General features: G+C 36.1%; 9 protein-coding genes, 1 non-coding gene and 2 pseudogenes across 21 annotated transcripts; 5 read left to right on the top strand and 7 right to left on the bottom strand.

Annotated features, from left to right (window-relative positions):
* Positions 1-2,896: 2,896 nt before the first annotated feature.
* LOC147395166 (ADP-ribosylation factor GTPase-activating protein AGD3-like) lies at positions 2,897-27,297 on the bottom strand. The gene is made up of 19 exons (XM_086453165.1): positions 26,436-27,297; positions 23,542-23,618; positions 22,739-22,839; positions 21,362-21,432; positions 19,469-19,528; positions 17,229-17,273; positions 16,635-16,700; positions 16,496-16,543; positions 16,299-16,394; positions 16,168-16,209; positions 15,004-15,219; positions 14,783-14,914; positions 14,445-14,675; positions 14,186-14,269; positions 13,521-13,862; positions 13,062-13,207; positions 12,722-12,815; positions 4,034-4,467; positions 2,897-3,521 (listed from the first exon to the last, which is right to left on the bottom strand). The coding sequence occupies exons 1-19, from the start codon at positions 26,478-26,480 to the stop codon at positions 3,467-3,469; spliced, it is 2,385 nt and encodes a 794-aa protein (XP_086309291.1). The 5' UTR covers positions 26,481-27,297; the 3' UTR covers positions 2,897-3,466.
* Positions 27,298-27,761: 464 nt separating this feature from the next.
* LOC147395167 (sialyltransferase-like protein 1) lies at positions 27,762-33,370 on the bottom strand. Of its 2 annotated transcripts, none has more exons than XM_086453167.1 (11): positions 33,172-33,370; positions 33,009-33,085; positions 31,909-31,995; positions 31,706-31,783; positions 31,540-31,631; positions 31,211-31,412; positions 30,631-30,721; positions 30,316-30,371; positions 29,836-29,984; positions 28,559-28,640; positions 27,762-28,457 (listed from the first exon to the last, which is right to left on the bottom strand). In XM_086453167.1, the coding sequence occupies exons 1-11, from the start codon at positions 33,284-33,286 to the stop codon at positions 28,062-28,064; spliced, it is 1,425 nt and encodes a 474-aa protein (XP_086309293.1). In that variant the 5' UTR covers positions 33,287-33,370; the 3' UTR covers positions 27,762-28,061. The 2 variants fall into 2 exon arrangements, with proteins under 2 accessions (XP_086309293.1, XP_086309292.1); XM_086453166.1 differs by having other exon boundaries at positions 30,316-30,374; positions 33,172-33,361.
* Positions 33,371-34,523: 1,153 nt separating this feature from the next.
* Positions 34,524-49,901, bottom strand: LOC147395168 (putative alpha-mannosidase At5g13980). Its single transcript, XM_086453164.1, has 29 exons — positions 49,476-49,901; positions 49,277-49,360; positions 48,989-49,077; positions 48,644-48,818; positions 48,336-48,455; positions 47,271-47,354; positions 47,113-47,184; positions 46,555-46,668; positions 44,698-44,798; positions 44,515-44,608; positions 44,241-44,408; positions 44,054-44,143; positions 43,122-43,187; positions 42,975-43,031; positions 41,687-41,906; positions 41,414-41,553; positions 41,104-41,172; positions 40,944-41,003; positions 39,566-39,637; positions 38,747-38,794; positions 38,500-38,619; positions 38,235-38,300; positions 37,496-37,608; positions 37,285-37,369; positions 35,761-35,871; positions 35,580-35,675; positions 35,272-35,319; positions 34,999-35,067; positions 34,524-34,900 (listed from the first exon to the last, which is right to left on the bottom strand). Exons 1-29 carry the CDS (start codon positions 49,668-49,670, stop codon positions 34,673-34,675), a joined length of 3,054 nt encoding a protein of 1,017 aa, XP_086309290.1. The 5' UTR covers positions 49,671-49,901; the 3' UTR covers positions 34,524-34,672.
* Positions 49,902-55,604: 5,703 nt separating this feature from the next.
* LOC147395169 (uncharacterized) lies at positions 55,605-59,289 on the top strand. The gene is made up of 2 exons (XM_086453568.1): positions 55,605-56,043; positions 58,063-59,289. Exons 1-2 carry the CDS (start codon positions 55,666-55,668, stop codon positions 58,975-58,977), a joined length of 1,293 nt encoding a protein of 430 aa, XP_086309694.1. The 5' UTR covers positions 55,605-55,665; the 3' UTR covers positions 58,978-59,289.
* A 1,251-nt stretch (positions 59,290-60,540) lies between these two features.
* On the bottom strand, positions 60,541-60,613 carry TRNAK-UUU (transfer RNA lysine (anticodon UUU)). Its single transcript has one exon. It is a non-coding gene; the product is annotated as a tRNA-Lys (tRNA).
* Positions 60,614-60,695: 82 nt separating this feature from the next.
* Positions 60,696-65,060, top strand: LOC147395171 (putative beta-1,4-xylosyltransferase IRX10L). Its single transcript, XM_086453569.1, has 4 exons — positions 60,696-61,125; positions 62,585-62,973; positions 63,511-63,752; positions 64,148-65,060. The coding sequence occupies exons 1-4, from the start codon at positions 61,023-61,025 to the stop codon at positions 64,659-64,661; spliced, it is 1,248 nt and encodes a 415-aa protein (XP_086309695.1). The 5' UTR covers positions 60,696-61,022; the 3' UTR covers positions 64,662-65,060.
* Positions 65,061-66,338: 1,278 nt separating this feature from the next.
* LOC147395172 (sterol 14-demethylase pseudogene) lies at positions 66,339-68,599 on the bottom strand (annotated as a pseudogene).
* Positions 68,600-69,117: 518 nt separating this feature from the next.
* On the top strand, positions 69,118-73,639 carry LOC147395173 (E3 ubiquitin-protein ligase At3g02290-like). 8 transcript variants are annotated; one of them, XM_086454367.1, is made up of 7 exons: positions 69,118-69,276; positions 70,314-70,373; positions 70,483-70,559; positions 70,666-70,824; positions 71,442-71,883; positions 72,113-72,222; positions 73,323-73,639. In XM_086454367.1, exons 4-7 carry the CDS (start codon positions 70,705-70,707, stop codon positions 73,347-73,349), a joined length of 699 nt encoding a protein of 232 aa, XP_086310493.1. In that variant the 5' UTR covers positions 69,118-69,276; positions 70,314-70,373; positions 70,483-70,559; positions 70,666-70,704; the 3' UTR covers positions 73,350-73,639. The 8 variants fall into 8 exon arrangements, with proteins under 8 accessions (XP_086310493.1, XP_086310490.1, XP_086310491.1 ...); XM_086454364.1 differs by having other exon boundaries at positions 70,314-70,365; positions 70,444-70,559; XM_086454365.1 differs by having other exon boundaries at positions 70,314-70,365.
* A 1,298-nt stretch (positions 73,640-74,937) lies between these two features.
* On the top strand, positions 74,938-84,244 carry LOC147395174 (uncharacterized). Of its 2 annotated transcripts, none has more exons than XM_086454359.1 (10): positions 74,938-75,561; positions 77,102-77,528; positions 77,668-77,804; positions 78,674-78,787; positions 78,875-78,958; positions 80,099-80,278; positions 81,459-81,555; positions 81,892-82,052; positions 82,133-82,277; positions 82,428-84,244. In XM_086454359.1, exons 2-10 carry the CDS (start codon positions 77,208-77,210, stop codon positions 83,283-83,285), a joined length of 2,097 nt encoding a protein of 698 aa, XP_086310485.1. In that variant the 5' UTR covers positions 74,938-75,561; positions 77,102-77,207; the 3' UTR covers positions 83,286-84,244. The 2 variants fall into 2 exon arrangements, with proteins under 2 accessions (XP_086310485.1, XP_086310486.1); XM_086454360.1 differs by having other exon boundaries at positions 74,944-75,561; positions 82,148-82,277.
* A 1,084-nt stretch (positions 84,245-85,328) lies between these two features.
* Positions 85,329-87,372, top strand: LOC147395175 (uncharacterized protein At4g14100-like; annotated as a pseudogene). Its single transcript, XR_015181589.1, has 2 exons — positions 85,329-85,854; positions 87,084-87,372. The product of XR_015181589.1 is annotated as an uncharacterized protein At4g14100-like (transcript).
* Positions 87,373-88,187: 815 nt separating this feature from the next.
* Positions 88,188-92,819, bottom strand: LOC147395176 (Protein kinase superfamily protein). Of its 2 annotated transcripts, XM_086454361.1 has the most exons (9): positions 92,339-92,819; positions 92,067-92,160; positions 91,238-91,455; positions 90,888-91,126; positions 90,408-90,534; positions 90,133-90,204; positions 89,738-89,945; positions 89,234-89,363; positions 88,188-88,660 (listed from the first exon to the last, which is right to left on the bottom strand). In XM_086454361.1, the coding sequence occupies exons 3-9, from the start codon at positions 91,386-91,388 to the stop codon at positions 88,397-88,399; spliced, it is 1,191 nt and encodes a 396-aa protein (XP_086310487.1). In that variant the 5' UTR covers positions 91,389-91,455; positions 92,067-92,160; positions 92,339-92,819; the 3' UTR covers positions 88,188-88,396. The 2 variants fall into 2 exon arrangements, with proteins under 2 accessions (XP_086310487.1, XP_086310489.1); XM_086454363.1 differs by having other exon boundaries at positions 89,738-89,924; positions 92,067-92,818.
* Positions 92,820-98,745: 5,926 nt separating this feature from the next.
* LOC147395177 (chalcone synthase) lies at positions 98,746-100,459 on the bottom strand. Its single transcript, XM_086453796.1, has 2 exons — positions 100,158-100,459; positions 98,746-100,021 (listed from the first exon to the last, which is right to left on the bottom strand). The coding sequence occupies exons 1-2, from the start codon at positions 100,333-100,335 to the stop codon at positions 99,012-99,014; spliced, it is 1,188 nt and encodes a 395-aa protein (XP_086309922.1). The 5' UTR covers positions 100,336-100,459; the 3' UTR covers positions 98,746-99,011.
* Positions 100,460-104,753: the final 4,294 nt, after the last annotated feature.

Raw genomic sequence — 104,753 nt, forward strand, 5'->3', positions numbered from 1 at the left:
ATTTGCATGTTTCCCCAAATTTTTATTAATTTTTTTAACGATATTTTCTTTAATTTATTCGAATTAATCAAATTGAACACTTCTAATAATTACCACATCCGTCCGTGATTCGTAATTCATCCCATTGAACTTAGGTTTATTGTTCTAATTTCCTTTCTCATAACAAAAGTCAGAAAAGATATTATAAATCATCTAGAATTATCTAAATAAACAAAATTGTAATGCTACTTTATTCAACTAACCCATGTGTAGATTACATCTCGTTGGGTTGTTTTAAAATTTCAAAACAAATAAAATAAGAGTTTGTGTTGTGTAATTATGTTGACTAATGATAAAACCACACGTTAAAACATACATGGTCTGCACACGGCTAACATGGCAAGGGCACAGTATCGTTGATCTTTTTCCTTATGTATCTTGAAGAAAAAGATTTATGATTCTATGTCCTTGCAACATCAGCCGTGTACTTTTTAGAGTGTCATTTATCATGATTCAATTATATTTTGTGAATGATATCATATACTTGGGTTCAAATCCTACCAGCCCCGACTCTTTAAAAATAGGGCTTACCAATAAATAAATAAATAAATAAAATTGTGTTTTGTGAATGAGTTGTGATTTTTTGACTCCCCCCTCCCCTGACAAACTCTCGTGATGAGGCATGTGCATGAATCATAGATTTTTCATCAGGACACACAATTGCATATACCCATAAATATGTGCAGTTATGTATGAAAACAAAATCTATGATTCATGCACATACCACATCACGAGAGTTTGGGGGGAGTCAAAAAAATCATTATTCTTTATGTATACATGAACCCATATTCCATATTTTTATGAATCGTAACAATCTGACTCCCCCATGTGGCATACTTAATCGACTCCCTTGACATGACAAGTTTAGGAACCGTAGATCTGTATGCCTCACGATGCACAGCTACACTTCCTCATGAAAAAAGTGTATCTTGAGGGAATCATATATGCTTGTCACATCAGGAGAGTCAATTGAGTATGCCACATGGGACTCTATTTTTATTTCATTTAGGTGCTGTTTGTTAAACTGAACAAATAAGTGCTGAATGCTTATAATTGCTGAAACTGTATAAGCGCTGAATTTAAGTGCTGAAATTGTTGTTTGTTTACCGATCTGAATTGTGCTGAACTGATTTAAATTAAGTGTTGTAATCACATAAATTTGTTTGTTACTTAATGCTGAAAACTAGTAAATTGACTATATTACCCTTTTCAACAATTGTATGTTTAAGGAGAAATTATTAATAAAATTCAAAAATAAAAATTATTTATTAAAAAAATATTAAATTTAATGAAATTCGTTTTGGGAATCTAGCCGAACAAATTCTCTCTCCTCCACATCATTTAAAAAGTAAATTTTAAAATTTTTTAATTCAAATTAAAAAATAATATTAATTCAAATTAAAGAGAGAGAATATTAAATATAAATATTTCGTTAAATATTAAATATTCCAAAAAAAAAAAAGGAAAGAGAAAATTTCTCTCTCCTCTTTTATTTTTTCGAAATATTTAATATTTAATATTATTTAAATGTGTGGAGGAGAGAGAAAATTTCGGCCCTTTAAGGGTCAAAATTTTCTCTCTTTAATTTGAATTAATATTATTATTTTTAATTTAAATTAATATTATTTAATTTGAATTAATATTATTTTTTAATTTGAATTAATATTATTTTTTAATTTAAATTAATATTATTTAATTTGAATTAATATTATTATTTTTATTTGAATTAATATTATTATTTTTATTTGAATTAATATTATTATTTTATTTGAATTAATATTATTATTTTTATTTGAATTAATATTATTATTTAATTTGAATTAATATTATTTTTTAATTTAAATTATTATTATTTAATTTGAATTAATATTATTTTAATTTGAATTAATATTATTATTTTTTTTGAATTAATATTATTTAATTTGAATTATATTATTATTTAATTTGAATTAATATTATTATTTTTATTTGTATTAATATTATTATTTAATTTAAATTAATATTATTATTTTTATTTGAATTAATATTATTTAAATACGTAGATGAGAGAGAAAATAAGAGAGATAATATTGGTGTGAGTTGCCTTATTAATTTGTGGGGTGCTTATAGCATTATCCATAGGACATAAGAGGTAATATCATTTCAAGTATAAGGGTATACTTGTCCGTGTTGAAAAAGACCGGTGCTTATTGCTTCAGCAAAAAAATTAAGTGATCCAATTTCACTTAATGCTTTTCACTTATTTTTCAGCAATAAGTGCTGAAAATGTGGAGTAAACAAACGTGCTGATTGCTGAAGCTGAATTGCATTCAGCATTAAGTGCTGAAATCAGCGGTAAACAAACACCCCCTTAGTCTTACAGTCGTTAGGAAGAATGAACGTGCATGCCGTATGTATGCATTATTGACCAGTGCATCTTAAATACACGGTTAAGATAAGACAATCCAAAAGTAAATGAGTCCAACTAAGTTAGCCCGGAGAGTGTTTGAAAATGAATTATGCAACTGTTCACGTGACAAGGAGCATTCTGAAAAGAATAATGCTAAATTGACTAAAAAAAACACTTAAAAGACACTCATTGACGTGGCAGTGTGCACCATTGATTTTTTAATTATGTATCTCAAGGGGGAAAAATCTAGAGTACGAATTTGATGTTAAGGAATTTCTGTGCAAAGCTGATGAACCAATGGCATGATGCCATTTGTATTAAAAAAACTAAAAATCTGAACTCCTAATTAACACAAGAAGATGAAGAAGGAACTCGAACCGATAACAGAGATTCTTCAATGGATCTCAACATGCAATGTCAACTTGATTTAAAAATGCTATTATCCCTATCTACTTTTCTCTATGAGGATATTCTATAAATTTAAAGGTTACATATAGCTTTCAAGTTAAATACAGCATTTTTTAAGAGCACTTTGGTATATCTGATGGTGCAGTTACACTGCAAGTATTAACCATCGACAACAAAACAAATAGAAGGGGAAAAGAAAAAAATAAAAAAAGAAACGTGGCGGGATATTACAAGTAGGTTTGCATTGGGGAGAATAAATTCATACATCAGCTGTACTGCTGTTCATCCATGGATATAAGAGTATCCAGGACATGTATACATACCGCAGTCACCTATGGAATTCAGGATAAATACATGATGGATGAGATAAGAAGGCACTTGTGCATGGAATCCTACTTTTTCGTACGTGTCTGTTTTTTTTAACCCTCTACTGTTCACCTTCCACCATACTAAACCACCACACAAATCCTGCAAGTGCTCCCAAATTTTGTCTATATAAAATTATCAGATATCACATCTTCATTATGTAGTGAGACTGCACGTCTTATGTGTTCCACCAACCTTTAAATGTTCCACTTTGTTTGTGTCCGCTAACTGATAGAGAGAGACTCATTGTCATTGAAGGTTGACTTACTGCATGCAGTAGAGGAGTTTTACCTTGTCTACAGTTTGTGGGTCAGCTCCCCTGCATTTAGATCGGAAACCATTAAGCGGTAATTCGATTGACAAAAAAGGAAGATAGTTCCAGGTAATTGGATTGCATTTGACAACTATTTATATTGCAAAATTCCAAATTAATCAGATGGATGAAACAGATTATCCAAAATCATAATTGTATGTGATGCACTTGCAAATGGTGGGGCCACCTTTTGCCGGATTCAATTGCGGACACCTATATGCTGCACGAAAGTTTGGTGAGCTTTACAGCAAACTCTAAATAGTAATGATGGAAACAAATTTAAAACCAAGTGTGAAGAATTTCATGATAAATAAAACTTTCTATGTGATGCGGTGCCTATGATACAAAATATATGTAGACAAATTAGAACTTGTGTATACAAACAAATACATTCAGAGCCAAGGTAAATAGCATCGACACAGGCAAACAGGCGAAAGAAAATTCTGCTGTCAGAATAAAAAAAATCATAAGATTGGATATGTAACGATGACGATAGAGGGCAATGAGCATCAAAATACCTTGTAAGAAGCAATTTGGCAATCATAGTTCTGTCTCTAAGAATACAATGTTGGAGTGGTGTCTGGCCTCTTGAATCAGGAGCATTTATGTTGGCACCATGCTGTAACAGGAGTTCTATCATGCCTATATCTGTAGTTTTACATGCAAGGTGCAACAGAGAACATCCCTCAAGACATTCTTCCACATTTGGGTCCTCATTAATACCTACTGACTTGTCCAGAAAATCCCCAGCTAAGTAACTAGAGTTACGGTCAAGGCTTGTTGGCTCAGGCAACGGCATCCCATTCATTGCATTGACATCAGCCTCATATTTAACTATGTGGTGGTATACTGCTTTCTTGTCATTGGAACGCACGCTCTCCCACATCTGTTGAGTCACGTGAACATAGTCCAGATTGTCCCTTGACTTGCGTACGAACAGCTTTTCTGCATACTGCATGAAGAGAACAATTTTCAATTCTAGATCCCTACATTTTATAGTTTCAGAGCTTGTTTTAGTCATCAGACAACTGATTTTTCTCAGATTCATACAATATGATCATTGATCACTGGTTGCGTTTTACATTTCTCATCGTTCATTGAAAACTTATAAATTTCTAAAATCTAGGTTTAAGTGAATATGTAAAGACCAGGAAGAAGTCTTTCTGATCACTCGCTTTTAATTGGTCTCAATCTGCACTGCTCAAATGATGAAGGTTATCACCTATCTATCTTTTGTTTCCAATCAATGAGGGTGTTAGTTTTCAGGTCAAACAAATATTAGGATTTAGGCGCATCTTAATAAAAAACACCATGCACAATAGCAAAATCTTTACAAAATAGGAGAAACGTGTTTCCTTAACCATTGAAGCAGTATAATCCTATTCTTCAATTGTTTTAAGAAGTAAAAAAGAAGCATATCAAAATCATCAATAAAAACTAGTAGGTTAGAAGTAGATGAACTTAAAATTTGTGAGGAGATAGGATGTTTGATAGAATAATATAAGGGAAGGAGAAGTAGAAGAGAAAAGATAGTCCAGGAGAATCTAGACCTTTGATCCCTTCACTCTTAGTTCATTCCAGCCAACTTAATAATTAAATTACATATTTACCCACTAAATCATGTCTGGACCCTACTGATTTTCAAAAAATTAAATCTGGTTCTAAAGATGGCGACAAACATTCCTTCACTGAGAAAGGTGGAGGTGGAGAGAAAGGTGTTCGAAATAAAAGGAGAGTGGATTAAACAGAGAAGATGGCTGGAGATCAAGGAAAAGGGAAGAAGATTTGAATCGAGTATTCAGCTTTTGGAGATCGAAGCAATATGGGTTGCTAACCAACTCGATGCAGCGAGAACAACATCGAAAACCTTCAGAGCTAAGTACTCTAAAGATGGTCGAATATTCCTAATCCAGGAAGAGCAGAACTGTTTTGGAAGGTTTCTAAAGCTACAACAATTTTCGGAAAAAATACGATCAAGAGGGATAGTGTTCCCAGAAGGCTTTAAGAGTAATGGGTGGGGGGAAATAAGCATCGCTATTAAAACATTGGTGTATCCAGACGAGAAGATGGTAGATCCTGTGGAGGAGGGGGAGAAGGTTATGTCATGGGCTGAGGTAGTAAACAAGTCTTCTAACTCAAACACCGAGATAGAGAAACCAAATGCAACTAGAGATGAAGGACGAAACATCCCGGCGACGAAGCAAGCCCACAATCCAGTGGTTTCGCAAGCCCACAATAATGGAACAGGGTTTGGAAAATGGCGCTGGTCTTTCATTTGTAGCACGAGTTCTTTGGAAGCGGATTGGGAAGGTTTTTTGCAGGAAATAAAGCTTGGTATTTCTCAAACAGCGAAGATCAAATTGTTAGATTGGGAAACATCTACTCGAGTGCTGATGCTGGGTAGCAGAATAGAATTTCTGAAAGTAAACGGGAGAAGATCAGTCTCGGTAGGGACTAGTTCATTCAGTCTACGGCCTTGGTTTGCAGATTGCAACTCGTTAAAACCCGAATGGAAGGAAAGTGGAACCTGGGTCTGTGTTATTGGGTTACCATTCCACCTATGGATGAACCAAGCATTCAGAAAGATTGGAGAGCAGTTGGGTGGACTTTTAGAAGTAGATCGATCTACCCTTCGATGTGCGAGACTGGACAGTGCTAGGCTAAGAGTGGGGTGCTCACCATGGAAGATGCCGCGAGGGTTGTATATGTGGATGGATGGTTTTAGGTACACGATAGGGATAGAGGTAGAAGGGGACGAAGTACAGAAGAAGGTCCATGCAGTGGAGTCAAGGCTAGGAGAAGTAGTAGAGATTAATTTTTCTGATGAGAAAGGCAAACAAGTGGAGGACATTAGATTGCAGGCGGAGGTAGGGGAGGGTCAACTAGAGAAGAAGATGCCTGAAGTTATCAAAGTAGTACGGGAGTTATCAAAACCGAATGATAGTTGCGTGAAGAACAAACCAGCAGGTCTGAGGAAAATTAAATGGCGAGCCAGCAGAAGAACACGTGTAAAGAGCAGTCATAAGCTGAGACAACAGTATAAATGCACTCGTACGGAGAAGCTACTATCTAAGGTAGCTAGAAACCTAGTTTATACTAGGTGGCTGCGTATGAATAGGATGGTGGAGTGGACTGGGAATCAAGCCAATGTAGTTGGATTGGAGACTGTGATCCATGAGGATGATCGTGGGCTTGTAAATGGAGAGGGTAGAGAAGCCCGTTCTTTGGGCATAGACAGCAATGGCCCATTGTTAGTAGATTCGGACCGGAGGCATGCAGAAACAGGCCCATACAAGAAGCCCAAATCAATATTTACCTCTGTTAAGGCCCGGGGTGGCCCATTAGAGATACAAAAGAGGGGTGGGCTGAGAGACAAGCAGGCCCATGGGGGAGTTATTAAACCCATGAAGTCTAAGTGGGATTCTTGTTTGCTCAATCAGATAAGAGTTCATAAAAGGGGCCTGGGCTTTAAGGTTCAAACGAAGAGAAGCAAAAACCCAGCCCGTAGGGTTGTATTGAGAGATTTCTATAGTTCATCTTCACAGCACAGGAGGGAAGAATCAGAGATATTACCTTCAAGTTATCCAGCACAGGAAATGACGGAAATCGATAAGAAGCTTGAGGAGAGACAGGGCAACTCTTGTTCGCCCCTAGGGAAAGGGAAATCAGCAGGTGGTAATTTAGAGGATACCGAAGCCGATTTGGTATTCTATCGAACTCAGAGGACTCAAAATTCAGCGGTCACGAATATTAGAGATCACTCTACACCAGCAGAGGCTCAAGTGGCAGAAGGGGATAGGGGTGATCAGACACCAGAATCTGAGTCAAGGCTCTCCATTTTGAGTTACAAGAAGAAGGTCTGGGCAGGAAATCTATTGAGAGAGGAAGAACAGATATTGGCGATACCAGAAACAGATAAACAGATGAAATGTAGAAATAAGCAGTCCAAGCATCATGTTATAGCGGTTACTAGAATTTGGGATAGACTTCGAAATGATCTTTGGCAATATCCAGGAAGTTCCAGAATCACTGACCCACTAAGCAATAGCAACAGAGAGAATCTTAGCCCGAGAGCTTTAAAGGTTAGAGAGTCTATTGGCCCATTCACTCTTCAACAGGTACTATCCAGGTACCCCGATGAGCATTCCTTATCTATTGTTCAAGTATCTTGTGCGTTAGAATCTTTGTTATCTTCTTTGGATGTCTCGGTTTTCGTTCCTTGTGGCTTTCTTTCCTTGAACAGGCTTCGATTGTCCGCAACCTTTGTCAATTCCCAGAAATCCAGTGAGCATGTCAGAGAAGAGGCAGGAAGAAGAGAGGACAGGGAAGATATCGGTCAGTTATCTCTTGAACCATTAACCTATACCCAGAAACCAGGGGAGGTGGAAGTTGTTAATTGGACAGAGGCGTATAATGATGGATATTGGGCTGTAAGAGATACGGGTGAGTCACTAACAGAAACGCGTGAGGAAGGGATAGTTAGGACAGAATTGGAAACGGTGGAGTGGTTAGCCAGTAAAGCTCTAAATCTGGCAGAGGAGTTTGGTTTAGTTTCAGAAACAGAGGATAGAGAGTTATCTTTGATCTTAAGAGTAGCTGTAGGGGATTCGCGAGATAGAACTAAGTTGGAGGAGGAATTCAGACACATCAACAAAGAGTACGGAGTGGAGGATAAGATTGAGCACGGAGAACTCGAGAATATACAGGAGATCCGAAGTTTTAGAGACGGAATGAATAATGAGTTGGTGGTGGTCGCCCCGTTGGAAATGACTAGGAGCTTACAAAGACCAAGAGTGGATAAGGATTCGGCTAGGGTGGACAAGAAATAGGTTTCCATAGGATGGCTTGGGTTATGTTTTGGTATCCGATGTCGCTAAAAATTTTATCTTGGAATGTGAGAGGGTTGGGAGACAAGAGGAAAAGGGCGGCTGTGAAAGCTTTTATTAGAAGTAAAAACCCCCTCATCGTTACACTGCAAGAATCGAAACTGGCCAATTGTGACGATAATATCATCAAGGAAATTTGGGGAAGAAATATAGACTGGCTAGCCCTCCCCGCGTTAGGTTCTTCTGGGGGAATTATAATGATGTGGAACAAAGAATGGATACAAGTGGTTGAACATTTGGTAGGGGCTTTTTCAATTTCAATTTTATGTAACAAGAGGGATGAAGATTTTCAGTGGGTACTTTCCGGGATCTATGGCCCAACCATTAACAGGGAGAGAAAACAATTTTGGGAGGAGTTGGAAGATATTGCGGGGTATTGGGATAAACCTTGGGTGATGGGTGGGGACTTCAATGTTACCAGGTTTACCCATGAGAAGAATAGGGGTTCGAATATTTCCAAAGGCATGAGAGATTTCAACGAGTTTATTAGCAATCATTGTTTGATGGACTTTCCTCTTTTGGGTAGAAGATTCACTTGGTCCAATAACCAAGGTAACATTAGGATGTCTAGATTAGATAGGTTCTTGGTCGATAATGTGTGGGAGGAGAAGTTCCATAATGTCATCCATTCGGCCAGTCCTAGCCCAGTATCTGACCACACCCCTATCTTCTTGGAAGCGGGTTATCCTAGGAAGCACCCAATGCCGTTCAGATTTGAAAACATGTGGCTAGTCCATCCAAACTTCTTAGATCTTGTCAGGGAATGGTGGAATGAGTGTTCCTTCAGAGGTAGTCCGGGATATGTATTTAAGAATAAGTTGAAGTTCATGAAAGAAAAACTGAAGGATTGGAACAAGGAGGTTCTGGGGAGAATAGAAGTAAAAAAGAAGGAGATCATGTCAGAAATTGATATATTGGACAAAAAGGAGGATAAAGGAAATTTGAATGCTGAAGAAAGAGGTAAAAGAATGGAAATGAAATTAGAATTTCAAAGAACGGCGTTCATGGAGGAGATAAGTTGGAAACAAAAGTCGAGGGTCAAATGGTTGAAAGAGGGGGATAATAATACAAAAAATTTTCACAAGATTGCCAACCTCCATAGAAGAAGTAACCAGATTAATAAGCTCTCCATTAAGGATATCGAGGTGGTGGGAGAAGATGAGATTCGGGAAGGTGTGGTGAATTTCTACAAAGATCTGTACAAAGAAAAAGAACCACGGAGACCCCGACCGGATAACCTAGAGTTTAATGCGATAAGTCAAGAGGATAGGGATTGGTTGGAAAGACAAATCGAAGAGGAAGAGGTTAAATCAGTTCTTTTCTCTATGAGTGGGGACAAGGCCCCGGGGCCAGACGGTTTCACTATGGAGTTTTTCAAACATTGCTGGGATGTCGTTGCTAAAGACTTCATGAAAGTGATCAAAGAATTACAAGACAAGAATTGCATGGATTACAGTCTCAATAGTACTTTCGTGGCCTTGATTCCAAGAAAGTCGGTTCGGATAAGTTGAGTGATTTCAGACCTATTAGTTTGGTGGGCTCGGTGTATAAGATTATATCTAAAGTGTTAGCCTCGAGGTTGAAAATAGTCCTCCCCAACATTATCGAGGATGAACAAGGGGCCTTCATAAGGGGAAGACAAATCTTGGATGGAGTTTTGATGGCTAACAAATGTCTTGACTCGAGGATCAAGGAAAAAAAAGAGGGGATGATTAGAAAAATAGATTTACAAAAGGCATACGATCATGTGAGTTGGGACTTTTTGGAATATATGATGGGGAGAATGGGGTTTGGGGCAAAATGGATTAGTTGGATTATGAAATGTGTTACTACGGTGTCCTATTCGATTCTTGTCAATGGGAGCCCAGCTGGTTTTTTTAGGGGATCGAGAGGTTTGAGGCAAGGAGACCCGCTGTCTCCGTTCTTGTTCCTTATTGTTGCAGAAGCTCTGGGTAGATTGTTTAGGAGAGCAGTGGAACTAGGAAGGCTTTCGGGGTTTAGGGTGAACGATGGACCGTTGATTTCTCACTTACAATTTGCGGACGATACCTTGATTTTCCTGGATCATTCGAGAGATCAGGTGAGGGTATTACGGGTCCTCTTGTGCTGCTTCGAGGCCATTTCTGGTTTACATATCAATTTGCATAAGAGCAAGCTCTTTGGAGTGGGAAACGTGAATGGTATGCATTTGATGGCTGCAACCTTAGGCTGTGGGCATGATGTTTTACCTACGTCTTATCTGGGATTACCGCTGGGAGCACCCTACAATAGCATCAAAATTTGGGAAGGGGTGTTGGAGAGAATGGAGAAAAGATTGAGTACATGGAAGGCCAAGTACCTATCCAAAGGAGGGAAAGTTACCTTGATTAAAAGCACATTGACGAGTATCCCGGTTTACTTCCTATCCCTGTTCACGCTCCCTAAGTCGGTTGAAATCAGATTGGAAAGGCTTATGAGGAACTTTTTATGGAATGACAAGAGTGGTAAGAGGAAGTATCACCTAGTTAGATGGAAGGTTATTTGTAAGCCCAAGAAGGATGGGGGGTTAGGGATTAGAGGTCTTAGACTTGCTAATAGAGCACTTCTAGGGAAATGGCTTTGGAGATTTGGGGAGGAAAGGGGTAGATTGTGGAGGAGGGTCATTGTAGCAAAGTACGGGGAAAAGAGGTTGGGTTGGTATAGCGGTGAGGCTAAAGGTTCGTACGGGGTGTAGTGTTTGGAAGGGTATTTTGAAAATGAGCGAGGAATTTGAAAAAGGGATTAGATTCAAAGCGGGTACGGGGAATAAGATCAGATTTTGGGAGGACAGTTGGTACGGCACATCGCCTCTAGCAGTTCAATTCCCGTCCTTGTATGCCTGTTCTACAAAAAAGAACTGCTCGATTCAGCAGTGTTTGATTCTCAACGATAGCAACTCCACTTGGGATTTGGGGTTTAGGAGAAGCTTTAATGATTGGAGCTAACAGATGTGATATCTTTCCTTGACCTTTGCACTCGTGTCCTCTCAATGATAGTGAACAAGATAGATGGGAATGGATGAAGGCTAAAGACTTGAGATTTTCTGTTAGCTCATTTTTTAAGTGCCTCAACCCTTTTGCCGAGCAATCCCCCTTGAGATCTATCATTTGGTCAAAATTCGTTCCAACTAAAATATCCTTTTTTGTTTGGTTGGCTTCCCTTGGGAAGATTCTTACATTGGACAATTTGATTGCTCGAGGGTGGATCACTCCAAATTGTTGTCCTCTTTGCATGAGAGATGGGGAGTCTGTCGACCATCTTTTAATTCATTGCACATTCTCTTACCAAATTTGGTCAATATTCCTTGGTCTTTTCTGTATTCATTGGGTCCTTCCTTGCAAGTATTCCCTGTTGTTAGAAGGGTGGGCCAGTAATGTCTTCTCTTCCAGGAAAAGATTTCTGTGGGCTATTCTTCCCTCGGCTATAGCTTGGGGGTTGTGGAACGAGAGAAATAACAGGGTGTTTAACAATAGAATGAGAAGCTCTCACGGCATATTCTTGGAGATCTTGGGCTTATTATATCTTTGGGCGAAACAGAACATCGATTTCAAGGGGATCACTTTTGATGATTTCGTTTTTAGATGGAATTCTTTATGTAGTCTTTGATGCTTTGTTCTCTTTTTAGCTTGTTGCTCTCTTAGAGGCTTCCTCGGCCTCTTTGTACTTTTTTCCTTCATTTAATATATTACACTTATCAAAAAAAAAAAAAAAAAACTAGTAGGTTAATGATCTCATGTCATAAATAATGTTCTAAAGCAAATAACTTCAGATCTTTACAAAATAGGAGAATCCTATTCTTCAGTATGTTTTAAGAAGTAAAGGAGCATATCAAAATCATCAATAAAAACAAGTAAGTTAATGATCCTAGGTCATAAATAATGTTCTGAACCAAATAACTTCAGGTATCCACACCCTTAACCACCAATAAAATGAAGGGAACTTAAAAAGGTACAAGACCATGATCAGATGTATTTGTGCACATACCCATATGCATAACAAATAATGCATCTACATATATATATATATATATATATATATATATATATATATATATATATAACAAACACTCAAATACATTCATAATATAATACATATAACACATCTACAGAAACACATGAAAAATGATGTGCATGTCATTGACAAACATATCAACCAGGCGTGAACCGGGAAAACTGTAGTTTACCTTTAAGCATGAAGCCATTTCAGCAATAACATATACTCTCTAGACTCTACAAAGCAATGTGACAAAAATAAAAAAACATAAACTGCCAAAAAGACGGATAGAATTGCTCAGCATAATACCTTTGCGTGAATGAATCTCTCTTTTATTGATATAGGATCAGAATGACTAGGTTTGCAGATAGTAAGCAGTCTGTGTTTATCAGAATTAGAGGAACTGCATCACAAGAATACCATGGGAATTTTAGCAACATTTAATTAAGTACCCTGTTTTTTTTTTTTTTGATAGGAAAATGCAAATTGTATTAAAGTGGTCGAGACCAACTAGAATATACAAACAGCACAGCAACTTATATGGGAGATAAAGAACAAACCCACTCTCATTTTCCAACAAAAACCTCCAAAGACTCCTCTAAATTCTTTCAAAATCTTACACCAGAAAAATACAAGGGATGCTATTTACCTCAAAGGGATGCCATCAACCTCAAAAGTACTTCTCCAATGCAATAATTCCTCCCAGATTGAATTACTATATGTATTACCTAGTGCCTGAAACAAAGTCATAACAGAAGGCTCCCAGACTTTCACATCAAGCGTCAATGACCTTACCTGCAGGTGCAAGTCACAAAGTAACATATCAGTTCTCAATAGAGGCCAATGACAAGAGCTAGTATGGCATGAAGTACAATGGCACAACCATAATTACACTGAACTTGGGGTTGGGGATCAATGCCATTTGATGTTTTTGTATCGGATAGTTAAAACTAAAGCATAGCCAAGCACAAGAGCTACACATAAATGAATGAACAAGAAAAACTATGTCATGAAGTGTAATGGCACAACCATAATTCAATGTCGTTTGATATTTTTATATTGGAGAGTCAAAATTAAAGTATAAACAAAATGGTCAAATGTAGTTTACCTTTGATATGTGTACACCAAGATTACGATGAACACCCGAACATTCAATGCATATAAGAACAGCAAGGTTTAAAGATGCCCAATCTGGGTCAGGGGCACCACAATCAGCACAGTTACTGTTTCCAGGTACTCTTCTCAAGACATCAATTGGTTTCTCAATGTTTATATTCAACTGTTGATGTCGTAAACTTCTAGATGGATGCTCATGATTTCCAGGAACGAGGTTCATCTTGGAGGTGCATTCTTCAATTGCTGAGTGATCAAAATCAGACGAACTCTTGAATGAGTTACTCTTACCAGCAGAGCGATGATGACTACTCCCGAAATGACTGGTACAGAGACGCTGGAATACAATAATTTTATCAGTACATAAATTAATAGATGAAAGGAATTAGAGGTCCTCTTCAATATACAGAGACCTAGATGCTGAAATATAATTGGCATAAAGCTGTGACAATGGCTTTTTATCAATAAGGAATTTTTGGGTCTCTCTTATGCCAATCGCCACTGTAGTAGGTATGAAAATCATTCAAGGAGATGGTGACTGGATGAATGATTGGATGGCATTTTTTTTATATTTTAAGTTTCTACCTTTTGAAACTCCTTTTTATGTAGTATAATTTGGGTTTTACAGGTTCTTTTACAAATGTTATCAATATTTACTACCTCAGGTGATTGAGAACTCAGCAGCGATGCAATCACTCCTGTTATGTTTTCAATCCAGTCCATTTGGTCCATTGCATTCTCTGCCTGTGTCAACAAGGAAATACCCAAGTATAATTGAGGATCAATTCCAATACAATAACACACCCCCTCAAATCACAACCCAAATAGTATTTGGTGGATTCTATCATAATGAATCGACGGTAGGTATCAGATAAAGAAGATGACTAATTTTACGAGTTGTTGACCTCTAAAATGGTACCTGCAAAGTATAGTTCTTGGATGGCGAAATAATCCTGAAGCAGAATCTCAAATCTGACTGCTCTGAGCCAACTTTTATTGTTGATGTGAGAAGGTTCACTGTGTGGTGTGCAACAGATTTGGCATCAGGCACACCACCGTGATAGTGTGAAGAAAGCCACCGGCTCAACAGCCCAGAACCAAGTTCAGAGGAATTATGACTCCTCTGACTGGAAAGTTGACCCCCAGATCCCTAAAAATATGCTCAATCTTAATTACAGAACACGTAGGTATATATCAAGAGAAGAAAAGAATTTTAAGTACTCTGCATACCAAATTATTTTTCAGGCAATTACTTACAAAAGGTCTACTTGGTTGTTTACGATAATAGTACAACATCCCTCGGCTATCAAGAACAAAAAACCTCCTTTTCCAGTCACCTCTCAAGTTTGATGAACGTTTTGAGAGATAGCCTTGTCGAATGGTTTGAACCTGAAATATCACATAATGTCTTAAATATAGAAGTAAATCCAAAAAATAACAAGATTTGCATGACAATTCTAGAGTTTCCTTGAACATACCTTCCCCTTTGCAGCAGATTGCATAACTGCCTCAATCACTTTATGTGAACTTTTACCAATGATTTGTATACCATCTCCACTAGAAAAGCGGTGTGAACCATTTGAAGCCCACCTACTTTCTTGATCAATCTGCCTTTTGTACTCATGTATCCTTTCAGTGAGAGCTGCCTGCTCATATATAGACCTTTCTCTTGACTGATGTACATACATCAAGACCTTCCAAGGAACAAGGGTCCGGGAAGTTTAATAGTTCTCATGTTTTAGGGGGGAAATATGTAAATGTAAGGTAACTTTTTATAGAAATACAGAGCGCTCACAGATTCAAAAAACAAAACATGCTACATAAATCAATCGTTTTAAACATGAAGATGCAGGGTGAGGCACTTTAATCACCTAACACACGAGTCATGAAGCAAAGATTCATGATCATGGCTTTTTAAATGAAGACTAAGGATAAAAAATCGCAGGATAACTTACATAAATAAGAGAAACTTTACAACAAACTATGAAGAAAAACTGATCCACTTCATTAGGGGGAAGCAAGAATTTTTTTGATGTTATTTAGTCTTAAATAGCTTATTAAAAGTGTTAGAAATTTAAAAAATAATAACAATACATAAATGCCACCACCAGCATGTGCATGCCTGTTACACCACTACAACATGAGACTTAAAAAGGGTGTAGAAGGTGTGACGATCCATCTTTTTCAGAGCTTTAGTGGATGAGTCTTGTGCCTTGTGACCTTTTACACTTTTTAAGGTATGGAGTATCTTGAGGAGGCCATGCCCCAAGGCTTCAAACCACTGACATAACTTTCACAATTAGGTGGACAACAGCAAGATTGATACATATGCACCCATTTATTTCAAAATTAGTTGATTACACTTCACAATATACACGTTAACCTACGAATGTGCATGTTGGTCCACCTCATACAAATTTGGCAAGCAAGATTAGCTCCAGGTAAAAAATCTGCTGAGGAAAAAAATAACGAACTATGCATTCTTAGCTACACTAGCCAACCCCAGATCACTATAAGGGTAGGGTGACAATGAGGGTGATAAAAACAATATTATAATGGCGATGATGATGCATTCAAATGCTAAATAAGCCAGAAAAAAAAAAGCATAATCATATAAAACTACAGCCAAATAAATAATAAACCTGATTGATATAAGGCTCCATCTGATGCAATAGCTCATAACCCTGCGTTGAAGTCCAAGTAAAAGGTTCAGCAGAAGCATATAAGTCACCAGGCACAGAGAAGAGGAGAGAAATGCAACCATATGAGCCACCTGTTTGAAGTAACGAAGATGAGCATCCATTGTCCCACTAACAGCCTCCAGAAATACAAACCTCTTTTTTGCCTCAACATTAGAAAGAGAAGTAACCTGGACAGCAAGCAAGGCAATGTAAGGGAATCTCATAGCTGTGGGTATCCATGGGACCTCAAAAACTGTTCAGAACAAAAGGATGCAAGAAGCTCACATACCAGATTGAAGCGAGCACGTTCAGATGCAGACCTTGCATTGTGAAGTTCCTGTAATGTCTCTACACTAGATTAGGATTTAGAGAAATTTTATGCATCAAAGCCAATAAAAACTTTCAGTAGTTATCAATTTATAGGATACCTCCTCTAAGACAGTAGCTACATCCAGTTTTGTGCTTTTACTCAGCGAGAGAAACTTCTCACGAGCCTGTTGCAAGAATGCACATTACATCATGAACCTGTCACTCAAAGTCTTAAAAACATTGGTTCACATATCATCACATTCTAGCTACAATCCATTCAAACCATGCCTCTAATTGTATTTAGTTCCTATATTCTTACTGGAAAACCCTTGTGGTTCCAATGAACTTCTAAAACTTTGATTTTAAAGTGAAGGTTGTCCACTTTCAACACTGCACCCCTTGCTTGTACCTTCTTCAAGGACTCCTTGTTCTCTATTTCAATAAATTCTTTAGTTTTTTCGAAGTCTAAAACAAAAGAATCTTCACTTATCAGCAAGAATGAGCAATTCATAAGAGACTAACTCCTCACTTCATTTACCAGCAAGATGAGACATAAGAAAGGACTTGTTCGTAAGTAAAAGAATAACCATTCAATTTTAAGAATACGAAAGGAAGTTGCACAATATGCTGAAATTAAATATGGAAAAAGTGATATAAAATGTAACCTTAAAACAACAAAATATTGAGAAGCAAAGATAATACATGAAACAGACCTGGTCATAAAGAAGGCTAGCCTTGTCAAAACGTTTTCGAGCTTCCTGCAACAAGCCAAGATTCCCATGCTCAAACTTCAAAACTGCTTATGTAGTTGAGAAACACAAAGAGTCGTAAAGAGTGGATAAGCCTAAATATAGGAGTACATCGCAAACCACGCAATCATCAAACTACAAAAAATGCAAAAGCATATCAATAACATGACAAATTCCAACCACACTGGCAATATCTTCAACAATATGTTTCTTAGACTCACTGAGGTACTTCAAGAAAGTCAGTGGAAGAGAGACCAAGGCAGAGAGGTAAACATTGCTTGATATTATATAACACATACGCTATTCAGAATTATAACAAACAAATAAAAAAAGAAATTGTAATTAATTTTTATGATATAAAAGACATGGGCCCCATTTAGATAACCCACATGTCCACGAAGGCTTTGAAATGTATGAACATTGTCTATCTACTCTTTTTTTTTTTAATGCATAACATGGTGGAACCCTCTTCCAACTTATAGACATGTTACATTGTGGGTAGGGGTGTTGATGTACTGAGCTTTACCCAGCTTAGCTCAAGCTCATGAATCACCTGTTAGGAGTTGCCTCATCTTGTCTTAGCTCAGCCTATTATATGTGTTGAAAGTGGAAATATCCTGAAGTAGCCTAAAATTTGAATCCCATGCAAGGATCAATAATCACTTGAAGCCACAACAAAAAGATGAAAGGAAAAGAGGTCTATATTCTCAAATCTCATCTAACATAGCGTTACTTCCAATGCATATAAAGTTTACTCAGATGTCTGATTGGGGAGCCATCATATGTGTTGTAAAGCTTGTCTAAATATCTATAATAATTTCGTGATTTTCAGGGAGATTACAAAGTTTTGGGCATCAAAAATATGTTGAAGGTTCTGATAAATTAGAAGTAATGTAAATTAGAGGTATCTTAGTATTATTAAGAAACTATATATTTACTTCCCATAAAGAGCAAATAATCTCTCAGGAGGGCCTGAAACAGAAAAGAAATGAGCCAACATGCTATCCTACTGAGGAGGGTATTTCCCCAATAAAAAAGATAGCAGTGTTCCTATAGCACGAGGTGCAAGCCTTCAAATCCTGTTGTAGGGTTGGCCTATCTCAAAAATCCAAAATCAAATCAAGATAAGAAATAACTCAAATATGATTTTGAACTATGAATTATTCTGATTCTTTCCCCCAATAAAGAAGTTACAATGGGCCAAATGATATGACCAAGTCATTGGAAGCAACAAAAAGTTGTAGCTGAACTCCATCGATCCATCGTAATGAAGAGATCCGAGAAGAACAATTAGGGTCATATTCTATCAGACGATTGGATAAGATTTCCTACTTTCCCTTAAGTTATGTGTAATAGTTCTGTTTTCTTATAACTTGATGTTATGAGAACGTGCAACGAAATTTAGATTGATTAAGAATATCTTTGATAGCTTTTGAAGCTTCACTAACAATGGTTAGTCTATGTCCGGAAGGGTCACTTTGATTCAACAACTTTCGAAGAATATTTCAGTTTTCATGCAGGTTTTCTGGTTTTGTACCAAAACCAACTTGTTTCCCTCAGTAAGCGTCATTTTCTCTTCATCAAATCCCAAACACAAAAGCACCAGCAAAAAATTCAATTTTGTCTCCAATAAATGGGGTGAATTAACAGATAACTTTTTTTCCTTCTTTTTTTGTTATGATTTGACTTTTTACAAGCCTTCATTTGTTTTCTTTAGCAGCTAAAAAACAACCTTTTTAAGGGTTTGTCAGCTTCCCTATATGTCTGTGCTCTGTGCAGTCATCCAAGTGCTTACAGAGTTTTGTAGGCTGCAATATCTATCTGTAGCAACACAGAGAACATTTGTGCCACTTTCTGCAAAACAATTAATTTCAAAATTTTCAAGCATGAATGTATAACAGTTTTGGTAGCTCCCTATGAGCTAATTGCATGGCTATTCATCCTTGTCAAAGGATGAGCACAGAATCAGTAATACATGTATAACTTTTTTTTCTTCTGAAATATAAGAAAAAGTTTTAGATGAAAACAGATTGGGGCCTTCAAGGAAGAGATGAAATGCAGGACAGAGATCCCAAGCGAATAGATAGTGGATTTGAGATCATTTCTGCTGTTCTCAAATATTTCAGGTCACATCCACGTAGTCATGTGGCCACATTCTTGTGCATAGCAGGTAAAACATCAGATTTAGTAGTAACCTAAAGTACCTTGACTTCATGCAAATCGACGTTAACAAAATGCAGAAACCTGTCATTTAGTATGTGCTCCTGCCAAAACCAATTTGAAAATGTCAACAGACAAGCAGCTAGAAATTCCTATAATTCATAAAGTGAGGGGAGGGGCTCAAATGATTGGAGCATGGTCAGAAGAAAATAATCCCATTTCTAAGTCAACATGCAACAATTAACAACTTATAAGTGTATAGTGTGAGGCAGCTACAGATTATCAAAATGCATGATGCACAGAAAGACTCTTAACCTAATGGTGGTACATAAGTATGTGCACAGAAAATTTGAGAAACAATATTATTATTATAAATAATAATAAAAAAAGCATAAACAGCCCAAATTTCACAACATTGAATGAAATTGCCACTGTCCACGATGCATTTTGTTCTCCCCAATGGCAAGGCTACTGACTCAACTGAAATGAAGTAGGATATTTTCTTAGCAAGGGATGTGATATAACATATTAAATGTGTTACATGGGTGTTTTAGGTATTTTCTAGCTTGAAGTTGCCAACTTTCTAAGTTAGTTGAAGCCTGAGTGTTGACAATATGACATGATTAGAAACCCAGCTTCACCCACTAACTGTTGACCACTAACCCACTTGCCTAGCCAAAAGGAAGGTATTTTCTGGCCTTTTTATTTTCATGTGATGCATTTGATGTGCCAAGCTATATGGAAGGGCACAACCAACATCACTTCCCTGTAGACATTGTTCCTTTAATTTCTTAAGTTGAAACCTCATAAAAAAACAAATAATTGTTTCTTGAAATGAAAAAAAAGAAAGAAAGAATGGGACTTGCATCATGCAATAAAAGTTTTAAAATGAACTCAACACGTGTATGCATTGTATCTGTACGTAAGAACTTTTCTAATGTATGGAAACTACCATTTTCTCTTAGCTCTGATGCAGGTTCCGTATTATCAGTATGAAGAAGAAAAAAATATTAGAGAGAAAAGAAGAGAGATAAAAAAGGGAAAAAGGCGAAAAAATGGAAAGGGAGGAGGACGAAATGTTATAATGGAAAATCCAGACCACTATAACATACCCATGAGCACCTTCTTTTGCTAAAAAAAGCTTTGTCATTTGCGAACCAATGTGCTTGAGATGTAATGTTTAAAGAAGGGGCCCAACCCCGGACTTTCTTTTATAACATGGGAGAGTCTCCATGTGCACTTCTTTCTAGATCCTCAATTAATCACATTACAAGAGCAGCCTTCAACCACAATAAATAGGAGATTAAACTTCGATGGGGCACATATAAAAATTCAGTGTGAAATTTGAATGAGAAAGATTGCTTCCATTTAGGATTTTTTTTTTTTTTTTTTTTTGAGACAAGTTTATTGCTTCCAATTAGGAAAAGAGGACAAAATAAAATTCCCCTAGTGCGATGAGACATCTGATGTAAGATGGGCAAGCTACCCACCATCAGTAACAAATTCAACCAAACCTAGCAATCCAGAAAATGCAACACACTTGGAAGTAAATGTGTAATGGCCATCGGCAATATGCAACTTCTATAAAAGCAATGTAATGTACCAGAGACAGACGGATTCAAGGGCAACTTGCTTCATATCTATCACAGAAATTGGTAAGCATGAATATGAACGTTGCTGCAATTCAAATTACTTTTCCTGGGTTGGTACTAGCAAAGAGCAAAAACGAATCTGAAGTAGAAATGAAATCAATTCCTGGGAATATTTATATAGTTGGAAAGCTGAACATATCAAAAAACTTAGCTAAGAACTACGAATGGAAAGGACCATCAAGATTGCTCAGCAAATAGTTGCTCCGAATGCAGTTAAGAAATACTAGTGACAACATATTTTGTGCACTATTAAAGTCATGGTTATCAAAGCAAGAGATTCTTTACCTGAAATCGAAGAACTTCCTTGTATGTCCCAATTTCTCTCAAAGCAATTGTAAATTTGGTAAAAATAGAGCCTAAGAAAACAAAAACTATATAAATATCACTAGCAAAAGTGAGTTAAACAATTCCTTGCATCACTTGGGAGTTCCGAAAACAACTTCATATGACACAACTAGTCCCTAAAAGAAAAAACATTAGATAGTCACAAACAATGTTTTGTAAAGCATGAGATGTACATGAGACTTTTTGCATCCATAAGGCATGGGGTTAGGGGTGTCAATGGATAGTCCAAAATTCGAATCCGATTCGAGTTCGAATTCGAAAAATTGGATATTATCCAAGTTTTATTATAATAATAAAAAAATTAAAATTAAAATTTTTCATAAATCCATAAAAAATCTAAATAAAACGAAGCAACTACAAAAATAAAGAAATAAATAAGAAAAGAAGTTGGGAGCCCTTCCTTATTATGAATTACCATAATCAGTATCTAATTATCATGTGATGTCTCTAAAAAAAAATTTAGAGAGCTGCTATTTGCACCATAACTTTTACTTATTCAATTAAAAATAAAGAAAATAAGTGAATGGTTGAAATAAGTAAAAGTTGGGGTGCCAATAGAAGCTCTCTCGTTTTTTTGGCTGGATTTCTATTTTTACACGAGCCTAATCATAATTATAAACAACAACTGAAATTGTTTGAACGAGTGTTATAATGTTTTGTAATGTTGAGATAATAATTTGAGCCAAACCTTTGTAATGTTTGAAGAGTGTTTTAAAATTTTAATTGGGGTATCAATAGCAGCTATAAAAAATTAAGTTTTTTATTACTTGTTTCAACAATGGCTAAAACCTAAATTAGGCAAAGCCTAAGCTTCTTATAAACTAGCTAGAATCTTGTGCCTCACCTCGTATAGGGATTCTTTAAACAACTGCCAAAAATAACATAAAAATAAGATTTAAATTTCTTTTAGTGCCAATTCTTGAATAGCCTAAAAATAGAAATATTTCGAGCAAAGTGGAAATTAATAAAATTTTCATGAAAATGTTGTGGAAATGATGGAAATAACGAGAATTTTTTTCATTGAAATTCCCAATTAAAAAACATGAAAACATATTCCTAAATCCTATGTCATCGAATTATAATAAACAACCGTATAAAATTAGAAATGAAGATCAATGGTCTTCCACTACATGTCCACCAAAATGAATACAAAAAGAAATTATCAGTTAACATTAGTGTTGAGCCTTGAGACAAAAATATTCAGTATATTTAGTCAAAATATGTTGACTTAATATTGCTTATATTTACTATGCCTACATTGCAATATATTATCTTTGGAAACAAATTTCAAGAACAAAGTAGAAACACATGAAATACCTCCAAAAGTAACACCAGTAGGATCATTGTGCCCTCCTCCAAATGTTTCAAGGGCACTTGCAAAAGCAATATCTCCATCATAAGCCTCCCCAAGCCCTTCTCTACAAGTTGAACAAAGCATGCTTATGAAATCTTCAAGAACTATAAGGCCTACCAGTACAAAATAAAGTGGAAATATTTGCAGTACATACCACCCGACCTATTCCACATTAAAAATGGAAAGACTACATTGGCCTATTTTAAAGAATTGCCAGTAATGTATGTCAATTTAGTATTATTCCAATAATTATCACTCCCAAATCAAACAGCCTACTACTTCTGAGAAGTTAATAAAGAATATTACTCAGAAAAACATGACATTTTTCCATTTAAGAGAACTTAACATCCAACCTTTCTATAAAGGAAAAAAAAAAAAGTAAGGGGCCACGCGGGAAGTGGGGGGGGGGGGGGTGAGGGAGGTGTTGTGGAGGACATGATTAATCCAGGATTAGAATTTACAGGTTTCACATATGACAACAAATAAAACTAAAAACTAACAAAAAACTCATTACCAACATGGAACTAGAAGATACACAGACATGTCAAGCCAATAGTTGATGAGACAAGTTTTCTTCAAAAGCACAATTAAACATTACCAACTCTTATTTATCAAAAAGAAAAAAACATTACCAACACTGAATTAGAAGATACACAGAGAGATGTCAAGCCAGTAGTTTTGAGACAAGTTGTCTCCAAAAGCATGTATTTTGAAAGAAATTAAAGTCCTTGAGCATGACACTGAAACAATACAAATGTAGACATACGTGTACTTGTGACATCCTTTATAGAACTTTAGACTTCTCTCTCTTAATGATTCCATGCTTTCCTCCAGGCTGTGAATCTATTTCACCATATAACAATGTATCAATACCAATGCTGTTGCAGAAATAAAAATGTAAAAGCAGAGTCATATCCATACTTACAGGCATATATCGCAATACCCCTAAAAAAGTGCCATATAAATAGAATAGTAAAAGAATACAAAATTTCCAATTCAAAGATGACAAGTAAGATGTATAAGAAATACCCGAACCCAAATAATTGAAATAAAACTACTATCTAAATACAAGAAAATGATAGCGTCTAACAAGTTATCATTGGTCTCACTTGAGGTCATAGGGCCTTAAGTTAGAAGGTAAAATCGATATTAGACATGTGGCGTAAATAAGGCGAATATTGGTCACATGGCAGATTTAATGTGTATCTTGAGGCTTCGATTGGTATATTTTGAATTAGATTTGAATAGTTGATGGAGAATCCCTTGATTGGAGGGAGATTGACTCGTTCCATTAAGGTTTAATTTCATCTTGTCTATCTATGCCAGGAGAGCTACTATGTAAATGAGTGGGGGCTCTTGGGAAGAGGAAAAAGGTCAACGAGGCTAGGTTTTGTAGATCTTGTAATGGCTTCAAGAATAGTGGAATGGCTCTTTAGAACCCGGGGACGTAGTCTGATTTTGGTACAAACCCCGTAAACAAATCTTGTGTTTTGTCTTATCTCCCTTTTTCCCCTTTCTTTGATTTTTTTTTTTTTTGCATGATTTTTTATCGTTCACGTGCATTAAGTGTTGGGCTTTGTGGAGCCTAGTTATATTTTGATCCGGTTGACGACTCGACCCGACCCGAATAATGTTTGCGTGGTATTTTGATGGGATATTTTTTGAGGCTTAATCCATGGAGTGGAGGCTTGGGCCGATAGGCCCAAGCCGGAGCGCTCATGGATAAGCCTCCTGGGGGCCCAGGGGGCAACGCTCCCGGGAAAAATTTTTGGGGCCCGTTTTGTAACCCATTGTGTATCTTGTGCGCAGTATATAGAAGCCGTTTTTGGTGATTAGGGTTTTTTAAGGTTTTGGTTGTCGTTTTTGAGACTTGAGCCGCACTTTTGTAATTCTTCTCGAAATAGTGAAATCTCTACAACTCCGTGGACGTAGGCAAATTGCCGAACCACGTAAATACTATCTTGTGCGTGTGATTGTTTTCTTTTTCGACGTGTGTGTTTTTTTCTCTATTTCTTGTTTCTCACAAGTTGGGAATTTCGGGTTGAATTCCTTACATTAAGAACAATGAAGAACGATTGTTAGAGGTAAATCTTGAGGAATTGACGGCATCCAAGAATTTACCTCTACAATTACCATATCTTGTTTGTCATGTTCCTTCCCTCACTAATATATACCTAAGTTCTAAAAAAGTTGGATGTGTCATATGGTCACACTCAAAAAATTGCTAAACTCTAATGGACCTTCCACTAAAGAAGTAGCCCATGGGCATGTTTCGGACATGGAACTCTCTTCCCTAAGCCTGTTGCTTTTTTACCTTAATAAATCCTATTTCAAAAAATAAAATTATGATTTGTATATTACAAGTCAAATTAGAAGAGCATCCCAAGACAAAAAATAGGGAGGGGGGAATCATGGGTATAGTGTTCTTTTTTATTCACTGAGCCTATGTTATGTAGACAAACACGTGTATTTTCACATGAAGATATTAATAAGTATCCCCTTGTCTTTCATTCTTTAAGTGGTGTTTCTTTTTTATGTCTTTCTTTTTTTTGATAGGTAGTTCTTTAAGTAAGAATAATTTTTTAAGTGGTGTTTCTTTTCTTCTTTTCTTCTTTTCTTCTTTTTTTCCTTCTCCCCCTCCCTCTCAAAATGAAATCTCCCGTGAGGCAAGAAAATTTGAGGTTAGTCTCTTATGTTAACCCCTGACTCCTTTCAGGCAGTTTTCCATAGGAATCCAATTTTTTGTGTGCAATTAAATGCAAACAATCTATTTTCCCTAGAAAAGTCGCTTGCTTAACAAATCATTTGTCGATCAAATATTTTCTAAGCAAAAAAATTCAGACCCTTCGTGAACAGAACAAACCTTAATCAATATGCTTAGAGATTTACAAATACAGTCAGACTCGGATCACAATTATTTTCTTCTACCTTACAATCTATCTGTACTACCATGAACAATCCAAGATTTTAACAAATATGGTTTGTTGGTCCAGTTGTGGTATCTTTAAAGTTCAGGGCATTTTTGCATAAGATTTGGAAACAAACCATACTAAGACCACCCAAGGATATCAAAAGGCACGATAGAGAAAAAAAAAATTTAATGCAAAACATAGGTGATCAGCAGATAAGCTACATTTCTAGAGGAAGTGGTCAAAGAGAGATGGTACATGCTCTTCCTCTAAAGTTAGAAATTAAAAACTCATTTACCTTGCACAAAAATATCTTGGCTTTCAAATTTATTGTTAAATATAGAAGATAAGAGCAATTGGTGCAACAAATTCCATAAACAAGAAAATCTCTGGCAAGTCCTTCTAAAGATATTCAACTAAGACTGTGAATGAGTCCATAGAGAAATATACAACAATAATAGATAAAAGATTAGAGTCTGGCAAATCATGAACACTTTTGCTGAATTTCAAGAAAGAAAAATAGAAATGTGATGATGTTGTTCAACAACATTGACACAATCACACTATTGAAAAAGAAAAGCAGGAAAGTTGATTATTGACTTGTATATGTCTACAGTTACGAACGGTGCGACAATTCCCAAGTGGAGAGGAAGAAGTAGCAATAAAAATGCATCAAGATATGATTTCACGACATCCGTCGAATGGAAAACATTGATTCCATGTTTATAAATAAATAAATAAATAATCTCACCTGTTTCCGAAACATGGGAGAATCATCAAGCTTTGTGAAATGCATGATCAAACAGCAACCTATTCTCCTCAGAGTAACAGATTCTCGTAAACAACACACTTATAATAATCTCGCCAAATTTATTTTAATTGAAACTAGGCTTCACATCTGCAATGAATCATGGAAAACTACCGGACTCTCGCCAAACGAAACAAAACAAGATCAAGCATCCTTCAAGATCTTATCTACCATTAACCTCCGAACCAGAATCCAACAACAAAACCAAACAATGTTGCTTCTCAAAATGGATTTCGGTTAAAATTCTTAGCTCATTGGACAAAATCCTTTTGTGAATTGTGATGGATTTCCTTTCAATTCGACAAAATCTATTACATCTTCAAAAGTTCCAGCTTCTGAAGCCCCAAGAACAGCAACCGAAAAAAAAAAAAAAAACGTTACAGGAGCAAATGAATGGATTCTCCTGATTTGAATGGATCGATTAAGGAATATTAGGAGCACCAAAATTTTAAAACCAGGAGGTAGAAAAAGAGAGATTCCATTCCGGTCACTCAAAAGCCCGCCAAATTAAACCTCTCCTTCTCTCTCTCTCTCTCTCTCATTTCCTCCTGTTTCTAAGAATTATATTATTAAGAGAGAGATATGATCAAAGGGCCGGAGGTTCGCGCCTTAACTAACAGGACACCCATTTTTGTCGTTAACAGCATATCCCAAATCAGAATCCGACTTTGAAGCGGGTTGTTGTTCCGCTTCAAAATTTTGTTTCAAGAGACTCATTTTTTTATTTTAATTATTTTATTTTTCATTTTTATAGACCTGACCTGACTAAAGGATTCCCCCACGTGGCATATTCAATCGACTCCTCTCACGTATCAGACACCCTACATCTCTAGTACTCGGTGTACACAACTTCACATCCCCATAAATAAGTACAATTGTGTATCTCAAGAAGTACATGTCACATCAAGAGAGTCAGTTGATTGACTATGCCACGTGGGAGAGTCATTTTATGATGAGAAGGACCTTCTTACGATGTAAGCTTACCCATAAAATAAAACAATAAATTAAGAAAAATGCTCTCCATCATGGGATTCCGGAGTCCCCAATTATAGTTTGTTGTCATACCTTAATCTCGAAGTCAAGATCAGTACTAGCTTGTGTGTTTTTACCTGATAGATATGAGATGGTTGAGGCTAGGGAAGTCCAGTTAAAAATTATTTACTTGATAGATATGAGAGATTTGGAACATTTTTTAGTCTATGATGCTGATCATTGGCCAAGGGACTACGTAAGACCTCTTGTATTGATGGGGGCTTCACATTACTGATATGAAACACCAAGGATAATATTTTTCTTTAATGTATTGTCAATTATCTATACACCAGTACAACATGTCAAGAACATTGAAAACTGTTGAGCAATCTAATACCCTGATTGCATCATGACTTGGTTTTCTGCTTCACACCATATGGAGTAGCCCAAAACCTCTTTGTCAAAGCTCTCAAATGCCAGAGTACAACAAATTGCTCGCTCAGATCCCAGAAACTGATGTGAGAAGGCCTAGTTGGGCTGTGCCTAGACCAGTTTACAGATGAGAATACAAAACAAGAAACCCAAAACCTGTCATCCCTAAACCTCAGACTTCAAAGGGTGCCTCACACAAACTAGATCATCCAATTTATTACCATCCATTTTGTACAAGGAAACACCTCCCATTTCAACATAGTGCTCTTGTGCTTCCTTTCTTAGGCTCTCAAATGGCATGGCTTCCCACTTACCGTAATTTGAATTCTTACGAGTGTCGCTCATGTCTGGTGATCCCGATATGGGCCCACTACGGTGCAGGCCACCCACATTACCCCACACTTTACAACTGCCAAATGGCCCCAATCCACCAGCCTCACTAGCTTGGTTTCTCTTCAAGCGCAGGGCAGCAGCGTGAGCCCTGATTATCACTTCTCTACTTGGCACATCTGACCAGTCTTGCTTCCTCTCGGCTCTCATTGGAGAATGGATCCTAATAACCTGAATATGTATAACCCCATCCATCAAGTCATTAATTGCCTGCATAATTTGGTGTGTACATGCATGAATGTGAGGAACAAAAATTTGTGAACGATTCTTACACCAAGACACTCAAGTAGTTGATAATATGCCCTTCCTTGCAGCGGATTGTGCCCTTTTCTTGGTGTCGAAAAGTAACGGGTCCTAAAAGAAAAACAAAAGCACACAAGTCAATGTCTGAGCCTTGAACTGGTAAAAAATCAGAAAATAGTTATCAACCAAGAAGGCTACAGAAGAAAGTTCAGATCAGCATAAAGAACAATCATATGCATTTTGGTGTGACAGAACATGCAACAGAGACACATATTTAAGTGAAGAGCAGTAACTAAGGAGTCTTCTGAGCAAATAAATTGGGATTCGATATAAATAACAATCCACTTCGTAGGCATGCATGTATATGCACATTTTGCGTCCAGTAACTTCTTTAGCTAGAAGAGTGGTCGCCTTCTCATTAGCCGATCATTGCACTCTAATTCAACTTCCTCTTTTAGTCAGGATTTAGATATTGGAATAGAACCCTAGCCATGTGGAGTTAGAAACCACTACGACTCTGGTCCGAGCAAGATATGGCATGGGTGAGTTATTGGGAAGCTCATCTCATCGACTAAGTAGAGGGACGCAAAAAATCCTGAGAACAGTGACATACTTTGGACTCGGGGAGTACAAGATGACTCCATGCTTCTTATGATTTTAGAAACAAATTTGACATGACGTGTGAATTATGTTCGTCGAACAACATCATCAACATTTTCAAGTTTTTGCATCACACTCATGGTTTTATTTCTCGTCCGAGTCATCTCGGTATTGTCCTTGAACAGGACGGATAGACAAGGCGTCTAACATGTACAAAATCTCGTGAGACGAACGAGATAACTAAGACAATATTTTGAAAATAATTAAAACTCGTCCGAGTCAACTGGGATTTTGTATATTTTAATTAAAATAATTAATTTTTCAAAATTTAAATATTTTTTTATCTAAATAAAATATGATTTTATGATTAAACATCTTCTAATCTACCTTATGTTATAAAAAAGTTATAATTATATATATATATATGAATAAATAATTATACAATGAGTTAAATGGTTTATCTCGTCTGATACGAGCTGTGACTCATCTGAAACAACTTGGTCTCGTCGATGAATGAGACGAGACGTCAACCCGAGATTTAAAACCATGATCACACTACAAACTAAAAATCATGTTAATCCAATAAATAAATAAATAATTTATCAACAACTAGAACACAACAAACATGAAGCATAATAGTTTATATTTACCAAGACACCAAGTTAAACTGCAGCCATCAGTGAAACACCAGCAGGGTCATACTAACCATTCTGTATAGCCAGGGTCCACCGTGAAACCATATATGTCAACAATGTCACACATGGAGAGTGCTAGTTCTATCGATTTCATTCCAGTTCCTTTGGCACCTCTCCGTAGAACTATACCTTGGAAAAGATAAACAGGATTTGGGATACTCTGCATTGTACATTAACAAATTGTTACAAGAATAACAAGGAAATAAGCAAATGTATCTTGGGAAAAGATACTTGGGATTAGTTCATCATCATGTAATAAGGATGTGGACACATGTATGTCTGACACAGTGCCTTTGAGAATCTCGAAATGCCTACATATGCTTAATGTGTATATAATATAATCTTTTAGCTATAGCTAACTCAGAATTAAAAACAAAAAACAAGAAGAAAGATAGAAATACATGAAAGCTAAAACAGAGGACTTTTCTACACCATAATAGAATTTATCAGGAAATGTTGATTAGGCAGGTATAACAGTGCAGCATCTTCACCTTTATCATTGCATTAAAGTCTCTGTGGGTCACACTTTTGATTATGAGCACCTCATCTGCTGCAGAAAAAAAAAAAATTAGGAATGTAAGTTTGAACCTGAAACACATATACAAATTCAAAGTACTTGTGTAATGCTAAAGCAGATAAAATTAAGGCTCCTCATACCAGAAGGAAAAAATACCAAATTTAGAAGAAAGGTGATACCAAAAACAAGATGGCTGGTGATATCAGGATTGGTAGTACATAGGTGGAATAGAAGCCACTTTAGGCAAAGCATTTACCAAATATGTGATTGTTACAAAATTCAAGCTCACCAGATCCATTGAGAATAGCAACCATGTTACGAGCAGCACCCCTCACTACAAGGCGGAAGTCCCTCTTCAGACCAACAAACTTGGCATATTTCTGTATTGTTAACACAAATATAATTTCAATAAGTGGTTTTCTAGTTACGACACTCTCACTTACGGGGAGGAAAAAAAAAGAAAGAAAGAAAGCAGAAAATACAACTATGTGTGAATCACACGGATGATCAAGGTCATCAAACATATAATAGAGAACAGAAGCTTATTGTTGTCCGGTTAATTGAATGTTCCAGATTATTAATGAAAATAGCCAATTGAATTAAAGTATATTTTTTTTTTTTGATAAATATAAAATTGAATTAAAGTATATTATAATTAAATGGGTAAAGATGCCATAAAAGCAAATTTTGCTTGAAAGGGCTGATATTACTGGATGCATTGATCACCGAATGAATCACATGCAAAACTTGTTGAATATGTTTTGTTCACCCAAGCTGAGTATAAACCAACGCCACAGACATCCAATCTATAGGAAGATTAGAGAATGGCTTAGAGAGTTGAGAAACCAGCACTAAGTTGTTATGTTTACCTCATTAACAGGAGCTTCATTGTCTCGTATGACCGCATCATGGCTATCAATCTCTTCTCCAAATTCTGTCTTTAAAAGGTCCCCCGAGTTTCCAACAACTGCACATGTCTGAAACTGGCGGGGGTGAAAAGGTGGTTTTGAGGGTAAAATCAAGTTAAGGTGCTCCTCACATAGGGAACGATTGTAGCATTTATCTGCTCCCCTACAACCAAAGAAACACGAGAAAAATGCTTACCTGATACAGCTGAATTATATTTCTTAACTCAATCTGAGTACCAAGTACCAACTACAAAATCAATCAATCTAACTGGAAGGGTTCGGCATCTTACAACTGTGCAATCCTTTTTGCTGCGTAATCTAGCCATCCATCTGGTCGAGAATCTAGATATTCTCTTGTCAAAACCGTGGTCATGTTACGATACTGCATTGCAGATGATCTTAGTAACTATGAACATTTAAAAAGTAATCATCAAACAAGAGAGGATAAGACTTAACCTGTTCCCACAATAAAATTGCTTCACAAACATCATAATTGTACTCTAGGGGTTCAAAAATTTTGAACTGCGCATTGTACTGTTTAAAAAGAGAGGAAATTTCAGACGAATGCATCTTTAAATTAGTTGAAAAACAAATGTTCTAAGATAAGGAAGAAGAATGAAATGGAAAGCATTAAAACAGAGGTTCAGAGAAGTACTAACCCAGGTGCTGTTTGTGCCTTCAGGAAATTTGAGGATCAGTTTACAGTGGTCCACAATGTGTGCAGTAAGTCCAAGTCCTCTTTTTGCCTATATGCAATTTCAAGGTTTTAGCTCATATTTCAAAAGCAAAACTCAAGTATAAACGGAAGGTACTTATAAAGTGTACAATTTTATAGATAAAGTGAAAGCCATAGGTATTAGCGGACACTTCAAACCCTTAGACATGATATGATCATATGTCATAATGCGTGTAAAAATAAGTAACTTATTTTTGTGATTCTTTACCAGACAGGATTTCTACTTCTTCTCTGTCATGTTAGTACTATTTTTTATATATAAGATTGTCCCTCTGATTTCTACTTCTCAGTCAAGTTATTTCTATATTATTTATCATAAATTCGCGAGCAAGATGAAGTCTTATGCATGATGTGAGCATCACATAGCTTTCACTCTAAAAGAATTTTCTAATATATAACAAACGGCTCAAACAGAACAACAACAACAAAAAATTAAATAAAAATCTCACATCCCCATGAGCCACATTTCGCTTGCTAAATTATAAAGGCTTAAATGGTGTAGACATTTCTGGCTTAAAAATGACTGGCCTTGATCATTTTTATTAATTTCCTTGCAGAAATTCTCCATTTCTGCTGAGTACAATGTGATGTATTTCCCAATTTAAACCACTTGAATCATCAAAGAATAAATAATTTGCTCTATCAAACACAGTAGATCTTGAAAAAGCTTCTGCTGATTATAATTTAAGATAATCTCCAGTTGCAAATCAAAATAAAACACTAACATGAAGACCTTAAACACAGATTGAGTATCAGCTGAAAGCAAAAAAGATTGAAGTAAGGATCGGAAGCTTCTCCTATAACTTTTTTTAATTCAGGATCTTCAGATTACTCGCTAAAGGAATTAGATCATTTAAAGCTTCTTCAATTAGTGTTCTATAGTAAGAATTTAAGATCTAATACAATTTCACGATCTTTTCAAATATATTCAATTAAATGAGCTAAAACAGAGAAACAAAGAGAGAATAGATCTAAGAAGCTTGTTAAACACGCAAAAATGAATCACTGAATCTGAATTCTTACCACACATTGTTGAATACTGGATTGAAAATCAGAGAGAATCCGAATCTCTTCTCTGTTTAGATCGTATTTCTGGTTTCCTGATATAAAGAATTAAAAAAAAAAAAGAAGCTCGGGAGATCAAAATGGCGGAAACCAGTAAGAGAAGAGAAAAATGAGTGTTTACCAGTAAAATAGGAGTTCTGAATGGCAAGAACATAGAGAGAGAAAACTACAGCAGCGCAGATGAGAAGGAGAACGCTAGGTCGTCTGTTGGCGGAGGCCTTGAGACGTTTCAGCATTTCTTCGAGCACAAGTACTGAGCGAGTTGCGTCTCCGACTCAGCTCTCCCGCTTGTACGTCAGGTAAGCTAGCAAAGTGTAGGTTTGTGAAGTGGGGAAGTTAGGAAGCACGTGCCATTCACATGTTAAACAGATTTTGTTAGAGTGTAGCAAAGTGGAATGAGAAATCATACTCCTTGCTAATTGCTATGATGAATCCTTCCAATAAATCAGATAATTATAGCCATCAATTTGTGCATCCTTTGTAACACTATTAATCAAAGAAGATGTATCATCATTGGTTTCATCAATCAAGAACGTGCATTTGGTGCGTCCAACGTTTGAGCCATTCTTCTATTGTGAAGCATGGTTTTAAATCTCGTCCGAGACCAAGATGATTCATCCAATACGTCTCAGTATCATCCACCAATGAGACAGATAGACAAGTCAATATATCGGATGAGATTTAAAATCCAGATTCATTTTTCTCATTGTTGAACAAGATGTCTCAAACACATGGGAAAACTCATCCAAGACAACTTTGACAGACATCAAAATGAGTTTTTAAACCATACCTTGAAGGCACAAATTTATTTAATTATTTATTTTTGGATGGGTAAGTTGGGCTTGAACCCACGACCTCTAGTTGTTTTGCAATATGTCAACCCAAGTGAGCTATGGGTATAGTAAGCCCACTCAAAAAAAAAAAAAAAATTTATTACTACAAATTTAGGAAAAAAATTCAATTAATTACAGGCAGAGGGCAAAGATCACAGTTTGGTATGATTGTCAGAAGAACACATCATAAGGCCAAGGCCTAACACCCAATGTATCACACCTGGACACAATGGTAAAACACAAGATTATTTCAAACCAGGCCAGGTTAGGCCCATTATTTGTAGGATAGGGAAAGAGCAAGCAGTCTTCCTTGCCCTCAAGATAAACGGGTCAGGCTTGTACCAGATATCTTAGATCCGGTTAAAACATGGTGTTCAAATTTGGCTTCCCGTCTCGTTCATGAACAATACCGAGATAATTTGGACAAGACCAGGCTTTTTTTTTTTTTTTTCAGATCCATGAACCAGAAAAAGAGAGAAAAGGTTGTCTCTGGTACACAACGATACCAAGATGACTCGGCCAATTTCAAAATCAAGCTTCCAAATGAATGAATTGGAGGTAGTGCATGCACCCCCTGCATTCAAATATGAATTGAACTTGACAGGCAAAAACAGGAAGGAAAGAATCAGAGAAACTGAGCTTCACAAAGCAGTTCTCCATAAAATCTCTTTCAGAAACTACGTCCCATCAGGGATAATAAGGTTCCAGATATATTTTTCTTTAAAGTCATAAGTAAAACAATGCCTTCTGAGTACTGTAAAGGAAGTCTCAAAGCATTTTTTATTTTACTTAGAAGGATGAACCAGTTTTAAGGAAAATGTATTCAAAATCAATAATGAAAGTGCGAATTTCCATGGGAGACAGCTCCACCAGCAGCTTTACAGGATCAACAGGGCCTCCCCTTGTCACCTTGGGTTCTTCTTCAGGTGCACCTTCTACTTTCCAAATCAATCTCTTCTTCTCCATTTCTGCTCTTTCTTGATTGGCAGACAGGCTCATCTCTGTTATTTTTTTTATCTAAAGAGAATAAAATAACAAGAGACTGTTAAGTATGATCAAATGCTAAGTCGATAAATGTACTTATATAACGCCAAGCAGACTCTCCTTCCTTTTACCTTCTTGCCAGGGAACAGCTTTTTCAGTTCCACACTTGTCATTACTGAAAGGTCCTTGTCCTCCCCCGCCTTATATATTTCAGTTTTCACAACAAAGAACAAATTAAAAAACAAATCACCGAGTACCGACCACAGCATTATCAAACTACTATAAAACAAGATTAATCAGAGGGGACATTTAAATAAAATAAAGGAACGTATCAAATTGGCATCCATTCAAAGGGGATACCACAGTTTCTAATGGTTAACCAAGCTACGGAGAGAAAATAAGACCTCATATACGTGTGCCAACCGAAGGAGAACTTTTCCATCCTCAAGTTCCTGCAGAATTCAAGAGAGTTAATTATAAAGGGAAACAACAACAAAATTTGTAAAACTCCATTTACTGCTGGAATAGAAGATTTGAGAAATGTTTTCACATTTTCAAACCAGCCATCAACAGAACTGCTTCAAGCTAACAAAGCAGACGTTGATGGTGGTTCAAGTCTCTTCAAAGACTTTTTGCCAATTTCTTCCTACAATTTTGAATGAATCAAAGCAAGAAAGAAACCTGTTTCCTTGCACATGGGCAATCCCCTTACCTGGAGTGTTATCAATTGAACATTATCAGGTAAACTGTAGGAGGGCTCCATCCCTGAAAAAGTAGGTATGTGAGAACTCATCCAGTTACCCCCGTCCTGCAAAATGGGAACCAATGGCATAAGAATAGAATCACAGAACCAGAACACTAAAAACAAGTCAACATGAAGGTTTTTCTTTCACCTGTTCTGTGAAGGCTAAGAGAAATGGAGAATATATCTCTTGGCCAAATGAACGACGCCACTTGGCACCCTCTCCTATAGGATCAATTCTGATATAGAAGTTTCCTTGGATCTGTAAAGAAGTATTTATGCCGATAAGAGGTAGCTGCTGTAAAGATTCACATGTTGAGATACAATAGGCAAAAGTAGTTCTCACTCAATGCTTTAAAAGGCATTGGAGGCTTACACCACATGGTCAGCCTCAAGGCAGGGTTTCCTTGCAAAGCTTTGTGCTTTACTATAAAAAAACTAAATAAATAAAGCTTAAAAGCTCATAAGGCACACGACTCACCCAAGGCAGTTTTGAAAAAGGTTGATGCCTTTCATCTTTTACTCCTTTTCTTATGCCTCAGGTCAGAGACTCAGAAGAATGAATGTTACATACATATGTTGGCGATGGCAAGTTGCAATAGATTAGAAAGTTCGTTTTTATTTTGGTCCCTACCCATAGTTGGATAATAAATTAACTATTCTAGATTACATTAAATATATCATTCTCAATTTGAGATGGATCAACATTTTTCCTAAACTTACATTTCCTTGTACTTCTTAATCTTCATTTAAAAAGGAATGTTCATAAGGTTTACGCCTCATGCTTTAGGCTGTGGAAGTGTTCACGTATGCCATTTGAAAACATTTTCTCAATGGGAACCGACTGGAACCCCTTTCCAATACGTGCACGGGATTAGTACATTAGGCATGAGGTGAGATCTTTCAGTCCAAATATAAATTCTGTTACAACCTGGGAGTTGCGCAACCAAGGAGACTTGATTTTGAGAGGAATATACAGATCCCAAATCAGTTAAGAAGTATATTATTTCTTAATCGATTTTGACTTAAAACCTTCACTGTTAGCTGCAAAAGAAATGCATGTTTAAGGTACTATTGAACCATATATTTGTAACTAATATTGTCCTGACTAGTAAGATTAGGTTTCCAGATCTTTGATTTTATATAGAAATACAGATACATATAAGCTTTCCCTAGACCAGCTCATTCTCATGTTTCCTTTCTTGTGGCAGATTTTCTCAAACATATGCCAACTAGTTTACGATAACCTTGAAATTGGAAAACCTAAACTTTATTGATTTAAACAGAGACATTTTGTAATCCAGCACTAATAAGCTTTTCAACCAATAAATTCGTATTAAGTGATAGGCTGGTCTACACTCCATAGTTGGAATCCACTGGATTTCGATAGGGAGATGTGCAAGACTGGAATAAGCGGCAATTGCAAAAAGAACCAAGAAGATAATTTGGTGCTGAAACTATGGGCAAGCTACTTCATAAGACAATATAACCATTGTTGTTATACAGAAAGAGTGATTAATAAAGAACAAGATATTTTTTTCAATGCGACTAATTCCGTATTTAACCATTGCTGTCATACAGTAATTCCGTATTTAACATCAGATAAACAGATGCCATTGGTAAATATCTGTAATTACATGAACTTGTGAACAATAGCTGGGTAAGTTGTGCTTACTGTAAGCCCTGTACATTTGTCAGCGACACAGACAGTTTCATTTAGTGATTCTGCAACACCTTTAGAATCATCATGAAGCAACCTCCTATACGATTAAAGAGAGTTAGAAATCTTGGAGAGTATAGGCAGTGTCAATTATAAATTAGATACATGCATGAAAAAAAATATAATTCATGAAGAAAATTAAGCACTGGAAAGGGAAGAATAAAACCTATGGAGCATCAGCTCTATTTGTCCATCCACAATGCTGGATCCACCCACAGCTCGGTCGACCATAACTGAGAACTCAGTCCTGTTGTCTTCCATGTATATTCCAAGGTTAATCTGAAAGTAGAAACTGCATTATACGGAGCTGAAAGAGACTAACAAAACTACACACAGGATTTTAAAAGTTTCCCGATGACCGTACAAGATAATAAGAACCCTACAGAATGGTGAATGTGTTGAGAGTGACAAGAGGTCATCTTAAACAGAAACCTACAATATTTGAAGCAAATACATTTAAGGCTGTATGTGGCAGACGGCTGAATTAGAAAAGTTGCTTTCGAAACAATCATCCCTTTAAAAACAAGATAACACAGCTAAAAAGTTGAAAGCAATATGGATATAAATTCGTGAAGCTGCTTAGTGGGTTGTGAACTTGGTAATTTTGTAAAAAGTCTTCTGTCCAATTCGATCCTTCCTTCTTTGGGCTTGAACCTATGGCTCTATTGGTTGACATGTTGTGTCTTTACCATGAGGAGAGTTCATTTCCATATATATATATATATATATATATATACTAAAGTTAGAGGAAAAAGACAACTTAAATAATCACCAATATAAAGAAGATAAGGAATGATATCCACTAGAGACGAGTTCCACTGTAAACTCTCAAACCCCTAATTTTAGCAAGTAATATACAATGAAAAATACAGTGTGCAATCATTTCCCTCATAACAGAAACATACAGGGTAATAGTTTCCAGCAACCGGTTGTTTTACTTGCAGGTCCCAGTCTGTTCTGTAATCTCGAATCTGCAAATCAAATAAAATGTTCAAATCGTTATATGTATATATATATGGCATTAGCAGCATGAACCCATTGCAACAAACAACTGTTCAAGATTCTCATCACCCCCATCATATTAAATACTAATAATGTAATTGTGCTTTTCAGGGTAAGTAAAACTACAGTTGAATTTATTGGATACAAGTACATGATAATGTAGCATACTCTTTTAATGAAGTCTCGTCCATTAGAATCTGTATAGAATGTTTTATTGGTCTTCATGGTAGTCGTAATTGTTGTTGCGATCTCTTTCCCAATTCTATCATCGACAGGTATTGGACCAACCTATAATTGAGGATATTATCGATGAGTAGAGATCCAGCACAATATTACTAGAAACTATGACAACTATAATAGTAGCAATGAAAATATTTGTTAATACACAGATCAATGCACAAGAAGGTAAGCTTACAGTAAATTCTACTTCCGCATGCTCCTTTCCCTTGTAGACTCTGGTGATCTACAATTACTTGCAGTACAACTTTAATGAAAACCACAATGCACATAGGTAATATAAAATCCAAACATCTACCGTAGATTGGTATTGTCTATGAGAATATCAAACTATAAGGCAAAAATCTATGTTAAATGCTTGCAGCTATACCAATTATATCTCATAGATGAGAATCTTGATACCTCTAACTCTCTGAGCTATCACAAAAGTCATTATAACGTTAAAGGGAATCTACAACTATGAAGGAAAAGAAAAAGACTGAGTTGACAACTTAAACCAAGGATTCTACTTATAACACTCCATTGGATCTAATTTATATAAAACCTTTGCATTTTTAAAATATTCTTTATATGTATGACAGTAGTTAAGCATTCATGGTCAATCAGGTACTCGAATTTCAAACAATTTTTTTTCTTTAACTGAAAGATATGGTTGATTGTTAAATTTCAGACCAAAAGAAAATTCTGGGCATTATTTCTCGGTCAATTGGTTCTTGTTTTAAAGAAAAATTCTTAAATTTCTGCATATTCTGTACAACATTTAATGGTGCTGGCCAGATCCAGTGTCTGTATCACTCTGAGAATAAATAATTGAATTTAATTGTGCAACGTAATTCTTATTTAATGAATTTTTGGGCTTAAGTTTGGTTAAAGGTTTGATTTTCTATCATTGATAATCATCAACATATCTTCTTGTCTTCTATTAACTTTATCAGCATGATAATTCACACACACACACACAAAAGGACCGCAAAGTTCTTGTGTCCAGGAAAAGCACCTGATGTATCCATGGATTGATCTGTTGGTGTACTTCATCCAATACTGGTCCCTGAACAACAGTCAAAGGAACCTGAAACAATAAAATGACTCTTTCACTTGAGACGCTACATCGTATAGCAGTAAACTTTGGGAACAGATTGAAGCGTCCTTTAAATAGTATGTCAATTCAAAGGAAAAGACTAATTTGCACTAAAATGTTTTTTCACTTGAGATGCTAAATCATATAGCAGTAAACTTTGGGGACAGATTGAAGAGTCCTCTAAATAGTGTGTCTCTTCAAAGGAAAGACTAATTTTCCTTTATGAGAATCAATAATGGTCATCGTTCTTAACAATGAAGGGGGAAAAAATTCCAGTAGATGTGCCCCATTTATCAAAAGTAGGGGCACCCAAGTCACTTCCCTAAACTTATAGGGTATGTATGATTACACAAAAAATTGGTGGGAAAATACAATTCGCCACGTGCTTGATTCCACATCTTCACAGGAAAAACCCATTTTCCCATAGGAAACAAGTTTCCGCCTTCACCAACCTCCCCTGAGAAAATGAGTTTTTTCGTTAAGCCAAGAAAATCCTAATTTTATTGCAAGGGGGTCATGTGAGAGGCCGCAGACTTGCTAACTGAAGCAGTTCAGGTCTTGTCCACATGGAGGGATTAGTGACAACAGTGACTCTGGATTCTGCCTAAACCAAGGGAATGGCCGCACCAACAAGAAGAGGAAGGAAGTTCGAAACTAAGGAATAACAGTCCGCCAGAAAGGAATGGGTCAAGGCCAGAAGCAGGGCCTTCAGTTATTCTGAAATGTCTCCACTCCTGTTCCATTTGAGTACTGCGGTATTTATAATCCAAGGAACCAATCAGGTCTCAAGGGACCCTGTCCCCTACTCTCTCCTTTTGCAATGGCTGGCATGGTCAGAATTTGTAGCCTGATCTTCCAGCAAATCAGCTGCCCATTCTGTTTTCATACATGCCAGGCATTTGCCTCTGATTGCTAGTCCAAGGTTGGCGCAGTTATCTCAATGTAGCTTATCAATGAAGTCGCCTTCCTCCTATCTGCTTCGACGTCCTCGATAATGGCTGTCTTGCCACCTGTTCAACTATAAAGGTCCCATTGCTAGGTGGTCCTTCCCACTGCCACCATCCACAGATTCTTTTCTCAAGATTAACCCCGAACCCAAGACTAAAACTAAACTCTCTTCTCCCATTTTCTTGTGCAATCGAACTTCTAAAATCATATTTTCCAAAAACAGAATTTCCCGAGAAAATGTTTTTCTCAACAATCATACTCACCCTTTATAACAGTTCTTCATAGATCATCAACAACAACGATCACATAGTGCATGATTATATTAATTATTTTAAAATATATTATGTACCTGTCCTTCAGATTTTATGGGAAATCTACCATTTGGACGGAAGATGTATGCTCCTGAGGCCTTCAAGGAAAATAATGATACATGGTAATGTCATTTAAATAGGAGATTCTGATTCAAGCAATTCAAAACCAAACCAAGAGAGGTCCAAAAAAACACCCACCTGAGGATCTGTATCACTTCCGTCATTTCCAGGATAAAAAATGTAAGATTGTTCCCAAATCGCTTTGACCTTCAATAATAAACATGAATGACATCAGATATAAAGAAAATGCTGAAGAGGAAACAACAAAGAAAAAGAAAGCAAAGATGCATAAAAAACCGACAGCAGTAACAATAATAGAAACTAGTTTTATTCTTTTTATGCTTGGAGAAATGTAACTGGGATGGATTTTTTTAAGCAGAGTAAGAAGAAACACATTAATCAAATAAAATAGTATCCTACGCAAACAAAACAAAAGAAAACACGTTACCGAGCTTCTACTGTTAATATAATTAGTAAGTTTGTCTCCATCTACAGAATAAGTGAGCCTTAGATTTCCTTTCCCAACTTCTATAGTGCCATTTTCACCTCCTTGTAATGTGTGTACTGTTGATATGGTCGAACTAGTACCTGAAATTGCAAAAGATAAATAATAGAACACAGTTTTATACCAGTAACTTGGAGAAATATTTTTTTTTTTTTTTTTTCTATTTTGACCAGATTTCAGGAATATTTGCATTAGGTACGAACTAGATGGGTTAACCTGCCCGTTTTGTACTTGAGACAATGTAAGTACTGAAACCAAGAGGTGGTACAGAAGCCGAAAATGCGAGCCAATATTTAGGCGTATCACTTGGGGATTTACCCAAGTATGCCTTTACATAGTAGTTTCTCATGCCCTCAGAGACATTTGAAAGAGGTAAGAGTTGTGATTCAATTTCTCTTCCACTGGAGTCCTGAACAGCTACTGATTCACTGAGAACCTGTAGCAAGTTCGACAATGTAAGGAGAAACATGCAAAACTAATACCCAAAATATTTCAATGCGATTTTTTCACCAGAAAAGAAGTAATCATGAATATCTAAGTGTTCCCATATCACCCACCACACCTTTCAAAAAGATGATCTCTCATGGCACCGATTACGTCCCAAAACCGCTTTAAATGCAGCTTAAATATTGAGTTTACTAAACCATTCTAAATGCATCATAAATATTAAATAGTAAGAAACAACTATAAACTAACAGTTATAGACCATGTTCCTGTACAAGACCTAAAACAAAGACTAAAAGGCTTACCATTGCATCTGCAAGTCTTTGTTTAAACAGACCCATCTCATCAAGCTATTTTATACATCATTTAATATTAATTCAACAAATATTTACTTATGAGAAAGGGTCCACTGGGCCTTTCATCTCCCCTTCTTTAGGTTTCTTTTGTGTTACTTTAACAGTTTCCTTTGTTGTCATCTGTTTAAAGAGGCCAATACTATTGCATACCAGTACCACAGATTTACAAGAAATAACAAACAAGAATCAGAACCAAGCATAATGAAAAAACAAACTATTCCATAATACATAGCTAGTATTCAAGATTATTTTTTCGAAGATACGCTTCCAATTTCACGTCAAGTTTTTCAGTCTATACTTTTCAATTGAATTTTCATGCAACTCTCAAGTATATTTTAGTTCATTCACTTAAGGTCTTTACGTGTTTCATATTCTTGGATTCAAAGTTGTATGCAAGTAGTTCCTAGTTTGTATTCTGGTGTGTGGTCAAACATAGCACACAAACAGTTCTTTTGCTTTGTGTCAATTTCTAACCCACAGAAATGTATCTAAATTCTAAAATAAGGCCGAATTCAATGTAGATCAAATGAAGAGTAAAAATTCAGTTGACAGTACAGCCATCCCATTAAGAGATCAAGCGGGACCTAGTGTGCACACTTGAAACATTAAAAGGAACAGACACTAAAACATGATGGGGTAACTTTCCAAAATTAACTCCCAACTGCAGAAAAGATGGTGGCATAGAGAAAAATAGAACCACTTACAGGAATTCGAACTACATCCTCCCTCTTCCACCCAAGAGGATTGTAGACAACAATAACCTACAGAAGAAAAGACAGAGAAAGATAGAATTCATAATAGAAGTTTGTAGTCTTCTATTCAATGAAAAAGAAACCAATTTTTAACCTTACCAAGCTTTTCTCCGGAGACAAATCAACTTCTGATGGAGGACAATAACTTATATTCAAAAGAGGACACTGCAAAAGAAAGCCACATGTGATGATCCATCTGTGCTTTCACTTCAAAATAAAAGAGAATACATTGCTTGACCCTAATTTTTGCATAAAATCAACAAACTTCGATATTTAGAATAATCCAGAAACCAGTTTCATGGGTCTATATGTATCAAAGTACAGAACTTATATAAAATTTCAAACTCATTTTTATTCCCCTTTTCTGTTTCAACTTTTGCCAGAAGAATAATTTTATCAAGAAACAAATGGTAAAAATGAAGGGGTTAATGCAAGAAAAGCTAAGTTAGGAATACAATTATCCCAGGAAGCAGTAAAAGTAGTTTGTTGTTATAGTGATCAGTGCATATTAATTTATTCCATTTCACATAGATGTGAAATTGTAATAAATAAATAAAAGAAGGAAAAAAAACTACTCAGTTTATGAATTTTATGCAGTGAGTATGACAGTATGAGATACAAATCAATACATACAGAAGTTCAAGTTTGCTGAATAAAGAAAAAAAAAGAAGGAAAAGCTAACAATTTACATATGAAATAATGTATAGACTCCAGACGACAAACTTTAAGATTGACTCTTGGAAACATTGTTCCATTAAGGTAATGATGAAAAGGAGATGAATAATATTTAGCAACAGCCACATTCTAAAAAAGGCCGCAAAAGCTTTTAATGAGTGCTGAAGTAATCATCCATATAATCACTACAAGTTATTTTGAAATTGGTGTACTTTGAGAATTTTCATGTCACATTTTCATTCTATATATATCCTAGAAGTATATATGATTGGATTCTTCTAAGGTAACCTTATACAAATATAAAAAAGTTGGTTCAAACTATGAAGTACAAACAGCTTGCTAGCATAAAATTTTGCCTGTTCAAATTTAGTTACTGGTTTCTTGCATCCAGAATTTGATGTCGACTCCACCAAGCAAGCAAGTGAAGATGCAACCAACTCCTCAGCCTGGGAGAAATAGTGAAGTACGTGTGACCATCTCACAAACAAAGGGCTAGTGAAAGCAATAGTAGAAGAATATTGCTATGGTAGAAATAAATGTCACCTCCACATAACCCATTGACAGCCGTTTTGCATAATCATTAGCCACATGTTGCTTTTCTGTTCCAGTAACTGCATCATGATGTTGAGCAATTGCCAACGCATCGGCCAAAGCATCTGTGTTGGGCCCTGAATTTTTCCTACCTAGAAAAAATTCTAATTGCCTTGCAGCCTGATTCATACGTCAGAAACTTATTAGCAATAAAGATTTACAACTGCAAGAAGACCGTGACAGTTTAGATCCTGATATAAAAAAGAACGATGCACAAAAATCTTACCAAATAGTAACCACTCATCACTCTGACAAATCGTTTGATGGCTGGCCTACTTGTAAAGTATCCTGTCCAGTATGCATTTGCACGATCTGCATATCTGATAGCCTCATGCTTCAATTAGTAAGAAGATGTGAAAATGAAATATAAATGAGTGGGTAATTCCACCTCTCAAGACATTCTACTCACGGGAAGAAGTCATCATTCTTGATTGGCCAGGATTCTTTTGCGGCATATTTTGCATCAGTGTAAATGGATGGGGTTGAATAAAGGGCATTGACACGCCCATCCTATAAGTATTACAAACAGGATGATTTCAATAACAGTGAAGAGTTCTTGAATGATAAAATAAGAGAAAAAGGGTATGAATCCAAGAAAGACCACATAATTTAATCAAATTACTTCCCAAGAATGAAAAGTAGTAGCCTATTATCAATCTTAAAAAAAAAGCAGTAGCCCATAGATTGACCAAAACAAACAGCCAAAGGTGAAAACGGATATCTTGGTGAACTACTACTCACTAAAGAATATCCTTCCTCCCCACTAAGGACAAAGTGAGTTCTGGAAGGAAATATGTTGTTGGCACCATTCTGTGTCATTCAAAGCGTCATTACATGTACTTTAAGTGTTTATTATGTCATGTCTGTAACTGTATTTGAGATTGTGATCATGCTTCTGATTGGCGGACTGACTTCCAACACTCATTTAGGATGGTGACTTACCAACCTTTAGAGGCTCAAGAGATCAATTAAATTATATTTAATCACATTAAAAAGATTGCAAAGTTCCTCTATTTCAGAATTGTAAAAAGGGCATAAATTCGATTGATTGAAATGGCCTTATAGACGATCAATTGGATGATCCAATCAATCGATTGACCAACTATCAAAGATTCAATCAATTGTTTCAATTTTCGATCAATCGATTTTTGAAAAAAATTTGTCAAGTTCTCTGACAGAAAAAACGATTGATCGAGCAGAAGTTCGATCAATGTATTGATGATCAAGAATCAGTCGGATGAAGCAATCGATTGAACGTGATTTTTCCAGCAATACAGAAACATCTATTATGCTTTTTCTTCAAAACTTCGATAGGCATCCACTCTTAGGGTTCTAGAAAGATACCTTCTCAACAGAGAAACCCTAATTGAGCAACTCTATGATATACGGTATAAGGACTTTGTCAAGAGCATCTTAGAGACATTCCAAGACTCTACATTGTTGCATGAATATGTTATCATGATTGTGTAGAGATCTCGTATTTGAGATCTGTGAGGAATGGACTGAAATTGCCCGATCCGTGAGAAGCGAATTAGAGTTGCAAGTGTAGCAGAGGCAGTTCATGGATTCAAAGCACAAATGACAGAGACGCGCAAAGAAAATCAGAGGCTGGTCATGGAATCAAATCAGTTGTGTCATCTGGTTGTGCATGGATCTCTTGTACTCCTATTAACTCTTAAAGCACGTTTGCATCTGGACAAGGTCCTGTGATTTTTTCTTCCATGTAAAAAAATGTGTATATCTATGCTGTGTGAATGTTATGGTCAATTGAACAATATAAATAAATACTTATGGTATCTATATTGGTCAGATTGATTCAATCGATCTTTCTTTTATATTTGTTTAAATGCATAGTCAAGGGAAGGTATATTGAAATTTCAAGCCTGTGCAACTAGGTCTCTAAGACAAGCACAAGTGATTCAATTAGAAGAGGAATCACTGAATCAAATCTTCCCAACTTGGATGCTACACCTACAGAATTCTAATATAATTATCAGATTTTACATTTCTACCCACTGAAGCCCTTTATCAGCACCTTCTTAATTGAAGCAAGGTATCCTTTCATTGTTACTTCAATGCATAAGCATGACGAAGAAATGTAAAATAGTTATTAGATAAAAGCATTACTTTCCAACCTACATAATACTAGGCCAAACAAATTAAAATATTAATAAAAGAACAACCATGATTAAAGTCGAGGATGAAAAAGCATATGTATCGCCCCTAGTACAAGTGTTCTCTAGATGAATTTTGAAGGAACACTTACCAATTTGACATAATGGATGAGCTTGTCCATGTTTCGGAACCATGTGGTTGCATATTGATACTTAAAATCAGTTCCCATGGTCCACATAATATGATCTGTGCGAGTTATGTTAGCCTGAAATAGGAAAAAAGATAAGCTAGTAAATGTGAAGTTACTCTGACGTACAAAAAAAAGCTGAGAAAGGAAAACTACTAGGTGCTTCATGTTTTTTCTTTAGCATTTCAATCCGACCGAACGTAGAGTGTCAGAATGTCAAAAAAGTCAGAGTACTTATGACATCTCAAGTTAGCGACTCCTCTTTGAAATTCATCCTCAGACCCCGACAAATATTATTCCCCAAAACCTTAATTTGGTGACTATGGTAGATTGGTAGTCACAGTTAAGATGATTTAAGTTCAGAACACATGCATTTCGTATGCTTAAAAGAACTTATAGCATGGCAAATTTCTAGCCATAAAAAGAAACATTCCAACTGTAAGAAGACACAAATCGGGCCAGGAAGAAATCCATACCCGTAGACTGATACAATTTTAAAAAATAAAATAAAATCCTGCTTACCTGTGATACTGCAGCAGCTACAAAGTCATTAACTCTCTCTTGAACATTGTAATCAAACAAATTGATGTTATCCTTCAATCAAGAACCGGAACACGAAATAAATTTACGTACAAACTAATGTTCAACAACCCTCCAGAAATTATTTTTTAAGGAGTTACCTGAACAACAATGGCGTTATCATTAACTTCAAAGTAGAAAGCACTGGGTGGTTCATAATTCTCAGGGAATGCACCAGCAAAGATCTGCAAAATTTAAAGAAGAGACTCGGTACAAAATTTTAATAACAACCAACACAAGATAGAAGAACATAGCAGTGTTTGATTCGCATCGATTCCAATCCTAATTGGGATTTGGAGTTCAGGATAAATTTTAATGATTGGGAGCTAATTGAGGTGACATCTTTCCTTGATCTCCTGCATTCGGTTCATCTCAATGAAAGCGAACAGGATAGGTGGGAATGGAAGTGGGCTAAGGACTCGAGATTCTTTGTAAGGTCCTTACATGAGTGGCTCATCCCTCTTGTTGAGCGATCCTTTTCGGGGTTCATCATTTGGTCCAAATCAGTTCCCTCAAAAATTTCTTTTTTTGTTTGGTTGGCCTCCCTTGGTAGGATTCTTACGATGGATAACTTGAATGTTTAAGGTTGGATCACCCCCAATTGTTGTCCCCTTTGCTTGAGGGATGGGGAATCCATTGATCATATCTTAATTCACTGCCCCTTTGCCCATAATATTTGGTCTATCTTCCTTGGTCTTTTCCGTATTAGTTGGGTCCTTCCGAGTAAGTTCTCCTCTTTGTTAACAGAATGGGTCAGCAATGATTTTCACCCCAGAAAAAGACTCCTGTGGGCTATGCTTCCATCGGCGATTGCTTGGGGATTGTGGAACGAGAGAAATAACAGGGTGTTCAACGGTAAGGTTAGAAGTTCTCATGCAGGCTATTTGGAGATCTTGGGTTCCTTATACCTTTGGTCAAAACAACATATAGAGTTTGCAGGGTTATCTTTTGATGATTTTGTTTTTAGATGAAACTCTTTTTGTAATCTTTGATATTTATTTCTCTTGTTTTTTGTTCTTTGCGAGGCTTCCTTGGCCTCCTTGTAATTTGTCCCCCCCCCCCTTCTTTTTCAATATATTATACTTTTCAAAAAAAAAAAAAAACATAGCAAATATTCAGAGTCTCCATTAATGTCCCTTTTCATGAATCCAATTATGTAAGTTCACCTGTGCAGTCGAACCAAGGGTCTTAGAACCCCGCCATACAACCTCAAGACTCTTTTCCTTTTTCCTCTTTTCTCTGTCTTGGTAGTCAATTCGACCAAAGAAAAGAGAGTCGAATCCAACCTACACCAAAAAAGAAGTATGTGTTACATAACTTATATAGAAACGTATCAATGGACCATTTCTGCCATGATCATATGTTAATTATAATATTTCCTCAAAGAAAAATTATAATTTCCCTGAATCTCCTATAAAGAAGAAAAAAACAAGACCAAAAGGATAAAACAATAAGATGGAGAGAGAAGGCACACCTCTGCCCCCAACAAGTAAGCTTGCACTGCTGAATGTCCAAATGGATCGATTTGCCAACCGATTCTTGGTGTCTGACCGAATTCCTTCTTAATAAATCGATGCCCCAGAGTTGTCTGATCGATCATGTCAATGTAATAAGGTGCCGCCTCGTCATGCATGCACATACCCCCATTTCTGCCAAAACCCAAGGCCCATGAGCCAATAAAAAAAAGTTTTTTTTTTTCCGACCGCTTCAAGAATATACCTTAACCTTATAATTACAATGGATTTCATAGGGATTGAAGAGTGCTAAATGGAACAAACTTAATTCACTGAAATTTTTTAACAAATAAGTGAGATACTACATGAACTCTAGTTGACCAGAGCTGACAAGCTGCTTCACTGTATTTTGGACTTTTGGGCTCTGGTCATCCCACCAACGCTGGAAAAATGCCTGCATTGATCAAGCCGACCACACTTGCATTGAAAATCCATCAAAGAAATCAATAAATGAACTCAGACTGATACAATTTTAAAATTTTGGTCCAGTTTGGATCGCCATTATACACCAAAGAGTATATTTTTAATCTTAAGCTAATTCTCTTTGGTACAAAAAAGATGATCTATGGATCCAACCAAGTTATTTATCTTACCAGCTCCACATAAATAAATTTTCGATTTTTATCAGCCAACAATGCCTGAACCACAGAATCCAACACGTTTTGAACACAAGCAATCTACACAACAGAATGACAAATAAACAGTTTAAATCTGCTTGAACTCGATTTATATCAAATAAATAAATAAAGATTAAAATTTGAGTGTAAAAGAAAGAGAGAGAGAGAGAGAGACCTGGATCGAATTGTTGGAACCAACGTAGTACTGATCGACCGTCTTCAACCATCCGACGTCATCGTGCGTGTGAGGAACCAAATGAACATTAATTTTACCAGGAACAATACTGGACGAAGTGTTGTAGGCGATATATTTGGACTCTGCAGAGAAAAAAACCAAGAAGTAGAGCAGAAGAACCACTACTGTCGCCATTGATGTCGCAGGTCTAATTGGATCAGTTGGAGTAGATGAGATCAAAGAGGAAAAATAGATGGAGAGAAACTGAAAAGTTCTTTCATGAGTAAGGGTTTTGCAGGTTGCATCTTTCAAAGATGTTTCAGCCTTTTAAATGGCAAGTTTTCATTGTTGCTGTCGAATTTGAGAGACAGCTGAGATGCTGTGTCTTGGAAAGATTTACGCTGTCCCAAATGCGTTCGCGGGAAAACGATTGTGTTGGTCGAAATCTCAGCCGTTCGATTCCACAATCCTTTTGAGATCTGATTCAGTCTCCTTTCTTAGGTCAACTCTCCGTATCATAAATACAAAGATAAGGTTCACTCACTCGTGGTCCCACTGACCTGACCTATGTTGTTTGGCCCATCTCTTGAATACAATAATATTCGAATCCAAATTCAAATCTAAATTTTTTATCTAATATCCAAATTTGAATACAAATCTAATAGATGTTATAAAACTCTATTTAAATTCGAATCCAATTATCCTTTCGAATATCGGATAATATCCGATTAGAATTTGAATAATTTGAATATATAAAAAAATACATAATTTTTCATTATTAAAATAAATTTATTATATATTATACAATTTATATAATAAATAAATCAAATAAAATAATATATATTATATTATTTATTTAAAAATTTAATCAAATAAAATAATATATATTATATACTATTTTGAATCAGATTCAAATTTTCGACTATCCATTGACACCCCTACCTCTTGGTGGACATAGATGTTAAAAATAAATGAGATTAGTGAATTCTATCCATTGGATTTAAGCCTCTTTGATTGGTTATTACCATCAGAAGTCGATACTCTATAGCACTTTTTTCTTGTAGCTCCCTGAAATTTTTTAAGAAGATCGGGAGTTCTACATCGACACTAAAATCAATTTGTTTAAATTTGGGAGTTCAATGACTGTTTATTTTTAAATATTTGATCTACCTAAAACAATTAAATTGTTTAATTATATATTTTGAAATCTTTTTTGAGCCATGTTGTTAATATAATTCTCTATCAAGTGTGAGAAAATGTAACACAAGCTTCAATGGCAATTTTGGACCGATAAGCAGTTAATGCCTTAAGTCATGAGGTCAATACCCAGTATGAGCATTAATTCCTCAGAAGCCACCTGTGGTGCACACCCTCACTTACGTGGTGGGTGTGATGTGTGGGCATTGCACATGCCCGGGGGCTAGTCCTTGGACGGGACTATAGTCTATAGACTGGGCAAATCCTAGATACAGGCCCGATCCACTGTTTACAGGGATACCCGATTATCAAAAAATTAAAAAAGACTAGAATCACCAATCAAACTTATCTTTGATGTGTCGTGTTCTGGTCCATCAACATGTTAGCCAAACCACTAAGTTTTAATTCGTTCCTACATAATGGATTTGATTAAGAAGCTAGCGAGGGTCCCTTCTTATTAATTATATTTATCATAGGTGGAGTGGAAGGACCACTTGTGCTTATGGAGTGGATTCCAAGTATGGTGTACACTTATCCACTCTTCACTGCTAAGTAAAGGAATCGTGTTAGGTTGGTGACTGAATTTTTGGGATGATCCGATGGTGATGGCAGTGACACTAGTGGTGTGGAGTGTTAACTATAAGCCTTTTCCATTTGCACAAAGGACTTCTCAAAGATTACACAATCTTCGATGCAACGCTTGCATTCGAGTAAAATACAATACTCTTTTCGATAAGGATGGATATGCTAGCCTACTCTAATCAACTTAGGACTTGTGGTCGTTGGATTTTCAAACCGTATTAATAGTTTATGTTGCATTGTATTAAGATGTATGTAAATAAATCAAATTATGTCCGATTTTGATTAGTTTTGAACCATGATTAAATTAGGATAGTTATAAAATTATTGAATTCTTACCAATTAAATGAGATCTTATATGAGAACGATTAATCTTAGTTATTCACATGATCTCAATTTCTATCATGGTATCATATTACAAGGTTGACGTGGCAAGTGCACAGAACCATAGATCTTTTTCTTCAGGATACACAAGGAAAATGATTGATGGTTTTGTGCACTTGCCATGTCAACTACATATAGACCACATCAATGTTAGCACGTCATTTTATCATTAGTATTTCAAAATACGTCTTACAAATATTTTTTATCAAACTAGTCATCTCCTATGTGTTATTTTCTACAACTCTTCCATATGTATATTTTGCTTCAATTCATGAGTAACTAATCTAAGATTTATCCTTCGATAATAACCATGTTGTTTATCTCTAGGTTCCAAGATACCTCAATTCGGCAAATTTGGTGCTCTGTCTTGGTTAATCTAACGGATCCATAATAGCTCATCAAAAGGTTTGTGTGTACAAATTTGAAATCGATCAACTTTTCTTTCATTTCTTTTCGTTGATCCCATCACCTTGTTATTGTTTTCACGAGTCTCGTCAAAATTATACAACAATAATGAAATAATAAGAAGAAGAAGAAGAAGAAGAAACAAACGAGAGCTCTCATCCCTCAGCCACCCGGAATGTCTTCTCTCTCTAACACAATAGCCTCATCTGCCAAAGATGTTGGATAATAACATCTCAATCACTTCTCATCAGCATCTTGAAAACTTCTTGTCTTCCACGTCGCCTAATCTTGGAGAACATCCTTTCAATCGCTACCATAGGTCCTTGTTGTCATGAGATTGAGAGTTTTCTTCAAATCTTTGTGTTTGTATTCGGTTAAAAGTTTCAATGATGAAGGTGTTTGTGAAAACCTCATGCCGATCGTATTCAGTACAATACCCAAGGTCTGGTCGTTTTGTTTAGGTAAGATAGTTCATCTTCTTTTTATTTCTTTTGGATTCATCTATATAAATCAAAATACGACCCATATCACGATAAGTGAGCCCTATGCCTAGTTAAATCCCAATATTTGTTTGTATAATAAAATAAAAACAGGAACATCATTGGCTTAATTAAGGATCTTAGAATACTCAAAACCTACATTGAGTTCTTTTATTGGCCCAAAAAAGGTCACATTTGGCTAAAGCCCTATTGATTGAGATTAACTTGATCAATCTCTCTTTTCAAGCCTTTGAACCTTTTGTAATCAAGATCCCCTTAGCCCTTAGAAACCAAATACCCAAGCCAATGATCAAACCCATGATAGATTCGACGTTGAACCCATTTATCGGTCTGTTTGATCGATTTGACCATCATATCATTTTTTTGGATTAATATAAATTTGTTTTAGATCTAACTGAAATCGATCTTGGCCTTATTGAAACTCATCTGTGTTGAGCATATTGTTCATCTTTTTCTTTTTCTTTCTTTTGCTAGGCAAGCAAGGGGTTAGTGGTTAGTGGACTTGAAGATGGGTTCAACGAGATTTGACTAAACATGGAGATGATTAGTTTGATAAAATATTTATATCCTCCCCCACCCCTTACACCACAAAAAAAAAAAGCATTTAACCTCTTGGATCTCTAGGATACAAAAAATTTCCTTTATCTTCGAGGTGATATTTCTCTATCCCATCATATGATAGGGTATTTGGGTGGGGGTTAGTTGAAGATGATTGACTTTTTAGGAAAAGAATAAATGATTTTTGACAAGATATTGAAGAGGAAGCTTTGAATAGGTTAAGAGAGTCCACCTTAGAGGTTGAAAATAATTAAGATAGTGGTTATTTTATTTTTAGGGGAAGGGGGGGGGGGTGTTTGTGGACAAGAGGTTAGCCTCTCATTGAAGTCAAGATCAATAGGGGACACATCACCATATTGATAATCAGGGCAGGTTATCCATAATTTTCACCGAAATTGAAGAGGTATCTCAAGATTATATATTTTTTTTCTTTTCGCCTTCGAATGAACCTTTTATGTGGTATGGTGGTGTTTTTTCATAGAGCTTCGAAATGTAGTCCAAACCCCACTTGAATTTCAGTCAAACTCTAAAATTTCAATCCAAAATCACAAAATACAAGTTCAAGCCCAATGTAAGGTTCAGCCCATCAAGTTGCACTATGTATAATGTATAGGGAAATGCTAAGGTCCAATACTTCACGGAGATACTAGCATCGCATACAACTTCTATTTTTCAAAAATACCTTTATTATTTGGCTAGTGCATAAAATAAGGGTATTTTGATCTTTTTTTCAAGAGTCGTGATACTCTGACTTATGCACGTGGCATACTCAATCAACTTACCTGATGTGATAGGCTCGAAAACCGTAGATATGCTTCTATCGGGATGCAAAACTGCACTTTTTTATGGGGATGCATGATGTTGTATCCCGAGGAGAGCACATCTACGGTTCCGGAGCCTTTCACGTCACGTAAGTCGATCGAGTTGCCACGTGCTTAAGTCAGATTATCAGCACTCTTTTTTCAATGGTATTTTTGTAAATATAAAAAATCTTAATAGTATTTTTATAAAAGTATTTATTACAACATTAAACATATTAATCATATGTTTGTAAAAAAAATTATTGGTAGGATATTTTGAGTTCCATTTGACAACTCAAAGGGATGAAAGTGAGGTTAGAGGATGTGGAACATGAGAATGATGTAATAATTTGGGGGAAGTGATTACCTCTACTTCATGTAGCAATACTTATTGCCTTTGCCTTCTATGCTCAACTAGCTTTTGACCTTGATGCTATCACTCGACCAATTTAAAGATATGGATTTTGGCTCTGTGCTAAGAAACAACTTTGGGATTTGATAATCTTAAACTCACAATGACGAAAAAAGAGTAGTCGGTTAAGAAAATCTATACTCAAATCTCTTTTAAACCCTAGTTTTCTCTCATTTTGGGCTTAATTTGTTCTTCCAAAGCACTCTTTGAATGAGGGTAAAAAGGTGCATTGATAAAAAAGATCAGTAATACACAATAAATGATTCATTCCTACTAGATAGAACTAGAAGTTGATATGAAGCGAACTGGTTGGCAATATAGTTCGAACTATGCTTGTGAAATGCAATGGATATGTACTAACCAATTTGTGAACCCGATTGTGAAGATACGACATACATTTTTGAGAAATATTGGATTGTGCTTCTTCATCCTCCTTGTTCATATATGCACATATACAAAAGAGCAGCAAATCTTAAAAAAATTTCAATTAAACTTAAACTTTTTTATGATTATTGTTGTACTTGTAGCTTGCACACTTGAATCACACGTACGACTAAGCAAATTGAACTAATAAACCTAAGAGAACCAAGAAATTAGTATCTTTGCCTATAATATGAATAAAGTTCTTTTTAGAGTGACAAACTTAACCAGTGAACCAAGTAGCATAGATCCTCGTCATTACTCAGTTGATGCATTTTAAGAAAATGTTTGAATGGGATTATCATAAAAAAAAAAAAAAAAAGTTGGTGTGTCACGACACGGTCACTTAACTTTCTTTTAAAAGCAATTCCAACGGTGATGTTCATGCATACTAGACACTCTATTTTGGAAAGTCATTTTGAATATTCAAAGAATATGCACTCTAATTATATTATTCAAAATGACTTTTCATAAATATTTTTTAATTTTAACCTAAATTCAACTACAACAAAATTCTATCCAATGATGTCCTCTGTCATAAAAGTTAGGGATTCTAAATCTTATTATCTTATTTTGCCAATTGAAAACTCTACTCTCGAAAATGGAGAGAAAGTTGTAAAGTGTGTTGGAGACCCTTCAAAGGGCTCTGACTCTCCAAAAATGGCAATTGGGAGTGGGATGCAGGGTCCGATGTAGAAAACGTCCTCCAAAAGCATGAAAATCCCAAAGCCGGTGTGCGTCTCATTTAAAAGGAGAGCTTCTATTAGCACACCAACTTTTACTTATAACAAGCCAATCCATAGGTATTTCTCTCTTTCAAAACGATTGGTGTGTTGTAAGCAAAAGTTGGTGTAGCAATAGAATTTCTCTATAAAAGGCTCTCTCGAGGACGAGGTCGAGTGTGACCGAAAAATCCCAATTATCTCACTCTAGCCATGGATGACAGTTTCAAGGTTCGAGTGGACAAGATTTTTGGGTCGCTGGCACCATCTTTGTCCTCATCATCGCAATCGTCTTGGACTCTTAGTGACGAAGAGGTGGAGAGGAGAGAGTGGAATCGAGAGAGAGCCAGCTCCGACAGAGAAGAAAACCCTTGTTTTTCCTCCTTCGATGGATTCTTCGCCAACAACAAGCAAAATATTTCTAAAAATAAATCGAGAAATCTCCACAAAGATCTTAGTGATGATGATGATGATGGAGATGATGAACAAGGCCGTGGTTCTTCCAGGCAATCCTTCAATCGCGATGGAGACGAGAAAGACGAATGGGAGATAAGATCTTCTATTGGATTGGACTGTACTCTAGATAATGAGGTAGTGTTCCTTCTCCTTTATTTTCATATCTTGGTTCTGTTTACTGGGCGAAACGTTTCCAATTCCAAGCCCTAGAATTAGTCCAAAATGAATTAGAAGTTATATTTCATGCAGTTATGTCAATAGTTGCTACTAGAATACTGGATACATTATTTGTTTATTTTACTTGAGAGGTCAGAACATTGTGATCAAAACATACTTTGCTGAACATAATTTTATTTATTTATTTATTTTTTTAGCTCGAGACACCAGTTTGATGCACAAAATAGGATATAAATAGAGTTTATAGCTTGCGTTTGGCCTCGTTTGAGTTCTATAGGTCCGAGCTTGGATTGGGATCGGGCTTGTGTTGAGTGGTTGCTGTTAGAATTAAAGGGTGAATTTAGAAAACCTCTTCTCTCAGGGTTGGGTTGACTGAACCTGAGAGGAGCTCTTTTGTGATTCACTTTGGGTTGGTCGACTGAACCTGCCAAGTGCGCTTTAATTTTCTGTTCGTTAAAAGACGGTTTCTTTGTCTCTTTGCTGATTTCCTACAGTGATCTCTGTTCGTGTCTATTTTGAACCAATGCAACATAGAGACACAAACAAGGAGTTTGTGACTGTTTGGACAACCATTTCTCCTCTATTTATTTCACTGTTTTAGTCGGTTTTAATATATAGAAAAAACTAAACTATTTCTGCAACTTCTTCTCCCTGTTACAGTCAATTGATCGTCATTCTTATATTATAATATTACTACGTTGAGAGAGCACTCAATTTAGTCAAGTTTGTTGTAACATTCCAAATGGAGTACCCCCTTGGAGCATGGGTTGTTGTATCCTGGAGAGCAGACACCTATAGAACTGTGGTACTGTAGCAGATGCAAATTCACTTTAGGACAGTGCATTCGTGCATGCCTCAACTTCTAATTTAAGTTATGTATTTTCTATTGCATTCAATTTCGAAGTAAAAAATTCTCTCTTTTCTTAGAAACCAGTACCCAGTTGCCAACAATTGCGAGTTGACCCATACTTGGTTCTTGATAGAGACGAGAATTATGTATCTGTATTGTCTAGTACTCATTTGTATTGTGAAGTACGACAATAACAAAGCTGAGGGACCTTCCCACCTTTAAGGTCTTAAGATTTCAAAGACTTTCAACATTGTGATTCTTATTGTTGAGGGGCATTTCAGCAATGTAGTTAGTTGGGCATCCAGGAGCAAGAACATTCATTTGAGTTTGCGACTCACGTCGTCAAAGTGTTTTGGGAATGGACTTATTCTGATGCCTTGAACACCTAGTTCTCACTTTTCTCAAAATCGGCTAATGACTCTTTTAGGGATGTGTCTTATTACAACGACCCCCCCGACACACATCGCACTATCCCCTCATCTATTTACCCAAGAAAAAGGTAGGTAATCTGTGAAGCTCTTAGTGTAAATATGCCGCTATGAACAAGCAAGGTTTTCAGGCAGGTTTGAGGTTTCCAGTGGAGAAAAGGGTGTAAAAGTTATTGCTGGCTTCAGTTCTTACTTCTTAGTAAAAATATTCTAACTCGTGATTCTTTTTTCATTGGTTTTTGTGTCGGTGATTATGTTACTTATACATATTTCTAGTATCCATCCCCTTTCTTTGATTAGGGATTTGTGAGAGGCAAAAGTTCTCTTGCATATATTAATAGCTGGGACAGAAATTTTTTTCTTTCTTTTTTTTTTTTTGGCTGTGTGGTTCTTGTTTATTTTATCAATTGATTAAAAGTAGAAATGAACAAGGAAGAGATGAAGGATATTTAAAAAGGAGAATCGTAAATTCTAAAGATATACATGTATTTTTTAAAAATTTTATTTTTAATCAGCGTAGACTTCCATGATATTGATTGTAGCTTTCATATGCTCTGCATTGCTTATTCTTTTATTTTCCTTTTGAGGCTTCTATAGAAATGTTACTAAAGAGTAACGGTTTTTATATAAAAAACTTAATACTTTCACATGTCCTGATGCTTGAGTTTTAATATTTGTAATCTGTCTGTATATTTGCAGGAAGAGGAGGATGAATATGACAAAGTGGCACTTGGCAGGGAAAATGCTGGTGAAAGGACATATATGAGGGATGTTACTGATTATGGGCCGTATTTGAATTCTCACAATGTCATTCCTGATTCATTTCAGGATCACGCAAGGGATCCACGTGCGAATTACTTGGCTGCTGTAGTTAGGCTAAAAGAAGATGAAGCTGGGAGCTTTGATTCTTTTGCAGCTACTGTTAACGCAGTGCCAGCTGTAGTAGATGCTCAAGTGTCTGAAGATGGTGGCAACCTGAGGTCTATATTGAAAAGGAAGGAAAGTCAGACTGATACAAAGTCTAAAAAACGTGTCAGGTTTGACCCTGGGTGTATAGACCATTGTGACGAAGAGTTTGAAAAAGTTCAAGATTCCATGATGGTTACAAGTTCAACAGGAACAGCTACAGTTTCAGAAGATGCTTCCTTGTTGCCACGATATGCCCCTGGAATTCCAGATTATATACGGAATCCTTCCAAGTATAGACGATATAGTTTTGATTCATCGAGCGAAGTCGATGAAGAATCTAACCGACAGGCTTACATGAACTTCCTTAATATGATCAAGATGTCAGACAATGTAGAGCCGCAGCTGGAAGTCACTTCCGCTGATCTTCCAAAATCAGTAACATTTATTCCTAAAAAGAAGGCTGATGATGCTATGGCAATGAAAAATAGTTCTGAAATGAAGCAAGACCAGGAAGATGCTTCCAAGGAATCCATAAGTAAGGCAAGCTTTCCCATGGGCATTGCAGCTGGAGAAGTGCGAGAAAATGAAGCCTGTGCAATGGAAGAAGATGAGTCAGAAAGAACCACGGTAGATAAAAGTGTTAGCTCACGTAAACCAGGTCGTCAGTACAGATTGAAGGTTAGGTCAGATGACCCTGCTTCGTGATGGGCTCTTGATGTTTCAATAACACATGCATGCTGTTGTATGCCATACTGTGCTTGATTATAATATGTTTTAAAACACCGCGTGGCTTGCGCTCACACAACATTCAATGCTTCGCACCTGGCAGCTGAGGTGGCAGAATCAAATTAGGACACCCCTGGTTTGCCATGTCAGATCCTTACGTGGTAGTAGAACCCCCATCTTAACAGCATATAGTGCCTGCAGTGATAGCCCAGATTACCTTTTGTACTGGTGTTTTATGTAGCTTCACTTTTATGCTATCCAAGTTTGGCAACTAATGATTTGCACTTACTATTTTTTTTTTTATAAATATAAATATTGAGAAAAAAGAAAGTACAAAGGAGACTGAGATTGCCCCCAACAAGAACACAAACCAGATTGCAAAACTAAAGCTAAGCAAAGACATACAAAAGAAATACACAAGCACACCAAGTGATCCTAGACCTGTACCAGTTTTCCCATCTAATCACAAAATCTCCAAAGAAAACTTTGGAGAATTCTTTGTTCAGTTTAATATTTTATTATTTCCATTATGTTTTTATTGCTGTGTTTTTGAATGATGCTTTTTTTGAAGCTCAGAAATGATATGAGCAAGAAGGGGTTTACACAGTAAATTCATTGCATCAGAGTTGTGGGTAGAGGATGGTTTGGTGATTCACAATCATTTCTTGCTTGACATTTTATGGCATCTCTTGGATGTTGGGGCATGAGATGAAATATACGTGGGTCTCTTGAAGTGTTAACTTAACTAAGTGGTAAGATACGTGGAATGTTGTTCTCACGTTCTAAGGTTAAATTCCTTTGAATTTAATTTCATTTGTTAGTTACTAACTCTATATTTATCAAAATATTATTGTAACCATATAAAAGGTTCTAGACTTTATCTCAATTGCATTGAGAGGTGAGAATCTTTTTCTTTGGAGAAAATTACTTAAAGGATCTTGGTGGAGGGATTTTTTATCTAAATAGTTTTTAAGTTTTGGGTGTTTTCTTAATAGTCAACTTTTCTTTTCTTAATGGTATCTGGACCTCATTTCCCACATTTTTTACAATTGAATACTTTAATCTTTTGAATTAATCATTTTCATAAAAAAAATTGGATTTTTAGCATCTCAATCGAATTTCGGGGACTTTATTCTGTCGGAAAGGATTTAAGAAGGAACAAAAAGTTATTTTTAAACATTTTGAAGATGTACATAAAAAATTAGGATTTTTCACTTTTTTTTTTCTTAATTTTTTGATGAAAATTGATCAAGAAAGTTTTTTTAATTTGAAATCATCTAGACAAGTTGTTATTTCAAGTTTTTAGTTGATCTTTCCATGTATTTTTGTAAAAAAGGCTTAAAAATCGAAAATGAGTGAGTTTTACCGGTGTCAAGTTCGACAATAAATAAAAAGTGATCAAGAATAAATAAAAAAAAGTGGTGAATAAATAAAAAAGTGGTGAGTTCTTCAATAATGAGGGACCATTAAGAAAAAATTTTACTAAACGTCATATGAAGCTAACACCCAAAACATAGGGATTATTTTCAAAAAACAATCAAACGCCGTCCGTGGGAATCGAACCCACGACCACACGGTTAAAAGCCGTGCGCTCTACCAGCTGAGCTAGGACGGCATTTGGCTTTTGAATGATTCATTACATAATTTATAGATGTAAACATCTAAGAGGTAATGTAGCAGGGAAGGTAGACAGGTTACCGTTTGACAAGCTGTCTCTCTTGGTAAAGAGATGGACTTCTCATCGAACTCACAGAAACACATTGCTTTCGCAAACCCACATTGATTTCTACGTCTTCCCCGAAATTTTTATATTCTGTGTGTGTGTGTGTGTGTGTGATTATCACTCTTTCCTGAAATCTCTTTTTCGTATTCGAGCTTCTTAAAAAACACCAAAAAATAAGAAAACTCCCTCAACCAACATTCCAGAAGACGTCCTAACAATCCCATTTCGATAAATAAATCTTTCAAGACCTTCCCTTTGGGAAGGGACAAACCTTGGAAAGATTGGATTTTTCAGGGAGGAAATGAAGATTTCGATGTGGGTTTGTGTTCTTCTTCTTTGTTCTTTTTCTTCAAGGATTATTGCTGGGGAGCTCCACCATAGGCAACAAATAGAGCGAATTGAAGGTTGGGTCTTTTTTTCCTTTTTGATAAATTAAAAACGAAAATCTTCAATTGAAACATGGAAATATGTGGACCAATAAAACAGAATCTCCTTTAGTCAACTCATGCAACTCAGTCTGGTATCCTCGAGTCAAGTTAGGTGCTAAACTTCTTTTGCCCCCTTTTATGTAATCTGGAGTTGGAACAATTGGGAATTTAGATTTCAGTTTTGATATATATATTTTACTTTTTAAGTTTTAACTCATTGCTAATAGGGATCCGGCAATAGAATTTATTGGACTTATTTTGATTTGTTATGGTTAGAATCCAAATTTTGGTCATTTTCATTAATGTCATTTGGGTTGATCATTGAGATTTAGGAGATCATAACTATGTAAAGTTTGTATTTTCTCTTAGACCAAACCATCTGGGAGATTCTTCTATATGCAAAATTTTAATGGCTATCATGTAACGTCTCAGGCTCACAACAGTATAATATTGTCTGCTTGGGACCGAAACCCACATGACTTTAAAACATGTAATTATGTAGGATTTAGTTTGTCCTATAGTCAACGTTCTCTTGTCCAATGTGGGACTAATCACACTCCTCCCTGCTATTCCACCCTGCAACCATGACGGCTCCACTTCGACCTCACACAGTCTCTGCAGCCCTTTCCACGTCCAACCAGTGGTGCACTGGTGAGGCCGTGACACATCAGGGTTTTTTTCTTTCTTTCTTAGAATCGAAATTTTTGTCAAAATGTCTTCTTGTAACAAAGTAGAACTAGAGTATACAGATTGGCACAATCTTTCCAATGTAGGTTTGATCCTCTTCACTTTAGCATGCCCATAGTTGGAATCTTGGTCCAGAACTCGCTGATCAAATCATAACTTGAATGAGTTGATTAAATTGTCTGGATCTCTATGTATGAGTCCAAATTCAAAGTTTCTACATGATTGAGCGAACTTTTTAATACTACTCTGCCAAGTTGAATCTTGAGTCGAAAATCAGAGGACCAACTTGGGAGCTTAAAGTAAGATAAATGCTTGTTTTACATACTAATTCTTTGCTGCGTCAACTTTTAGCGATTGACATGGGCATTACTCCAATTGTTTGTTAGAATGACGACTGAGAAGTTTTCTTTGCTTTTAGTAATGCTTTGTTCTCAATCACAAGTATCTGTATTTTAATTTCTTACAAGATTTCATTTCAATTGTAAGAAACTAATTTTAGTCCTTAAACTTTTACTCGCAATGTCTTCTGGAGATTTTCATAAGTTGCTGATATTTACATATATTTTTTTGATCAATGATATTTACATATATTTGCATTTACATTTTGTAAGTTCTTAATTTTGAGTATGTGTTCATATTTAGCTGATCCATTAAAAATGAAAAAGTAAAAAATTTCACAAAAAATTCAGTGCCAGGAAATTTAAAAGTATTAGATCTGTGACTGCTTTGTTGTTTTTTCCAAATGCAGGGAGTGCTGGTGATGTCTTGGAAGACGATCCAGTGGGAAGGTTGAAAGTATTTGTTTACGAGCTTCCTAGCAAATATAACAAAAAGATTCTTCAGAGGGACCCCAGGTGCCTCACCCACATGTTCGCTGCCGAGATCTTCATGCATCGGTTCTTGTTGTCAAGTCCTGTAAGAACACTCAATCCTGAGGAAGCTGATTGGTTCTACACCCCTGTATACACTACTTGTGACCTGACGCCGAATGGGCTACCATTGCCATTCAAATCTCCACGGATGATGAGAAGTGCAATCCAGCTAATCTCTTCAAACTGGCCATACTGGAATCGGACGGAAGGGGCCGATCACTTCTTCGTTGTCCCCCATGACTTTGGGGCCTGCTTTCACTATCAAGTAAGAAAATTTTTATTCTCTCAAACTTTATCTACTTGTGCCCAGATGTGAGGACACAGGAAGCCATCCTTGCATTTAGTGCAAAGCTGCACATGTCAGGTGGAGGATTTCATTTTTTTTGGGGGGGGGGGGGGGGTATTTGAACTTCTAGGTAGACATTCCATTTGGTTGGATTACTTTATCTGATTATCTGATCTGTAAATTCATTCTAGACTGTTAATTGTACTCCTAATTCCAAATAATTATTGTATATGAAATAGCTAGAATCATCCAATCCATTTGATTTGAACCTAAGATCTCAGATGTATTGACGTCCCCTCACGCAAATCTTATATGGAAGAATTAGGGACAGTTGCTTCTTTCTGTCCTTTCATCCCATGCAAGTGTTCTCCATTTTTTTTTTTTTTTAAAGTTTCATTCTTTCAGGCTGTCTATTTGAATGCGTATCCCATCTATAGGATGCTTAACTAGAGCAAGATTAGTACTTTCTGTCAAACTGTTACTCACATGTATTGATCTGGTTCCTGTTTGCTGCAGGAAGAGAAAGCTATTGGACGTGGCATTCTTCCTTTGCTCCAACGTGCTACTTTGGTTCAGACTTTTGGACAACAAAACCATGTTTGTTTAAAAAAGGGTTCAATCACAATTCCTCCATATGCTCCTCCACAGAAAATGCAAGCCCACTTGATCCCTCCAGACATTCCTCGGTCCATCTTTGTTTACTTCAGAGGTTTGTTTTACGACGTAGGAAACGACCCTGAAGGTGGTTATTATGCAAGGTATATTTCTTTAACTCTTAGAAAACTAATCAAGTTACAAAGAAAATATGGCACATGATACTAAAAAATGTTGATTTTTCTTACGGGAGCTCTCCTAGTTGGGAACCTGGTGGATGTGGATTCTTTTCCATCGTTTTTTTTTTAGTTGCATGTTGCCACATGTATTGTCATGCCACCATAGACTGTCTTTATGGTCTACCAGATGCATAACAATAGGTTTTCTCTTGAATGATACACATGCATAAGTTATTGTATTTTATTGTGGGTTGAGCCTACAGCTCAAATGGGTTTCCTTGTGTAGCATGCTAGCAGTTGTAAGGTTATGGGTTTGGCTGCAGCTTACCTCAAGAAAAGAAAAGTAACCCCATTTAACTTTTTTCTGTTTGATTGTACAGAGGTGCAAGGGCAGCAGTGTGGGAAAACTTCAAAGACAATCCTCTGTTTGACATCTCGACAGAGCACCCAACAACATATTATGAAGATATGCAGCGGGCTGTTTTCTGTTTGTGCCCGCTGGGGTGGGCCCCATGGAGTCCTAGATTGGTTGAAGGGGTGATATTTGGTTGCATTCCTGTCATAATTGCGGATGACATTGTTTTACCATTTGCAGATGCGATCCCATGGGAGGAAATTGGAGTGTTTGTAGCCGAGAAGGATGTTCCTAACTTGGACACTATCCTCACCTCGATTCCACCAGAAGTGATATTGAGGAAGCAAAGATTACTTGCCAACCCTTCAATGAAGCAGGCGATGTTGTTCCCACAACCTGCCCAGTCGAGAGATGCTTTTCATCAGATACTGAATGGGCTTGCTCGAAAATTGCCTCATGATGAGAGCATTTACTTGAAACTGGGAGAGAAGAACCTGAACTGGACTGCAGGACCTGTGGGCGACCTGAAACCTTGGTAGCATCACTTACTGCTTGAATGTGGATCTATCCTTGTACTGCATTTCAGTGGATCTATCCTTGTGCTGCATGTCACAGTGCAGATAACCATCTCTGTTCTCATTGGAGTTGTTTCATTACAATTAAAATGTTAGTCTCCAGGAAGTGTAAATCATTGCGATTAAACCGCTAGTCTTCGTGGTGTAAATCTTGATAATGTAAAACAAATAGATACACTTTTTTTATAAATAAAAAAAAAAAAGAAGAAAAAAATTGTTGGCATGAAGCATGTGTTGTACTTTTCCCCATCAATTAGTGATAATGTCTGAATCGTTCCATCATAGTGGGGTTGAAAAATTTGTATGACATGATGTATTTAATTCATTCTATTTGACATTTTGGTAGTAGTTCATTTGTTTCAATGCATCTTTCTAGATGAATAGTGTGTTGGAAAAAGCTAGAGAAGATTGGGTAAAAATGGATTATGCATCTATATTTGATACTTGGCTATGCGTTGCATTTGCAGCGCATCTACCATTTCAATGCACTTGGATCTGAGGTGTCAAAGAATCTTATGCAAAACTTTACAATCAGCCTTTAGAGCAAGTTCGTTGCGAACATTTGCTAGAATAAATTCCCTGGTCAACTAAGATGTCAAGAAGATAAGGCAGCAGTCTCCAACCTATCGTGACACCTTGAATGTAATTGGATTATATACCCCAAACCTGACTTGACCTAGAAGGTACTTAACTCTAGACAACTCTTAACTGTTTAGAAACAACATAACAAGCCTTCCAACTCGGTTCCTTGAAACCAAAACCGACCAGTCGGGTCCCCAGATAAGAGGTGGCGTGCAATGCATAGTAAGGGCACTCTTAAGTCGCCTCTAGTCTAGAATAGACGTGATTTATTCCCTTCATACAACAGGGTACAGTGGGGAAGGACCATACTTAGGCATCGATTAGTGGTCAAGAAGCACAATTGGCAATATTGAGACCATTTTGCCAATAGAACTTACCCCTAAAAGGAATTTAGGATTCAGAGCTCCTAAATGAGTCCAAATATAAATAGTGTACAATTTCTGAATTTTTATTGGCACAGCTGAAAAATCATATTAGAACCTGATTAACATCTACTAGAAGTGTTGCTTTAAGCAACAAGCATACCAACAGTCCAGTGCAGACTATTCCCATTGTGAGAAAGAATGTGCATTGGCTTAGGTCATATTGTCCCTTGATCATTTGGCAAATTAGGATTTTATATTGGAGGTGACAGCAAAGTTGGTTGAAGTCTACGAGTGAAAATACCACGATCTGGGCTCAAATCCCCGCCGTGCACCCTCACTTACCCGGTGCATGTGATGTGTGGGCGTTGCACGTGCCCGGGGAAGGGATCCACACTCCTTGGCTCAGCCTCTGGCTCTTCCGGTCCCCCTAGTCGGACCTAAGTTTGGATATCCCGTCATAAAAAAAAGGTAAAAGAATTTTTATCATTTTTGTAGATAGATAGGAAGGACCTCTTGAGCAGAGGAAAATTTGTTTCTACCAAATCAAACCAAAGGATTGAACAACAAATTACAGAAAAAACTACAAAATAGATCCTCTAGAGTCTAGACTAAAATAAAGAAGAATTACTTAGAAACGGTTAAAATAAAAACATACAAAACATGATTCACTAGGATTGTGCATAAGCAAGTCATTTTAGTTGATGGGAAGCTGGTGCCGCTTGTACCGCACCAGCACTTTCCCCTTCACACCAACAACCATGGCATTCCAATCAATTTCTGCAAAAGTTGAGATCAGCTCCAACTCAAAATTCCTCAACAAATGGCTCCATATGGCCTTGATCTGCAGATACACAAATGGCTCCCCAAGACAACTGTGCCTGCCACCCCTGAATGAGATGTACGAGAATGCCCCCACTGTTTTATCTTCTTCCCTCCCAGCTGCAAATCTATTGGGTTCATACGTATCCGGGTCCTTGTAAACATGCAGGAGACGATTGGCAAATGCCAGTGATGTAGCAACTATGTGACCTTTTGGGATATCATATTCAATCCCCTCCCAAGTCGTAAACACTGAAATCAGTGTTTGAGCTACGTAATAGCATTATAAAAGGTGGATGAAGTCTCAAAGCTTCTTTGATGCACCTGTACAAAACATCCATCTCTGACAATGTATCATGGTCAACTTTGTCCCCGTGTTGTTTTATAAGGCTCTTGTGCTCATCCAACGCGGCAGATAGGTACTCCTTGTGTCGAAGGAGGTAGGCTCCAGTCCAGGTGGAGTGTGTTGTCCAGCGAAGAAGGCAGCAATGAGTAGACCTCGGTTGTTGGGTGGCCATCTTTGTACCTTGAGTCAATGAAGCACTGAAGCATGTTGTTCTCTGCTTTTCCTTTCTTCTTACGAGAAGATATTATGTGCGCAAAGATCTCTGCGAGCTTCTTATGGGCCCCATGACAACGGTGGTGGGCTGGGATGGGGAGGTAAGGGAAGATGACACTGATTGGGAGTGGAGCATCCCATTGTCAAGGTCATGGAAGAGAGTAGATACATCATCAAACAGCTTATCCCATACCTCCTGACCCAAGAGACATCTACTCGCTCTCCCCACTTTGAGAAGTAGTCCTGCAAGGTTTGAGGTGGACGACAAACAACCAGGACCTTAAGACTACTAGACAGGCTTTTTTACATGTATACACTTGGAAATAAGAATGACAATGACAATGACCAACCAAAAAAGAAGAAGAAGAAGAAGAAGAACAATTAAATGTGTGTGAACCATGTTTATATAGATTTCCCAGAGATACCAACAATAGACACATTAATTAAGAATGTTACCTGGGAATCAGTTGATTCTTCAAATAAATAACAAAATTGATATCTTTATAAGCTAGTCTCTATCTAAAATTCATTGAACTAAGAAGAAAACTAGTAATTAGTTGAGAACATCGACGACGAGCAATTCAAAGGAAGCAAAATTCTTACCTCTGCTTCCATAACCATCTGATCTGACATAACTTTTCAACTTTGTAACTGAAGAAACGAAACTGCTCCTGGACTGAATGTAGGCACATTAAACTGGTACACTTGTTGCCGACTAAGATCAGATTCTTGAGCCTTAAAAGAAATGAGATGACACCTCAGGTCCAATTAAAGAAAGTAATCTTCTTATTCAAAAGATTAAGCGTAAATACACACTCCACTCCACTCCCTAGCTTAAGCTTTGGATACTCTTCTCTCAGCATTACAACAGGGCCTTTCATGAATCTAACTAATCCACCAAACACTGCCCATGTCTTCACAGTATCTTAGATCTCAGCATCTGAAAATGCAGAAAAAAGAGCTTTGCAATGAGTAGCGTTGTGAGAATGACAAGTCCAGCATTCAAGAATTTATGGATAACATATTGACAGAGATTACACGAGTTCAGCTTTTGTAATATAGAACAAAAACTTATACTACATTAATCACATAAGCCGCAATATGAGAGATCAAAGAACATTTTTTTTTTTTAAACTACCAATCCTGCAATATAATTAACAGAAACACACGCAAAGTTGCGAGAAAACGCATAAACCCTTATAACGATTGAAAGGAATAATCGGAAACAGAAGGATTTGTGGAGGATCATGTTGAGTTTAGTCCCATATTAGACACAAATTGCCTTGTCTCTTTTCTTTTAAGATCTTAGGCCTCTTTACTCATTGTCAATTGGTTTTGAGTTTGGACCCCCAAACTTATCATGGTATTAAAGTGGGCCTTTCTCTCCTTCACGTCACCCAGTTAATATCTGATTCAACGCTATTAAAAATGGCCTTGCTGACTCCAATAATCACATTATTCTCTCCATTAATCTTGGAAGATCCTTCTCCATTGAGATTAGAATATACTCTGAATCTTGAATATCCTTTACCACTGATTTTGAAAGATACTTCGATTTCTCCGATCTCTTCACTCATCTTTGCAACATTACAGGTTGTCTTAATATATCGAACCTGATTGTACAAGTTGATGGAATAATAATTTTTTTTTGAAGAAACTCTCTCCATTGAGTTACACGTGAAATTTTCAAGGAGGTATTCCAAATTTTGGTAAAAATGCAGGGGGCGTAAAATAAATTCAATACGCCACGTGGAGGTATTCTGATCTTAACTGGTCTGATGGATTTAATGGTCGAGATTTTTAGTACGATTCTTTTGACCCACAAACGGGGTCGTAGCGAGTTATTGAGTCCAAATTTCTAACTTTTGCCTATACATGACACGTCTTGATGTACATTCATGACATACCGCGTGTACGGTTATAAATTTTCTTTTAAAAAATCAAAATAGTTTATTTAAAGTAGTGGTTGAGAATACAGAAAAAGAAGCTTTTGACCATTGGATTATCTTCGGGATTCGTAATCATGACGTGAATACCAACCAACTACGTGGGTCCTAATGTAGACTCACTCGTCTGATACAACAGAATTATTTTCTAAACAAAATTCAGAAGCGACATTTCACCGAATCCATCTCTTCTCCAGTCTTCTCTGCACTTTTTCTTCTCCATTGAAGTTCTCTGCTTCTTCGCAAAGGCCCTAAAACCCTAAACTTACGCACTGTAGAGAAATCTCCCCACGAATTCGCAGTTACAGGTCACGAAAAAACACTGACTCTCCTCTCTAAATTTTCATATTTTCTCCTGTAAATTTTGTTTGGTTACAGTGCTGATAAGGAACCCTATGTTTTTTTCTTTCGATCTCGATCTTAATCTTTCTCAAGTGCTTAAAAACCCCAAAATATGTCTTTTTTCTGAAGTTTCTTTACTGGTTTTAGTGGCAGTAAAATTAATGGTTATGGAAATGTTATTTGCCTCTCGTCTTGATTTGACTAAATCATAATGTTAGATGGGCTTAGAAATTTTTAACATGACTCACTCTACTGTATTTTTGAGCTAAATTATTGTAGTATAACAATAGATTTCTCTAATATTTCAATGTTTGATGGTGGGTTCAATTTGTAGAAAGCATTTGGGGAAAGGATGGGTGATTTTATTATAGGCAATTGCAGATGGAAATGGGAATTTTTTAGGAGGGGGCCTAAATGGTCATTTTGGGAAAGACAATATTGGATATGATATCCACACATTAATTTGAAAAGAGGGACTGCTATCTATTGACTTTGGTTGGATTTAGTAGAAGTTGATGGGCTTTTCTTTCTAAACTTTTGCTCAATGTCCAAGGCCAATGGAGAACGTTTTAATCATTTCTTGCGTTATTGTGATCTAGCGGGAATTATTTGAGGTTCATTCATCAGTCAATCCATGATTTGTTGGATTCTTCTAAAGTCAATTGAACTGAGTATATAGTAAGTTGTATTTGATGGATCTTGTTTCAAGAAACCCTTGGGAAGCGACAAAGTCGAAATCTGGTTAGAAATGAGCTCACAATCACAAAATCTACTTAGTTGGAAAACTAAAGTAGAAGGGTGATGCTCTCAAGGGGCTCACTTTGCTTTTTTATTTTTTTTATTTTTTGTTGTTGTTGTTGTTGTTGTTGTTTGTTTTACTTTTCCTGATAGCGTATGTTTACTCCATCCTTTCCATTCACCTCGGGTTATGAAATCTCCAAGTAACTTCATGCGTGGTTCAATTCCTGACTATTAACTTGTGTTCACCTTTGTTTTCCCCTAGGTAGTGAGAGGCATTTGGAGGACATCATACTATAAACATCTACCACAATGCAGTGAGTTGGTACCTATGCTTTCAATGAATTTATATTAATGTGTTATTTCCTCACAAGATTCCTTCTGTGTTGCTGAAGTTACAAGTTCTTTCTGTAAATTGATTGCTGATTGTGAAGAGCAAGCCTCATCAGGCTTGCTTAGTTTTAACAGTACTGAAATCATCATCGTCTGTGTCTCTTCTCGACTCTTTGGGGTTAGCCACGCAAATCTTGCTACACTATTCCATTCTCTCCAGGGCTTCAACAGTACTGAATTATATAATTTTATTTTTATTGCTTGCCTGGGTTTGTGTTCTTCAGCGATCTCCTGTCTCAGGGTTTGCTGGGAAGGTTTTAGCAATGGGCGGGTTTTGTTGCTGTCCTTGTAGCGAGGAGTCTGAAGAATATGTTCATCCAAGTAGTTTCATATACAGGCACTGCATATGTCTAAGATACTTCCTCCACCTACTATTCAGCGGGGTACGCCTTACAAATTAGAATGAATATATACTTAATCCTGAGAAATACGTTATTCCTTTTTATATTTACCCACATGAATACTGCATATGTCTAAGATACTTCACTTACTGTTCATCAAATCAATGCCCAGGAATGACCAAATCAGTGTCCATGAATGACCTTTAAGCTGACCTTTGGGGCATTGGTTTAGGAATGAGGTCGATGGAGGCGGTGTGCCACATGGCACCAAACACATCATGTATAGGGAAAGCTTCCTACATGTCCCCTAATATAATGATCATAGTCAAATTTATGCTAGGCCCACATTTATTTCACAATGCCTTGACCAATGTTGTTCCTTTGTCATGAACATCATCATCATCTCAGCCTTTTTCCAATCATTTAGGATGTGGAATAGTTATTATTATTATTATTATTATTATTATTATTATTGTTATTATTTCTTTTTTTAGAAAATTATATTTGTAATTGTTGGTTACAAATTCAAATGTCACATCAAGTAGATGTAACGATTTCTTATCACTTGATTCAAGTTGGGGCCCCCTCTTGTTATTGTGACCGTGAAATTGTCTTCTTATGTGGAACTGGTATTGCTGTCCATCTTTTTCTTTGTGCAGTACAGTGCAATGTTTCACAGACTTGATGATAGGTCAGTTGCATCACCACTCCAAGGGGCTACTTCTTTGGCGTCAACAGAGCTGGGCACAGCATCACGCTACAGTTCCATAACCGAAACACATCCTTCAGTCCCCAGACCGGTGCCATATGATATTGATCAGAGGTTTTCCCGCTTGCAACGTGCTGGATTGGTCTTCAGGCGCGACAAGTCTGTGAGCAATTTTCAAGAGGAGTCACAACCACTTAGAAGAAGCAGCAGTAGCTCTGGTATAGAACCTGTGGATACAGGAAAGAAATGGAACGGAGTTGATTATGAAGAAGAACGTAAAACTAGCGTTTCAGAGCCAGTAGAGAAGTCTTTATCCACAACATTATCACATGGACTAGCTTACATGTTGCCACCTTATGAAGATGAAGATGTCTGTCCTACTTGCCTTGACGGTAATTTCACTTCCTTGTGTTACTTTGGATGTTACTAGTGGCTTGAAAGAACATTGGTAATTTATAGGGGACTCCGAATTCTAATCACTATATGCTTAATTTCAATTTCCATGTTTTTCAGTGTTTGTTAACAGTTGGACTACCAGTGGTGGTGTTCTATTGTTATGGGCTATGCATGCATGATATGATTTTTAAGATTTTTATTTGTGATTGATATTTCTCCGTGCAGAATATACTCCTGAAAATCCGAAGATCATTACCCGATGTTCTCATCATTTTCACCTTGGTTGTATATACGAGTGGATGGAAAGGAGTGAAACTTGTCCACTTTGTGGAAAGGTATGCACTAAGCTGGAAGCTATTTTGTGTCATATGTGGAAATAAGTTTTAAATTTGAACTTTTATTATTACAAAAAGGTTAATAAAGAACAATTGCGCTTGAGATGAAAAAATAAGTCTTTAACTGGCGCTTGTATCACAAAAGACTTGATAATTGAGATTGTAAATAGTTTTAGATTTAAAGTTTACAATAGGTTTGCCAGATATGTGAACTTATAATGCTACCTCTTTCTCTGTCACTCTACTTGTGTGAAGTAGATTATGAACTTCTTTTCTCTTGGGTGACATCTTACACTAATTAAAAGTTGTTTTTTCCGAGTAGCCTTAAAAGAGAAAGGGTTGTTTTTCATGTATCCTTGATTTATGTTCTTTATTGGATTCTTAGCTTCGCATAAGCATATGCCTTGGAAGACTCTAGTTTTTTTTTGATAAGTGTAATATATTGATTGAAAGAAACAAAATACAAAGAGGCCGAGAAAGCCTCTAAACAAACTACAAATCAAAAAGAAATTAAAGCATCAAAGACTACATAAAGAGTTCCATCTAAAAACGAAGTCATCAAAAGTAATCCCCTTGAACTCAATGTTCTGCTTCGCCCAAAGGTATAACAAGCCCAAAATCTCCAAGAATGTGTCGTGGGAGCTTTTCATCTTATTGTTAAACACCCTGTTACCTTGGAAGACTCTAGTTTGCCAACATTGCTAGACAATTAGCAGAAATTGAACTAGTGGCATTAAATTGTCATCATTGGTCATTTATTTAGGGCTTAGTATAAACTAAGGGCGTGTTTGATTGACCTGACAAACTCTAAGGAAAATAGTTTGCCATGGAAAACTTAAATTTAACATGCCTATAAAATATATATATTATTTGAGTGCAAAACAAATAAAACAAGCAGGGAAAATGAAGATCCCAAGTCATGGCTTTGTTTTTACTGTCATTTGTATCTGTACATTTGTCACAATTCTTTTGCCTTGTTTTTTTGCTTGTTAGATTGGTCAACTGATATTACTCACTTTGACGATTCTAACAATAAATGGATAATAAGAAAAAATTTCTAAGTCATGTATAATAATTTCTTTTCTCTGATTGATTATCAGGAGATGGAGTTCTGCGAAAGCCCATGACGTTTTGGCTTCAAAGCAATTGATATAATTATATACTACGGCCAGGTAAGTCTGTAAATAAGAGTTTGTCAAGCTTGTTTGAAATAAGGTGGCAGCAGAAAAGGAAGCCATTGTTCTTCCCATAAATGTTTAAAGTGTTATTCTTGCTTGTATGGGAAACAACTGATTGGCATCATGTCACGCAAACCTCTTGGCCATCTATCCATCTCAGTGACTTAATGTTTCACAAGTTCACTTTCGCATCCAATTGTAATTCTGGTTTTAGTTTATAACCTCCGGAATGAATTTAATTGGAGAAGGCTTTAAATAGGTAGGCAATGGAGACCAAAGTTTCTGATGTGCATAACTAATAACTGTCTTCAGTGGGCACCAACCCCTGTAACCTACAAAAGGATGACACCAATATGAATACGAGACCAATTTGATGGTTGTGATAACCTGATTTGGTAGGTTCTTAATCTACTTGAGGATAGTCTGTGACAGGAACCATATTGAGGGGTGGATATAGCTGTGTCGCTCCCCAGATGTATCTCCTTAGAAATGGACGTTTGTGTGGCTGCCTTAATTATGTCTTCAACTCATGTTGTTCTAAATAAAAAAAACAGTCGTGCTTTTCAGGCCTGATTGTATCTATCCAACTGATGAGATCTGATTTAATTCTGATCCACTTGTTACCAATTTAGTGTTTGGATCAAAATTTTGGGATTTAAAAAGAGATTCAACCTCATAAAAATGCAAATCCATATCTTATTGGATTCGATCTAAAAAATATGAGCTGATTCTTATTGGATAGGTTCTGGATTTACCCAATCTAATGTCCTAGCCCTACCTAAGGTTGAGAGTGGAATTTATATAACATAATTTATACTCCACTATTTGGGATAAGTTACAATTATTAACTATTTGGTTGGGGGTTCACGTTTTTATTTACTAAAATTGGTGACCATAATACTAGGTTTTTGAGCCGCAACTAATTAATGCAGATAGTAATATTTTTTCAACTAAAAATCTTTTAGCATTAAAAAAACAAAAAAAAAAAAATCAAAATTTTTATTATTTTAAATACCAAATATTTGGGACTTCAAATGGTTTCATCTCTTTTAAAAAAAATCTTGTGGTGTGGCATACATAATTAGGGCTGTCAATATTTGGACCGGTTCTTAGATGGTCTAAATTAGTAATTTGGAATATGGCAAAAAATTGAGCTCTATTCAATTTTGAATTTGCAAGAATTCAGTCAAAAATTTGATAGATGAAAAATATACTGTTTATGCTTCATGTGTATTATTTTTCAATTTAAAAATTCAAAAAATATGATAATGATGATGATGATTGAAATATGATAATGGTATTAAAATCAAAGAATATATGATCAGTTTGAAAGATTAAAGTATAATCTCAATGTAGAGGGTCATGTCATTTGTTTTTAAAGATAATTTTGAAACATGATCACTTTGAGACGGATTTTGTATCATATTTTTTTTTCCAACGAATTTTATAAAAAATTGTAAAAAATGCGTTTTTTTTTAAATTTTTTTAATACTTATCATTTGAAAAAAAACAAAAAAATCCGTGAATTTTTAAAGACTTAAATTCGTGTCCGTACCACGGTATTAAAAAGAGACTATTCAAATCTCAAAAGAGGTAAGAGATTTTACAGTTGCAGACGTTTTAGTTAAAAAAAGAAAAAAAAAATGTTCCTTAAAATAACTTTTTTTTTATAATTTATAAAAGTCAAGTAGAGAATCAGATGATCCATATTCCGTACATTCGACGGTCAATAAACATCTATCCAATTGCCTCGAAACATGTATCATTATAGATCTATTTAGTGAGTGGGCCCCACATCTCAGAGAAACCACGTGGTAGTAGAGCAAACTAAGCGTTAAAGTCAAGTCAAGTCAAAGTCAAGTCGAGCCGCATCTAGCGCGGGAAGGGATAAAGTACGGTTCTTCAAGTACCAAATCTTTTCTTACTTTCTCTCTCTTCCCAGTTGGCGAACAAAGCGGATTTTCCAAAACGTAACCAGCTCTCTGTCTCTCTCTCTCTCTCCCGCGTTCTCTCTAGCAGCAGCAGCAGCACCCAGTTTGTTTAAAAGCTCTATTTTTTCTTCTCGTAAGTCCTAACTAAGGTTCTGTGCGTGCAAGTCCTTCCCTGAAACAGACTCTTCTCTTGCTTGTTCTCCCAAAAGCATTGAATACGTTACTTACAGGTATTACTAGACCCCTCATTGATTCCTCTATGTTTTAATTTCTAGGGTTTCAGTTTTTTCAATCCCAGATTCTCTCCTGAATGTCGTTTCATATTATGTTATTTATTTTTTTAAACTAACTTAAATTGTCTTCTTGTTGTGGAGATACATGCAAGTGTAGGATTTTATTTGATATTTTTTATAATGCGGATTGTAGGTTTAATTTGTTTTTTTTTTCATTATTTTCTAGACTAAGGGTAGGATAGTTTCAATGGAAGTTTAAATCAGTAGGCATGAACTCAATTTGTTAGGACGTAAAAATTGGAGTTGAACTTAAGTGAAACCTATTGCATTTACTAATGTTCTTTTGATTAATGCCATAAGTTGTACTTAGGAAAGGGGACATAAAAGATGTAAGGAAAATGCTGGAATGACACAAACGGAGACACAAAGGTAACAAAAATGATGTGGTTGCTCACATATAACCGGAGATGCTTTTTACTCATATCTCGCGGAAATGCATCTACGGTGATGTGCGTGACACCACATCATTTTGTCACCTTAGTGTCTCCGTTTGTGTTAATTGTCTTTATACCTAAAATACTAATTGAAATTTAAGTATCTCCAACTAGTTGGTTAGATTGTGGAAAGTTTCCATGTAAATTGGTTTGGTTTATTGAATGTTTATGTGATTTCAATATTTTAATAACTGGGCAGAAAAAGCTCCCTTAAAACTACGTTGAACTTGAAACTTTTAAAACATCTTTAACTAAGACTTAACTACTTTTCCCTAAGATTGTTTTTTTTTTCCCTCATTTATTTTTACCTTATAAGTGTGGGCCAAAGATTCTTTGGTTAAAAATTTGTATGAAATTATAGAAGCTACTCATCATTGTCTATGCCTTACCCTAAATATAAAGTAAAAAACATGAATCCTATTTGGCAATTCAACCTATTTGGAGCCATATTTAGTCAAGGCATATATCTTGTTGTTGTTTCTGATTGCTTTGTGTTTTTTTTTTTTTTTTGATATATAAATTGGAAATTTTATTGACACGCCACTGAGCTCTAAGGGTGGGCCAAATTTCAAAAAAAAAATTAAGGGCACTACGAACATAACCACCATCTCTGCGTCTTCTCCAATGAACCAACACACAGGCCATTCTCCAATTTATCTCTTCTCTCTCTCTCTCTCTCTCTCTCTTTTAAATCGTAGTTCTTAATAAATATTTAGATATGTGACTGATATATCTTTGTTCGTTCATTACTCTGTCTTTCTTAGTCAACAAGCTTAAATGGAAGAAAAAAACTGGTGCAATCATGAACATTGATTTGTTTTCTCATTCACACCTCGAAATTTGGGATTTGATTTCTGGGGCTTCTAATGCTAGTGGATCCACTTGTGCTTTGGCCATTTTTATGTACTCTGATTTGGAAATTAGAATTCCTTGCATGTGCTTGATTGTGTCTCTTCTCAATTCAAATATGAGTCAAAGGGAGAAATATTATGTTTCGCTGAATCACTATTCATGTGGACTAATGGTGTGCTTTATCAATGAAGGTCTCTATTATGAATGTTAGGGGAAAGACATTCTTCAATATAGATCAGGAATGCATCTGATGCATTTACACACCGTGGTGGGGGTTCTTGTAACATATCCTGCAAAATGGTGTCTGATCAGCAGAAAAAACGATTGAATGCTTATAGCATTATGAGTTGCAATTTACAAGAAGAATTTTGTGCAAAGAAGAAAAAGAATGTGGAATCATCACAAAATATTTTGAACATGAGAGCACATGTTTCTCTTGAGTGGGATGATAACCAAAAGAGGGTTGTGGCCAAGAGGGAACAGATCGGGATAACGTGGAGAGATTTGGGTCCTTTTATTAATTTCTTTACTGATAGCTGCAAGGTCTTAGCGGATGCTTTATCTATTCCCCAGGAAATATTTGAGATGGGGGATGTGAGTGGGGTGCTATCTTATGAGGTAAATATAGTTGCGCAATGCTTACTATTAATATTCTTATGCATTTTTTTTATATTTATATGGATTTCTTTTGAGAATGGAACACATTCCTTATTTTTGTGATAGATTTTATTTTTTATCCCTTGGAACATATTTTTAGGTTTGGGAGTCACATCTATCAGAAACAGAGAAAAATCTTCTCACTCAATTTCTTCCCAAAGGAACAGATGCAGAACAAGTGGTGCAACTGCTGCTTATGGGGGAGAATTTTCACTTCGGAAATCCTTTCGTAAAATGGCAAGTTTGATACTTCTATTTTCAATATAATTTTTTTTTAATGAACTAGTGGGTTCATGGTTAGTAGTTAGTAGATCTTTCTTGCTAGTTTCTGATGTTCCCCAGGTTTGTCCATCCGACTTCGTTTTATCATGTAGTTTTTAGATTTTTCAGTAACATATTTGGCTTGTCCATCATTTTTAGACAGCAATATATAATTTAATTTTGGATTAGTTTATTCGTTGGATTTTTCTTGTTCAACTTCGTTAGGTCATTTTTTTGTTTCTAATATATTAATCTCATCGTTTTATTGCTTATGAATTCAGATAATGTATAAACATTTCATTTTTTGTTATTTTTGATGTACAACTATTTAATTATCATGTCAACTTTACTAATTATTGTTTTCAACATGACTTCCTTCTATCTTCTCCGCTTTTATGCAATTCGTACAATTTATGGCCTGTTATTCTTGTTTTTCTTTGTTGGAAATTTTTGCCACCAATTTTCAGCACCTCTTCATTGCCTGGATATTATATTTCATCCTTTTTGTAGTGAGCTATTCATCTCCTGCTGTTCAAATAGGCCTCTCTATCTCTTATCCTTGATTTGGCATTCCATTCCGCTGCCCAATTTCTGTACATGTATTGCCTCATCTCCATATTGAGGATGCTGCCTCATCCTTTCTCATTTTTTGTGTGCATTTTCTTCCTAAATTAAAATTCTAAAGCTACAACCTTTTATTGAAGTTCCAAATACCTGAATTATCATGTTCATACCTAGAGATCTTATAATGAATGATGTATCCAAATAGGTGTTTGCTTATGATGCTTTGTAACTTAGCACCATATTTGAGTTGATTTGTTTACTTTGAAATTGAAATCTTCCAGGGGTGCTTCACTTTGTTCTGGTCATCTTCACCCGGATGCCGTTCTTCATCAGGAGCAGTGTTTCAAGGCCAGTAAGAAAGCTTATTACTTGGAGTTACAGGAGTATCATAATGGGTATGTAGTTAAGAAATGTCAGTACCTTTGTCTGTCATAATGGGTTTTCTTTTTCACAAGTTTTTATGGTTGTGCTTCTTCTGGCAGTGTTGTGGAGAATTTGCAGCAGTTGAAGGAAAAATGGGCGAGCTGCAAGAATCCAGAAAAGGATAATGTGGAGAAGATTTGGAGGTTGCTCTTCTTTGCTTTGTATAAAATGTGTTGAATTCAACATAGGCAGACTTCTTAATGTGTTTGACTGGTCAGGTTATGTTATTATTTCTTTTCTTCAGGTTCCAAAGAACATAGGTATATTTGGTTCGTGGCGTTGTACTCCTGAGAGTTGGATTTCTGAAAGTTGATAGTGAGAGTTAATTACATTGGGCCCTAGGATGAGTTATCAACTCTCAATAAGAAGTTATACACTGATCTCATAGGTAGAGAGTTCTAACTCCTTAAAAAAATGAGAGTTACGTAGAGTTGGAGAATTACAATTTTCTGAAGTTGGATGTTCCAAATATGCACGGATATAGTAACTTCTGTGGGTTGCTAACTTTCACCCCCAACTCCTTGCTTCCAAACCGACTTATGATACTTTTGGAAGCTATGTGATTATAGCAATATTATAGTAGGAAACATGACGTGGCCTAAAACATTTATCTTAGGATCGAAGATGGTTGAGAAAAAAAAATGCTAGAACCATTCAGATTGATAACTCAGCTCATTAAGTGGATTTCCTAACTGTTGTTTGTGGATTGAGTTGGCTAGGTTTCTGTTTAGAAACCCTATATTTCACCAAATAACACTGTCAAGTTGTTTGATTTGAACCCACGATAATTTGCTTACATATTTTATCAAATTAAAAGATCCAGCCCTGCTTTTTTTTTCCATTGCCTGGTGATGAACTACTTTTCTGGAAAATATGGGCATTGACTTCGAATGCTTGAGGCAGGGTGGCAATGGAGAATAATTGATATCAGTCAACTTGTATGGGATGTTCTGAACTTGCATGCACGCATACACTCATTTTACACAGTTTCTATCTAAGGGGTTTATATTGCAAACTTTTCTAAATCAATCGTTAATTCATTAGTATGTGGTGGCCATTTTATTATCCTCATAACAGAATGCTGTATTATAATTGAACGCTTAATCCTTATGAAAATTAAACACTTAAGCTTACTGAAATTGGCTTGTTGCACAAACGTTTATGGTTGTTTGATCATTGAAGGTGGTATTTACTAATCCGTTGAATTAAATTTTTGATATGATGATCTCATTGCTAGATGCTCTTGGATTTCTTTCTAACATTCTCAGTTCCATTTCAAACAGTTCTTCGAGAAAGAATGTGAGCAACTGCCTTTCCTCGCATGCTAATGAAACTAGATCACGTGTTTCAGAGGGGAATCTTGCAGCCACCAGCGAATCTTGTTCATTGGTTGCAGATGAGAATTTGTGCAGTAGCAGTAAACAAAAAACCTTGATGGAGGAGAGTGGAGTACTGAAAGAGAGGTATTTGAGCTTCTATGGTGTGGACTTTAGGATACTTCTACTTTATGAAAGAATCCTTATTAGATTGGTTAATGGGAGTTAGTTTCTCTCTCTTATTCGCATCTTTAATTTTTGAGTAAATATTTCCATTTTTTTTTTTTTGATAAGTAAATATTTCCATTTCTCAAGCTTTCATTTTATAAACCATTTCCTTGTGAAAATTATCTGGGCGAGTGATATTTTTATTAGTACTAAAGGGCTAGGTATTGGTGCTGATTTTATCTTGCAGGCTGTTTAAAATACCTACTCTTTACAAGAATTAAATAAGGGGCACATTCTGTTTTGTTATCCTTACTACTGTTCGTCTTCCTATTTGTCCAGAAGTTTTCCTTTATAAGAATTTTTAGGAGTCTTTTTTCTTGTAAACTTCCTTCTCTCTTTTTTTCTTTCCTTTATTTCCATCACATAACATTGTAGTCATCTGTTAAACTGTGAATCATATCATATGATATAATGGCTTCAGGAGGAGCACTCTCATCACTCTGTTTACAGTGCACAAGCCCCGTTTAAGTCAATCCAAGCAATACATGATTTGTGTGACACTGATTTTATGTTGATGCATCACATACAGTAATTAAGTTTTGGAACTCCACACTGTTTGTTTTCCACAACTGACACATAATGATCTCTCTTCATCCTACCTAAAACATTATTCCCTTGGTTATGTTCTTGTTGCATGGTGTATACTTTCTCCCAACCCCTCTGAATGTGTGTCAAGTATGTGATACAGGTAGGTAACAGAAGGTTATACACGTAGATATTCTACAAAATATTCTTCTTTTTTGTTTGTGTAAAATATGTATCCAGAAAATTCTAAATGGATGTTGTACCAGTGGCAGGCACTTCAATTTTAAGTGCAACTGCTGACACCACATCCTAACTAAGTGGTGTCTCTACCATATGTGGCGAACATCATTGGTGTTTCCAGTATAGATTGTTGTTGATCTTTTGCAATTAACATTTCTAATAGTTTTGAATTGAGGGCTATATTTTTTGAGCTGCACTGGTGATCTCAATTTGTTGTATAATCTCAGGGTTGCATTATGACTAATCAATACATGAAAGCAGTTGCTTTATTATTATAGTGCCTGAGGTATCTAAACTAATGTTTTTGGTGTTTAATGAGAGGATTTGTGGACAGGCGCAGAGTCTCATCTGTTGTAAGTTCTTTTAAAGGAGATCCGCACAAGCCTTGCATCTGCTCCAGTGACAGTGCTACATATATGTCGTATTTGAAGGTTGGAAAATTTTCCCATTCTTTCATAAATTGTCTATATTTCGGAGGGAAAATGTTATTCTTTTTATTATTTTTTTTGAAACTGTTAACACAACTTTTCTGAGTTTAATCAGTCTCAATATTGGCCGAGCACAGTGATTTTAACCTTGAGTGGTGTACTGAATTCCCTACAAACAAGTACAATTTCAAGTACAGTTTGCTCAACCCTTTAATGTGAAAGCATAAAAAAAGTTTTTTGCAGAGTTCCAAAAGTTAGTGATGGTGATGGCAAAGGCAAGTGTTTTACTCATGTCCTTTTGAGATAATTCAACTGATCCTCGACAACAATTTATTCCAGATAACCAGGAAGCAACTTCAACTTGTAAAGAGGATAAAGCAATCTGGTGATGGCATTAAATCCAAGTCTCTTAACTGCATACTGGGTGACATTAACAGATTTCAAGTACATCCATACAAGATTCTTGAGGAAGAAGAGCGCAAGAAGTTGCATGAGCAGTGGTTAGTGTTTTGTCAATAACAAGTTCATCTTATTCATTTTCTAATATGCTTTGAATATTTGTTATTATTATTTTTTAAAGTCTGGTCCTGTATAGGCTGCAATTGGCCAGCAGAGATCTCCCATCCACTTTTTCATACTGGACAGAAAGACAGTTGCAGAGACAGCAATGGAGGAGGTCTTTGGAGCAAGAAATGGCTCAAAAGAAATTTTTTGTGTTGGATAAGGTTTGTTCCAGCTCTCATTTACTTGCATCAAACTGACTTGCCTAAGGACCCTAAAACCTTTGTGGATCCCATTTCTAAAGCTTAGTTGCAGTAGTAGAAATTTTCTTAAGCTGTATTATATAATTTGTTAGCTTGTGATTGCGTGATCAGGATGAGGGGAAAGGAAACCCAGATAGTTCTCTTGAAGATCAAATTAACAATGGAGTAACATACTATGAAGTCGGCGTGGTTATGCAAACCAGTGTGGATGAGGAAGAGTCTGCTCAGCACATCATAAACAGTCGGCCTTTTCAGAGAATTCCTTCGCTTAACAGTCAGCAGGAACTCAAATCCATAGTTAGGGAATTGCAGGAAGGCAGTCGGGATATCTTTAAACCAGAAGGTGCCTCACCAATGCTGTCCAAGTTCTTCGGTAATATGAATCCCATGGAGGAGCTTGAAATTCCTGTCCATTCTGCCAAAGAGTCTGTTCCTTACTCTACAAACAGTTGGTTTCTTCAGCAAATTCCTTCCCTGAGTGGTCACCATGAGCTCGATCCCATGGATGTGGAGTTGGACGACGGCAGCCAACACATCTTAAAACCAGAAGGTGCAGTTCCAAAGTTTTTTGGAAATACAAATCCTACAAAAGGTTATGTTGAATGGGAAGGTCTCGTCCCTTCTGCTAAAGATGCCTGGTTGGAAGTTGGCACGACAAATTCTTACTTTCATCCTACATCCGAAACCACTGCCAGTGAGCTGTCACTCGGGCAATCACATCCTATCAGAGAGCAACCGGCCCACTTAATTGATCTAGAAACTGACATGGTTGATCAAGATGCCGAGGAAGCTTTGTTAAATAGGCCGTCCAATAATTTGGTATCAGCTTTTCGCACTGACACTCGTAGTTCTTTCTATAGTCCTTACACAAACCAAGACTGCAATGAGTTTCTCGAGCCCTTTTTGAAGGTTCATGGCATGTTACCATCTCAAACACACAGGCACAAACAATTGGGATCACAGTACTAGTCAATAAACAATGGGTCAAGAAGTGATCATCATCCAGGGCATTTCCAGGAGCAACAGCAGCAGCTGTTGGAGCAGAGGCAACATATAAGCGCAAGAGATTTTTTCATGCATCAAGTCACCCATAAGAACGTGTACTCCAGTGGTGGGAGATACCCTCATCCAAACCAAGAAATCTTCTCTCCAGTTGGCATGCAGAATTTGTCTGCCAATCCTGCCCTAGTACAAGCAGCCCCTTTACAAGCTTACTCAAATAGTAGGGATTTATTGGGTCAGAACTGTTTTCCGGACCAGCATCAAGCTTGTGGTAGCAGTTCTGAAGTGGATGCTTCCAGCATTTTAGGCCAGTGCTTGGGAAACAGAAGCAATGCAGATGAAAGCCTGTACAATGTTCTCTCTCAGTTTAGCACAAAATTGCAGTCTCATTCTTCTTACAATTCAGCAAGAGTTGCTGAGCAGGATGTTGCAGCGAGAAAAATTTTCAGCGACGGCAATCCCGATGACAGTGGTGTCTTTCCACACATAGGCCATCAACTCAACAACTACTTGAGCAGGCGTGAAGATGTTGATGCTGCTGTCCTGAAAGCAAACACTATGTTGTGGACAAACTTGCCACATCAGAATTCCAGTCTCAATGATCTGAGTGGGAAACCATTCTTGAGGTCCTGGAATCAATGAGTCTTTCTGCATCTTTAGGAGTTGAGGGGCAATTCTTGTTCTCCCACTGAATTGGGTTGTTGGTACATTAGGCTTAAATTAGTTGAAGTCAAGGCTAGAAGTAGAATTCATGGATGCACATATTGCACCATGGCTGGTCATGGGAACAAATTTTGGGATGGATATAGTTGCTTTGAAAAAAAAAAAAAAAACACTATAAAGCGACTTTACAGGGAATTTTTGTGTGAATACGAGTATAGCAACCACTTTAACTCCATTTATGGAAATGATGGTAAATTGAGGAATTCCTTTGTTAGATACTGTTTTATTTTGATCTTTCTCCTCCTGAAGAGTTGGGGGGACATTCAATAAATTGAGGAGGTGTAAGCAACTGCTTTTCCAATAAAGCTTCACTCATAAATTCATTTTAACCAATCTTCTCGATGAACTGAACTCTACTTATAATTGTGTGAATTTTTGTGTGTATGATCTATGTGCGCCCTTGTATTTGAATTCAGTGTGATTCTATATTTAGAAGCAAAGTGACGTAGTTGGGCTTCAGGAACAATTTAGTATGGGAAAACTTCGAAAGAAATTGGCAAAAGTTGAATTGAAAAAATAAAAGTCAACAAGGCTATTTTTAAAGAGAAATTCACCAAAGTGGTGCACTATACATTTTATTTTCAAAAATGGTAATTTATTATTTTTGAGAAGATTTTATTTTACCAAAACGGTAAAAACAGTAATTTCCAGATTTATGTTACTGAAAATACCCTTTTTTGATCTCTTATTAAAAGGATCCTTCCGATGAAAAAGGTATTTTGGATAGCAAAAATATCAAAATTATTGTTTGGGTAAAATAAAATATTTTCAAAAAATTACTGTTTTGGTAAAATAAAATATTTTTGAAAATGGTAAATTACCTTTTTTAGAAATAAGAAGTACAGTTCACCCTTTTGGTAAATAATTGATATATATATATATATATATATATACTGCATGTTTTGGTAAATTTTCCATAAGAAAATGTTTTTTTTTTTTATTTAAATTTTTTATTATTTTAGTTTCCCATAAAATGTAAGATTGGAAATTATCATACGGTAGATTGATTGGGAAATAAATAAAATCAAGCAAAGCCATAGCCAATTTGACAAGAATATTAATGAGAATGTCTACTGGAAATGTTTCATTATTGAAACAATGAATCTGAATTCATGGCGGCAATTACAGAAGGTTTCTGTTCATTTAGATCAGCTTATCTTTAGTTATTGGTGAACATTTAACACGTGGCAAATCTGAAAAAGTTGATTTTGCGATTCTCATTCAGCCACGTAAGTACGAAACAAATTAGTAGAACCAAGAGATAACTAAATATATATACTCTTATTGAAGGGAAGAGACAGAGAGAAGGAAGAATGAAGAGCATAATAATAAAACTCGTTATTTCGATTGTGATGCTTCTACCGTTACTGAAGACGACTCGGACGATTCAATGGAATGAGTCGAGTCCAGTTCCCACACCATGGCCTGAACAATTCCATGCACTTCTCTTCATGAATCTGACGAGTAGTGGTCACTTACAGGTGAGCAACCTATGGTACGTACGACTGGCCCAGTGGCAAAAACGTAAATATAATTCAGAAGCAACTTGGAGTGCTATTGTATGATGTGGAGTGGGACAACGGGACTTCGTTCTATTATACGCTGACTCCAGGAGGTGCGAATGTTGAGTACTACTGTGAGATTATGCACTTCGAGGTTGGTATCCTTCGTCCAAATTGGCTTGATGGAGCCACTTACCTTGGGACACAATACACAGATGGGTTCTTGTGTAATGTGTGGGAGAAGGTTGATTTCATCGTGTATTACGAGGATGTCGTCACCAACACACCTGTACGATGGGATTTCTATGATGGTATGCTTCTTACCTTTTAACTTACTTTATTTTATTATATTATAGTAATTAATTAGGGCCTGTTTGGGTTACACCACAACAGATTCTTGAAGTTCAACTACTCCAAGGTGCTTTTGGGGTTAGATTGTCATTTGGCAATCATATTGGACAAGTGGTGGGATTATTGTTTGGTAAAAACAACTTTCAATTTCTTGGATTTCAAAATGATCAGAATGCCCATATGGGCAAAAGATGAAACACCAGCTCATAATTTATGTTTTTAGTCTTCCTAGGAAAAATACCATGCCATGAATTACATTTTGTGGACTAACATTGAAAAAACAATTTGGTTTGTACATACAAATTAAGAAAACTATCCAAAAATCTAACCTATCATCCACATTATTAAGTTTTAAAAATAAAACCCCAACAATGATTATTTGGTAACTTTAGAGGGTAAAATCCGTATTTCATCAAGACCTTACACATGTCGTGACCAGGACAATGGTTAGGAGAGTAGGGAAGCGATTGACAAAGGCAAGTGGTACTCAGAGTAGGTCAATAGTGTGCAAACCTGCCCAGTAGGAGGGCAGGATAGGGATAGACATCTACCTTGATAACAGGGCAGAGCACAACCAGTGCGTACACTCAGATCTCGGTTCGTGCGTATCTAACTCCAAAATCCCCGGAGCAAAAGGGGAATAATCCTAATTTGGTTAAAATCCCTTCAATCATGGGATCCCCCATGATCAATTCCCGGAATTGGAAGGGCCAAAGAGGAAACTCGATTCTCTGAGAAATCCTATATAAAGAAGGGAGGAACAAGAGAGAAGGATCTTTTGGCTCGCTCCTTACTCGAGCTACAATCTAGAAAATCTCTTCTTCTGCAATTCTAACTTGATCGTCAGAGGATTATGTCAGGTTAATGCAGTAGTGTAAAATTTTTACCATGACTAAGAGATTTGATGTCAGGTTAATGTAGTAGTGTAAAAATTTTACCATGACCATGGAGACTGGAGGACCACATAGAATAACTCCAGTTTTCCAAGACATTAAATAGGTAACCGATCCATACTACCATATAAGCTAAAATTTAGAAGTTCACATTACGCTTGGACATAATTGAATGTAGGAACAAGATTTATTTAGCCGACCCCAAATCTTTTGGAAAAGGCTTTGATGTTGATGTTGATAATGTTTGGGTGATACCATTACCATCGACTAATATTATGGGGATGTACACTTGGCAGGAATATCTACTCACGTTATGACTTACGAGGTGGGTGCAGTGCTGGAAGACTCGCAGGTGCAGGCGCCTTCTTACTGTTTCAGCGCGGATAAATCCCAGCATGTAAATAGAGATGGACTTCCCAAATTTGACACTAGGAAACTCCATTTGAAGAGCTCCTCAAATATTTAAGGGGTTCACTTCAAACCTAAATACATAAATGATGCTTTAAACTGTTGATTGTATGAGCATATACAGTCACAGTAATCTTGACTATGAATTGATGATTGAATAAAGTGGCTGTTTGGACAGATTTTAATTTGGAAATGAGAGAGAAAAATGCAATGATTTGTTAGGGAAGGGATGGGTTAGAAAATTAAGTCCTAGTTTAAACAAATAGTTAGATGAGCTAAATCATTATATGCATTTGACACATATGAGAGACATCTATGACCTACCACATAGATACAAATATTAATGTCTATCTATTACTATATTTTTATTTCTAGATAGAGATATATGGGTGAGTGAGGATTGAAAAATGTCAAACGTCGTATAGAGATTGATGCTGATAGGAGGCTCATGTAAACTTCTTACAGAAAGGGACGGAGGACGGACACAAAGCTATGAATATTCATTTTCTCTTGTTTGCAGAGAAAGTCAATAAATGATGGATGTTGCAGAAAGTCATTAATAAAGAAACTTGATTGAGCACTCAAAAACATAAGTAACTTGGATCCTCAACATAATTGAGACTTGAGTTGAATTTATAATAAGGTCATTGGATTGCATCAAAGCTTAGAAGGTATACTACAAGGTGAAGATCATTTAAACAAAATAACTTTGACTTGCAAAAGCAGATATGATTACAGTATAATTAGCAGAAGATCTGCAAGATTCTTTCAACCAACCACAAAATTTTGGTACGAAAGCTCAATCAATGTTTATCGAATGAGTATGATAAATTAAACCGATCTCTCTCCCAAAGGAGATGTAGCCATTATCATTGATTTCAAGAATCTCACACATTATTGAATTTAAAACAATCATTTATGTATTTATTCAACACACCAACCCCAATCCTCAATATGATAATCAACAACAAATAATGTGTACATACCGATCAAAAAGAAGAAAAAATAATCAACAAATTAAACAAACAATGTTGTATACCACGATTTCTCTACATCTATACATAAAAATAAAAAAAAATAAAAAGAATAAGACAGCTGTTCTTTTATACACTTACCAAACAGCTATGGATCATATCTGCTGCACAGTTGAAAATTTAATACACAGTAGGGCCAAACAAGCTATAGCTGTTGTCTCTTTCTCTTATCTCGACGCCATAAATAGCTGGCTTCCAAGGGTTACGATTGGGGTACCTTCTCCCATGATGGTCGTCAAGCTCACTTCTCTCTCGAGTATCCGCTCAAGTTCCGAGACCACGTAAGTCATGGGTGGCCGCCTCTGACTAGAGGGATCAACACACTGGGCTGTCAGCTGTATGAACTCTTTTATGCCTTCAGCTGTGAAACTGTTTCCCAATCTATGATCGATGATTGCCAAGATATTGCTCGAGTCTTGATAATTTTGCACCTTCACATTGTTCACAAAAGAAACCACAAATAAATATAAAAAAAAATAGGATAATCAACAACTAAACTTATTTTTTCAATAGGTAGTTATACTGATTTCTCAATGTTTGCATGTATATTGTGTTTGAAAGAAATGACATTTCATGAGGTTATGAATGTCAGAATGAATTCTTTTTCTTTATGAGGATGATATTCAATGCGTGGAGAACACAATATAATTCGATTGTCCAACATGATTTCCATATGAGCCCCACCATATCAACATCATCCTCATCATTTATGCCTTATTCCTGGTATTGGGGAATAAGATTATCCCAACTTTATATATGTTTTTGACGAGTACTATCCATCAGGATTGGGAGAAGGATGAAATGGTCTTCCCCTCTTGGAAGCATGCATGATGTGTATACAAGGGGTCAGGTGCCCGCGAGTCCACCCTAAAAAACTAAACCCAATACAATGATTGCAACCATTTTATCTATTGCATTAACGAATAGCCTAGAAGAAGTCATTATGTTGGACGATTACAACATCTGATCAATTTAAACGCATTAGATTTAAGATTCTTAAATACCCATTCAACCAAGCTTTGATCAGATTCTGAATATCCAGATTGAGCTTCCCGCCCGCTTGCTAACTCCAGCAGGAATACTCCAAAGCTGTATACGTCACCTCTTTCTGAGAATCTCCCAAACTCTCGTACCCTACATACATAAATGGATTAGATAAATATAAAATACAAAAGAACCAGTGATGATGATACTGGATCTTCTTCTATGCTGGAATGAAAGTGAAAAATATTAGTGACCTATAATCATCAACGATGGAACTTGCAAAGGTTTAAAACCACGTGCAAGTAATCTCTGAGTCACCAATTCTGACTTGGCAGGGTAATGGCTCAAGTCAAGTTTCAGTGTCAATCTGAGTTTCCTAATGTGTTACATTACTGTAAATACTTGTAGAGCTTTTCTGTTTAGATTCCTTATATATGCATATGATTAATATCATAAATAGTGAGATATTTATGTGCTAAAAAAATGATTTAATACTTAAAAAGTTCTTGGAAGAAGAGTAATACTCTGGTGAAAGAAATATGTCGTCACTCATTGTTCGCGAGGATGGACCTGCAACTTCAACTCTACCAAGTAAATTGAGGAGTCCTGCATCCGCAACCTTAGAAATGAAGTTTTCATCTACGAGGACATTGGATGTTTTGAAATTCTTATGTACCAAAGGAGGACTCAAGGAATGAAGGTGAGCCAAACCTGCACAGAAAATGAACAGGACTGCATCGGGCAGGATTACTCAAACATCTTTTTGATCCTTAAGAGGAGATTTAGATTAATTATGTATACAAAAAAAATAATTTGGTGGGTCCCAAGTAAAGATCTTCAGGTATTTTATCTTACTAAGAATAAAAAAAATTAATACCAGGAAAGCCATCAAATGCTCACTGATTTTGCAGAGGATCACCTTTAGCTGCCCCTAGAGCTATTGTAAGTCTATGTTTGAATTCTAGCTTCTCATTGGAAACCTGACCTGGACCTAACAAAGAGAAACAACAATTTTGGAACTATATATTTGAGCAAAGAAGAATATAACGAAAAAGAATGCAGGAAGCATACTAAGTCAATATTAAATACACAATAAAATATCCACATAAATTAGTTCAATGAAGGGGGAGAGGTTGAAGACTAGTAAGGCAAGACAAGGAGTATAAGTGGATAAAAGAGTGAATGAATTGTTACCATATAAGTGACTGGAAATACTTCCATTGGGAATGTACTCATTGATAAGCATTTGTTGTCCATTTTCTTGGCAGTAACCCAAAAGACTGACGAGATTCCGATGCCGAATGGATGAAAGATAGCGTACCTGATAGGAAATAGTCTCAATCATCCAAGACAAAACATGAAAAAAAAAAAAAAAAGCAGGAATGCAAATTTATGGAATTAAAGGGAAAAAAAAAAGATCACCATTGGCAAATTTGCCAACACGATATGAAGGAAGTAAAAAATGATTAATCTGTAAGAAAGAAAAATGATCAAGCCTTATAAAACTACAATTATGAAAAACATAAATAGTTTAAGGGGAATTTGAAATTTATTCATACTAAAAAGGACTTAAAGCAATAAATGCCACATCAACTTGCTAATATGCAATGTTTATATCTTGTGAAGTCCTTAGACAATTGGTTGTAGTTGTAAATCATCCAAGGTGTTTATTACCTCTGTCATAAATTCCAGAGTAGGTGCACCAGCTCGCTTTTTAATCGCCACGATCATTCCATCATGAAGCAAACCCTTATACACCTCTCCAAATTTTCCTTCCCCTATCAAATTTGTGTTGCTAAAGTTCTTTGTAGCAACATCCAATTCTTCCAACATAAAAGACCTTGCTTCTCGTGAATTAGATGGAAGAGATCCAGCTCCTGTCAAAGACAACTCAACCTCGATGTTTCTTCCCACTGCAAATTATCAGAAAAAAACAAAAAATCATATTTCCTTATATAAACTCAATAAACTTGAAAAATTCCTTATCCTCTTAAAAGTAATGTTAGTTGCACATGCAGCACTACCTTGAAGGGATGGATCAGAGGAACCTGTCTCAGAAGTTCTTGAAATGCTCCTTCTATGAAATAGGCAGAACCATAAAAATATAATTACAATTCCTACTAACACCATGGCTCCTGCAACACCTCCAAGTAATGCTGCAAGATTCCTTGACATTTGGTATAGGACACACTTCAGCAATGCAGAACTGTGATCTCAGGGTATGTACTCATAAACAGTTAACCTGAAATATAAATTACATAAGCAGAAAAGAAAAGAAAAAGAAAGGGTGGGGTGGGAACACAAAACTCCAATTAGAAAACAGCAACAAACAATCAAAGCCATTAGATTTCTAACAAATGATTTGGGAAATACAAGTGCAATGGCGATGACAAGAAGTTAGAAAGTGCTTTAGAATCTGAAAATTCCAAATAATTTCTTAATGGGAGAGTGAACTTAGAATCAAAGGAGTAAATTTAAATAGGCAAGTTTCTATTATGATTTCAATTAAGTACTGAAAGCATGAAAAATAGGGAGCAAATTAACAAATCGATCTAGGATTTATTAAAGGGATGTGTTTATTCCCCAAACATTCAATGCTAAATACCAAAAAGAACTAAATATACATGGTAAGATACATGTCAACTATTTTCCTAATTGAGAAATAAAAGTTTCAATGGAGACACATTTCACTATTTGGCTACAGGAATCTCTAACCCCTTCTCATGGTGTATCTGCATTCCTTACTAATACATGTATAATTCTCTATGAAGTATGATCATGTTTGAAATAAAAAAAGAAGAAGAAACAAGTTATCGTCTAAAATTATTCAATTTAATTGTGAAAACTACATACCTGTTGCAATATCTACTGCTCCATTCACCCATTATACATTTTCTTCTCAAATCATCTTCAAGTGGATCCAAACAATCAATAAACGAGAAATGCTCTGTTAAGAAATGGATATGGGGATCCAAAAAACAGTTACAATCAGTTTCGATTGTGACCAATTTGAGAACTTGTAACCAATAGAACAAGCCCGAATTAGTTAAGGCTCTGATTCTGAATCAATCCACCAAGTGATTGTGTGTTGGGGACACTGACTACTGTAGCCAATTCCCTCTTACCTTACCACAGAAGCATCTCAATTGTACTTTGTATAATTTAATAAAAATCCCTTCTCCTTCTCTATAATATTTTTGGATACCGACAGTGCCGACAGACAGTGACCTCGTACCCGCACACACACATAGGGGTCACCACTCTTTACCCAACAGAACCAACAATTCAAAACAAGTAGAACCAACAAAATTAAAAAAAAAACTGAATCACCCCTCTTTTTCTTTTGATGTTTTAAATAAAACCCACTATGTAAAATCAGAAATTGAAGATGGAGAAGAAGAAAAGATAAGGATTGAGACTTGAGAGAGAGAGATTGGGTTTTATTTATGTGGGCTGTAAAGTAGTTCTAAATGGGTTTTCTAGTGTTGCAAGTTGTTTGTATGTGTTGCTGGGTTTTATTTGTCATCTATGTCCTGTCCACGGCATCTTCTTGTGCTGTAACAGACTGACAGTATTGGATTGATAATGCCACAACATGGATATCTGATACTGTGTAAATAAAATTGCAATTTAATCGAAAAAAAAAACAAGAGAGAGAGACTGGATAATTTGGAAATAAATTATTATAGCAAAACAAAATTATTTATTTATTAAAAAAAAAGGAAAATGCAGGAGTGACTTCCAAATTCACACTTTGCTGACGTCTATGTATTTCTTATGCCCAGCCCACATCATTTATGGTGCGCGGCGAGTGATTTTTTTTTTCTCACAACGCAACACTTGTTTTATCATGTGACGCACATGATGAAAAAATAAAATTTATTGACTATATCATTTTGTGATATTAAAAAACATGATCCAATACCACAGTGTTCTCAAAGACGAAATTCCATGAATTTAAAAAAAAAATTAAAAAAGAATTATATTTTCTATATTAGATTGCAATTTTAAATTTAAGTGCTTCATACTCATTTATTTTCAACACTTTGGATCTAACTTGAAAGATTTTTTATCTTTGACCATGAGTTTTTTTAATGAAATCTAGAAAGCTGTTGTATTTCCCATTTTTTAAATTTGGAGAGAGAACTTTTCTCTCTATTGCTTGTATCATCAGCACCATAGGAGTTGTTGGGCTGTGAGCAAAAAAAAAAAAAAATCACTCGTTGTGCTGTTTTGGAAAATAATAACTATCTTATACTCCAGTACTTGGGTAACGTTACCACATCCACATCCCTAATCTGCCATGTGGAAGATTATTCGGCCCCGTGACCCAGGCAAATGTTGGCCCTACTTTTGGTGGACTAGCATTTGAATCAAATCGTTCCCAAAAAATAAATAAAAGATCTTATCATGAGATTGATAATAGTTAAATTGGTGGGCTTCAAGCCAAATGCAAACATGATCGATTCAATGGTTAAAGCGCATTGATCAAATTGATTTTTTGTAAAGTAGGCACAAGAATTCGGATCATTGAGATTAAATAGTCTAGATAATATGATTTGCCAGGTGGCATGCTCAATCAACTCCATTACGTGGACAAGTTTAGGAATCGTAGATCTATATGTCTTAGGATACACGGTTCTCTCGGGATACACTTTGTTTTGTGGAAGTGCAATCGTGTATTCTGAGACATACAAATCTACGACTCACAATTATTATTATTATTTTTTTCAATGTGGAAGTGCAATTGTGGCTCCCACCCTATCATAAAAATTAAACTGAGAAGAGATCCTATGAACCTAACACTTATTTTATACAATGTATTATTTTTGGAAGGTTACATGTGCAAACACACATTTACCAGGGCTTATTTGTAATTGAAAATTTTGTTTAAAGGGTTTTGACAAAAATCACCTTTATTGTATTAAATTTAAGAAAAATGATTTTCTGACACTCCCCCTCACCTTCTGACATACGCTCCTTGACGTGGCATGTGTTAGAATTGTAGATATTTTCCTCGAGATACACAATTACAAATATATGGGGGATGTGTAATTGTGTATCCCAAGGAAAGAGATCTGTGGTTCTAACCCATGCTACGTCAAGAGACGTATGTAAGAGGGGGCGTTAGAAAATCACGACTGTAAATTTAAATATAAAAGTGAGGGCATGTATGACCACTCAAATTTTGACGTTACTTCAACTTTACCTTCTCTCATTATATAATGAGTTGTGATGAATGCATGAGGTTGATGTGGTAAGGGCACACAATCATAGATCTTTTTCATCGGGATACATAAGAAAAAGATGTATAGTTCTGTGCCTTTGCCATGTCGGTCGTGTGCATTCATCATTATTCATATATAATAATAAAGATAAGTACGACTACAACGACATTCTTTGTTCTTTTAAAGTCGTGATAAATGTACACACTAAAACGGATGTGGCTGATGTGGTAAAGGCACATAATCATATCTTTTTTTTCGGGATACACAATGGAAAAATCTAGGATTTTGTGCCCTTGCCGTGTCAGCCACGTCATTTTATCATTTGTTTATCATTCTGTCTTCTTGACAAAGACATTGGATATCCTAAATATTTAATAATAATAAAGTTGGTAAATTTTTGGACATTACAATATATTCCTAATGTGAGTCCAAGTTTTGATGTCACCTTTTTTGAGACTAGAACTCACAACCTCAAAGTTGTTTTGCAATGGGTTAAACCAACTCAGCCATGGTATAAGCTCTAAATTATTGCAACTTAATTGATAAATGACTTCTAATCATTAGATTCGGTAACTTGTTTGATTCTTAATAGTGTATGTTATAACTTTTTTTACTCTGCCTTCTTTATCAAGAGAAGCAACAAATGTTTTGTGTTTTACGTTAATACAATTAACGCAATTCATTCGTACAAGTCCCAACCATGGATCAGTATGAACATACTTAGTTCATGGTATGGATTGGACTGGATTAGTAAAATCAAGTAAATCATAAATCCATCAAATTTTGATTGCATTCAACGAACCAAAGGATGTTGGTTCATAACAATTTTTTAATTTGTTTGGTGAACCAAAGTAATTTATTATAATTCTTTCATTATTTATATTTAGAATTTGAATTAGTATTGTAATTGTAAATTTGTTGCCTTGTCTCAAACAACTCAAATCTCTTCGTTGATGGGCTCTTTGTGAGTAAACTGGGGCACCGGTGTGTTATCTACCAAACATTTCAACTTAGAATTGAAGTAATAGAAAGTAATGGTTACAAGCTTTGTTCCCTTTCCAAATTGTCTCTTCTCTAGAGGTTGCCTCTACTATTTATAGGTCGACCTTTTTCCCTGACTGGCCACCCTTTTTTCCTTACTCATAGGATTTCATATTTATCCTTTTCCTAAATACCTGGACTTATAATGAAAAGCACAAGGAAATGATCCCTTTAAGAAAGAACGTGATTGGCGCGATCAACCACTCTAAGTTCTCGGGATATCCTCTCAATTTGAACTCAAAGAAAATAAGACTACTCATCTTATTATTCTGGTCTGGTCTACCCTTCCCTGCCAAGGGATATGGGTAGACACTCAGCTCAACTTAGCCGTGCTATGCTGAGCAGACTTGTCAAATTCCTTGCTTAGCTGCTAAACCAATCTCAAATTCTGATAGGTGTAAGGTTCAGATCCAATTCGATATATTAATTTGTTTCTATTTAACTTGGAATTTGTTCTTACATTATAATCATACTTGTAACTTGTATACTGGAATTATTTATATGCACAAGCGTACCCATTTAGCCAAGGAACCAAAGCGAATTAAAAAAAGAGATAGTCCATTCTAAAGTGGTGAACCACAAACCCAAATTCAAACGGAGTGAATTGACAAACTAGGTAACATAGGTTTTATGAGGTCCTAGCCACATGTTATTCTGACTGCATAAGCATGCACACAAAATTAGGCCCAAGATGGGCTTGGCCTTGGAAAAGTATTTGCCCCAATATTTGTTTTTCTTCCAAAGGTGTGTGACAAAGCAACAGTCCGACTAGTCTTACTATGTAAGGATGAAAACTAAGGGTCCTTTAGCTCACCTTGTGACATCTAAAAATGTGATTTGATGCTTCGAGGTTGTAGAGGACACAATTCTATAGACTTTGAATTTTTTTTTTCTTCAAAAAAATGTTATTTTTTACTGTTGAATTTTAATTTAAATTTTGGAGTTAGGTGGAAGTTCGATAGCTGTCCATTTTCAAAATGTTGGATCAAGCCCAAAAGAAACTATTTTTTGAAAAAAAAGAAAAGAAAAGAAAAGAAAATTGGATTTGAGTTTTTCAATGAAATCTAGAGGGCTGTGGTAATCCATTTGAGCAAAACGACCCCTAATATATAAGACTTAAAATCCTACCAAGTTAGTAAAGAAAACCTTTGTCAAAAAGTAATGGGTGGTGGTACTTCTTATCCATCGAATATTTTAGGAAAGAAAAATACTAGAGTGACTTTAAAATTTATATCGATTCACATTATGCAGATGTGGATGTGTGTATGGAACAATTAGATGCTTTCATCAGGACAAAAGTGAAAAGCATTTATGGTTCCATTTGTGAGCACCTCCACATCATTAGAGCATGAATGGCCATGAATTTTAAAGTCACTCTAGCTTGATATCTGTAACCCAAGCCTCTCAGGAGGAGGTGCTGCCATTCTTCTTGATGAACATGGAGATCTTGTGGAAGCTGGTCATTGGAATTTAGGAGTGGCGACAAACAACATAGCAGAAAACTGTACTTTGGTAGTTGTGTTGGAGAGTATTGAGCTAATTGGAAAAAAAATTATCATTGAAATGGATTCTGCAATTATAGTGAAAGGTCTCGCAAGTCAATCAGTTTCTTGGAGACTAGACGAATGGGTGCACAAGGCAAGGACAATGATTTTGAAAATAGATGCTTGAGTAATTCACATTTGGAGAGAAGCGAGTGCAATTGCAGACACCCTTGCTGCTGCAGCAACTCACAACCCTCAATTGTTGATATTCAATCGAGTCATCAAATTGCATTTAAATGTAAAAAATGCTTATAATGGAAATAAGCTTGATCTTCTTCAATTTCAATCTGTAATTCGTTAGGGTCCTCCCTATGTACATTTTTTAACAAATCTAATACAAATCATCTTGCTTGCTTAGCAAAAAATAAAAATAAAAATGTTGAGGCTCTACATGAGATTGATGGTTGAGATAGTAGGGATTCCTAAGAAAAATGTATCTCAAGAAATTTATACTAAATTTTTTTTTTTTTCGCAACCATCTGTTTGATAGAAAAAACCCTAATTAATGCAATGATGGGCACATGTTAGAAAAGTTCAATATTTAATTAACGAAGAACTTAGTAGATTAAAATTAATTAAGTATTATTAGGTTTATCATTGAGATAATATATGCGAGATTGTAGGTAGGTAGGTGGCCTGGTGTCACGGCCGTATTCTTCCGAAGTGAAGTCGTGCGGCATAAAGGGTGTCAATCCACTTGCAAGCCTGTAAAAATGATCGTACACCACAAATGTAACTAGCAAACAAATAAACGAGGTAAAGCCCGGAGGCAACTTTATTGATATAATATTGATTACACGGGGTAATGCGTTACAAAAACATAAAGGTGTGTTACAAAACAATAGATGATCCTATGACACCCGGCCTACACCCACGTTGACTGAAGCCATCAAGCCCAACTGCGTGGAAGTCCCGCGTGTCATATGATCATCTATTGCTTTGTAACGCATCTTTATGCTTTTGTAACGCGTTACCCCTTGTAATCAATATTATATCAACAAAGTTGCCTTCGGACTTTACTTCATGTTGTCTCGTTTACTTGTTTGCTAGTTACGTTTGTGGTGTACAATCATTTTTACAGGCTTACAAGTGGATTGACACCCCTTGCGCTACACGACCTTACTTCGAAAGAATACGGTCGTGACACCTGGGCTCCATGTTCAACTGCTTCATTTTTAACTATTTATGGATTAAGTTGGGTTTCGCCCTAGTATAGTTATAGTCCACAACCCATGTGTTGCTCACGTACGGTTAAAGATTACATGTTTAGTGGTTATTAAAAAGTTGGTTTACTTACAATATAAACTCCCCTAAACATAAATCCTAGCTTCCTTTGTAATTGCATACATTCTTTTTAAGGAAAATCCTAAAGGAGCTTTGTTTTTTCATTGTGTTCCACATGTGTTTCCCCGAGATACGAGTGGAAAGCATCTATGTTTATGTGCACACTTCCTCGTCATCAGGGCAGTGTTAGACACAGTGAAAAATGTAGTCCACTTATCACAACTATATTCTTATAATTGTAGAGATTTCATCTGTTAGCTAATTTGGTATAACTAAGATCATGGTTGACAAATGGTTCTACAGTATTAGTTGCTTTAATTAACTTCCATAGCTAACCAGCACATAAAAGTAAAACCCCAATACCTAGTTAGGTTTTGAGATCTCCTAAAATATAATATGTTAGACAGCATTTTAATTTGAGATATCTTTGACAACTTGTTACAAACGAGCAACTTTATTATAGCTTTAATGAAAAATAGATTAGAGTAGAAACCAGAAACAAATTATACTTCTCAAACCCTGCACAAATATCTTCTTAGACTTAATATATAGTCTTACACAAATGATAATTATTTATTTTTCTAGTTGGGAGTTGGGAGTTGGGGCCTAATACTAATAGTACTAGGTAAGTCTTACCAACCAACAAGAGAACCGTTCATCTGTCTCATTCTCATCCCAAACTCAGAGTCACGAGTCAGGACTTAGCGACTAATTAAGTCAACGGTAGAGATGCTATGCAACACAACAGTTTCAACAGTAAGACCCGGTCCGAACCCGAACAACACACCCCATTCCAACCCTTCACCAGTCGTCTCTTTCCCTTCATCTAAGGACTTCTTTCTCATTTCATCAAGAATAAACAACACACACGCACTAGACATGTTTCCATACTCGCTCAAAACATGCTTGGTTGCCCTGAGTTTCTCCTCCTTTAGACCAAGTTTTAATTCAACTTGGTCGAGAATCGCTGGTCCACCTGGGTGAGCAATCCAGAACAATGAGTTCCAATCACTGATTCTAATTGGGGTAAAGGCTTCTACCAAACACTTGTCAATGTTCTTAGAGATCAAGCCGGGCACATCTTTCAACAAGTGAAAAGTGAGACCCACTTCGCGTAAATGCCCTTCTATGGCTCCATCCGAGTCAGGGAGAATAGTTTGAGAAGCAGAAACAAGTTCAAAGAGTGGACTTTCGATGGACATGTCTGGGTCGGCACCAATGATCACAGCAGCTGCACCATCACCAAAAAGTGCTTGGCCCACCAGAGAATCCAAGTGGGTATCAGAGGGACCACGAAAAGTGACAGCAGTGATCTCGGAGCATACAACAAGGACACGTGCACCAGCATTATTTTCGGCTAGGTCCTTAGCGAGACGAAGGACAGTCCCACCAGCAAAGCAGCCTTGTTGATACATCATCAACCTTTTAACAGATGGTGTGAGACCAAGTAGTTTCGTAAGTTGGTAGTCCGCACCAGGCATGTCTACACCTGAGGTAGTACAGAATACAAGGTGGGTGATCTTTGATTTGGGCTGACCCCACTCTTTGATGGCCTTTGATGCGGCTTCTTTACCTAGTTTGGGAACTTCAACGACCACCATGTCTTGGCGTGCATCAAGAGAAGGTGCCATATAAGCACAGATGTTTGGGTTCTCCTTGAGAATTTCCTCAGTATGGTGCAAGTAGCGTTTTCTAATCATAGATTTCTCACCTGTATTACATGTCCAAACAAAGCCAAGCTATGTATTATTATAGAATTAGAGAGAGAGAGAGAGATTAAAATACAAACGTTAAGTCATTATTAATTAATCATAGATAGAAAGAATAGTTGGGAGAGAAAAACATACACATTCGCTTGAACTTGATCTTTAAGTCAGTGAGATGGTCACTGTTTGTAATTCGGAAATAGTAATCAGGATAGTCAGACTGGTAGACACAATTGGAAGGGTTAGCAGTGCCAATGGCTAGCACAGTGGCTGGACCCTCAGCACGCTGGGCTTTATGGATTTCCTCCACTGACACCATGTCTTTCACTGGTAGTAGTTGTAGTAGAACAACTTCTCCACCACAGTCCACAGCTACTCCTACTCTATAAAAAATTCAAAATTCAACTATCTCTACTGCATGTGAGTGGACTTGGAACGGAGTTTGTGAGTGTGAGAAGATGGATTTATATAGTGCTCTAGAGAAAGGTGATAAAATGTTCAAACAAGAAAGTCTCCTCTCGGTCAATTCTCAGCTGACATGTTAGGGGATACATGACCATAAATCTATTTCCTCGAGATGCACAAATGCAATCTTTTATGAAGATTTGCATTTGTGTATCCCAAGGAAACAGATCCATGGGCCATCTCAGCCGAGAAGTATGTTGGTAGTTTGTATCATAACAGGATCATGTCAAAGGTCCAAGTGGACCGATTTCCCCTTTTGGGAGGTGGTTGAGCTAATTTTAATAATAGAATAATGCTGATTGTACCTCATATAGCACATCCTGACTTTGAAAGTGTATTTACCATACATACTTTTCGTCGAGATACGGGACTAAAAACATCTTTGGTTACTATACCCTTTCATATCAGGATGTGCAATTTGAAGTACAATCTTGAGGCCACTCCAGCACGACTCTTAATAATAATGGAGGTTTGTTTTGGTAGATCGATTGATCCCACAATATACAACAATAATTTAGAGGTGTTAACAGTTACCCATGTAATTCAAATCAATTTTTTTTTTTGTTCTAGATCCCTTTTACATTATTGGAATCAATTAGAATCCTTAGATGCGATTCAATTCTTTTTAGTATTTTTTTTTTTTCCGCTAATCAAGCAACTTTTATTAAAAGAAAATAATTTCTACAATTGAAAACCAAAATCCATTGGAATGAAGAAATAAGAATCTTGAAAATTTTAAAAGAAAAAATTAACAGTTTCAATTTGATTCCATTAATTTGAGAATCCTAGCCAAAGTAGTTTAGGAATTGGAATACAAAATAATTTAACGTTTTTATTATGATTCTTTAACCCGTTGACATCCCAACAACACATAGCATACATTGGGTCAATATGTTTATTATTGGGTGGAGTGACCTAAGACTCGAACCAAAATCTCAATCAAAGTGTGGAACTGTACCACTTTTGTCCTATTAGAATTCTGGTAAACTAGATCTAGTAATAAAAGAATAATTTCCTTAACAGTTATTGCACTCGTCCTACAACTGTGACCACACCATAAGGAGGATCGTTTTGGTTCGTTATGTTTGGTATTACATATAGACATGAAATGAATTCTATTTCCATCTTCTATTTAACATTAATGCAAGCATATAAGCACATGTGATGTCTTAATTTTTATTTTATCTTAGGCATGATGTAGATCAGCATCAACCTTTATTCCATTTAATTCTATATATACATATTTGTTATCTAGGTTTATATATATATATGCTTAATTATACGATAAATTCAATTATTTTTTCCCATTTTCTATTATTATACAATTCGTTGCATAATTTTCTTTTTCAATTAATTGAATTATCCAGATTTAAGATACCCCAATCAAACAAATGAACAACTTAAACTTGTTGAGTTGAAGCTAAACAATCATCCATATATTTGGAAAACTGTCCAATTTACTTAATTAAGATTTATATTTCTAAACCCTAAACAACAATTAGCCTTCATGAAGTACATTTTGGTTGGGCAATCGTATCATGATATAACCACACAAAACAATGTACAGATGGCACTATTGCCAACATCTAATTCAATTAATGAAGTAATTTTAGCCATTTAACTTAGAAACCTATGGAACATTATTTGGAGTTTGGACAGTTAATCTTACTTTAGTGACAACCCAAAATACATGTTGGATAAATAATTTATTACCTATTTTTCATTGGGAGTGACGGTGAGCCCAATATTTGTTTATTCCCAGAAACATAATAATGTTTCTATATATATCCATTCCAGAAAGTAACTACCAAGGAAATAAAGGTACAAGGAGGTTTTGAACCTCCACCGAATTATTCTTTATCTTGTTTAGACTTTGTTTCCTTTCTTTCTCATCGGGTACCTTTAGCCACCAACCCAAAGAAGAAAAAGTAGGTTGGTTTGCCCATGTTGCATTTTTATTACAAAAACTTTAACGAAACTTAACTTTATGAAGTTTGTTATCCATCAAATCTTACTTTATCAAGTTCGTTACCCTACAAACCTTGAAGTGGGGATCCACATCATGAAATTCAAATTGATAAAGTTAATTTGTTACTTAACATACCTTGTTGTGGATCCTATCTGAATCAAATTGTGGCATCCAAAATCATGATCTGATGTGACAGGGTTATAAATGATTGAATTCTAAGAAATTTGATTTTTTTTTAATAAAAAAAAATCAAATTTCACCATTGAATTTTAGTTTTAAATCATGAGTTTGATAGTAATCCATTTTCAACACCTTCGATCAAGTTGAAAGGTATTGTTTTTATAATTTTTTATATATTAAATATGAGTTTTTCCATGAAATCTAGAAGGTAATGGTGTTGGATTGACAGTTTGATAAGTCATATGGGCCAAAAATCCTTAGTAAGATTTGAAATCTATTTAAATTGGTCATGGTAGCCTTATTCAAAAAGTAAAGTTTGTTCACGTAACAAACTTGATGAAGTAGGGAAGTTTTTTAATAAAATTGTAACAAATAGGTATGTCTGATAAATCTCTCTCATTTATATATGACATTTAAACCAATGAATGAAAATTACCCAATCTTTCTCATTAAATGTGACTAAAGGAGGAGTCGATCCTCAGTAATGTAGTGTGATTCCCCGACCATCCATTTTCAACACTTAATTAAAGCAAAAAAACAAAAAAAAATTATATAGGAGAATGCTAATGTCTAAGATCTAATGGAGACATTAGTATTGTCCAACACTTTTTTTTTCCAATAATACCCTTCTTCATTTTTTTTTTAATTAAAAAAACAATGACATCTTGGTCTTTTACAAAATAAATGCATTTGTTATGCCTTTAATAAATGCATTTATTATATTGGCATTGACTGCCAAAGAATTTACTACAAAAAAGATATTTAATTCAAAATACTTAAACGCTCATAGTATTTATTATGTAAAAAAATATTTATTGTGTAAAAGACCAATATACCCCTATCTTTTTTACTAAAAGACAAAACGATGAGGGATATCATTGGAAAAAAAGTTGTTGGACAATGCTAATGCCCTCATGAAGTATTGGATGTTAGTATTCTTTTATATATATTTTCTTTCAAAATTGATCTAAATAATGAATTGACGTGGATTATCCTGTGTTGTTATTTTTCTTCAATGTGATATTCTATGGATGAGCTACAGAAGAAATGGGCTACACAAGATCCGCTCCCATGTTAAGGTGGCATGTGCAAACACACATGTATAATAATTTAAAAAAAAAAGACTTATTCACAATTTAAAATATTGATAAAAAGGTTGAAAAAATGATTGTGCAGGCTTATTCATAATCAGAACTTTAACTCCACCTTCTCTCATTAGAATAATAAAGATAAATTTGAAGGACAAATACATTAAGGTCAATAGTTTTTATCAACTTTCAGCAACTCGGAATTCTTCCCAAATTCGGAAAGCTATAGTGAAGGCTATGTCTATTTTGCTCAAGAATTCCAGATTTTTGGTGAAATATGGCTAACATATCTTTCATGTTCCATAATTGGCAAGGTAACGGGGCTTTTGTGGAGACTTTCCAAATGCTAAATGTAGATACGTGGTTTTCGTCATTAGGACGGTCACATCTACGATGATTTGGAGTCGCCACCATTCAAGTTGGAAGAGGGTGTGAATGGTCACCCGATGTACATTTTTGCAAAAAGTGACATTTTTTGGCGTTAGTGACTCGCAAAGGATAAGGGTTGGTCAAACCTATAGGTTTGGGTAAGCGGCTCGGTTGGAGAAAAGAGAAGGGGTTGGGCACCCTTTTCTCCTCGCCAAGTGGTGGTAACCTCTACATAATTCGGTCATTTTGACTTTAAGGAACATTGGAAAATAAATATGCCATGTGGGAGTGTTTGTACCCTCGATAGGGGTTCACTTTTGGCTTGGTCATAGGGTTATTTCATTGATGGAAATAACCCTTTTAAACCTTTAGCCATGGGGTCCCTTCATGCTCAACCTATTTAAAAAGAAAGGGGGGTGATAGGAAAGGGAAGAAGAGAGGGTAGAGAGAGAGAGGGGAGGGGGTGTTTGTTGCACCCACCTTGTATCCTTGATCCTTTTTTCTTCTTCTTCTTTGAATTCTTTTGTCCTTGGTGGAGTATGAGAAAAATTACTTTATTTTTTTAGAGGGTGGTAGGAGAGAGAGTAGTAAAGATAAGTAGAGAGAACTTATTTTTTTCTTGTGAGACTTGGTGAACCTTGGTAACACTTGGTAGTAATTGGTAAC

Source organism: Akebia trifoliata, chromosome 9, assembly GCF_017979445.1.
Source record: "Akebia trifoliata isolate Shusen 1 chromosome 9, ASM1797944v1, whole genome shotgun sequence".
Taxonomy (NCBI): domain Eukaryota; kingdom Viridiplantae; phylum Streptophyta; class Magnoliopsida; order Ranunculales; family Lardizabalaceae; genus Akebia; species Akebia trifoliata.

Bases quoted from the DNA above. Each gene is read 5' to 3' on its own strand.
- LOC147395177 (XM_086453796.1), bottom strand. From the start codon at position 100,335: ATGGTGTCAGTGGAGGAAATCCATAAAGCCCAGCGTGCTGAGGGTCCA. The intron at 100,022-100,157 runs GTATGTTTTTCT...CATGTAATACAG, and splicing joins GATCAAGTTCAAGCGAATGT to GTGAGAAATCTATGATTAGA.
- LOC147395174 (XM_086454359.1), top strand. From the start codon at position 77,208: ATGGTGTCTGATCAGCAGAAAAAACGATTGAATGCTTATAGCATTATG. The intron at 81,556-81,891 runs GTTGGAAAATTT...AATTTATTCCAG, and splicing joins CATATATGTCGTATTTGAAG to ATAACCAGGAAGCAACTTCA. The intron at 82,053-82,132 runs GTTAGTGTTTTG...TATTTTTTAAAG, and splicing joins AAGAAGTTGCATGAGCAGTG to TCTGGTCCTGTATAGGCTGC.
- LOC147395167 (XM_086453166.1), bottom strand. From the start codon at position 33,286: ATGCTGAAACGTCTCAAGGCCTCCGCCAACAGACGACCTAGCGTTCTC. The intron at 31,632-31,705 runs GTTAAGTCTTAT...TCTGCAATGCAG, and splicing joins CAATTTTATTGTGGGAACAG to TATCGTAACATGACCACGGT. The intron at 28,458-28,558 runs GTAAGAATCGTT...ATACATATTCAG, and splicing joins AACTACTTGAGTGTCTTGGT to GTTATTAGGATCCATTCTCC.
- LOC147395171 (XM_086453569.1), top strand. From the start codon at position 61,023: ATGAAGATTTCGATGTGGGTTTGTGTTCTTCTTCTTTGTTCTTTTTCT. The intron at 61,126-62,584 runs GTTGGGTCTTTT...TTCCAAATGCAG, and splicing joins ACAAATAGAGCGAATTGAAG to GGAGTGCTGGTGATGTCTTG. The intron at 62,974-63,510 runs GTAAGAAAATTT...TGTTTGCTGCAG, and splicing joins GGGCCTGCTTTCACTATCAA to GAAGAGAAAGCTATTGGACG.
- LOC147395173 (XM_086454367.1), top strand. From the start codon at position 70,705: ATGGGCGGGTTTTGTTGCTGTCCTTGTAGCGAGGAGTCTGAAGAATAT. The intron at 70,825-71,441 runs GTACGCCTTACA...TTCTTTGTGCAG, and splicing joins TCCACCTACTATTCAGCGGG to TACAGTGCAATGTTTCACAG. The intron at 71,884-72,112 runs GTAATTTCACTT...TTCTCCGTGCAG, and splicing joins CTGTCCTACTTGCCTTGACG to AATATACTCCTGAAAATCCG.
- LOC147395168 (XM_086453164.1), bottom strand. From the start codon at position 49,670: ATGGCGACAGTAGTGGTTCTTCTGCTCTACTTCTTGGTTTTTTTCTCT. The intron at 43,032-43,121 runs GTAAGGTTAAAA...TTTCTTCTGTAG, and splicing joins TGTCTCCGGAGAAAAGCTTG to GTTATTGTTGTCTACAATCC. The intron at 41,907-42,974 runs GTAAGTGGTTCT...AACTTGCTACAG, and splicing joins AGGATGTAGTTCGAATTCCT to GTTCTCAGTGAATCAGTAGC.
- LOC147395166 (XM_086453165.1), bottom strand. From the start codon at position 26,480: ATGCATTTCACAAAGCTTGATGATTCTCCCATGTTTCGGAAACAG. The intron at 19,529-21,361 runs GTAAAGAATCTC...TGGTTTTGGCAG, and splicing joins AGGAAGTTCTTCGATTTCAG to GAGCACATACTAAATGACAG. The intron at 14,915-15,003 runs GTATGTTCAAGG...GTGATATTTCAG, and splicing joins AATCTGCTGCAAAGGGGAAG to GTTCAAACCATTCGACAAGG.
- LOC147395176 (XM_086454361.1), bottom strand. From the start codon at position 91,388: ATGTCAAGGAATCTTGCAGCATTACTTGGAGGTGTTGCAGGAGCCATG. The intron at 89,946-90,132 runs GTGATCCTCTGC...TGCCCGATGCAG, and splicing joins AGCTCTAGGGGCAGCTAAAG to TCCTGTTCATTTTCTGTGCA. The intron at 88,661-89,233 runs GTATTTAAGAAT...AACAATGTGAAG, and splicing joins ATCAAAGCTTGGTTGAATGG to GTGCAAAATTATCAAGACTC.
- LOC147395169 (XM_086453568.1), top strand. From the start codon at position 55,666: ATGGATGACAGTTTCAAGGTTCGAGTGGACAAGATTTTTGGGTCGCTG. The intron at 56,044-58,062 runs GTAGTGTTCCTT...GTATATTTGCAG, and splicing joins ACTGTACTCTAGATAATGAG to GAAGAGGAGGATGAATATGA.